General features: G+C 35.7%; 1 protein-coding gene and 1 long non-coding RNA gene across 6 annotated transcripts; one reads left to right on the plus strand and one right to left on the minus strand.

Moving 5' to 3' along the window:
• Nucleotides 1-20,688: 20,688 nt before the first annotated feature.
• Nucleotides 20,689-106,319, minus strand: GLRB (glycine receptor beta). Of its 5 annotated transcripts, XM_070257415.1 has the most exons (11): nucleotides 106,080-106,220; nucleotides 104,236-104,386; nucleotides 68,490-68,596; nucleotides 66,931-66,998; nucleotides 65,357-65,466; nucleotides 50,193-50,422; nucleotides 50,003-50,085; nucleotides 48,301-48,441; nucleotides 43,235-43,387; nucleotides 33,244-33,536; nucleotides 20,689-23,140 (listed from the first exon to the last, which is right to left on the minus strand). In XM_070257415.1, the coding sequence occupies exons 5-11, from the start codon at nucleotides 65,369-65,371 to the stop codon at nucleotides 22,844-22,846; spliced, it is 1,212 nt and encodes a 403-aa protein (XP_070113516.1). In that variant the 5' UTR covers nucleotides 65,372-65,466; nucleotides 66,931-66,998; nucleotides 68,490-68,596; nucleotides 104,236-104,386; nucleotides 106,080-106,220; the 3' UTR covers nucleotides 20,689-22,843. The 5 variants fall into 5 exon arrangements, with proteins under 5 accessions (XP_070113516.1, XP_023492155.1, XP_023492156.1 ...); XM_023636387.2 differs by lacking the exon at nucleotides 65,357-65,466 and having other exon boundaries at nucleotides 106,080-106,319; XM_023636388.2 differs by lacking the exons at nucleotides 65,357-65,466; nucleotides 106,080-106,220 and adding an exon at nucleotides 105,667-106,000.
• Nucleotides 106,320-119,128: 12,809 nt separating this feature from the next.
• LOC138921852 (uncharacterized) lies at nucleotides 119,129-120,728 on the plus strand. Its single transcript, XR_011434751.1, has 2 exons — nucleotides 119,129-119,241; nucleotides 120,606-120,728. It is a non-coding gene; the product is annotated as an uncharacterized lncRNA (long non-coding RNA).
• Nucleotides 120,729-144,179: the final 23,451 nt, after the last annotated feature.

A 144,179-nucleotide genomic window follows, 5' to 3' on the forward strand; every position in this document is an offset into this window, starting at 1 on the left:
AGAAACCTTTAAATTGATTTGGTTACTTAGTATTTGCTATGAATATAGCTTTCTACTCATTTCAAAGAATATTCCCTGAACATTGTGTAAATTCTGGTAACATTGTAAACTCACTTGGAATAACATCATGTGCTACTAGGTATACAACTTGAGAGCATTTCAAGGCCATGAAAGGAGTTTGAGGCCCAAATAAACCCTGAACTGCACTGAATGCCCCCTCTGTTTTCAGCAGTTTTATAACATCATAAATAGTTTTGTGTCTGATACTGCTAATGAGATCCATAAAAGAATTTTTAGCCCACAAAATTCCTTGTTCAGCACTCTCCTCTTGGAAACAGTAATTAGGTTTTTTATGTGACTGTGCTAAAAATACATAGTGGTTGGATAGCTATTTTTAAATATTAAAATAAACAAAAATTTTTATTATGCACAACAAAAAACGATAAGAGTTCTGTTTAAGATGGTCAGTTATTTTTTTGTTTGTATGCTTGCTTCCCCAAATGCCAGCATTAAAATAGCAATGTCTGACTGGTGTACTACCAATAACAGAGTTTTGCCACTCTATATCATGGATGGATGAATGCATTAAAGTTGAAACCAAAAAATGTTTTTCAGATGGTGACATTAAAGCAAAAATTCTAATTAGAGTCCATTGTATTTCACCTACAGATCAAAGCTACTTACTGAAATGAGGAAAAGAAACCTCAAAGAAATTACCCAACCACCTGAAGTTTTGAACGTTAATTATAAATTTGTACAATCTTACAACTCATTTTTAATTTTAGAAAAATGCTGTAAGATTATACACAAAAGCCTAATTCAGATGTTCCATTAACATTCCATTCCACTGGAATGCATTACAGAGCGTATCTTAATGACAAAAAGTCCTAGTACCATTAGTGGTGAGATAATTTATAGAGATAAATAATTTATGTTTTGTTCTCCCTCTTACAGAAGACTCTTAAAGAATGAGAACTATTTTCTTTCGAGCAAACTCCCTTTGAAATGTTTTGCTGGGCTTTGAGTCTAAGAAGCAGAAGGATGCAGTTGCTCTAAGGTCAGATATAATGGGCTTTGGATTAAGTTGTCATAAATTGAAGGGTGTGGTTCTGAAGTTAGTAGAAAATTAAGACTGAAAGGCCTAAACCTCTAGACAATTTCTCTGAGGTGAAAGATGGAGATGGGTGTTTTGTTTACTTCAGTTTTGATTATTTTTCATGAGAGTTGTGGGGAATGGGGATCTTCACGAGACATGGAAACATATGGGAAGACTTGAAAGCTGATAGAAGCCAACATAGAGTGACATGTGGAGACTTGGAGAGAGGGAGAACCCGAAGAACCATGGACTTGGTGTTTGGGCAAAGGCTTCTGTGCCCATGCTTGTACGGAAGGCTAGAGCTGCTGACACTGAAAGATCACCTGGCTCGGAAAATGACCTGATGGATTGGAGACTATAGTTTTTTCTCCCATTTTCCAGGCATTACTAAGTTATCCAATTTGTCATGTAACCCCAGGAAATAGAAGGGGCCTTCACGCTATGACAAAATTTAATTTCTCAGGGCCGGCCTCATGGCCGAGTGGTTCAGTTCACAGGCTCCACTTCAGTGGCTCAGGGTTTCGCTGGTTCGGATCCTGGGCACAGATCTAGCACTGCTCATCAAGCCATGCTGAGGCAGCATCCCACATAGCAGAACTAGAAGGACCTACAACTAGAAATGTACAATTATATGCTGGGGGGGTTTGGGGAGAAGAAGAAAAAAAAGAAGATTGGCAACAGATGTTAGCCCAGGGCCAATCTTTAAAAAAAAAAAATCAACTTCTTGCTATACCGGCAAAGTGAGGGCAAAGAGTCAGGTTCAATTTACTTTAGCAAAGTAGGGGTACTGCGGCCCTTTCTTATATCTTCCTTACCATCATGAGTGGAAATCATATCCTCTATTTGTTATTAGACCTTTGGTCACTGCTACAATCCGATTGATACCAATTGTCAAAATTCTCTTTCATTTGCCACATTTCTAAATACTGAAATAATTTCCTTTTTCAAATTCTAAATAAGGGGCAGAAAAAGAAAGAATTACTTAGCTAAAATGTTTCTTTAAACATTAAAACCCTTTTTAATGCTGAAACAAAATAAGAGGAAAACAGAATTTATAATATTAGGATGAGAACAATCAGAGACTCAGGTAAGGGCTACCTTTAGAACACTTGGCTTCCAAGCAGCTTTTAGAGTTAATGAGAGAGCAAATAGCTAGGGACAAGGAGCCATAGCACAGAAATGTCTGACCTTCTCCGGTAACATATTCTTCAAGTGCAGACGTACACAGAAACCAGTTAAACCACTTATTTTCCAATTATAATAAAAATAAGGTACTGAGAGAAAGCTAAGGTTAACTAGAACAAAATTTATCCATAGATTAGCAAGAGAATTTGGGTCGAAAGGAGCCACACATCCGTGGCATTCTTTAAATGAGGATTTTGTTTTTACTATTTGGTATATTTGATGTATAAATTTCAAAGCAACTTTTAAAATCCAGCAATGTTTCAAAATTATTTCATAAGTTGCCAAAGGAATATGAACAACAAATCTTGATTATTAAGCTTGAAATTGTCTAGTGGATTGTTGGGCAGGATGATCTTCAGGATGTTATATCTCATTTTAGAACTCAGATTTTATTATTCAGATAAACAATTCAATGTTCACATTAGTGTGCATAATTGTATTACATATAGAAGTAATACTAATTTTCTTTATCCTCATCGTATATAAAAAGGAACAATACTGTAGGCTGCAAGTTCTGAAATAGCTATCTTTCTTGAGTACTTCCTATGTGTCAGACACTACATGTTTAAATATGTTACCTCATTTTATCTTCATTGTAACACTGTTAGTCATAATGTTGTTTTAAAGAAGAATCAACTGGGCCCTGAAATTTAAGTAACTCTGAACTAGTCTCTTAATAGATGTACATGGATAGTTAAACCACAGATGTAAACAGAGATTGTGTCTAACTCTCAAAACTATATGCGATCCATTGTTCTATAATGTAAATGCATAGTAAAATCATAATAGTGAGGAATAAGATGTGATTGTCAATTTCTGAATTAGGTATGCAATCTGCCACACAGCCCAGCCCTCACACAGGGTTCTTCTTACTGTTTCATTCACCATTAACTTGTTCACCACGTATTTGTTGACGTCCTCCTCCATGCCAGGCAAATTGAAAATATAATGGTAAAGTTCCATGTGGCCCCTGTTCTTATGAAATTTTTTATTTAATATTTTCTTATAATTAGAGAGACTGACAATAACAAGTTAATATACAAACTAACAAAATAGTTACAGATGGCGAGGAGTAACAAGAAAAACTGAGCAGAGGCCCCATGACAAAGAGGAGAAGAGAACTGTCTTGTAAAGACTGATCATCACAGAAGCCAGTTCGAAGCTGTTGTCTGCGGAAGTGGAAGGAAGAACCACCTCTGTTGATACACTTACTTCCAAATTCAATTTAAGTGCTTGTGTAATTTGAAAGAGCAAGAGGCACACTGCAAGTAAAATGATGATTGTTCCAAGCTTCCCAATGATCAGCCATACAACAAAACAACATGGTGATCCTCTCTGATCACTCAGCTGCAGAATCCCTTTAAAAACACTGCTTAATGAAAATAAAGAAGAAAATATCAGTGTACAGTCACTTGTAAGTAGACTATGCAGCTTAGATTTAACCTGATTTACACATAAGATTCTTCAGATAGTGAAGGTGGGAGATTGAGTGGTTAAAAGACAAGATTACTATTATTTATTGTTTTATATTGAAGTTAGAAAGTTAAAAGGATTAGCTCCAGTTTTCTGAAGCATGTAGAGAATTTTCAGGCTGCATCTGAGTTCAGCAGGAAAGGTGCTTTGATATGTGCACTGGAAGTCATAAATGACATCAAGGGAAGTCAGAGGAGAGTCTGGCTTCTCTCCTCAAGGGGTGCCAAAAGTCAACCCATTTGCCATCCCTCCTCTAAGACACAAATGTTACCCAGAAGGATGACACGAATTGGATATTGTTAGTTAGACATCTTAAGTCAGATTTCCTAGAAGCAAAACCTTGGCCCAGGATTCACATGCAAGTGATTTATAAAGTACCACCAGGAGAAACGAGGAAGGGAGTGAGAGAAGCCAGAGAGAGAAAGGGAACAAGCCTGGGAGGGTGCAGTTTCCAGTGAAGCCCTAGATTCCATTTGATCCCATGGGGAACTAAAGAATTCCACCTCAGAGTGAAAGACTGGGACTTCAGTTCACCCAGACAGTCAGCCACTGGCCCCAGAATGCCCTGACATAGGAGGAGAGGTGAAGTCCGGCACTGTCAGCTCACCAGGACACTTCCGTGTTCCAGAACCATTCTCTGAAGTAGTCTCAGGCATGGTCTTTTCACACAAAATCACATCAAAGCTGAAGGATGGGCCCAAGGAACTGGTAAAAAGATCTGAGGGCATCTGGGAAATGTACAAGTAGGATCTGCAATACCACTTATCAAGTTCTTCAATAAATATGAGTGACCAGGAGATCAGTATAGGGCAATGAGGAAAAGAGATTAACAATGAACTAAAGCTTCTAGACTAAGACGTCAGAGCACATGCCTAAGCCTTCTTGCCTAGGGCTCAACGCACAGGCAGCCCCATGGGAGATAGGGACAGTGCCATGCGGGACAGGGATGCTGCTCTCAAAGACCCGAGGTTGCAACTGAGAGGGTATGAAAACGCTGAGTGAAGAAAAACCAAGGTAGAGATGGAGCTACAAACTGGAAATTGTAGCTGGGTAGGTTATTCTGTAGCCTCATTGTCTTTAACTCCATGCATAACTGCGATAGATGTCACATGTGAATGAGACGTAGGGATGATTTTCACAAGGGTATAAATTAAGTCTGCCTTTGGCACAACTTAAATTGGCCACCATAAAGAGGAACTTTGGAATTGCCTGAGCTCTCCTCAGTAATAAACATTAAGCAAGATAAAAATCTAGAAGGGCAATCAGTTATTACTGCTCTGATTAACGGGCTGGTTGAAGTGAGAGTGTTGATTCCCACTAACTCCCATTATAACAATTCTGCCTCGCCAGTGTGCTAGGAAGGACCTAAAAGTGGATAGTAGATTATTAAGGATTAAATATGGTAAATCCTCTGATTCATTCAATTTACTTGATACGTAAAGGCAAAATCATCTTCCTCATCTAGGAATCCTATTGGCTCCTAATCACAAAGTCAACAGAAAGAAATCTGAATTTGAATTGGGCTCTGAGCAGAAACAGGCATTTAAAAACTTACAGAGTGGTGTCATAGGGAATCCCACTGAGCCCTTAGGAGATAACAGCTCACATCACGTTAGAGGTCTCTGCAACCAGAATATACACAGACCAGATCTCTTGGCAAAATTGGAATGAGACCACCCAGCTGAAGCCTCATGGATTTTGGACTTGAGAGCTGCCTGAGACTGCTGCTGATTCTAGGCTACTTGAAAGGAAAGTGTTGGCTTGTTATTGGATATTAATCAAAACTTCACTCACCACAGAAAGAGTTGAATAAATCTAAGGCCAGAAATATCAATGATGACTTAGGTGATGTCATAGAAGCATTCTAATAGGGAGAGAGAAACACAGCAAAGTTCTCTCATAAAATAGAAGTGGTATATTTAAGAGCAGCGTAAGGGTAGGGGGAGTTTGGTGGGGTATACCACATACACGAGTGGATTGCCTCAGTGCTCAGCTCCTTATGACCTCTGAGGAACTCCTTGCCTCCTTTGCTGTGTGGTCAGAATCTTGTTCTCTCCTTGTTGAGGTCAAGTAGGCTTCCTGGTCACTGGTTGGATTTCCCAGTCTCAGGGAGTCCCCAGTCTTAGAGCTATTCTGCTGTTTGGAAATCAGCCACAACATGCCCGGCAGTTGGTAAAACTCTGATGGAAGAAAGCAAGGGCGAGTTGACACAATGGACAGAACTGAGAGATATTTAATTAAAAGTGGAAGAGGAATTAGGCTCAGGTCCTCTAAAGCGTGATTGAATATTTATAGACTTGGGCTGTAGCCAAAGACCTTTGCTCTATGGTCAGGCAAATGGACTCTAGACGACTGAACAATTAAAAAAGCACTGCACAGGGAGCATTCAGTTATAAAACTCTCTGTGGGAATTTAGAGAAAGAATTAAATTGGGGCATGTAGATACCCACCAATAAATACTGTTGCCAGCTAAGAAGGAGATTGGAAAATTAGAGTAAAAGCCTACCAAGCTCATGACTTCATGAATAAGTGGGCATGTGGGTATTCAGGTCATATACTCATGGATGGAGGGATGTCATGTCCTCTGGCACCTGATAAAATGGCTAATGTAATAAGAAACTGGCTAATGTCAATTGGAAAAGAATCAATACTTGTAAATCTGATTACATTGGCCTTCAACCAGTAGCCCCAGGAGTCTACAAACGGATTTTACCTGGGATTGACACAGATTCTACTCTAGGCTTTCTTTTCTTTTGAGCAAATATCTTTCTTTTTTCCAACTTTCTTTAATTGTGGTAAAATACACACAACACAAAATTTACCATCTTAATCATTTTAAGTGTTCAATTTGGTAGTATTAAATATATTCATAATGTTATACAACCGTCACTACCATATATCTCCACTCTTCATCTTGTAAAACTGAAACTATATCCATTGAATAATAACTCCACATTCACCTTTTCCCCCCAGCCTGGCAACCACCATTCTACTTTCTGTCTTCATGATTTTGACTACCCTAAGTAACTCATGTAAGTGGAATCATAAAGTATTTGTCTTTTAGTGACTGGCTTATTTCATTTAGCGTAATGTTTTCACGATCCATCCATGTTGTAGCAAACATCAGAATTTCCTTCCTTTTTAAGGCTGAATAAAATTCTATGGTATGAATATAATACATTTCTCTTATCCGTTTATGTATCAATGGACACTTGGGTTGTTTCTACATTGTAGCTATTGAGAATAATGCTGCTATAAACATGAGATTACGCACATATCTTTGAGACTCTGCTTTCAGTTCTTTTGAGTATATACCCAGAAGTAGAATTACTGGATCTATGTTAATTCTATTTTTAATTTTGGGGAGAACCATCATTCTGTTTTCCAAGTAGCTATGCCATTTTACATTGCCACCAATAGTGCACAAGGGTTCCAATTTCTCCACATCCTAGCTGGCACTTGTCATTTTCTGTTTGTTCTTGTTTTTTATATATAGCAGCCATACTAGTTGCTGTGAGGTGATATCTCATAGTGGGTTTCAATTTACATTTCCCTAAAAATTAGTGATGTTGAACATTTTTTTATGTGCTTATTGCCCTTTGTATATCTTTTATAGAGAAAAGTCTCTTCAAGTCTTTTGCCCATTTTGAAAGAGTCATTTGGGTTTTTTTGTTGTTGAGTTTTAGGAGTTCTTTATATATTCTGGATATTAGTCCTTTATCAAATATATGATTTGCAAATCTCTTCTCCTATCCTGTGAATTGTCTATCCTAGGTTTTTCTTTTCCTGTATCAGAAATAACCTTGGAGAAAATAATTAAAAGTTTGGAACAACAGATTTTCTACCATTTTGGCCCACCTGGGTATATTTCTTCTGGAAAAAGGAAGCACTTGACTACTACCAATGAGTGAAAATGGAAAAGGAAAAATAATAGTATATGGACTTACCGCGTTTTAAATTTCTAGTTGGAATACTTATTATTCCACACAGGTAATGGGAACACTTTGAAAGATTAGCTTATATTTTAAATGACTTGATCCTCAGCCCTGTTGGTAAATAGGGCATTTGAGCTAAAAAAGGCTGATCATGAGAGGTAATAAATGGAAACAAGGGAAATAGTAACAAATGGAACAAAAATTTATAAGCTATTCACAATCCCAGGAAGGAATGCACTCAGGATGTTTCCACAAGAGTGTCTATTTTACCAAATGCTTTCATGTCTAGCACTGAATAGTGGCTGATGTTGGAAAAAAATCCTGAACTTTTTTTCTCTGGAAATACCTGTGGATGCAAGAGCTCTACCAATGAACTCCATGTGGAAAATTTGGGGAAAAGAATTCACGTGGAACACACCAGTAACTCAAATTACATGTAGTTAACTCCAGCTATCATTCAGTTTATTGTTTTTAGACTATAAGAACATGAGTAATTGACTAAAAACTCTAATGGAATTCCATACCTGTCACAAATGATGTCAGAGGGCTGGCATCTCACCCAGGAAGGACTTTTGGATATTCTAATCACTATGGCACCGGATGTACTTAAAGTCTAGTTCCAGGAGTGCCAGAAGGCTGGGGGAGTGGCGTACATTTATGGGAACACTGTGGTAAGCCCAGGTTATGGTCAGATGTTACAGGACCCATGGCCCTATTGTTGTTCTCTGACAGCGCAGCACCACTGGTAAAAAAGGATATTGTGATTGCTGTGATGCAACTAATTAGAATTGAAAAGATAAAGGAGCAACATAATACTATCTATAGGGGGGAAGGATGGCACTGTTACACTATGACCCCTTGATGTCAGGCTCTGTGAAAACCTGTCCCATAAATGTGACATAGTCATGCCCATAGACCAATAGAATCTATACTTTACTGAACAAAGATCTCCAGTTACCACCCTAGTTTCTGGGACTGTGTGCACATTATAAAACATGGTTTCTGTTAGGAAGGAATGGGAATGGTATTGTAATTTTACTGATGTAAATACATCAAATATCTGCAAATGGTGTGTCAAATATTCCTTTTCTTTATCTGCCACAGTTTTATAGGTAATAAAAATTTTGTAGGTTAATAGGTAGAATTAAATGAAAACCAAACTTGTAGATGATGACCTCCAGAATGAGAAAATATTTTGAGAAGCAGATTTGAAAACCAAGTGACTATAATTACCTTCATAAAGATTTCTAGAAAAAATAAATACATTTTTCCTTAAAAATTAAAAATATCTTCATCAATAAATTTTTTAAAATCTAAAATAACTACAGATGCTGGAGTTAAAATTGGTGGTAAAAAATAAATCAAGGAACTATGAAATGATATAGTCACAGTGAAAATGCTTTATAGAGAGAATTCCTTCTACACACTAAATGGCTCAAACCTGGTGGCCAAGGGAGCTTAGGAGTATTATTATTAAATATAAAATAGTCCATAAAATAAACTAGAAAAGCTCCTGAGAAGTATGTATCAAGGAGATCTTGACCAATGACAGAAGGTAGACCAAGAAGGAAAAGGTGGGCAGCAATAGAACTTCTCCCTTTGTGGTGAATGTCCAGGAGAGAAAGAAGGCTGATCAAATGTTCTTGTAAACATGGTAGTGGCAAACCACCTGGCAGACACATTTGCAGCAAGAGTCCTTAGCTTTGGAATGTTTTTAGGAGGATGGACCTGGTTTATCTGGGATTGATCTTGGTTAAAAAACCTGAAATATATGGACTCCATTGCTCCCTGGAAAATGTAATATGAGCAATGCAACTATTATAAAAGGGAAATGTTTCATGACTGAGTAAGCTTTCTTCTGTGTATGTTGTGGGATGACGTACTTCACTTAGAGACCTCATATGTAAAAGCTGGTCCACCACACATCCTAATGCATTAAGAAAGGAATACTTGGGGCCGTCCCGGTTGCATAGCGGTTAAGTTCACACGCTCCGCTTAGGCACCCTGGGGTCGCGGGTTCAGATCCCAGGCACAGACATACACAAAGAGAAAGAAAGGAATACTGTGGCAATCCTGAACCTCTGCTTCTCCATGTTGTGTGATTACTTGTATTATTGAAAATATTAGTAAGGATTGATGCTTGGTAATTTAAAAAGTGAAAAAATTAAGAGGATTTTAGGAATTTCAGAAAGAAAGAGTAAAGAAAACAATGGTGAAGCTGTAAATCAAAAGACAGTAAAATTTTCCCCCAAACTACGACACAACATAAAAGACAAATCCCTCGATTTAGAAATTTACTAACTGTCGAGAAGGACTAACTAAGGGCAAAAAGCCAGCTAGTCAAAATTTAGATTATTAAGGGAAAACAATATCCTAAAATCTGCTAGTGAGAAAAGGCAGATTACCTACCAAAGCAAAAGCCAAGACCTAGACTGATATCAGACATTTCACCAGAAACGTTAGAGGAAAAATAACTTTAACCTTAAAATACTGTGCACAGCTAAATGGGCATTTAGGAATAAGAGAGCAATGTAGACATTTTCAGATGTACCTGAACTGATAAAGTTTACCACAATACATGGTAGTTTGCTGAAAAGAAATTTCTAAATAACATATGACAAATAAGAAGAAAGAAGTTCAGAATTGGACACGAGGAAAGGATAAACAAGTCAGTCAGTAAAACACATTGACAAATCTTACTAAGTATTGAATTCAATAATAAATGTTTATGTTTTTAATACTATTCTAGAATTAAAATTTCAGGCAATTACAATATAGGAGTTGAAAGAGTAATGTCGAAAGAAATACTTAATATTCTTATCTAGTTCAGAGGATGAAAGGAGATTTTCAATTCATTCAGATGTAGGAGGAAAAAACTTAGATATGCATGTTAAAAATTTTATACCTAAAGAATATAATATATGTATATTCCTATTTGATAGAGGAAATATGGAATCAACAAAACCTGATCAAAGCAACAGAGTGCAACAGAGAGAGAAAGAACACACTATATGAAATGGCAGAAGTATGTCCACATATATCACTAAAAACAATAAGTATAAATGAGTTAAACAGCCCTATTAATAGAAACGCTCAAGTTGTATTTGTAAACTTTTTATTTTGAAATAATTTTTTCATTTACAGAAGAGTTACAAAGAAAATACAGGGTTCCGTATGCACTTTCACTCAGTTTTCTCTATTGTCAACATCTTATGTAACCATGGCAGATGTAACAAAACTGCAATATTAACATTAGTACAATGTTATTAACTGAATTACAGACTTCATTCTGTTCCTCCATTTTCATTATGTCCTTTTTCCAGGATCTCATCCAGGATACCACGTTGCATTTGGTTACCATGTCTTCCTAATTTCCTTCAAACAGTGAGTTTCCTTGTTTTTCATGACTTTGTCCCTTTTGAAGGTTACAGAGCAAGTCTTTCGTAGAATGTCCCTCTATTTGACTTTGTTTAATGTTTTATCATGATCAAGCCAGAGTTCAAGTTAGATTTTAAAATAGCCCATATAATATATGCAGTTCAAAAGGGACATGCCTAATGCAAAGCAAAACCAAGAAGATGAAAAGGTCGACAAAGCGAAAGTTATGTGACATGATTAATGTTAGGTAAAGTAAAACATAGAATTAAAGAAGAAAGGCATGGAATGTGACTAAAGAGCAAAATTCATACAAAGAAATGCAATAATCCACCAGAAAACATGTTAGTCTTGAACTCATACACATGCAATTACACATATATAATATATATTTATATATTCATATATTTGAAAATATTCATAAATATTTATATACATGAAAATGTCAGTCTTGACTCATACACAAGCAATTACATATATATATAGAGAGAGAGAGAGTAATACACACCAAACCTCAAAATATAGACAGCTAAATCTAATAGGATTATGGGGAGAAAATGACAATTTTTAAGAATTTTTTTCACAGATTATGTTCACCAATCACATATAATAAAATAAGAAATCAATAACAAAATGAAAGCCAAAATAATAGATATCCCTAACAAAATGATTGTCAAACATTTCATGAATTTGTTTACTAGAAGCCACAGTCCTAAATAATTTCAGGTTGCAGAGTATATAAGAAACAACCTTAACAGCATTTATAACTAAACTTCAACAAAAATACATATAAAAATTTGTGGCATGTAGCAATACTTAAAGGGAATTTATAACTAAATATATTTATTGAAAATAAGAATGGTTGGAAAAACGTGGACTAAGCATTGGAGTCAAGAAGCTTAAAAAAAACAAAGTAAAACTAAGAAAATGGAAGAAAGAAAATACTAAAGATAAAAGTAGAAGATAATGAAGTAATACACACAACAAATCAGAGTTAATCAATTAAAAAATAAACTAATTCTTTAACTAGAGTAATAAGATTGAAAACATCTAAAAGTACAATTACAAAAAGAGAAAGCATGAGCAAATATCGAGATAAGAAGTGACACAGATTCTAATAGAGATTTTAGATGCCACAAGACATTGAATGAATAATGTTGTCAGAATCTTAAAAATCTAAATGCAATAGATAATTTCCTATAGAAAAATATACATTATTAAAATTCATCTAAGAAGGAGAAGCCTGAGTAGATCAATATTTTTTTTTAAATGAGCTCAGAATCATAAATGTCCCCCAATTGACTCTCAATAGCACAAGGCTGGACCTGTTTTATGGAAGTTCTAGAAAACTCACAGAACCATTAATTCTAGGCTTGTTTAATTTCTTCCAAAGTTTGGAAATAAATAGAAAGATACTCAAGTCATTTTATGGGGCTAGTGTATGTAACCTTGATGCATAAACAGTATATGGATGACAAAAGAAAATGATATTGGCCAATTTCATTTTTAAATAGCAATTTTACATAACTCTTAGAAGACTACATTAAACATAAAAGGAATATGTTAAAAATAATACATCACAGGGACCAGCCCTGTAGCTGAGTGGTTAAAGTTCTGTGCACTCTGCTCTGGCTGCCTGGGTTAGCAGGTTCAGACCATGGGGGCAGACCTGCTCCACTCGTCATCCATGCTGTGGGGGCATCTCACATACAAAGTAGAGGAATATTGGCACAGATGTTATATCAGGGCTAATCTTCCTCACCAAAAAGAAAAAATTAACAATAATAATAATACATCACAGACAAAAACAATTTATCCAAGGAATACAGGTGTTATATCAAGCTAGAAAATCTTTTAATACAGCAACTACACAATAATTTAGGACAAAAACAATATAATCGTTTCAATAGTTGAAAATTGAGAAAATGAATACATTCAACATTTTACCTTGGCAAAATTTCTGAATGTTGAATTCTGACTATATATATCATTTGTTGAATGAAGGATGAGAAATAAGTTCTCTCATACAATCTTGGGTAAGAATGTAAATTGACATAGTGACTCCATGGAAAAATTTTGTGTTATCGATTAATTTTTCTAATTGCAGAGGGGTTCTACTTGTAGTTATCTACACAGAATCCTTCCTCACATAAATACTAGGATATATACACAAAAACCTTTATTTCAGCATTGTCTGAAATAATGAAAACTTTGAAATAACAAATATTTTTAATTAATTAAGATGTGATACATGCATATGATGGAATAATCTGGATATCTGTGTGGATGGCTCTGAAAAAAGCTAATGTGAGTTATGCATATAGTTAGATATCATTTGCGCAAATTTAAAAACACTAATACTTGTCTATTTTCTCTTAAGAATACTGTAAACCTTTTTTGGAAAAATACAAACTGGTAATCGTGGTTGCCTCTAGGTATAACTGCAGAGGATAGAGATAAAGAATTGGAGATGATGGTTAAGTTTATCTTTAAGGTTCTAATTGAAAGAAAAAAGACAAAATATTCATATATTACTTATTGATTAAAAGAATAAAAACAAACAAAATTCAAGTCAGATATACCAGAAAGTTAAAGTGATTTAATTATCAGTGTCGGAATACAGGTGATTATTATATTTCCTTTACCATTTTTTTCCACTCCCACCCATCTCTCTCTTTCTCTCTCATAGATACACACACACACACACACACACACACACACGTTTAAAAGCATAATATAAGAGGACAGTTCAAACTTCTAAAGAAGGAGGTTTTAGGGCTGGTCCTGTGGACTAGTGGTTGGGTTCAGTGTGTTGCACTTTGGTGGCCTGAGTTCGTGGGTTTGGATCCCGAGTGTGGACCTACAGCACTTGTCAGCCATGCAGTGGCAGCAACCCATGTATAAAATGGAGGAAGATTGGCACAGATGTTAGCTCAGGGCTAATCTTCCTCAGGAAAAAAAGAAAGAAAGAAAGAAAGAAAGAAAGGTTTTGCACAGTGCAATGGTGTGAGTTTGTGCCCCACAAAATTCATATGTTGAGACTCTAATGCCAATGTGATGGTACTTCAAGGTGAGACCTTTGGGAGATAATTAGGTCATGAGGGTGGAGCCCTGATGAATGGGATTAGTGCCTGAGAGCTAGCTAGCTCTTTCTCCGCCAAGTGAGGACACTGCAAGAAGCCAGCCCCCTGTAAACCAGGAAGAGGGCTCTCACCAAGAACCTGACACCCTGATCTCAGACTACCAACCTCCAGAACTGCGAGAAACAAATGTTTGTTGAAGTCACCTGGTCTATGGTTAACAGTAGCTCAAACTGACTAAGACATATAGGTGGAGAGATAATCTGAGAGCATTACTAGGAAGCAAGAAAATGCTAATTCAATTCCCATACCCAATACATGGTGGGGGAAAATAAACAGGGGCCACTTGAAAGAGATACAGTTTGATACCTATTTCACAGTTTGAGATCTATCTTAAACAGTTCTCTGGAGAGTTCTGATTAAGTACGGGCAAGGGAGGGAAAGAAATGGAATACGGAAAACTTAACGAAGCAAAGGCTTCATTTATAATAGCATGGGCATTCCAGAAGTCATAGAGGAAACATGGAAAGGAGGGAACTTGTCGAGGGGGTGGTGCATCATGGGAGTGGAAGAAGGAAAAGACAGAAAGAGTTGGGATTTGGGCTGATGGCTCATGAGTAGATACCCAGGGAGGACCATAAGATGGGATATTCTAAATGTGCCAAAACCCCCCGGAGGACAGGAGTGATTTGGCCTCTGTGGAAGGAATTAGATTCAGCCTGAATTATGTATAAATCCTAAAGAACTACACTAAGTGAGTAGAGAGATAACTGAGTATGTTTCCTTCCAGAACAATTTGGCCTGCAGAAAACAGAAGTTCTTTCTGATGTATAGAATGATGAGGCGGTGGAGGCTGTGGTGCATTTTATGAGGTGGGGCAGAAGGAACCTGGGGTATATACAAGAATGAAAGTGTTTTTCAATGAATAAGCATACAAACAAATAAATGGAACAATCGTTGAGACTAAGTTTTTCTCTGTGGGCCATCTGGTTCATATTAATTAGCACACACTTATTTTATTTGATCCTTAAATGGGCATTCTCTCAAAGAGCTCCTAATGTAACCTTAATGTGAAATTGTTTCATAAAGACATAAAATAGGTACCTGCAGGACTTCCAAAAGTGCAAAAATATAGTATATCTTAGATGCAAATAGAACACCAATCAATGTTATTTTACTACGTGTATATATATGCATATACATATAGAAATATATATATATTCACCTATACCTACTCAGACGCACACACATATATACTTTATTTACATATATATGGATACACTTACTTTAGTATCTTCCCAGCATTATACTTGTCATGCATGATGTTTAACAACTGTTTCTATGACACATGAATAAATATTACATCTATAATATAAAATATATTGCCTGAAGGAGAGTTAAATAGGATTTTATTACTTAGAGGCTGGCCTCATACATTTTTAATATGAGTTTAGAATGTATCACATTATCGTTTATACAGAATTGGGTTAATTGGATAGTTTGATTAACTGAGAATAACCATTATGTTCCATCGTTGGATTACCAATCTTCAAAGAATTAGAATATAATAAAATATATTAACACAACAATTATATTGAACATAATTTAGTATTTCCTCTAGGTTTCATAGAAAACTTCAGAATCATGCAGTTTTCCAGGATAATCATTATGAGCGTTAAATATCTTTTATTAGTACCATGAATGCATGAGTTGTAAGAGATTGAGCTCAATTTGTACAGCATGTTTAACATATCTAGGAAATTATTCTTCTCCTTATTCTTTTTCAAAAAATTCTGAAATATTCTCAATTATTCATTTTTCTTTTTATAGGATAAATGTAAAATATGACCCTTAAATGTGTAAATTCTGAATTTTTGGCATTATTATATTGCATTACCCACAGTGTAATTTTTACATGATGGGCCTCTAAGTAAATATTCCAAAGACTCCTTTACTCACTTGAAGAATATTTCAATATGCAATTTATAGTTTCTGCTAATGCTCCTATCCTTAAATTATTTTGTATTCTAAATTGATCTCATTGATTATGGCTGCTAAGATACCTAAAGGGCAGAAGAAAATGCATCGGTTGTCAAAATGTCAGTGTATTTCTTAGCCAAACACCCATTACTTTAACAAAGAAATTTTAAAAAATGGAAATATCCTTATAAGTAGTTCTGGTGCTAGAAATATTGTGGTAATTGTAGCCGTAAGAAGTAAAATGAAATAATAATAAGCATAATTTATTGCACACTTACTATGTGCTAGGAACTCTGCTGAACATACAATATATTAAATCGTCACAATAATGTTATGAGGTTCTCATTATTACCCATGTTTTATAAATGGGAAAGTTGACCTTCACAGATGTTAAATTCTTTGCCAAGATTTACACTAGTAAGTGGGACGGGCGCTAGCCTGGACTATCTGATTCCAAGTCCTTGCCTGTAACCACCATAGAATCCAGACTTACGCATTGTGATTGGTAATTCTTATATTATTTGTATTCTCTCTTTAAAAATAGGGTAACTGAGAAAAAGATTCTTTGACAAAGTTTACAAGGTTGTAATGGCAAACCCAGGTTCTATTACTTCCAGTCCAAGGGTCTTTCTATTACCCTCTCCTGCATCCCTATATGTTTACATACAATACGGGCTTTTGGCTTAGGTGAGTCTCAGATTTTTTTGATATGATGCATGTCGCACATATATTCCTTAGGAAATTTCACATTTTTATTCGGACATCTAAATTAATTCATCCAGGAATTTGAAAGCTTCTAAGATGCCAGCGGACTGACTGGAAACTCTAGTGATTTTTGAATGAAAGGGCTTTTGAGAATACAAGTGAATGAACCAGAAAAGTGCAGCTGTGTTTAGAAAGAGGCTTTATAATAGTCCAAGGCAGAATTTATTGGGTATTCCCTCTTAATGAGCTCCATATAATATTCTCTCAGTTAATTAAAGATCATCTTTGCAGCTGACAAGCCTGCAGATTCAGACTGAGATTTGCTTAAAAAATGCTTAAGTTTGTTAGTAAAGCAAGCAGATATGATGCTGCCATTGTGTGCCAAATTCGTGTCCTAAGGAGGAGATTCCTGAAAGCTATGTGGCGTGAGGTCATAGTCCTCAAAGAGAAGTGGACAGGGTGTTTACTATTGTTACATGCCATTTGCCTCCTGCTACATTTCCAACTCTAATAAACACTTAAAAGAACATCCCACGGGAACATACAATAAACTGAGCTGAGCTTTTCAAAAGCTAAAATCATTTGCCTCTTCATCCTGTTTACCATTTCACAAAATGGGGTTTCTGCTGTGTGTCGTCAATGGCATAGGGCAAGGCCATGCTAATTGACTAATAAATCCCTATTTGATGAGGTAATTGGGAAAAGACCTGTAGTTTGACTGCATTCTTGCTAGAACCATGGAGGGCTCTGCCTCCTTTTGGCTGCCTCACTGTGAATGACATTAATTGAACCGCAATTGCCTCAGGCTGCAAATTGGGATTTACTGAAAATTGTTTCAAGTTATAGGATTAAGATCAGATGCGAGTTTTAGTTAAGAAACAAACATTAGGTAAAGTGCCTTACATCATCAGCTAAGGGAAATTTAGTTTATTGCTCATTATTTCCTCAGCAATGTTAACTAGGAAATAAAATTCAAACAGCACTTTAACATTTTCATTGCAATGTTTCTGCACTTTACAATTCATAATTATCCTTTCAGTTAATGTCTAGCTTCAAAATTCTATGATCTATGTAAAATGGCCTTTATTTAGCTATATTAAAGTATTTATTATTTATTTTTCTTTGACAGCTTTTTCTCTTTTAGATAAATGATTGATTTTTCTGTTCTTATGCTTTTTTATAATACGCATTATATTCTGATTTGTGTTATAGTGATTTGTATATTTAGCAAATCTTTCCTTCTCACACTATTGACTATCATGTAAGAGTGGAACCCATGTTTTGTTAATCTTTACAGTTTTTGGCTAACACAAGACCTTTAATGTATTAAGCACCCAAGAAGCATTTACTGATTTCCAATTTTTTCATTAGTATTCTACTCTCAGAGGGTTTAGAAAGAACTGTTTTGGGTGTCATATGTGAGATCTGAGAAATTTAAAAGTACTTATGGGAGTGAAAATGCACTTATTGTTTGAAATAGAGAAATTCCAACTGGAACAGAATTCATTAATTTTCTCATTGTTCTTGCTGGTTAAAGACAAAATAATATATATGTGTGTATATATATATGTAGAGAGAATGCAAAGTGTGTTAAAATATAAAATGTCAAATTTATGCATATATGTACTTACACACACCAAGAGTATAACCAACCTTAAATAAGACATCCTTATTATCCATGAATACTAACCACAAGAAAATTTATTAACCTGTAAAATATTTTTACTCCACTGATGTGGCTGAAGCTTTGAGAGAACTTGACCCTAACCTCTTAAAAGGTTAAGACTAACTTCATTAAAAAAAAAGGGGGCAGGGGGACTTAGTGAACGCTAAATTATTGATATATTGTGTAAACATATGCATTTAATTGGAAAATATAATTGGAATAAATCTGCTATTCTAAAGCAAGGTAATAATATTCTAACAAGAAACTCTGATTAAAGCTTCAAAAAAGATTTCAAGCTATTTTTCACCTTAGGCTCGGTACTTTAAATTTTTATATCCAGCTATTTATGTAAACTGAAATTTTCACTAATACAGATGATGTAATATTGTTTTTAGAGCAGCTTAATCGTAACACTGCATATGTAATGGGAAGCATTTTAACTTCATTATTCAGTAGAGATGAAACCATATGACTAAAAAAGTCTTCATGTTGAATAAAACACATTAGTTAAAATGAGTATTTGACATCCAAGACTGGCCCACTTAAAGAAACAGTGAAACGAATTAACCACTTACCGAAAATGAAAGGTACCTGGCTGAATACAATACCCCAATCACTGCTAAATATGATAGAGCAAGGGAAAAATCACTTTGGTCGGAGTTTAAGATGTCAGCAGAGGAGTAATGTGAGAAACGGTTAAACATTTAATAAGAATTTCATAGGTGAGAGAGAAGACTTTTTACGTAGTTCGTTGGGCAACACAAGGCACTAAAGATATTTGAGCAGAATGCCATGATCACAGCTTTATTTTAAAGAAATTAACATTGTGACAATTAAATGAAATATGTGATACTGGATTGGATCCTGAACATCAAAAAAAGAGAGACAATTGGCAAATTTGAATAAAGTCTCTAAATTACACTATTTTATCAATGTTAATTTCTTGATATGGACACCTAGCACTACTGTGGTTATGAAAGGATGTCTCTGTTTAGAAAACATAACTACAGTGTGTAGAGGTAAAGGGACATCAAATCTTCAACTCTATTTTAAATATTTCATAAAAAATGTCTCATGTGCATGCATGCACGCACACACACACAAAGCAGGGGGAGAAAAATAAAGCAATGTGATAAAATATTAACATGTGGGGAATCTGATGAATGGTACACAGGAATTCTTTGTAATATTTTTGCAAGTTTTTAAAAGTCTGAAACAACGTCAAAAATGTTTTTAAGAAAGAAAAGTAATGTATCAATGACAAAATAAATTAAGAGTTGACTGGTCTGTGACAGCTTGGACACATCATGTTGAAAATCTACATTAGTAACTTTTTGGAGGGAAATTGAGGAGAACCTACCAGAATTTAAAATGTATACATCTTTGAACTCGCCAGCTCTTCTTCTGGCATCCACCTCATGGAAATAAGCACATATATGCACAAAGATATTTACTGCAGGACTATTTTGTACTAGAAAATAAAAAGAATCCAAATTTCTGCTTAAAAAGAAGCTAAATTCAGGCACATCCACGCTATAGGACAACAGGAGGCAGAAGATAGATTTATGAACTTCCACTATGTGCTCACATAGAAAGACCTCCAAGACATATTAAATGAAAAATAAAGAAATTGTAAAACTATACATACGGCAAAATTCCATTTGCATTAAATACCATTATGTTAAATTATCTTTTATACTTAAAAATTGGTTAGAGGTTGTAGATGCCTAGAGTAAGTTCTGGATGGGTATGAGACAGAGATGACTTCCGGGGAAAGAGAGAAGGGTGTGAAGAGAGCAGGCTATCACAGCAATGTTAAGTGCTTACTTTAAATACATTGGTTTGTCTTCTGCTACATCTAATACTTCTAATAATCTAATAGTTCTAGTACAATACAAGATAGTCATGTATTACTTGTGTCATTAAAAAATAAATATCACAAAGTTAGTTCAAAAATAAGCTGAATTACAGTGGACTGAGATTGTAGACTGCTGTAATAGTCTGCTTAAGAATGGGAAAGGGAAGTGGATTTAGGGTGGTGTCGAGAGAACTGGAGAGGAGGCAGTAGGCGGAAGAGCGAGAGTCAATAGGACTCGGTACTGGAAAGGGGATGGAGTGTGAGAAAGGAAGGTTTCACTGGTGACTGGAATAGAGATGGCTTTAAGAGAAATAGAAAATAAGAGAACCTACTGATTGTGAGGAAAAGATAATTTTTATTTTGGAGTCACTGAATTTGAGATACTGATATCCAGGTAGATACACTGCAAGTCTCCTAGAAAGACATAATTTAAAGTACACAGATCAGAACTACTCTGGGGTTAAGTGACTAAATCCTTGAGATAACAATTATAAAGCAAGTGTTATGAACACTGATGGTATTTCTTTGTTACGATCACTGTCTAATGCTCCATTGGCAGTTATATATACACATTTAATCCTGGAATAGCTATTTATATATATTTAGGTATGAAAATTGATCATAAGAGGCTACAATATTGTATTACAGAAATAAATTTATTCACATTATTTTCAACAAATTCTTATATAGTGAGACCTGTCTTCCATTTGGTACATTTCCCACTTACAACTCTGTATCTAAATCAAACTCCCTAATATGAAAGAAATTTTCAAGAATAAAGGAAACAGATTATTGGCAAATGTAATTATTATAAATAAAAATTTTTAATGGTTTAAGTCCTATTCAGGACATCTTTTTCCCACCACATTTCCATTAAAATGTGATTGGCCTGGTCCTGGCAGGATATTGAAGTCCATCAATAGGGTTATTTGCGGCATTTAAACTATTCAGATGGCTAAGATTTTGCAACTAGAGGGTGCTGAAGGACTACAGAGGACTAGATTACAACTCATTTTTACAAAATTTGATAATCACTGAGAATCTTTCAAAATTAAAGTCTTCAATAAAATAGCATTGACTTACATATGGCAATTTGCATAAATATTTAAACATATTTTATTATTGTATTGACAATACAAACTCTTAGCTGCAACAAAACTCGCCAAATAATATAAATATACTTATTTGGTCTTATGTTCATGTTCCATTAATTACTGATAGTTCTCATTTCAGCTCTGGCAAAAATAAAAAGGTACATTGGCTGTGATATTGCTAGGTAATGAAAGCCTTATAGACCAGAAAGTGCATATTGTCAGGATGGAACAAGATCAAAGTAAGTAAATCTAAGTAGTCTAGACTTCTAGCAAGAAAGAAAACACAAGTAGAAGTGAGGCCTAGCATATACAAAGATATTTCCTTAGTCTTTAAATGTTCTTTAACAAATCCAAAAAATATTCAGATAAATAAGAAAAAAATAAATGAATTCTGAAAAACATTTTAATTTTACTTAAAAATATGTAAGCATTTTAATAAAGAAGTTAGAATCCTTTAATAATTACGATTTTTTTTTCCAACTCAAGTTACTTCTAGTGACAGGGTATTTTCCTCTTGGTTTCTTAAAAATGATGTGAAATCACATAACCATTACTATATTCCAATTTAAAATTTTTATGAGTCTTTTTAAGGCACAATGATTTTGTATACTCTTTATCAACAAAATGAAGTCCACGAAAATATATTTAAGTTTTAAGCTGGTTTAAGAAGAATTTCTTTTATCAGAAACATTTAATCAATGTATCTATCCTTTATTTTATCAGAAGCCAGAATTCAGTATGAATTTATGTAAATCCAGATTTCCCCATGTTTCACAAATGCTTACTGTGTTTAATCATCTGCCATTTTGACAACACAGGCACACTTTAAAATGAGCTGATTTTACAAATTAGTAATTTTTCAACTTTATTTCTCCACAGAGCCCACATAATTATAACTGATATATTTCTACTTACAAAGCTTAGACAATATGCAATATAATTTTGCTTAATCTGTGATATATCATCTAAAGTTATACAAGAATAAGATGGCTTTCTCTGAAAGTTACAATGAAGGACAATTCAAATACTACATCCATTAGAATGGTCATAACAGGATTCAGCGTGCACATCATTTTATTATCAGAATTATCTGAAGTATTTGTAATTTACACTAACTGAAGAGAATTGTTTGTATTTATATTTTGTAGTATGCTTATCCTTCATTTATTCCTAAAGCAATAAGTTCGCTATACATATATACATCATTATTAGAGCACAGACGTTACAGGATCATGCTGCCATTCAAAATTAAGGTGCCACATTTTTATTACAATCAAATGGCATCCAAATGCAGTATATTGCTAGGAAAATGCAAAGATTTTCACAGATTGGCATTTATGAATGACGTTGGTCATGATGAAATGGGGTTTTATTTCATACAACTGGAAAAGATGTATCATAAATATATAGACCAATATATAACGTTGAAGAACAAGAAGCAGAATGGAAACAAAGCTCTTGCATAAAGATCAATTCGTTTTGCTGCTGTTGGAATGACAGGTTTGGCGGGGGGTGGCTTCTTGTTGTTCTTTGCCTGAGATTTCCCAAGTCCATTGTTGACTTCAATAGGTTTTCCATAGCAGTCGTAATTGGATAATTCAAAATCTCTTGGTAAGCTTCCAACAATACTGAAGTCATTAGATCTCAGATCAGACTTAGAAGTACAAACCTTTTTGCATCTGGTTTCTCCAACCTGAGAACAGAAATTAAAGACAGAATATCTTCAGAATTTTTCTACTCAGAAAACACATTTCTTCAGGGCTGGCCTGGTGGCGCAGCGGTTAAGTTTGCACATTCCGCTTCTTGGTGGCCCAGGGTTCACCAGTTCGGATTCTGGGTGCAGACATGGCACCGCTTGGCAAAAGCCATGCTGTGGTAGGCATCCCACATATAAAGTAGAGGAAGGTGGGCACGGATGTTAGCTCAGGGCCAGTCTTCCTCAGCTAAAAGAGGAGGATTGGCAGTAGTTAGCTCAGGGCTAATCTTCCTAAAAAAATACATTTCTTCAAAAGAAGATTTAAAAAATCTGATGGTTTGGGGCCAGCCCTGTGGCATAATGGTTAAGCCTGGCACACTCCACCTTGGCAGACTGGACTCATGCGTTCAGATCCCAGGCATGGATGTACACCACCCATGAAGCCATGCTGTGGCAGTGACCCACATACAAAATAGAGGATGACTGGTAGAGATGTTAGCTCAGGGCTAATACTCCTTGAGCAAAAAAAGATGAAGACTGGCAACAGCTGTTATGGTAGAGTGAACCCTCCTCACCAAAAAAAAAAAAAATCTGATTATTTAATCAGTAGACTATTATCTTTGAGAGTCAATTGATTAGACCATCAGATACTTGAACATTTAGGGCTCTAAAGTTTTGCCTATATAACAAGACTTATGCCGTGGGATAAACTTTTGATAGGTTATTTTATGTTAAGTGATCAAAGCACAAATCAACATTTATCTTAAGTGCTCCCAGGCTTGTGAGAGTTCTCAGTTGAAAGACCAAGAAATAAAAATCGAACATTTAATCATGACACAGACCATATTACTATATATATGGATTACAGAAATCTTCCAGTACTTCTAACTTTTGACCTCCCATAGATCCTATTTCCAAATAGGGTGTTTTATAAGTGGCTGAGACATTTATCACTCCAACAAGACTGACTGTGTCTCTAAACCACTCTCACAAATAAGAACTAAAAGATGGTCACAATTATCATGAACCAAAGAGTTACTAATGAAAGGCTTTGCTAGCTTGTTGGCTAAAGTTGAATTAGCCAACCACGCTCAGAGAATCCGAAGAACTTGTATGTATGTCAGCCAGATCATATACTATAGAGATTATTCAGAGTTGATAATCTCTGAATTATTAAATTAGAACCAATTATTAAATTAAGTTATTAAATTTGAATCAATTTCCAGTAATATACAAAATAATTATTTCACACTGAATTCTCTCTAGCACTCAGAAATGTTCTTAGAAAGAATATAGGCTAACCTCAGTGGCTCAAGATAGCGCTGATAATACAAAAGCCCACAGAACAGTGAACGTTTGATTATCCTGCTTAATCCTCCACTGTTCTTACGGCTGATTTCTGTGATTTACTTTTGAAATCTTCACTATTGCTATTTACCGTTTTTACTGAGAAATGAAACCATATCATTGTATACTGTTAGTATACTATAGTTAGTCTAGTTTTTGCCTTATTAGTGTAATACATGAGTAGTTATGTGGATCTATTATATTTACCAGATTATGGCTGGGTACACATTATGCATAATGTAAGAAGTAAAACAAATTATTCCTCAGCAGGACTTCAGGTACCAGGACACTATCCTTTATCTGAACAATCACTGACACATATTTTCTGGGCAAGAGCCAGATGGCAGTGTTCAGAGGTAGATAGCAAAGATAACCAAGATATGCAGAGTGAAAAAACAAGTTAAAATGTATCTATATATCCTCCTGTCATTACACATTTAGGTTATTTCCATTTTTTAAAAAATATAAACAAGTACTGGTAATGTTATTTTTTTTAAGCTGGTATACAAATGTTGGCTTTATCATTATATACTTTATAACCCAGAGATATTTGTACAATCCTATTGGGTAAGAACTTTTAAAAAGATGTTTATGTAAATATAATTATACAAAAATACACGAGAAAATGCTGATAAGTAGGAATGCGGATTGAGGAGCTAGAAGTTGACTCTTCTGAATGTTTCATACTTAAAAAAAAAGATGTGACTCACCAATAGATTAACCTATTTAGAGAATGTTACAAAAGAGCCCAAATGGAAACGCAGTTCCACCCTGGTTTCATGGGACATTGTTTTAGCTTACAGAGGCCAACCTAAAGAAAGAAAAATCCCTCTCTCCGTTTTTTTAAATGCGCAGTTACAATTTACCAATTGTCAGAGCTTGACTGAGCTTAAAAGAGTAATTATGTCTTGATGAGGGAACTATTCTTGACGGAGTCACCATAGGTCCAGGGTTTAGTCCATATCAATTTATACACTGTGTTTAGGAAAATGTCTGGCAAAAAATGAGACTAATCAATGGAATGACAGAGAGAACAAAGGTAGCAACTAAAATCTAAATTATTTAAATGCAACTTTGGGAAATCATTCATACATACACATATATACGAATCATTCATGCATATATATATACACATTTATAATTTACTTCCAGACCTTCCATTTAAATTCTCCAAGTTGAAATTCTAAAAGGCTATTTGCAGCAAGCAGTCTGTCATCTAAGCTCCATTACCATGCACACACATGTGCACTCACACACTCTTCCTGTAAGTGTACCAGACAGAAAACCACATTTTAAAGCTCTAGTTTTGCAGTGTTGTTTAAGGAATATATAAGTCTCACTATGTATCAGTGAACTTTTGTAAAGAGTAAATCCCTACCTTGATCGGAACAGAAGTTGAGAACAGACTCTCCACATCAAATCTTTCATTATCCTCAGACTCTCAGAGCAATCTTCAAGACCTGGGACTCTGGGAATCCCAGTCCCTCCCTCTCCCTTGAGAATTTTCTTCTCCAAAAGTTTTAGATGCACTAACTGGGTTTTAGGATCCACTTATCAAAACAAAGGAGTACTCTAGCTTCTGCCAATACACTTAGGAAGCATGATTCTTATCAGTTGTTTTTACTTTTTCACAAAGAAGGCCATATATATTTACTATAGAAATGCATTTACTATAAATCACATTTTATATCTGACTTTAGGTATGGCTTTAGTATGGCTTAGCCATACTAAGCCACATGTTTAGTACGGCTAACTAAACAAGTTGCCAAATTTATGTGATGTTATAACCTAAGCCACACACACATACTTCAAATGTTCTAATCTGTTTTATTTACCTAACATATTCTTAGATTCTTCCAGCTATTTTAATAATTTTAGAATTTTATCTCATAGTTTATTCAAAATGTAGACATAGAATGTTACATTTATTAAGAGACATTATTTAAATATAGTAACCATGACAGTAAGAGAAAAACAATTTCTTCACTGTTAAAGTAATAACATAGAAAAGCACTCCAAAAAGCTTCAATTTGGTCCTACTAAATTTTTAATCATTTAATTTATTAAAACCTTTCCAGGAACGTATTTGAAGATTCTGATATTTAAAATAAGTAGAGTTGGTTGCGTGTGTGTGTGTGTATGTGTGTGTGTTTATTGGTGAAAACCCCTACTACAGAAGTAATTTTCAATAATGTGACATGATTAAATAAGGAATAAGATTATGTTCCCTACTGAGAAGTCCTCAGGTTCCTTAAATAGCTCATGATTCATTACCTAGTTGCCTGGTCTCCTCTTCCCCCATTCATCAGAGATTTTACACAAACATAACTTTCTTTTTTAATTAATACTCTCCACACATAATTATCATATCAAGTATGTACATAAAAATACAAAATTATATTGTAAAATATAAACACTATCTTAAACAATGATAATATCACAGGAAGAAGGATTAAATAAACTGCTTATAAATAAAAGAGTAACCCTACTTAACACGTTCTTAAAAGTAATCTTGGTTATATTAATCTTCAATTTATAATTTCTCAATTTTTCCTCATATGAATATGTGTCTCATTTACTCTCATCATATAAACTTGCCACTTCTGAAAATTACTGGTAGCAAAAATGAGGTAGTATGATAATGAAACTGTCAAGAATAAAAAATGATGCAGGTAAAAACTTCTGACTGTTTCAAATTGTAGCCTCTAAGATTTTCTTTCTTCTTCAGTTTGAGTCTGTACATATTTAAAAGAAAATCACCTTATGCAATATTTCTTGACTAGAAGACTTAGGCATGATTTCACAGTGATAGCAGTATCTTCTATAGATGATAAACATCTGTTCAGAGAGGAATAATCTCTCTATATTTTACCAAATTTAAATCAATCCTTATTTTAACACATCATTACCATAAGAAACAACTCTCTCATTCATGCATGAACAGCAGCTTTTATTTTGTAATTTATTCAAATCCGTAGGCATGGATACTATTTTGTCTTTTATTCACAACACCTTTGTTGTAAATAGCACACGGCACATACTAGGTGTTGGGAATAGGATGATATTAACAACAGTGGGCCTTCAACTGTTTCTATTGAATAAAAAAAAGAAATATATGAATAAACCATCAAATTAGTAACCAAGATATTAGAATGATTGAGGAAGTACCAAATTTAGGGGGAAAAAAACCATAGACAATTATATATGTATGATGCCAGATTTATGTATGCAGGCAAAATTATGAAAACCTCATACTAAAAGTTAGATTATATCATCATTGATCTTTCCTACACTTTTTAAAATCATCCCTTAGCAAGCACAATAATATTTTAAAAATCAGCATCAAAAACTTTCTACAATCCGAGTTTCATTGTGCTTCCATTAATTACTGTCGTTATTCTGTCTAAAAATAAATGACATATCATCTGATTGAAATTACTTGGCAAAAGTTTGTGTTTTATAAAGCAAAATACACTAAAACAAATGCACTTTGAAAGCAAACCTATAATTTTTTCACAGGAAAACTGCTAAATTAAAAAGGCAATAATTTAAAAATTTCCTTTATATCTTCTTTCATGTGTCAATGTGTAAGAATCTTATTAATGTATCAAGCTTACACATTTGCTGTAAGTTTGATGTGTAATTTAAGCTAAGTTATTTCTGGACTTATATTCTCATTTTTGAAGGCTATCTCAGAATATAAATATTACATAGGTACAATGTTTATTTTGGAAATTGCATTTTGGTCTATAACAAGAGTAATTTACATTTATATCTGGAGATTAAAGTTTCTGGTCAACTTTTAAACTCTCTGAGCATCAGTCTATGACCTTTGTAGCAAAATGTCACAGCAGTTTCAGAATCCAGACATGTGCTTCTATTAGCAACTAAAACACAGAGAATTAAAACACAGATGTTCTTAAATATGTTGAACTTTTATTCATAGAGTTATTATTTTAACAATTGAAAGCTAAATTTAAAATGACATAATTCAGTCTAATATTCTGGATCTTATTTATCCTTTATATCTATGTACATAAATAATCTTGATATGTTCTACAGCTCTCTGAAAATCTGGTTCTAATGAGTCTCCTTCCATTAATTCCCCACTTCAGGGATTGTATTAAGATTCCAAGATCATTTGCACATTGCTGTTCTCTATTACTAGAGAATTTCTGCAATTATCAATGCTCTATAACATACCAGAAAATGAAGCTGATTGTGGCACTATTGGAAATCAGGCATCTGTTCTATAGAATATCTTTGCTTTCTGTCTCCAGATGTCTCAACCAGAGTCCAAGTTAAAGGGTAGGGGGATTAGTGTCCTAGAAACAGGGGGAGGTGCTAAAAAATAGGGAGATGTAAATGGAGGGGTTGATAGCTAGAGCCAAAGATTCAAGGAGTGAACACTCCCACATAATACAAAGGTCTCAGGTATTCCTCCTTCCACTTCTGGCATGGAGAAATAAGTATAAGTTTCAGAAGGAAAACCAAAGTTTCTCACAAAGACCTAGCATGCTTCGAATACCAGTTCTTTGATGTGCTAAAGCATGCCCTTAAGCAGTCGCTAGCTCTTCTAGGTACTATTTGGCAGTTTTGATGGTAATAGAGAAGAAAGTAAGATACTAGGAAACAGAACCATAATTTCCATGAAAGGGTGTGTTCCTGGTGCAGGGAATGCAGTAAATCTGAAACAGCCCAGTAGGCAGAGTAGTTGCAACATTAATGGAAATCTTAAGAGTAGCTCATTGATCTGTCTATTTAATCACTAGGATGTGGTAGGCAGGGTACAGGTATAATGAGGATGCTGAGCAACTTGAAAAGAATAGAAGGGACTTCTGAATCCAGGAAAACAGAGTAGACATACTCTGGACATTATACAAAACAAACCTAAGAAGACTGAGAGGTGGAGAAAAGGAAGCAGATCAGCTGGGGATCTTTAGACCCAACAAGGAATGAGACATTGGTGAGTTCTTGCATTTCCTTTTTGCTTCATATATCCAAGATTTGGAGCTGAAGAAGCTGGAACTGAAAATGCCAATGGGTGCAGATAAAAACGGCCCCAACAAAGCCTGCTCTCTCCAGCCAAAGGACAAAGAAAGGGGCAACTTAGCAAGACAGAAAACTTTCAGGCAATAATCCATCTATTCCAGCCAAACACCACAGAAAAAATTGTGGCCCTATCCCCACCCATGGCAGCAAAGGCCGATCGGGGAGTGAGCATTCCGCCTTAAAGAGGCTGTAACGAGGTTCCTAACACTACCAGTGAAGTAGAATCAAAGAAGGCCAAGTAGGGAGGCCGGACTTCCATCTCCATAGACCAGTAACAAGGCTCCGTTCACCAACACTGTGTCAGTGGAGACTGTATAAACAGCATGGACTTCCACCCTGACCCAACAGCAACAAGCTGCTTCTCCTCTTCTACACTGGGGGTGATGTCATAGGAGGCCTAGTGGAGAGGCAGAGCTTTCACTATTGCCAGGCAGTAATGAAGGCACCCCATTGCAGTGTCAGTAGAGACCACATGGGAAACCCACAACTCCCAATTCCACCCAGCAGTAATGAGGAGCCCCCGACCTCACTGTGTGCGGAACCTAGACTTCTACTTCCACCTGGCAATAATGAGGCAGGATCCCTCCTTCTCCTGGCAGAACAGAGTCAGAGAAAGCCAGCTAAAACAGAAAGTTTAAACAAGATTTAGAGTCTCTTAACAGAAGATGAAAATATCCAGGTTTCAATAGAGAATCACTCATCACACAAAGAACTGGGGAACATCTCAAACTGAATTTTTCAAAAAATATAATTAATAGATATCAACACCCAGAGGAAAAATGTGTTAGAATTATTTGAGAAAGGTTTTAAAGCATGGATGATAAAAATGCTTCAATCAGCAATTATGAACATATTTGAAACAAATGAAAAATAGATAGCCTGAGCAAAAAAATACAAAATCTGAGTCAAAAAAAAGATAAAAAGAAAAAACAAATGGAAATTTTATAACTGAAAAATACATTAACCAAAATAGAAATTTTAGTGGATGAGCTCAACAGGAAAATAGAGGAGGCAGAGGAAAGAATCAGTGAACAAGAAGATATAACAGAAGAAATTAGTCAATCTGAACAACAGAGAGAAAATAGATAGGAAAAAATGGACAGAGCCTCAGGGATCTGTGGGACTATAACAAAGGATCTAACCTTTGTGCCATCAGAGTCCCAGAAAGTCAGGAGAAAGAAGTCAGGGCTAAAAAGGTACTCAAAGAAATAACAATTGAAAACTTTCTAAGTTTGGCAAGAAACATAAGCCTACATTTTTTTTTTTTTTTTTTTTTTGGTGAGGAAGGTGGCCCTAAGCTAACATCTGTTGCCAATCTTCCTCTTTTTGCTTGAGGAAGACTGTCACTGAGCTAACATCTGTGCCAATCTTCCTCCAATTAGTATGTGGGACACCACCAAAGCATGGCTTGATGAGTGTTGCGTAGGTCCGTGCCCAGGATCTGAACCCGCAAACCCTGGGCCACTGAAGCAGAGTGCACAAACCTAACCACTACACCACCAGGTTGGCCCCTAAGCCCACGTTTTTTAACAAGCTAAACAAGTCTGAAACAGGATCAACCAAAGAAATTCACACCAAAAATAGCATAATTAAACTTCTAAACAGTGAAGACAAAATCAAAAAACCTTGAAAGCAACCAGATAAAAATGACACTTTACCTAAAGGGGAAAAGCAGTGCGAATGAAGTGGAGTTCTCATCAGAAGCCATGGAGGCCAGAAGGAAGTAGAACAATATTTTTTAGGTGCAGAAAGAAAAGAACTGTCAACCCAGAATCCTATACCCAGTGAAAATATTCTTCAGGGATGAAGGGAAAATCAAGACATTGTCAGATGAAGGAAAACTAGAAGAATTTGTCACCAGTAGAGCTACTCAAAATAATGGATAAAGGAAATTCTCTAAAAGGAAAGAAAACAATGAAAGACAGAACTTTGGAATACCAGAATAAAATAAAGACCATGGTAAGCAAAAATATGCATAAATACAATAAGCTTTCCTTCTGCCTTTGAGTTTTCAAAATTGTGTTTGATAGTGTAGCAAAAATTATGACACTGTCTAATTGGGTTCTAAGAAATATTTGCTACAATTTAAACAGAGGAAAGTAAAGGGATGGTAGGGAAGGTAATGCATCTACACATTACACTAACTGGTAATGAGACCAGTAGATTGTGCTAAATTACGTATGTATAATGTCATACCTAGAACAACCATTAAACAAGACATACAGAAAAATACACTTAAAAGCAATATAGAAAACTGAAAACATCATCTAGAAAATATCCAAGTAACCCACAGGAAAGCAAATAGATAAAAAAAACAGAACAAACAGAAAATAAAACATAAAATAATAGAGTGAAGCCCTAATATATCAATAATTACATTAAATTTAAATGATCTAAACATACCAATTAACACAGGAGAGTGAGAGAGCAGACTAAAAATCATAAACCAACTGCATGTTGTCTACAAGAAACTCACTTCAAATATAATGACATAGACATGTTGGATGGAAAAGGATGGAAAAAGATGTTGAAGACATGGCTTCTTTAAGGCCATGATAGTTCTGCATTAATCAAAATTTTATACTTATTCTTCATGAAGAGGATTAAGGATACAAAAGATTTATAAGGCCTGAAGAATCCTCCCACAAGGTAACAACTAAGAATTTGCAGAGAGGCTTAGAAAATGAGTTTAATAACTTAGAAGAAAGAAAAAGAAGGAGCTGCAGGCAGCACCACATATTGCTTTTGTATCTAAAAGTACACATGTGGCATACTTGTCTAACGTTCTAGGTAACGGCAGTGGTGATGGTCAACAAATTGATATTGTATGGGGCCAAATAAAGGCAGAACAGGCAAGATTTGTAAGGTTGTAGAATGGTATGGACCTTTTAGTCTCTTGTGGAGTTTACCAAGCAAGCTAAGCTCAATGAAAATGGTCTCCCAGCTTACTGGTCTTCCCAACCAGAGGGCATCAATCTGCGTAAGCGGACAGCTATCCTTAATCCATGAAGCAGCCTGTTGCTCCAGGATTTATCAGTACCTGAATCTAGAGGCATTGCCCACGGTTCTTAGATGCAAGATCAAGGGACAAGGCAAGGTAAAGGGGTTAATCCCTGCCCAATTCTTCTCCAGCTACTCACCGCTGGGCTGGATGGATCTCAAACTATGGATATAGTTTCCCTGTGGGCCAGGCATCCAATAAATAAGTAGCCTGCCTGACGTGTTCTACGTGAAGCTCTCAAACTTGACGGTGAACAGATAGGGGATTTAATCCAGAGCATGGCTCCCCTCAGCCTTCAGCATTGGCAGAAGGTCAACACTTCCCCCATAGTCCTTTGGCCTTTTGCTAAAGGTTATCCGATGAAAAACAGTACGGAGGTATACACTTTTGGCAAGATCTCCACATTGGATTGTGACAATCAAAGCAATCCTTAAACCCAAAATTCCTCTAAAATCCTTAAACATAAAAATTCCTCTAAAAATTTAATAAGGCGTTGATCTTTTTTCTTAATTAGTATTTGACCTTAGTGTTTCCTATTTCTTTTCCAAAAAGTATATTATGCTTCATTCCTTTTAATCTGTGAGAGAAAAATGGGTGAAAACCAGTTCTATCAAACCTTGACACCCACAGAAAAGGACCTCTTTCCTCCCGCAGCAGAGAGCATGGGGGAAATCATTTCACTGGATAATATCATTCTTACCTGCAAAGTGCTGATGTGAACAGGGGTTCCTGTACCATTCACAGTATTCTTTTTAGCCACATTTCCACCTTTCCCATCTGCTTGCTCAGCCTTAGCAATTCTGGCTTTTTCTGCTTCAACTCGTTTGGGGTTATTCAACATCACCTGGACGACAGCATACTCCACCAGGGAAGCGAACCCAAAGAGAAGACAAGCAATGAGCCATACGTCAAGAGCCTTCACGTACGACACTTTGGGAAGTTCAGCAGCAAGGGTTGTGCACTCAGAGGCCAAGCTGAGAACTGAGAAGATACCTACAGAAACAGAAATAGGCGTGAAAGTTGTTTTTTACAAAACCCTGTGAAATGTTCTGTAATCATTCCTCTTTGACTAAATCCATCTCCAGTAACTTCCAATGGGCCATGAACAATTCATCAGGTCCCTTTGAAGCTCAAAGAGTAGAGGAAATAATATGCATGTATTTAATGTAATGATTATCGAACGTGGTTTTGGATGTTTGTAAATACTCAGTATTAAAAAAAATGAATAGAAATTTAAACCAAAGTATGAAAACAAAATTTGCATCTGGTTTAGATATTAAAGATGTCTAAAACTATTCTGTAGTATCTCCGAGGAAGCCACAAAGTTCTCTGATTAGAGAGGGTTATTTCATTTTTCAGCTTTATTTTATACAGTTATAGAGCTGAACTTTACCCCATGAACAACTAAATCAGAACAAGAACAGAACACATAAAGCAATTTTCTGATAAGGTTCCCAATTTTAAAAAAATCTAATAGAAAAGACAACGTAGAGAACATTTCTGATTATTTCAGGGAAAACAAATGATTCCAGCTTTTCAAGGAAAGGCTAAAATTCTGCTATATGTAATATTAACCGTATATGGAAAGCTAACTAGAAATGTATCAGTTTAACTCAAACAATTGTAAAATCCCAAAAGACAACTGAAATAATTTATCTCCCTCTTTCTGTTCCCACTTGCCACACTCTCTTCCTCCATTTTTTTCAGAAGAGAGGATGAGGAAACATGACCCAGTGGCACAAACAACCAGTGATACACTGGGTCAGAAAGAATCTCACATGATGTCAAGAGAGCTTCATTTCAAGTAAAGCAGGAAAACAGGTTTGCCTTGGCTCTATGAGTCCACTTACGGGGCCAAGTGCACCTTATTCTTCTTAGATTTGATGACCTCTAAGAATAATGAATACATTACCCTAATAATTAAAGATGTACTTGGTGCTCTTTCCCCTTGCCCTGAAATGGTAAGCACCATATGAGTATTAATAATCACCTGAAAGATTGAAAAAATTTATTCCATCAATTGCACCATTTCAGAGGCTTCTGAAAGGTGTCAACCTCTTTTTTTTGTATTTTTTTAAGTATTCAAGAGCTAAAACATTCTACTAGAAAGGCTTTTAGCAAAATATAATGACTTCTGCAGATGAAAACAATATTACTTAGATATATAAAGACTTGATAGGCATCTAATTTGCTATCACAGTAATTATTCTCGGTCGTAAAGAAAATTAAGGACGAATTAATAGGACTATATTTTTAAAGTTAATATAGGTCTTCAGGCTTTCTAACTTGGAAGTGGGAAGTAACATAAAATCCAAGATCTTATCAATCATTGCCCTAAACTAGAATTAATTATACTTATGGGCATTAATTTGTCAAGCCATCTTTCCAAGTCAATTTTTCTATTCTTAATCAAATGTTATGTGTCAACCTATCAATCAAAAACGAGCCTTACTTAATTCTTTGAGATAGAATATATTGACACAACTGTGTTTTCATAGCATTTATGCTCATCAATAACATAGAATCCACCAAATTGTAGTAAACTTAGTATATACCTGAAAATTTATCCTGATATACTACAAACTTTATGACAAAATGGAGAACAGTGTCAGATTATAGAAAGCCTTGAAAGTCCTATAATGAATTCACCATATTTACTAGAGAATATTAAGAAACTATAAATTGGGGAGAAAAAAATGACATTATCAAAAGAATGTTTAAATAACATTGGTCTGGTAGCGATATACAAAATAGACTGAAAAGGAAAAACTGTAGTTGCAGAAACAAAGCATAAGGAATTGAAAAGGAGAGGATCAAAGCGGAAGGATTTTGGAGAAAACATTTTAAAAGACTTGGTTACTGACAAAAGGATGGAGGAAAAGATTGAGACAAAGTTCTGAATAGAATAACTGAAAAAATGGAAGGAGGAGACCATGGACAAGATGATGACTTGGGTATGAAAACACTGAGTCAGTTTAGATAAAGACCAAGAAACACAACAGATGACCATGATACAGCACAGTGCACTTGAGAACTTTTTTAAAAAGAAGGATTAGTCAATAACATTCAGATGGAGGTCAAGTGGAAAAAGGAGACTTTGTGAGGCAAAGATGCTCGAGTGTCAGAAAAAGGGGATTAAAGGAACAGAGACGGGATTGCCTTTTTAACAGAAGGATACAACATTAATGGATGTGGGGGGAAAGGAGAGGTATTTATAATTCCAGACATTAAGTTAAAAAAGCATGGTAGTCTATTCTATTAAGATTTTTATCATTTCAAAGATGTAAGAATAGAAATGGAGATAAGTTAAGGAGGAGGAGGCATGAACATCTTCTGGAAATCATGAGCCTAATCTTCAGGAAATCATGTTAAAACAGAAAACATCCATTTGTTTTGTTCATCCTAAAATAAGAAATCTGAGCAAATAACATCAAGTTTAGATTTCAAATCAGAGAAAATGTCTTAAAATTCATATATCTCTTAGAACTAGATGTGAGGTCTACATCTATTAAAAGGTAAAGCTAACAAATAATATAAATTAGAGTATTAATATGTAAAAAGGTTGAACTGAACAAAAACCTGTATAAACAATTCAGGGTGAAAGAAAAAGTTATTTAGCTAATCAAAATGAAGAATTTTATAGTGATAAAATCATCTCAATTATTCAAAAGACCACTCTTTATAGTGAACTCTGATTGACTATGAGATGTCTTGTTAACCAATCTCAGAGGAGAAATCTGCCAAACAATGCATAGCATATACACTAGCAATGTATTGATGACAAGAGGAAGACCAAAAACTAGAAAATAAAAACCAAAAGAAAGAAAAAGAGGGTGAAAAAAGGAAAAGAAATGGAAGGTAGAGATAGTATGGCATTTTCTGTTAACAAATGCCATGAACCCATAGAGAAGGTCAAGGAGTAATTGCAAGTGTGCACATACCAACTACCGTCTAAACTCCAACTAATTCTTATCTCATACTGAGATAAACTATTCACCAAATTGTATATATGGAATCATGATGAATAAAATGAAAATTCATTTGGAAGTACCCCTAAGTTATATTAGCATATCATTTCATAATGCTTTAATCAAAGAATACTAAAAAGAAAACTATTGGGGCCCGTCTGGTGGCATTGTAGCTAAGTTCACACACTCCACTTGGCAGCCCAGAGTTTGCAGATTCGGATCCGATGCATGGACCTAGCACTGCTTGTCAAGCCATGTTGTGGCAGTATTCCACATAAAGTGGAGGAAAATTGGCACAGATGTTAGCTCGGTGACAATCTTCCTCAAGCAAAAAGAAGAGGATTCGCGACAGATGTTAGCTCAGGGCCAATATTCCTCACAAGAAAAAAAAAAAAGAACGAACGAAAATAAAACTATTACTATCATATGGCAATCGAAAAATATCTATTGACATTTTGGGAAAAAATATTGACATTTTTGAAAGAGGTCTTTTTAATCCTTGAACGACTGCTTTAGATGATAAGAAAAGAGCACAATAAGAAAGAAAAGTATGTATATGTGGTCTACTAGCGGTCTGAATTGTGACCTGAGTTATGAATCTTTTTACATTTATGACTGAGAGTTACTTGTTAAAAAAAAATCCCTTTAGCAGAAACTCAAGTATTTTTTATGTACCAGGAAAAGGGAGTGTTATAGAATAATTTACATAGAGTATTACAGAAAGGTACTGCCATAGTTACTGGCATAGTTAATTTCCTACTCAAAGAAATAACTAAAGACAAAAAGTCTTTACCTAAATTTCATGGAGGAAGCTTTGGTGTTTGTTAATAATGGAAAAAGTAAATCAAAAAGAGACTGAGAGAAAAATAAAACTAGAATACACAACTGATTTTTTAAAAAGCCAAAAAGAGTCTAGGCAAATTAATTACTTTATGTTATATATTTTCCTCCTAACTTTTAGAAAATAAAAATTATGGGCCATAAAAAGAAGAGATTGGTAAACTGATTTTTTTGTAATCCTTTGGGAAAATGTTGGGGGGGGAGTAGAAAAAAGAAAGATATGCTGAGTCAAATAGCTATATCAACTGAACATCCTGAAATTTAATCTAAGTCAGTAATATGATTTTTCTTTTTTGATAAAATTATAAATATGTATAAACCTAATAATAGAGTTTCAAAATACCTGGAGCATAATTCCATAAATATAGTTGGAGATTTTAACAACTCTCTCACCAACAGCTGTAATCACTAGACAAAAGACATAAAAGATTTCAACAGCACTATCAACCAATTTGACTCCACTAGTATTTACAAAACACTACTCTCAATAATGACAAATATACCTTGCAAGTGCACATGGTTTGGTTACTTGGAGGCACATGCTGGTCTAGGCCATTAAGAAAAGTCTCAACAAACAAAAGGACTGAAATTATACAGTTTATTCTCAGACAAAACTAGAAAGCAATCATATTCAGGTATTTATAAAATCCTAAGTATTTGGAAATCAAGCAAATCCATGGGCAAAAGAAGAAATTACAAGAGAAATTAGAAAATATTTTTAACTGAAAAAAGATGAAAATACAACATATCAAAATTTGTACATTATAGCTAACGTGGTATTTACAGGGAAATTTGTAACTTTAAATGCTCAGAAAAGAAGATCTAAAATCAATTATCCAAGTTCCCACTCTAAGCACCAAAAAGAGATCAAATTAAATTGAAAGTAAATAAAAAGGAAACAATAAAAAGCTAAAATCAATTAACAAAAAACAACTAGAAAAAAATAAATGAAATCAAAGCTGATATTTTGAAAAATCAAGAAAATTGATAAGCCTTTAGCTAGCATGATCAAGAAAAAGAGAATTTACAATTGAACAATATCAGGAATAAAAGCTGGGCTATCACTACAGCCAGACATTAAAAGGAAAAGTGAACATCATGAACATTTTTTGTGCTAATAATTTTTGCAACTCATATAACACTAGAAATCAATCAGCATAATTCACCAAAATAAAGAAGGGAATTCATTTAAATATTTAAATATATGGAGAAAAAGCATTTTGCAAATTAAATCAAATTTTGTCCTTCATGATAAAAAACTTGGGCCAACCAGAAAGAGAAAGGAACCTCTTCAACCTAAGATGGCTACAAAAAATCTACAGCTACTGTCACACTCAACAGTGAATGGTTCAATTATTTCTACCTAGAATCAGGAGTAAGGCAACTACCAAGAATTCTATTCAACATGGTATTAGAGGTGCTAGCCACTACAATAAGGCAAGAAAATTAAGTGTTGGGGAGTATGTGAAACAACTTGTAGGAATGCAAAATGATACCATCATTTTGATAAACACTATGGTAGTATTTTATAAAAGTAAAATACACTTTTACCTTAAAATCCAGAAATCTCATTCCTAGGTGTTTACTCAAGAGTATAGAAAACATATGTCCAACCAGAGACTTGTACACAATTGTTCATAGCAACATTCTTTATAATAAAACCAGGAAACAACCCTAATGTCCATCAATTGCTGAATGGAAAAAAAATCTGTGGCATATTCATACTATCAAACACTATTCAACAATAAAATAGAACAAAATATGAATACAAGTCACAATATAGATAAATCTCAAAAACAGAAATATGTCCCTATCCTCTAGATTTTGTTTAATTAGTGTGGCTAGAGATAAACATGCCAACATGCTGACTGATCTCACTTGAAATTTATAATCACTAAGCTCAAGAAGTCCATAATCCTACCATGTATAACGTGTTTCCCTTGTCTATTCACTGCTTTCTCTCTCTCTTCAAACCCACAATACTACTCTATCCCACTTGCAACTCATAATCTTGTGTCCTATTTCAATGAGAAAACAAAATCATTTGCAAGCCCTTACTACCATATCTACTCACCTATCTCTGTCTACACCCATACACTCTGCCTTCTCTCCTGATACTACAGACCAGGGGTCAGTAAACTGACACAGGGCAAATCTGGCCCACCACCTATTTTTATAAATAAAGTTTTATTGGAACACATCCACATTCATTCAGTTATGTATTGTCTAAGACTGCTTTAGCACTATAACAGCTGATTTAGGAGTTGCACCAGAAACCATACGGCCCACAAACCTGAAATTTTTACTATCTGGCCTTTTACAGAAGGAGTTTGCTGATCTTTGGGACAAATCCACTTTGTCCTAGCAAAGGCCAATCTCTCTATTTCTTAGATCTCATCCCTTCTCATGTCTCAAAGATGCTGCTCCTGCACTTCTTACATCTCTCAATTTTTCCATCACTATTGGTTGTTTTCTACCAAAAATAACATGGTATGATTTTTCCCACCTTATAAAACAGAAACAAGAAATGCTTTCAACTGCTGTTCTCAACCAGCTATTTCCCCATTCTCTTTTTCTTTTTACAGCTAACATAACAATCTCTAAGAGTTCTTTATACTGGATGTCTCTAGTTCCTCCCCTCCTGTTCTCTCTTGAAGTCACTTAAATCAGGCTTTCCGCCTCTCCTCACTCTATGGAAACTGTCCTTGTCATGGACACCAGTGATTCCTCAAGGCTGATAAATCCAATGGCAATCTTTAGCCCTAACCTTACTTGATTTGCAAGCAGTTTGGTTGATCACTCCCTTCACCTAGAAATACTTTCTCTACTTGGCTTCTAGGAAACCATATCATACTGGTTGCTCCTCATCTTCTCAGTCCCAAGTCTAACCCTTAGACTTCTCTACCTACACTCCAGTCTCATTGCTGCACAGATCAACTATATTATCACAAATCTTAAATTCTTACCTCCAGGCTTGATCTCTCCAAGAAACCCCAGACTTATATATCCCACTGCCTATCGGATATCTCTACCTATGAGACAGCTCAAACTTAACATGTCCAAAACCAAGCTCCTGGTTTGCTCACTTTCTCAAAGCTACTTTACAGGCAGTTTTTCCCATCTCAGTTAATGGAAATTTCATCTTTCTAGTTTCCCCACCAAAAAAAATTTGAAGTCAGCCTTGATTCTTTCTTAAATCCCATATACAACACAGCTACAGATCTCTTTATCTCTACCATATCCTTCATCTGCTTATGAGCACCTCTGCTACCACCCTCTGGCCCCACCCTGATTGTCTCACATGGATTATTAAAACAGCTCCCTAATTGCTCTCCTTGCTTCCATCCTTGCCCCCTTTCAGTCTGTTCTGAACAAAGTAGGCAAAGGGAACCTGTTAAAATTTAAATCAGATCATGCTTAAAAGCCCTCAGGGACTTCACATTTCACTCTGAATAAAAGCCAAAATAATCAGAACTCCTTAGGAGACCTTACATGGCCCACGCCTCACTATTGTTATCTTTCTGACCTCATCGATAATCTTCCTTTCACTCATTCTGCTCCAGTCACACTGGTCTTCTTTGTTCCCACAATACCCCAAGCATGCTCCTGCCTCAGGACTGCTGCCCTTGATGATCACTATCCCGGCCCACTCTTTCCTATACAACCACGATGATTCACTTTTTCACCCTATCCTGTCTTTATCCAATATCCCTTTCTCACTGAGGCAATTCCTGACAAGCAGGCCTGAATTCTTTATCCCTATACCATCATCTTATATATTATACAGTATACTTATTTGGTGTCTGTTTCTTCCCAGGAGAATATAAGCTTATTAAGGCTAAGAGTTTTTCTTTCTTTATTTATTTTATTAACTTTTACTAGCTATTTACTTTATTAACTATATCCCCAAATTCTTGACTATTACGTAGTACATAGTTGGCACACAATAAATATCTGTTGAATCAAAATGTGTAAAAGTACTTGGTAAAGTGTAAAAAAGCAACAAAAAAGTGAGGCATACAACTAACTCCCAAATGTGTAATATGGGCTTTACTCTCTTTTTTTCAATACTCCAAGTAACCCCTTGAATATCTTTTCATCCCTGTTGACATTTCAACAGAGTACACAGAATATGTTTCAAGAGGTTAGATCGGTTTGTTGTCCAAGTTGTCAACAGCTCGTAAGCACAGAGCTGGAATTCAAACCCAAGTTTGACTCTAGAGACTGACTTTCAACCATTAAACCTTTCTGCTCCATACAACAGGTCTGCCAGATGCTAAGTGACAGCTTAGGAACTTCATAGCAGAAGTCCTACAATGAATGAGGATTTATAGAGAAAAATCCTTTAAGGATATGTCAGGGATTGGGCTGTCTCTGAAGGACCCTTGGAAGCCTGCCATTTCAATTTATATCACTCCATGAGAGTAAGATATTTCTAACAAACAAAAAAATTGGCTATTTGCGGGAAGTATATAATATTTTTGACAAGTCTTAGAACTCAAGTGTATGTTTTCTGGGTGTTTTATTCCTAGTACAATACACCACATTGCTAATTCTCATCTCTTAAAGGAATTAATCTATAAGTTGTCATTGTCTTCATTACAGATACATAACCCTTAGGATGAAATTTCCCACATTTTTGGTTATTAAGATATAGATTTGGTCTTTGTAGTTTTTATTAGATGTAAACCACCAAATTTCTTATTCAGATAAAATTGTCATTTTTATTGCTTCTTTCCTGGTGTCCTACTCTTGAAAATCTGTATTTCATTTAACTTCTCCAATTAGTCAGGAGGGAGATTTGCACAAGGCCTTTGTGATGGAGTTAAAAATGAAATGCTGCAACCAATAGGTCACCAAGAGGTCAGACGTATCCCAGCCTTACCTACATAAGTTCCAGGTGAGATTCAGAAAACACACACACACGCACAAAGTAATGAAAAATATGAAAACCTGCCAAGCAAAACTTGTTGTTACAATGTCCTTATTTTGAAGTTTATTCACTTTACTCATAAGAAGTACTCTTGAATATTTCCCCAAGCAAATACTTTTTAACCCCTATGCAGACACAGCGTTCGAGTTTGGCTAATGATGTTTCTATGTCACATAGCATTAAAAATAACAAATTTTATTAAATGAATAACCAGCCCTTGCTCTCTCTAGCCACTCCTGATGATACAGCAGACAGTAATTGATGTTTAGGAAAATGATGTTGTCTTTTTTTTTTTTCCTGAGGAAGATTCACCCTGAGCTAACATCTGTGGCCATCTTCCTCCTTTTGCTTGAGGAAGATTTGGCCTAGCTAACATCTGTGCCAATCTTCCTCTATTTCATATGTGGGTTTCTGCCACAGCATGGCTGATGAGTGGGTAGGTCCGAGCCCAGGATCCAAATCTGTAAACTCGGGCAGCTGAAGTGGAATGCGTGAACTTAACCACCAGGCCATGGGGCCTAGCTAAGTCATTTTTAAGAAGATAAGTTATATTACATATTCCCTGGTTAAGAGTATGAGATAATATATAATACTATTTAGAAAGATTTCCATCAAAATAGTTATTTGTTTTTAAGTTTGCACTATTGGGGATTTTAGACTTTAGTTATCTGTGAAAATCACTTTAATAATTATTTCATGAGAGTCAAAGTAGGATAGGTTAACTTTAAAATATCCAGAGGACAGGAAAAAAGAAAAACCAGTTTAATTATAGAGTGCATAAACATTGAGAAAATCTAGTTCAAAGTCAAGTTTTGAAGAAAGTCTAAAAACAAACAAAAAAAGTTTGCCATCAATCCCAAAACTCATTGTTTCAAAGAGTTGATTATATTGTTAGTTATATAAAGACATAAGACATTCCTGACATGAGAGAGAAGCATGAAACACTTTACCCAGGGGCACTCTGGCAGCACTTGCGTCCGGGTTGATCCAGAAGGAAAGCCAGGAGAGAACCACAATCAGCAGGGTCGGGGCATAAACACCCATCATGTAAAACCCGACCTGTCTCCTTAGGGTGAAGATGACTTCCACACACGTGTAGTACCCTTTCAGAAACAAACATGAAAAGTCTGAGCTTCTCACCCACATACAACTGCAAAAAGCAATAAGCCACCTATAAATTATGTCACTTCTATTCAAGGCAATTTCACAAAGGAAACTCCATAAAAACAGTTTTCCTGTAAATATATATAATTTATATGATCTAAAAGGATGGCATTACGGGACCTGTTTCATTGACCTTTCACAGCTTCCTTATGACATTGAGAAATAGACACTACGTACTGCTCCACTATGTCAGTATCTTGGCTTTCCAGTCTATTTTTCAGAGAATTTGCAATGAACTTAAACTTTTCATTACCCAGGGGTACCCTAGAGCAAATGATCTAAAGGAGTCATATAGGGAGTAGTAAATCAAAGTAGAACAAGTCTAAAGAGAAACACTCCTGGACTTCACATCGTCAGTAAAATTTTTCAGCCATGTGTACCATTTATTATGTAGAATGGACGGCATTCTACAAAAACTCACATGCATATTTCAATCTTAAACAATTAAGAAACTATTGGAGGTAAACATTAGCAAGGATAAGAAATAAGTGTTTTCAATCTATATAGATAAAAGATTATAAAGTACAAACTTCTGACATTCTCTCAATCCTCTCCCCTCCTCCACTCCGGGCCCTCAAACATCCTCTCATTGAGAGAAAAGACTTCATTTTCACAAGCTGAGACAAAAGCAGAAATTGTTTCACAGCATAATTCTAGAGCTGCCATGACATCAGCTGGTTTCCCAAATTAATCACAAATTATGAGCAGCCTCATAATAGCCTTCGCTGACTTGAGAAAGAAGATAGGTGACACAAATATTCTTCTAGCACTGGAATAAAAGAGACATTTCCAGATGTTTGAGAAATTTTTTAAAACGTTTTGATCCTTTCAGTTAGCAAAGCAAATAAAATAATGCCTGAAGTGCTTAATTTAGATAAAAATGTCATTTACCATTCAGCAAAAGTAAGGTTATGCATACATACCAAAAAGTTAAAATATTTCCAAGTGTGTTCAGCTTACACTGTACATAATTATCTTAAAATGTTGAAACAAATAAATGAATGAAGAGTGAATAAACGAAATAATTACAGGGAAAAGGACAATATTACTCTTTACTATTTTAGACTTTAAAAGTTATTTTTATCTATTTTTCCTAGTTGGGAAGAATATATATACTTCTGATGCTACAATAATCTTCATATTTATTCATTAATGGTTGCAAACCATAGGGTCTTAATAAAAGAATGGCCATTCACATCCTTTTATCAAATAACTTAGATTAGAAACCCATCCTTTTTCCAATGTGGATTATAATCATTGATACCTCTGAGAGATTAGAAAGATATTAGGGCTAACATGTAACAAAAATAAATAGTTGATTTGAACTGAAGTAAATTCTAATTATGTCAAATATTTCCATACTAAATCATAAAACAAGAAATGTAGAGTGTCTTTCTTTTAATTTTAATTTCATTAAATTTTAAATTTAATTTCATTAAAACTAGGCAATTTCAATTGTGCACAGGTTTTAAAAATATAAGAAAGGCAAAACAATGACAAATTTCCCTCCCTTTTCAGTTCCCCACCACTCATCTTAACTTCCTGCCCGGACAAACGAGAACATATGTTTCTAACTAACAATCATGTGCAAAATTTCCAAAATATAATCTTTCATTACCACAATAAACTCAATTGCCACAATTAAGACAGCTCACAATGTTTCCTAAAAGTGGTTCTGAAGTACCTCATTTTGTAATAGCATCATTTACTCAATTTAATTTTATATTCACCAAGTGCACACAAAATGGAGGACATACATGTGCTTATTTTGTATTTTTAGGTAGCCTAAGTTGTCACAAATATTATAACGATTTACTATAAAGTTGCTCACTTTAAAATGAATTTTTGCATTCCATCCCGCGATGTTTAAATGACAGCCTCACTAACCCGAGTCCTGTAATCTGAAGCACGTTTCCACCAGTCCCTTAACGAAGGCACCCACAAGCGAGTGGAGCTTCCCAAGACGTGGATGCATTCAGCGTTAAATACATGGTTGGATATTACAGAGATTTGCTCGATAAACTTTTATGAGAAACATTTCTTGGTCTTTTCCTGGTATTGTTATATTTATGAGAGGCAGGTGGGCAGCTAATTGATATAAATGTTCATTGGCAAATTCAATTTACTTTCTATTTCCTGTGAGGTTTTATTTCATTATTATTCCTCAGGTTTCCAATTTAAGAATTTTTGTATACATTTCTCCACCCTTGCAATTTCTACAATTATTTAAAAAATGTAATTTTTAATGAAGTTAAAGCCGAATCATTATTTCTAATTATTTCTGTACAAATTAAAGAAAACATTGGTCATCATTTTATATATGTTGCTCTCTATATCTTTTCCACTATTCTACATTGTTAAGCATTCCATATATTTTGAATGTTCTGTTTTCCTAAATATCTTTCTAAATATTATCTAAATATTAAAATGTTTTACTTATATTCATATGATTCACGTCAATGCTGATAAAGCATGCTTACTGAAACATAGTAAGTGCCAATTATTACTATGTTAGCCATAAGTCTTTTTGTTATTTTCTGTAGCTAATGAGATATCCGTGACTTATTTACAATAACTCAAAAAAAAATCACACAAAAAATCTATGAAACATTTGTTTATCATAAATCTTGAGTAATTCCCCAAATACTGTCTACCACAGCACATCTTCTTATTTCCTTCTTAGAACTGAAATGACTTATATTTACTTCTCTACCATAATAGAATATGAATCTATGAAAGGGCAAAGATCTCTTTTATTCACTGCAGAGTCCCCCAAGTAGAGACTTTTACATGTAGGGCCTAAAGGTGAAAAAATGAACACCTCCAGATTATCAGTGCTATCACACATAAATTAGAAATAAAATTACTGTTTTATTTTCACCTCTAGATGAAGTTAAAAACATTAATAGAGGGTATTTCAAATTTCTCAAAACAATTTAGAGACTATTCATTTTCAAACATTCAGCATATAATCTGGATGTGGGTACCTATTTTCAAAGTATAATAGGACCGACTCCACAGGTGGTGTAACGACGCCAGACTCATCATCCCAACACATCACTTACTAACAGTATGTCTTGAGCAACTGTCTTTGCTTCCTCATTCTAATGGGTAAAATAGAGATAACAAAGTACTGAACTCATAGGATTGTTGTGAGGATTAAATCATAGCATTCTTGCAAAGCACTTAAAACAATGCCTAACATATAGCAAGAACTCAAAAACCATCTACTAAGTATGTTTGTATACAACAATCCTAAAAGGACTTTTCTTGGCTTTCACGGTGGTTTTTTTTTTTCCTACACTATGTGAGTTGGAAAAATCCCTAAAAATTATACTCAGTGTCCTTAATTTGAATGAGGAGTACAAAGAGGAATATTATGCCTAGCGCCATGGCTGACACTGATTTGCCTGGTCACATTCAATAAGTCATTCAGTCACCCTGCATCTCAGTTATTTTTGTGGTAAATAGAGGAGCTGGCTCAGATTTATCATTAAGATCACTTCCATATCTAATAATCTACATATCTATGACTTCTTCATTGAGAACTTTGATGGTCAAATTTTAAGAGCTCTCAGTTTTTCCATTTAAAAAACTTGATAATTCCTTTAGCAGTGTATTTGTTTATTATCTCTCTTGTCCTAATATACTATAAGCTTTATAAGAGAAGGGACTATTTACATATAAATGTTATATAATCTGTTAATTCATTTGAAGGTCAGGAACAACAGATGCTTGAGCTAACTTTATCTCCAAGTTGCCTAGTGTTGCATACATTATAACACTGTAAATATGCAAATATTCATGCTACCTCTCATTTTAATATCAACAGGAATATTTTAAATTCTATTTTGTCCCTGATGATGTCATGATGGCAGCATTTTAGTTCAAACATCTGATCTCTCTAAATTCTACACAATTACATTATACATTTTTATTTTTGTAAAGTCAACATAAATGTTGCAAAAAACTTAAACTTTAATTATATTTATTCCTGAATATCTTTGCTGTAATTTACTTACTGATAAAGAATTACAATGTTGTGGTAATTTACAAGTTGAACTAATCATTAGTATGACTGTAATGATCAAAATTCAATCATCTTTTTCTTTACACTGCTAAAGGAACTAACACTATATTTAATATCTACAACGCTCAATAATCTATAACTACCAGTAGAGACTCAAAGGTTGAATACTAATCATATTATGAAAGTATTGATCAGTAATACTGTATTTTCATTTCTGCAAAGCTTGATGTAACTTAATGAATGAGGTTAATTTCTTGAGCTTTTCATAATTGGCTGTTCCATAACCTAGGCCATGAATATAATACAAGGAATATTTACTAATGTTCAATTATTTCACATGCTTATTGCTTTCTGCACAGCATAAAGATCAATACTTTTTAAAATTAAGAATATGGGTCAACCAACATCCAATAACTGCCCCAAAGACAACAGATGAGTACATATATATAGACTACATTGTTTATATCCATAATGTTTGGCCTTAAACTGAATCTTGCCAGAAGTAGAATTTCTTGGCGATATCTAAGAAAACCACTGCTTGGGAGAGTTCATATTACTAAAAACAAAAAATTGACAACCTCTTTTTATCCAGAAGTACATAAAGAGAAGCAAAACTATCTACTAATAAAAAATTAAAAGAAAAACTTTACTGGATGTACTTTTATGAAAGATTTAAATATATGAATTTAAAGATAAACTACTTATAAACACTGAACTTATTTTTTAACTAGTTTTCTTCTATTCTGTCCTTAGTGTATATTAATATTAAAGTGAATCCTTCAAATAGCACTTAGCTTTGTTTAATTTAAAGAATTTACTTACCAGTGCCTTTGTAGTATTTTGTACAGTTACCATATTCAATATCCTCCTTTTTAATATCAAATTGAGGCAAGGCAATTTTTTCTAACTGAACAGGATCCCCTGACTGCCAGATAAATCGTAAATCATCAGTTGTGTAACCAACTATAAACAAAAGTAAATAAATAAAAATATTAGTTTGAAATATAATTGTTAATCCTTTCTTAATATTTTAATGATCCAAATATTAAACATAGAAATGATAAGATGAGGCCCTTTCTATAAAAATTTTTTGTAAAATGTAAAGAGGTAAAATCTATGGCCACTAATGAAAACATTAGCACAAAAGTTAACACACAATTGGCTTAAAGAAAGAACAAGCTGAAATAATTAGCATACTGCAAATAGTTAAAACCCTAGAGTGTCATGGAATAGTACATTTCTGTATGTCAGAATTCTAAACTGTCATCAATAAAAAAGAACTAAATAAGTGATACTAGTTCTCTGAATGCATGTATTTACAACCATGAATATGCTACCTGAAAATTCTTAAGGAAACTTGAGCACCAAAATACTTATTTTGTTTTTTTTGAAGAAAGAACTACCAACTTCCCTTAAGGAGCTGCATTGCCACAGGAGAGCCTTAAAACAGTCCATCAAGTGGACATCATTACAACATCCTGAGCCACACATTTTGGCCTTAGGTAATGTGGCTACAATTCAAGGATCCTACGGGGTTTTACAGCAGATAGTAGTTTACCATCTGACTCTAAAGTACATGCATTTTCTAAAGCAATATTTGAGTGCATCTAGTAATAGAACTGAATGTAAATACAAGATGGAATTTATTATACAAATACATATTGACATAGGCACGCACATACACAACACATACACAAACATACATACATACACTGACATCCGTAAAATCTGATTTTACAGTTAGAAAGCAATCAAAATTATTCAAATTTAGGATCCAGGTCAGTAAAGCAAAAAGAAAAAAACCAACAAATAACCACTAGGTAACTTTAAACCATATCATCTAGCAAGTATATGTAACACATTTTACAAGGTTATTATTCTTTACCCTCTGCAGAAATAGGTCATGGTATATAGGTATTCAGGCTAAAGATTTCTTCCCTTAGCGTTAATTTTTCAAATTTTATTTCCTACTTTTAATTTCAAAAGATAAGCATCATAGAAAATTAATTATTTTATAAATAATCATTTCAATTAATACACCTAGCGCATCTTTTATAAACTGAAAACAATGTTAATATAGAAAATCCAATTTTGTAAAAAAATGGTTTTTTTACATTTATTTAAAAATGAATACTTGGTAAGATTTAGAGAATATTTTTCAATATTTTCCAAATTTTCTGCTCTGAAAATGTGGTTTTAACCTCATAAAAATTATTAGAATATCATTTTCTTCTTTACTTTGCCTAATCACTAATTCAGATGAGGATGGCAATTGGAATAAATTAGAAGTGTACAACTACATCCACTTAACTGAAATCAAAGACTAGTACCAAAAGGATCTATCTTAGTACAAATTCATACAGAAAAAGAATAACTATAATTTCCCTACATAAATTATTCTAATAACTATTTATAATCAAAAGCATTAGTTTTACTATTGTTATCTAAGATATTAGTAGAATGTATTGCCTAAAAATTTTAAGCATTTTTATTTCTGTAGTCACTTAGGGTCTCCTTTACATACAGCTCTCAAGTTGCATCTTGCAACGTTGTGTATCCATGGGAAACAAGGTCAAGTCCAAAGGGCATGAAAGAGTAATAGATAACCTGAAAGTAGAAACAAAGGTCTTAGAAGTTGTTTAATATATTTCTCTGCGATATACTGATTTTAAAAGGAAAATATAAATCTACAAATATTAAAGATAAAAGAGTACCTCATGCTGACAAGGACATCTCCATCTCGAAAAATAAAGAGGAGGATATTTTCCTGGGTTACATCATGAAAATTAGCACTTTTTTCATTTGCAAAAAATAAATCAGGTTTCCATAGACACTTGTACATTGTGGGATCCACTGTCAGTGCATCTGAGCCCCGAAAATCACTGGGGAGCTTCAGCCTGGGATCGTTCCATTTTTGTCTCAGGAAGATGTTAACTCTATAGTCCTGGAAAAAAATATGTGTGCATGGGTGTGTTTATTGCTATTTTTAAGAATGTTTTCAGCACCAGAATAAAAATGCTTTCACTTATCAGCAGCACAAATACTTTTTGCTCTTCCAACATCACTAGGATCACAACAGCTCTGTCACTAAGAGCTCCATCAGCAATATAAAAAGAAGTGTGTCTCTCGAATCCCTTTCCACACACATTTCCTTAGCACTTGCTGGTTCAAATATCAGAATATAACTTTATCAATAATTGCTTTACATTTACACAAACACCAATTATACCAATTGGTTAGTTGGTGTTATCATAAAAGCATGAGAACTGCTAAATATTACCATTATTTTCCCCAAAAAAGTAGTGTAAAATTTAGTTAAAAATAGATAAGAAGCCAAGCGAAAATATTTTCACTTGTCTTTTGCTAAGTAACAAACTACAAAAATAATTTAGATATAAAACTATATATATCATATAACATTATATATAACATATATAATGTGTATATTCTTGAGAAGGAAAAAGAAAACCTATCCTTGACCACTCATACATGTAAATGATTACAGAGAGAATGAGCTGGTCAAATGAGATTTGAATTATGCAAAACAGATGAGAGTACATGCAAAATTTGTAAATGTTATGTTATATTCAACTATGGTAGAAAAATCTTTTGAAATCCACTAAATAGCTGATTGTTTCACTTTAGTTTTATCCCTAGCTACAACAGTTTTAATTTTAAACCTTTGTAAAAATTGAATTATATCAAGACATATAGATTTTAAGATTATGTGAACCTAGGGGCATGTTTAATACCTTAACACACTTTATATTTGCCACTGAAATGGGGTTCTGACACAAATGGGTTTGTTAGTATATACAGTCAAACTCAGCATTAAGAGATCTTGCTCAGGTCTTTCAATTTTAATTTTATGTATCAAACTCAAAATATGCACAAAAGTATTCAACATAAATTGTATTTGGCTTCAGTTTCCTTATGTTCAATCACTCAAAATTCACAAAATACTATCTATCCATAGTCTTTTGACATGATCAAGATGAATTAGATCATACACTTCAAATCAAAATCCAAATAATTAAACAGGAAAAAGGGATAGATCATCTTTTAGTAAATAATAAGACCTAATACATTTCTAGGAAACCTAAATGCACATGATTTATATATATTTAAATTATAAAATAAAGCATAAGCAAGGAGCAGTGACTCTAGAAAAGCTTGGGGAATTTACTTTCTCCTCTGATCTTCCGACTCAGTGGCGTAACTGGAGAAGGGTAAGCAGGTAGTAACAATATACATTTACTGAAGTACAGACAGGGAAGTCAGATTTAATCTACCTACATCTTGCAGCTACTCTAAACTTGATGTTTATAAAAACCTCAACATACAATATAAATTGATTCTTAAAAATCATATGCAGATGGTTTTGGAGAGCCAAAGTCAAATAAATTAAAGATTATATGAGCTGACACTAAACATAGCTGCATCACTGGGGAAAAAAAAAGATAACATTTTTCTAATCAAAGGAACATGGAATCAAGGAGAGAACAAAGGAGGCCTAAAACCCTAGAAAATGTAGACCTGCATTACACAGTTACATGAACTTTCTGTCAAAATATACACATATCTTAAAATTTGTAATGGGACTTCATTTAGTGATTACTTCACATCCAACTGTGATGGTGACAACTACACAAATGAACTCAACTGTCCAAGACAAAAGCCTATCTACCTCACACAGTGAGGCTTCCAGCAGACACAACGCTGCTTCCAGGCAAAGGTTTTATCCCATCCACGCAAACATGCTTGGCGCTTCACTTAAGAAGGAATACAACCAATTTCTAATAAAATAACAATGATGCTACCTTAGGTAAAGCACATGATTAATATCCACTTGACATTACTTTGAGCACTCAACAGTATTCAATTTCAAATTATTTGCAAAAAAGATTTCCTGTAATGATCTGCCAAAATTACGGGTCTTCTAAAATTATCTACACTAAAAACTACTATATTACCTTCTCTAAATACTGTCTTACCAAGGTAAATCATCAAAAAACTACATCTTTAAATTGTTGTATTTAAAGTACACATTCGCAATACTATGACAAAATACTATGTCCTTAATTTGTTATCAAAGGTCAGTATAAAAAAGTCAGCAGATGAAGTTGCCTAAGTATCTTTTATAAACTTGTTATTAAAGCCATGGCCCACAGCTTTAATATTTTGGTCAATGACCATTCTACAAAAATAAACAAGATGAGTTTCTTCATTCTTTAATTTTTCATTTGTTTACATATTATATATATTACTATAATATCATTATACAGGTATTTATTATTTGCTAGGCATATTTAGTCTAGGTGCTTCATGAAAATACATCTATTCCTCAGAGTTTATACTATAAATGCTCTCCTGATACCCTTATATGCTTCCTATTAGGAAAGTAGGACTTAAGTATCTCATCATGTTTTTCTTTTTGTCTGGCAGCCAGGGAACTGGAAGCTAAATCCTATAACCAACTGAATTAACAATTTCTCTCTCATATCCTGGTATGACTACCATTGTATGACTCTTGCACATTTAGTCCTATTTCAGTAACTTCATTGTATTTTTTGTTATTATTATTATTATTATACACCTCAAGACCCTTCCAGAAATAGGGATGGATGAAAAATAAATAAAATAACGGTTGAGAGATTGTCATATACCTGATAAGAGTTTTTCAGCATTATTTGAATAAGCTCCTGAGCAACTTTTCCAATGTGGCTTTCAGAATCAAGATGCTTTATTTTAGCCTAATATCAGTAATAGAATGTTACATACATGTATAGAGATATAAATATTAAGACCTCATTGGTATTCTTTATCTAGACCAAAACAATTACTTTTTGGAATGTATGCTGGTTTGCTTCTCGGTAATTAATTTCTAAAAACATTCTATCAATATCTTATGATAGTATTCACGATATCTGACAAGAATTAAAACAATGCAAACTTTTAACATTAGCATATTTTTGCATAATTAAAAAAGAAGCCATCTTATAACGTTTGGGGTGGAACTTCAGAAATTAAGCCTGCATGATATTGAATTCCCCTTAAAATCTCCATACATGCACACACTCTTTTGGGACCACTATTCTATGTTCTACCTATTTCCAAATGGTATAGTTAAGTCATCTAAAATTATATAGCGAAATTATTTTGCTTTTTAAATTTTTATAGTAATCTTAATAGTATTTCTTCATGTGAAGGTCATTTTTCATTGATGTCTAACCAATGTTTCCACACAATCCAAGAAGACACTTACATGATTTATCAGTTATTAAGTTCAACGAGTTTTAATCAGCAGAAAGCTGATTAAAGCCCAACATAGTATCAGAGGCTTTGACAAAATAAAATCTATCTGTGGGAAAAATTACAAATGATATAAGAACGTTTTAATTTATAGTCAACATCCTTTTTATTCCATATAACCAACATAAATAATTTTTCCAAAAATTATGTTAATCAAATTAAAAAGCCTGGTAAAATGGACTTGGAAATATAAAGTTCTGATTCAAATCTCAGCTCTGAATCTCAGAAGCTTTGATCCTGAGCAAGTTTCTTAACCTCACTGAGCTCAGTTTCTTAAGATACATATAAAAAAACAGGACTATTAATATCCTAATGTGATAATTAAATAAAATACTCAGTATAAAAAATTAACTTAGTACCTCCTATATAAATAAGTTAGTTTCCTTTCCATTTTCTATCCTTGGAAATCCAGCCACAGATACATCATATACTTTCAGAAAACATTTATTTAAATTCCTCCTAAATCCATAGGTAATTGACAGATTGGCTCATTCATTCAGTTCCGACATTATTTATTGCCCATATATTCCTTTGCATTGTCTGGGTACTAAGGATGCAGCTGTGAATACTCCCAGACTTCATGGAAATAACTGTAGGGGATATTGACAATCAATAAACTATAAAAACATTTGACAAAGGCTGTGGAAAGTGGAACAGTTTGCAACAGGGCATCTAATCTAGACTCTGAGGATTAGTTAAAAGTAACGGAGTGAATTGACATCTATACTGAGACCTGAAGTGTCTCATAGAAGTTAAACAAGTCCAAGTCCAATTATGTCCTGCTGTGTGGCCTAAGGCAAGTTATTTAACCTCTCTGAGCCTCAAATTCCTTGTCAATAAAAAGAGCCCCCAGTTATGCCCAAGAATTAAATGAGATGCTGTACCTAAAGCATGAAATCTGGCACAAAGGGAGGACACAAAAAAGTCAACTAATTTCATTATCTGTATTACTAACATTATTATCATTATCTCTATTCTTACCACTTGGAAAAGGCCAACAGTTACCATTGACAGTATTCCTTTTCTATTGTTGTAAAGGTACTACCTTGAAGTTTTAACTGGTTACTAAACATTAAAACTGACATTAATTTTACTAAGTTTTCAAAAGCTTTTACAAAGCATTTTGTGTGTGCTAGAGGTCAAGCACTGTATCAGTTGCTAGCCTTCTAGAGATCAATAAAATACAGTCCTAGAAAATAAAGGTGAGATTTTTGGACTATTTATTCAGATTTCACCAACTTAAGACACACTGATTAATAATGACAAACTTGTTTTATGGACTAACCAAAATAAAACATCTACCAGTAATTATGTTCCAGACTAAATTTAACATTTACAAAAGAGACTCAGTTAACAATCAGTTTTACTGTGCTCTGTTAAACATTTCTTCATTCATTTGTTCATTCATTCAATAGTTAAGCATTAAGGGCTTCCTATGCTCAAAGGTCTGAGCTACTGCCTGAGAGGGATAAAAACTTGAGGTCCACACCTTCAGGAAGTGCTGATTAAACAAGTAAGGAAATAATTGGTAAGGACTCTAAAGGTGCTGATTCTTGTTGAGAGAAGAAATGATCACTTCAGACACCGGGAATCCAGAAAGGCTGTAGAATGCAAGTCTGAGGAGGCTCTCAGAGAGTTGGCAGAATTTTGCCAGGTGGTGATGTCAGGGAAGGGCAGGATTAACTACAGAGGCAAAAAATCACTACTTCTTAAGTGTTTCATCAACAACATAAAAGAATCACTAAATATCAAAATACAGAAAATGGCAGAAATAATCAGGTTCATCACTGAAAAGAAGCCAGAGCAAGAGATGGAGATTTTGGAGCAATGGGTGAAAAGGTCAAAGTTAAAAGCAAGACCAAGAAATATACAAAAGAACTCTTAAAACACAACAAGAAAACAAACAACCCCACTAAAAAATGGACCAAATATCTTAACAGACACCTCACCAAAGAAGATACACAGATGGCAAATAAGCATATGGAAAAATGCTCCACCTCATGTGTCATCAGGGAATTGCAAATTAAAACAATAATGAGATACCACTTCACACCTGTTAGAATGGTCACACTCCAGAACACTGACACCACCAAATGCAAACGATGCAAATGAGGATATGGAGCAACAGGAACTCTCATCATTGCTGGTGGGAATGCAAAATGGCACAGCCACTTTGAAAGACAGTTTGGCAGTTTCCTACAAAACTAAACATACTTTTGCCATATTGTACTCCTTGGCATTTCCCCAAAAGATTTGAAAACTTACGTCCACAGAAAATCCTGCACATGGATGTTTACAGCAGCTTTATTCATAATTACCAAAATTTAAAGTAACCAAGATGTCCTTCAGTAGGTGAGTGGATAAACTGTGGTATATTCTGACCACAGAGCATTATTCAGCACTAAAAAGAAATGAGCTATCAAGCCAGGAAAAGACACGGAGAAAATGGAAATGCTTATTTCTAAGTGAAAGAAGTCAATCTGAAAAGGCTACATACTGCATGATGCCACCAATATGACCTTCTGGAAAAGGCAAACTATGGAGACAGTAAAAAGACCAATGGTTGCCAGGGGTTAGGAAGGAGTGATGGATGAACAGGCAGAACACAGGATTTTTAAGGCAGTAAAATTCTTCTGTATGAAAGTATAATGGTGGATACATGTCATCATACTTTTGGCAAAACCCATAAAACGTACAACACCAAGAGCAAACCCTAACATAAACTACAGACTTTAGGGGATGATGTGTCAATGTAGGTCCATGGATTGTAAAAACTGCACCTCTTTGGTGTAGATGTTGATAGTGGGGAGGCTGGAGGGCATGGGCAGGGAGTACATGAGAACTCTGTACTTCCTGCTCAGTTTTACTGTGAAATCTAAAAAATAAAGTATACTTGTAAAAAGTGTATACAAAACATAGTAAACACGAAAGGAAATAAATACAAAGCTAAGAAAAATCTTTCCAAAATTTGGAGATAAGACAAAAAGATTATTGTCTGCCCTTTCAATATTATACTAAAACAGTGTCTAACAAGCCTACCTAAGGGTTGCATGATTCTCTAGGAAAATATAACTTTGTACAACTTGCCATTTTCTATTGATTAGGGCCCAGACTCTGCAAAATTAGATAACTTATAGAAAATTGATGAATTACAAACGATTTTTGTCTGGTAGAGATGCAAATGATTTCTGTCAGGTAGAAAAAATATTCTCAAAAATTATGCCTTTATTGTCCTGTGGAACATTAACAAGTCTGTATCTAATTTAGCAATCTAATTATTTCAGCATTCTTTTTAAAAAATATACTGGCACCTGAGCTAACATCTGTTGCCAATCTTCTTTTTTTCTTCTTCTTCTTCTCCTCTCCAAAGCCCCCCAGTACACAGTTGTATATTCTAGTTGTAGGTCCTTCTGGTTCTGCTATGTGGGATGCTGCCTCAGCGTGGCTTAGTGAGCCATGCTAGGTCCACACTCAGGATCCGAACCAGCGAACCCTGGGCCGCCAAAGCAAAGCACACGAACTTAACCACTCGCCCATGAGGCAGCCGAATAATTTCAGCATTCTTTCTTTCGCTTCAGTCTCTTAAATTCTCCATTGAATCAGCTTTTGTATCCTGCTGGATCCCACATTAATGAGTCAAATAAATCACTGACATGTCCTCATTATATGTATGTTTTTAACTTTTTAAAAATTATTTTTTGTTCTCAAAAAGTTAAACATAAAAATACCATATGATCCAGAAATTCCACTTCCAGGTATATACCTGAAAGAATTGAAAGCAGAGACTCCAACAGATAATTTTACACCCATATTCATTGCAGTATTATTCACAATAGCCAAAAGGTAGAAACAACCCGAATGTCCATCAACAGATAACTGGATAACCAAAATGTGATATATACATATGCACACTATGGAATATTATTCAGCCATAAAAAGGAATGAAATTCTGTTACATGTTATGACATGAATGAACCCTGAAAACATAACCCAAAAAAATCAAGACTAATGGAGAGTTTGTCCAAAAGTACTAATTAGAGTAGGAATTCAGGGTAACAAGCAAGCATTTCAAGGGTAGGGTAGAAGACTGGGAGGAAGAAATGTGATTTCACCAAACTAAAGGGGCAAAAGCTTTGAGATGGTCAAGAGCAGCAAGTGCCATAGAGGGTCAAGTACAATCAAACTGAATACTTTCAGCAAATGAGAAAGCCAGTGAAGATTTTAGCAAAAACATTTTTGGTAGAGTGGTATATCCAAAGCAAGATTACAGAGGACTAAGACTCGAACAGAGGACAAAGTTGCCTATCTATAAGACGGAAATAATAATAATACACCAAACAACATAGGGTTTCATAAGGATTAACTGTGATAATATATATATATATAAAGTCCGTGAATGGCACTTGGCCATATTAAGGACTAACAAACATTTTATCTTATTAGGATATATACTTTATGTTATTGTTACTATTTTATAATGTTGGTAATAGTGATTAGTATGTTTTGCTTCAAAATAAAATTCTACATATAGTGTAACTCATTGTTTGCTCTGTACTGTGCTGATTGGCCAATAATTCTTCTCAACAGTAGCGCACTTCTAGGTCACAAATTTTGAAACAAAGCCAAAATGGTTTTTGAGCATCTCCTGAGCTCTTCTTGCTTTCAGCTGCACTAGTGTAAGCTCAACACCCCACACGAGCTTCAAGTCTCTACTGTAATCCTTTTTAAATTTTATTTTTAGAACTCCAGAGTTATATTACAATGAGCATCACCAAAACACTGGAAATTGCTTATTTAGTTGTATCATTCTTAGTCATTATGTCTTACCATTTCATTATGAAAGGGCTTCAAAGACGTTTGCCTATTAGTTAGGTAACTATGTACTAGTATAGTTCAAGTTGCAGCAAGCTCATATATCTTTGAAGAATGTTTTAAAATTTTACAAGTTAAATTAATAGTTTGAGTTCAACATTCATTAAAAGATAAAAGCTCATTCATTAGTATGCTTTGGTTAACGTTTTATCAGCATTTCTATATAATTGCTAGTTATTGGCGTTCAAATGCTCTATATTAAGATAAGTATCTTTGAAACCTATTTATTTCCATTTTCAATTACTCAATCACAATAATTATAGCTCTATCATTTATTTTGCAATGAACAAATTCCCATCAGAAACAGACTTCTTTTATCAGTGGGAAATGACTTAATTGTTTTTAAAGAATTTGGTGACAAATACTATTCATTGTTCATTCCAAATAGCACACTATTAGTCATTCTCTGGAAAATGGATGTTCTCCAAAATTTTCAGTACCAATTAATACCCAAATTAAACAATTTCTTCAATGCAATAAAACATTTCACAACAAGACATTAAAACTGGTTAGGTTTCTGTGCTGGTCCCATGGCAGAGTGGTTAAGTTTGTGAGCTCCGCTTTGGCAGCCCAAGGTTCGTCAGTTTGGATCAAGCCATGCTGTGGCGGCATCCCACATAGAAGAACTAGAATAACCTGCAACGAGGATATACAACTATGTACTGGGCCTTTGGGGAGGAAAAAAGAAAAGGAGGAAGATTGGCAACAGATGTTAGCTCAGGGCCAATCTTCCTCAGAAAAAAACAAAACAAAACAAAAACTGGTTAGGTTTCATTAGTGATATTTTAATATTAAAAATTGTTTATGTATGTTTTGTATTGTTGTTAGGATGGCTCTTCCTAATTGTAGTTTTTACCTAACTCTCACATATGCAATCTTTAATCATTTCTTTTCTTTACATTATGATAAAAGAAATTAGCATTCAAGCAAATAAAGATCAGCTCTCATGGCATCTGGCAGCATGATAACCAAAGTTTTGTCAACAGAGCTGTTACAAGTCTGGTTTGAAAAGGATTTTAATTTAGTCATTTACTGAGGTTAGAAGTTTCATGTAAGAATTTCAAGTTAACAAAATGCCAGTAAAAATTCTTACGTTATATTTTAACTATATTTCTCAATATGTTGTTTTTCTTAAATTTTTAGTTAAATATTGTTTAATGACACCTTATGAATATTTATATTTTTCTAGACCTACACCAATATTCCAGTTTTATTAGGAGTGCCTGCTAGGTGGTGCCCTGGTGCCACGCTAAACTATAAACCCCATAAGAGCAGCAGTGGCTGACTGGATATACAGAAAGTGCCCGACATATTTCTGTTAAATGCAGGAATGAAGAAATACTTTCTATAGCATTTTGACACGTTAGGATATTTGTCTACCATTATTCACATCAATAATTTAACTTTCCTATATCAATGGATAACAATGAAAAATTACTGGAAGGTGAAAATAAAACTTGGATATTTCTCATCCTTCCTTATTGCCTAACACAATATTCTTACTTATGATGTTTAATCACCAATGCTTCTTTACTCTTAATGTTTAATCACCAATGCTTCTGAATAATCAGCTAGGAGAAAAAAGGTAAAGAGGAAAGTATCCATGATACATTATTCTTCATTTTAGGCAGACACACTAAAAAAGTACCTTTGACAAAGAAAAGAGACATAAATACAGTATATTTTTAACTACTAAAACTATACTTCTCTTTCAAATGTCCTTATGATTAAATTTAATGAGTGAGAATTTTTAGTAGTCACTGAATAAAATTCCACTGGTTATTTTGGCATTTCCATACATGGAAAAAGTTATATACACAATCAGATAGCCCTCCAGCAGCATTTGGGAGAAAAAAGCTTATTAACAAGGGTCTGTCATCAAGTGTATCAGTTTCCTACTGCTGCTGTAACAAAATTATCAAAAACTGAGGAGCTTAAACCACCACAAATTGTCATCTTATAGTTCTAGAGTTCAGAATATTGAAATCAGTTTCACTGGGCTGAAGTCAAGGTGTCCCCAGGGCTGGTTCTGTCCAGAGGCTCTGAGGAGAGAATCCCATTCCCTCCCTTTTTTTCAGCTTCTAGAGGTCACCTGCAGTCCTGGACCCCTGCCTCTTCCTCCCATCAGTCCAAGTTCGTACTCCTTTCACCACATCTACTGCTACTGACTCTATCTTGTCTTCCTCTTATCAGGACCCTTGTGATGATACTGGGCCCACCTGGATAACCACGATAATCTCCCCCCTCTCAAGATCCTTAATTTACTCACATATCCTAAGTCTCTTTTATCACGTAAAATAACAATCACAGGCTCCGAAGATTAGGACATAGACATGTTTTAGGAACGACTATTTAGCCTACCATAAAGTACAAACCCTGACAATGGATAATGTGAGAAAATATAAACGCAAAACCATTTTAAGGTCTGTGTATCTAAGAGGCAAAATAGAAAAAATAATTGGGACAAATATGTCCAATATTCCATAATAAGTGAAACAATGCTGGAAAGCTAATAACAAAAGCAACAAAATATAAAGAATAGTAAACTAAGACAAATTTTAAGGAAAGAAATTTAAGCCTCTATATAGAAGGAAATACGTAAAATAAAATTGTTTTTAAAATAACAAAGATGAGTAATTGTCAAGAACTAGAATTAAGCTCTTTTAGTTGATCCCAAATATGGCTTTTTCTCCTTGACAGGCACAGCCGTGTGGCTCAGAAAGAGCTGAAGTCTACTATTAAAACAAACAAAAAGTCTGCAGCAGAAAGGCATAGAGAGTCTGACAGGATCATGAATTGTAGTGCAATAATAAGTCAATATAATTACAAAGCATGCCCAAACCAAAGGAGGAAAATGGATTGTATAAACAAGCTTTCATTTCCATGAAAGAGCTCTTATGTAGTTCTGATGAGGTAAAGTGCTTGTGTATAGATTATTACAATAAACCATAATACTCAATTTTTCCCCCACGAGTGCAGTAGTTCACATTTTCAATTATGAAAATCCCACTGATTTAAGCCAAAGGTAAGAACTGAATGGAAAAATCAACCAATATTATAAGCACACCCATAGAGCAGATGCCACCTAGCCTCTAACAAACCATTCTTCTCACTGTTTTGAATGTTCATATTTCAGTTGCTATAAGCAGTAGCATATAAACCGATAAAATTAGAAATGACTGTTTTAGAAACTTCGAATTAGGAGGATAACATTTATTTGACAATTTTGGTGATGCTACCGTTAATGTCAGTATATATCACTTACAGTATTAGGAACAATACCTTAGAAAAATGTAAGGTCATGGAATGCAAATGAACACACAGATATGAGAAATAGGAACTAGAAAGCTATAAAATGAGATCATAAAACAAGCTGAGGGAGCATATAACCATGGGGGTGTAGAAGAGCTTAAGGAATATTAATACGACTGTCATTTTTCCTCCACTACACAATTACAGTTTGTGAATAAATGTGAGATTACTTTTATTTTAGTTTAGCTAGCAATAGTTAGCATCTGAATTAAAAAACAAATAAGCAGGAAGGAATGTTTTCCAAATCGATTAGTTAAAATTTCCTGACAGCAATGTTACTGCCCATAACCTTGATTGCTTCTTTGTTTGTTAATCAACTTTACACACTGGAGGAATGGGTTGCCCTCTCCCTTCAGAAGTTGCCCTACATCTGTCTGCCACCTGACTTGCAGCTATTCATGTTACATCCACCCCCAAGCCCTGCGTTCTACATTTTGCTTTCTGGAATAAGCAACCGTCAGTTGAGGCAGAAAGGTGTGAACTGGAGAGGAAAGTGTTGGGCAATATTCAAGCTTCCCAAATTTTAGAACTTCCTTTATTTCAGCAGATCTTTGGAAGGGACATTTCTAGGGCATTATTAATAAACAGAACCACAACTGTACAGTTGGGCTGCTAATAAACTTATAAATGGTTTGTTTTCTTTAGCATTTTTCTTTAGGATGAGATTCTATTGTGGAAATACTACATTAATTTGCAATTGCATGACAACCTAAGAGTCACCATCACAGTGAGTTACTATGCCAGACAAAATACTGTTGCTTTGCTTCTGTAATTTTTTCTCTCTTCTTAGGGTATAAACACATCAAGTACACAAGAGATTCAAGCACCAGCCTGTCTGATATCACAACTCACACACTGTCCACCATATTGTTTCCATGAACACATATCCTGTATTTAGACAAATATAATGCTTTCTGCTTTCCCAGCCTCTTGTTTTGGAGGGCTTTTTTGTTTGTTTTTAAGAAATATTCTCTCTGGCTATTATCAAAAGGACAAGAGATAACAAATGCCAGTGAGAATATGGAGAAAAGGAAAGCATTGTACACCATTAGTGGAAATGCAAACTGGTAGAGCCACTATGGAAAACAGTATGGAGGTTCCTTAAGGAATTAAAAATAGCACTACCATATGATCCAGCAATCCTGCTCTGGGTATATACCCAAAGGAAACAAAATCATTATCCAGAAGAGGTATTCCATGTTGCCTGCAGCATTATTCACAATAGCCAAAGTATGGAAACAATCTAAGTGTCTATCAGTGAATGAATGGGTCAAGAAAATGTGGTATATCTAATGGAAGAGTATTCAGCCTTAAAAAAGAAGGAAATTCTATTTGCAACAACATGGATGAAACTGGAGGGCATTATGCTAAGTAAAATGAGCCAAACAGAGAAAGACAAATACTTGATGGTATCACTTATATGTGGAATCTTAAAAAAACAAAAGTTGAATTCACAGAAACAGAGAGTGGGAAAGTGATTGTTAGGGACATGGGGAGAGCGTAGTAAAAGGTACACACGTTCAGTTATAAGACGAATAAGGTCTGAGGATCTAATGGATAACATGGCGACTATAGTTAATAATACTGTATTGTATGAGTGAAATTTGCAAAGAGAGAACAACTTAAATGTTCTCACCAAAAAAAAGATAAACATGTGAAGTGATGGATGTGTTAATTAACTTGATCGGGAAAATCCTTTCACAATGTAGATATATATCAGATCATTACGTACACTCTAAATATCTTACAAATTCATTTGTCAATTATACCTAAATAAAGCTGAAAAAAATAAAGTAGGCCCATTCCAGGTGATTGGAAGGAAAAAAACCAATATCCTCTCATAATATAACTCCTATCCATACATGCACACCCTTTTAATCACCCTCCTGAGTCATCACTATTATTTCTGACCAGTATTTGTAACAGATAATGAAGAACAAGTTTTTTCTTAGATCCATTTTTTTCCTTAGAAGACATCTTAATGCTATCTTTATATCTACAGCAGTTTGTGCCTTTCCTAACTATTAAGCAATGAGGTATTAGGGCATTTGCTAAGGAAAAGACTGAGCAAATCTATAAAATATGACAGCCTCAGAAGACATGTCTATAAAACTCTTTATAGGGATGTACAAAATAAATATTGCTGAAAGCAAAAATTAATAATTATGATAAAGTAGAATATTTAAGTCTATTTGATGATTATAGTTCTAATTCTGAACTTTTTGGCTGTGTCTGCACAACACAAAGTGGAAGGCAGATTGGTTTCCATCCATGTTATTTCAGCAAAAGAAACAGAAAATATAAATAATGGGCTCCTCTGGATAAAGGTCTTCAAAATTTCCAAAATTAACACTCTACAATAATAACATTATTCAATCTGTTATTTAACCAAATAAATGTTCAACACATGGATCTCTTGTTTAAATTTGTTCTGCCAATTGTTTTAGGCTACTTTGACTCACTTTGTGCCAGGCAAATAGCAGAATTTATTTGTTCATTTATTCAATCAATATTAGCTAATATAAGAAATTATTGGGGGCCAGCCCCATGGCTGAGTGGTTAAAGTTCAGCATGCTCTGCTTCAGCCACCCAGGTTTGCAGGTTCGGATCCCAGGTGCTGACCTACTCCACTCATCAGCCATGCTATGGAGGCATCCCACATACAAAATAGATGAAGACTAGCATAGGTGTTAGCTCAGGGCTAATCTTCCTCAAGCAAAACAAGAGGAAGATTGGTAACAGAGGTTAGATCAGGGCAAATCTTCCTCACGCTCCCCCCCCAAAAAGAAATTATTTATTTATGTATTCACTATTTATCGAGTGTCTTTTGTCTTCTGTATTTTACGAAAAATGAAGACATAGGACACATTATTCCTGATTTTAAGAGGTTTAGAGTCCATTCAAGAATAAGAAAAATACAAACAATAATTGTTTAATTACAGGAAAGAAGCTACCAGATTTAAGTAACAAACAAATGATAGAGATGAAAGATCTAGATTGAAAAGAGGGCACCAAGTGAGTCAGACTAGCCATAAAAGGTGCTGATTAGAAGATAAGAGATCAAGCTCAGGGATCAATAGTAGAGGCAAAGACTCCATGATGAGAATTAGTTGAATCTGGTCCCTGCAATAAGTACTCTGTGCTAGCTTCTGCAATGAGTCTGTGCAGGAGAGCAGCAGCAGATTATGTTAGAATTTATTAAATATTTGATCATAATCCTCAAATAATCTGTAAGAAAGTTCTTCCTTTTCTAACATCCTTCCCCTCAGGTGTTTTCAACTTGATACAATCACGTAACTACTGATGGGACCTAGAGAAGTTTAGGGTCTGATATTTGGAAGGCATTCAGTGTTTATTAAATAGATACATTAAGGATACTTACTGAGCTAAGCCACATGTGTAGCCTTTATGCAAATGAGAAAATAACATCCTTGCATTAGTTGTCCTAAAATGCAAGATAGAGTTGGGGCTGTTTCCAACGGGCTGTCACATCTTGATAGCGGTGTTTGAGGATTAGTGTAGCGGGGCCATGAAAGATAAAACAGGGTACAGAGAAGAGCGTAGAGAGCAAACAGAGTCCCTTAAAGTTTCACCTTGAGAAAAATGGCATCCCTTACTCTTGCAAAGTGAAGTGCTGAGAAAGACTAATTAAATTTTTAATTAATGAGTGCTACACTTGTCTCTTGAGTGATATATGGTAGTCTATATTTTACTTCTGAGCTGTCTTCTAATGATCTATCCTGTATGTCTCTGTTCCTTAGGTGAACTGAAAGTCACTGGAAGTGAATTTTGGACTTTATTCCAAAATCATCTTTTAAATAATTCTCTAAAAATATCTACGCATTGTCTAAGAAAATCAATTAATCGGGCTAAATACATGGTTTTATAAAAAAATAAATAACATTCTCACCACAATTAGATACAAAAATAGGTGTCACAACTTAAATGCAATATAAAATTGCTTTTATAACACACTGCTGTTACTAGGAATAAAAGAATAAATATTTTAAATCATTTTTTCTCTAGTCTGAGGTATTCCCTGAAAAATTATACTGTGCTTCAAGCATTCATTAGTAGGCTTTCAATTCAAACGTTGTACAATTACTTAAGAAAAACATAAGTATCTCAAAAAAAAGAAAAAGAAAAAAACTTGGACCTTCCTTCTCCTACCTGAAGTACCATTTCAGTATGTGGTTTTTCAAAAAGGGCACAAATCTAATATTGTGAAACATCAAAAAGCAACTAGACTTTATCGAAAGTCTTTCGAGAAGCTGAGGCACAATTATGTCACACATCACTCAGGAAATCTACCGATCACACTTCACAGCCATCTTAAACTCCAGCTCATCCTGGAGAGCAGCCACTCTCCAAATCTTTCTTTTCCACTTTTTTCAAGACAGGAGGCTGTCTGTACCCCTTCTCACTCTTCCTTCCCCTTTCTCCTTGTTACATACCTTTTCAGGGAGCTCTGCTGCCCTATTTTATGAAAATCAATTTTGCTTTTTACATTTCTCTTCTCCACACATCACAAAATTAGCCCAACCAAGAAAACAAAAATTCTCCTCAGGAAACTGGAAGAAAAAAACCTGTGAACATTTAAATATTTTTGAATGCTCATACATATAAGCATATTAGGGAAAAAAATGTTGCTCTAGAGTAGTCATCATATAAAACCTTTTTCCAGGTGGTATCCAAGTTGTTGTTCAGGGTGAGTATATTAATTCTTCCAAGTCCGTAAGTATTAACGCAGTATTAAAGTTAAATTTGAATTGCAAAATTACATAGGCACTGAAATCACTGATTTAACAAAACCTTGGAATGTGGATATTTTATACTAGGAGAGAGCATGCATTTTTTCCTTAGAGTTATTCCTTATTTTTCAGTTTTAATGTTACTTTCACTACCCTCTAGTTAAAATTTTGATAATTAAAAATATTAAGTTAATTGTAATCTTACCATTGTTGTCTCTTGAATGGATCCAAAGCTGTTGATAAAAATGTTGACTACCACATCAACAGGAATGCCTATGAATAAAAATTAAGGATTTATTTAGTAGCTTTAAAAATTTGGTCAGAATCTTCATATTTTTATGGTTTATGCATTTCATTTTTATATTATTTTCCAATCCACAAGATATAAAATTATAAATCTATGCTCTCAGTATACCACGTTCACAACTGCTAGTAACTTATTTTTCTAAGTAGGGATCACAACGCAAATCAAAAATGAGTTGTATTTCATGTTATTTATTCAGAAATATTTATCTCAAATTGTAGAGATTCTGGGAAAATACATTTACCTTTTAAAAAATTTTAAATTGGGCTGATGCATTTACTTTAAGAAAACGTACACTACTCTTTTAAAAACATCATTTAAAAATATGGTCTAATTTTTTGCATTTTTATAATCATTTCAAATTCTTACTTTAATTGGTAAAGCAGTATTCAATACATTTTACTTCCAATTACTTTACTTAGATTTTTAATTCACGAAAATGCGAAGTTAATCAGACATATAACAGAGTCATTATAAAGATTTTTGCCTGACCTGTTGGAAAATAATTTGAAAGTTCATGGAGTGAGAACTAAGGTATAATGTTGCAAATTTCTTTCTTGCTTTTCTTTTTTTTTCTTTACTCATTGTGGGCTGCTGGTTGGGCTAACAAAGGAAAAATGTGAATTTAGCCTTTTAGCCACATAACCACTGACTGATGAAAACCAGGTGGTGAATCAATATACGGTAGACATGTGACAACTCAGACCAGGGCTGTTGTTGAAAGTAACTGAATCGGTTCTGGTAATGAACAAAATCCCTGTTTTTACAACATAGTTGTATAACTTCAGTTGACTAGAAGCAGCTGCAGACTTTTTTTCTTCTTTAAAGGATAAAAAAAAAAATCCAGCCTTACAATGTTAAGCTGATCTACCTTAATACTTGTCCTTAACCAGCAACAAGGATTACAGTTTTTTAGAGGAGATTTTTTTCATAAAACTTTTCCTAACTCATCAAGAGGATGAAAAAAAAGAAAGAAAAACAAAAAGTTTGTACAGCTATACAATCTTCTCATGACTTTTATTGTCAAGTGTGGTCTTGGTTCTCAAAAGATGTGTTAAACGGTATCTATCCTTAAATGAGTACATCGACATTCTCCTACAAACTATGACTGTGGTGTCTGTGAATGAAAGCCAGATCTGTATCCAGAGCCTGAATTTTAAATTACTAAGGTTAAGAATACTAAGTACTTAGAACACTCATTACAGAGTTTAGCCTATTAATTCACAACATGCCTTTAAAAAAGAAAAAACTGGAAACCATATAAAACTATTAGAACTAATATTTTGCTTATCTTTGAACATTTTTTGGCCTTACATTGCTCTGATCTAAGCACATTACAGGACAGTAGATGTCAATTTGAAATACTACTATTTTAAACATCACAAATAAATAATTTTATACAGATAAAGTTAATTTTTAAATGCAAAGAATGAAGATATTTGGAGGAGGGAGAAACAAACCTTTGAAATTTGGTCTGATCCTGGGATCATAACTGACCAGTAGCCTATTCAAGATATTGCTAGTGGAGTTGGCGGGTACTCGTGCAAGGTCCTCTGCAGACTGCTGGCTGTAAGAGAAAAAGCAATACAAAACCTTGATAAGCATTTAAAAATAGCAAGCCACAGGAATGGGTGATTTTCATCAGAGAAAAGACTTTGCTTTTTGATACAAATCCACCAGTATACATGGTTTTTCCAAATAGAAGCATATGAAAAATAGTAGACATTGTCAGAAGCCAAAAGATATTTGTCATAAAAAATAAAAACAAACAAAAAAGTCTTTTAGCACTTAATTTTACCAAATGCATGAAACATTGTCCTAAATACTCCACGTTACTTTCTTTTAAATAAAATTAAGCAGACATCTTACTTGTCCTGAAGCAAGTTGCAGTCAAAATCTAGACAAGCACAAAGGAAGCACAGACAATGTGATAGCAGCAAAAGGAAAAGCAGCAAAAAATAAGTTGCAAATAATGTATAATATTAGACTTCTGCCCAAGCAAAGGAGTATGTGAATCTTATAAGATGATATGGCCAGAGAGATGGTCTAAGAATTCATAAAACAATCATGCCAATGTCTATAAAATGATATTGCCCAAGAAATACACAATAAATGTTCTCCTTATTGAGTGAAATGTTAGTCCAGGAGGGGAACTGGTAAAAGAAGTTTCTCTATTATCAGATCAATCAAACAAGGAAAATACTCTACAAAGCTATAAGACACAGATACCTCTTTCTTCAACAGTGTATATATAAATTCACGTCAACTATCAAAAGGGAAAAACTGCCAGATTTTTCTATTTTTAATTAACTTTGAACAATGAATCTTGACTAAATTGGTAGTTGCTTGAGTGCACATAAAAAAAAAAACACTTCCTTGGAAGCCAATGGAAAATGTTTTGTTGTTTACTGTTTGTTTGGATTTGTTTTGCCACTCATAAAGTGTAATTATATAATCAATTTCCAATACAAAAAAAATCCATGATAATCACAAGGAAGATTAAAACTATCCTTGGAGCATCTAGCACTGTTTATTCTGTATTGATGTGGTAAAAGTATTAATTTCATAAATAATATTAATTTATATGACATTGATTTATTAAAACATATTAAATTAATGATATTAATTAAATGATAAGCATTAAATTAAATGATATTAATTTATATGAAGCAAACTTAGATGTAATGGGCATGGCTTTGCTTTGAAATCCCAGCTTTTACCTGCCAGGCAATTCTATTCTGAGTTAATTATCATACAATCTGCACATAGGATACAACCATTACAGGTGAAATCTGACAGATATTAAGAAGTTTATGAAAACAATAAAAATACTACGAATTGATACAGACAAGCTTTTCAAGTAGATATCATGCAGAGTCCAAAACATTAAAGAAAAAAATGAAAATCAATTAGTAAAACCTCCCAAAGTTGCCGAAGATTATAAAGATTTTTTGAATTGCTTCTCATGGCCTTATCAGCTCTGATGTCACAGCTGCAGGGGCTTGGGGACTGGTAACGAGATTTTCCATTTCACTGCAGGTAAAATCATAACCTCCTTAGAGTCAACTGTCATCCCTTATCAAAAGACAGAAATCTCTAAAGAGAATGAGGGTATGTGGGAAAATTGGATATTAGGATGCAAATTAGTATTCAAGCACATCTACAAGTTTTTGCATTCAAGGGAGGAAAACAGAATTGATTGGTTATAAAATACACTTGTACTGAATCAATTAAGGACTGTTATTACTGTGTTTCTTGACATAAAATCCCTCACAAGTACATTCCCTCTAAGCAATGAAATGACTAGACAACATAAAGACAATTAACACTAATTTCTGTAGTAGAGAACTTTCCAGACTAATTTTTTTCTTCCAGCTGTGAAGTGTGGTGGAATATGTCATCCTATAATACGCCTCTTTGGCATAAAGATTATTTCAAGCTAAAGGCTCTTGAAAAACAGCAAATGCAGAGAGTGGCTTTCTCTGAACTATTCTTATCTGCCTACAGACAGATCCTCCAAAACAAGCTCGATTGTCATAAATCTGCTCCCTGGGAGTTTCATTGACTAGGGAAGATTGACTTATATCACAGGACAGGACACTGGAAGTGAACACCACACCCAGACATTTAGTCACAAACTATTATACCTCCCATCTATTCCTCTAAGGGCCCAATTGTCTTTCCTAAAAATCATTTACTCTCCCTTTAAAGACATACATCCCTCCTACTTTTCACCTGTTAAGATGGTACATAAACTCTTAAATCTCACCACTCTTTTGGGTATTTACTTACAGCTATAAATTCAGTCAATCAAAACTCATATTCTAGCCTTTCTAACTCACCACCAAATTTTGTCCTTCCTCCATTCACTGGTTCCGAATCAGTCCCCCTGCCTGGAATGCTGTAACTTCCACTCCTCATTGTGCTAATCTAAACCCAACCTGTCCTTTCAGATTACCTTTCTAAAATATGGCCTCAATCACCCCAGTTTACCCTAATGAACAGAAACTGATAAATATGCTGTTTGGCAATTATTCTGTAGCTTTTTTTCATATCCATGTGCATATTACCAACTAGACTGAATGCAGACAGTATGAGTCTTGACGAAATCCTGGCTTCTCTATTTTTGTAATTCCCTATCCTGCTTGTATAGTATTAAATACACATTGCTTCAAGCACTTGGCCATGTGCTGGCTTGTCTAAGTTGACTTCAGCTCAGGGTGACTGTGTGTGCTATCAAGGTAGCAGTTCCACATGTCATTTCCAGATGAAGAAGAGCATTTATTCCTGACATGTCCTCTTATAAGAAAGGACTTGTTTTCCACCAGAATTTTCCCAGCGTTGGTCTTTGGTGAACCAATCACTAGCAACGAGGAAGAAACAATCATGATTGGCCCACATCTGGTACGGAATAGATATTGGGGAATCAACCATCATGTCCATTACATTCTTTCATTTGATTATCAGTCTCAGTTGGTTAAACAGGAGAGATATTAACCACACAGAGAACTGTTTTTCAGTGGAGAGATGGAGAAAAACCAGACTGGTAGAAGAGTGAGCAGTGGGTGAGTAAATGGAACAATAGCGTACATGGTATATGCAGAAACCAAGACAGAGCAGGGTTAAAAGATCTTTCTAAGGCAGGAAAGAATGAAACGTAGTAATCCTGGTCCTGGTTATCATTTCACAATAAGCCTGCCATAATGGAAATGGAGTAGTATCTATCTTCTTATCCATTCATATATTGCTTTAGGATATATATCTTTCTCTCCTATTTTTATATATAAAACATTACACCTTAGGTTGTATTAGTCTTTGAAAATCATTAGTCCTGGAAAATCTGAATTTGCCCTTTCTTCAACTTATCAGAGTCACTCTTTCCTCTAGCCATCTCCAAATGTTAGTGTTTCTCTCCATAGTTTAGAAAGAAAATTCTTATGTGTGAACAACAAAAGTTCAATGTTAGTTGACAAAAATCTCTTGAAATAAAAAGAAGAGTATATCAAGTATGTTATAGCCCCTTTTCTTTTATTCTCATTTGTGTCAATATATATTTTCATGTCCCTGCTGCAAGCAACCTGAGAGAATATTTAATCAACACTTCACTTCCTTTATATTAGAAATCCAAAGACATTTTAAAATTTAACTGAAATCTCTTGTGGTTTATATCCACATGCACGAATTCCAGGATTTTTTTCAACCTCAAAAAAATATAGAAATCCTTTTTTTAGCTTAGTCAATACAAAAATAACATTGAAGTCATCTCTACACATTAAAATATATTTTGAGAGCCTGATAGCTATGCCACTTTCTTTGAAAGAGCTGAAACAATTTGCATGTGCTTATTTTCCTATGTCTGCACTTTACTACATATAACCTTATAATTTGGAAAGTGACCAGTATTATTTACAGAAAATAAGCAGAAATAAGATGAGTTAAATGATTTTAATTAAGTTACACACTTAACGCCTATTTCATTATTAGAGTTTTCATAGTCTGAATCTCAGTCCAATGCTTTATCCATTTGACTATGCCATTTTGTTTTATTTCAAGAAATCTATCAACAATTCTGATATTATTGCAAAACAAGATTTATTTCATGGAAATATGATATTAATTTAAGAAAATAACTTATTCTACTCAGGCAAAGTGATCAAATGACTAGAGAAAATAATGTTTTATATCAAAAGCCTTTTTACAACTAGTCCTCTTTTGTTCCTTTGCCTAAACTTGAACTGATGTCATTACTAATATGTAAAGTTATGCAAGGAATGTATCAGGCTGTATAGCGATATGATGTAATGTTTTCCAACACTAGAGAAAAAATTCAGTAATTTCTTTCCAAAGAGGGATGCTCAGTTTTCCATTAACTGTAGAACGTTCTTATTCTTACATGACCCTTTAGTGACCACACTGCACAGTTCCATTTCAAAACTGGTGTATACGAGCATATTGTCTTAATCCTCTCCTTCAAACCAGGAATCTGACTCCAAAAGGATTGTTTCATATTTCTATAGAGTTATAAACACAATGACAATGGTCAAAGGTCTTCTCAGACTTGAATGGCATATGCTCGCCTGAGTAATCTCAGCGTGGGAGCTGCAAAGTCTTCAGCTGGACATCAACTGAAGTAAGAACAAAGCAGCAAGGAAAGAACAAGGGATGTAAAATGCGTAGGATGTATTATTTCTCCTCTTTACTCTAGGGCAGTGATTCTTTACCTCTTCTTTAGGTCACAGACACTGCTGAGAATCTGATAAAGGCTCTGTTCTTCCCTGAAAAAATGCACATAAAGTTTGCAGTGCTGAGGGTTCCTAGGCTTGTGGTCCACAGGTTAAGAAACCTTCCTTCATGGAAACAAATGCTGTCATTCTCATCTAGAGTGACATAAGAAAAGATCAAAAAAAAATACGTATCTTGTGAGTGACAGAAAGTAAGCTCAAAAAACAATAAATAATGGGGGACCCAGCCCAGTGGCGCAGCAGTTAAGTTCACACGTTCCACTTCGGCAGCCCAGGCTTCGATGGTTCAGATCCCAGGTGTGGACCTATGTACCGCTTATCAAGCCATACTGTGGCAGGTGTCCCAAATATAAAGTAGAGGAAGATGGGCACGGATGTTAGCTCAGAGTCAGTCTTCCTCAGCAAAAAGAGGACGATTGGTGGCAGATGTTAGCTCAGGGCTAATCTTCCTCAAAAATAAATAAATAATGGGACTATGTCAAAGGGACACAGGAGCCAACTGAAAGAGCTCCCCATAGCCAAATCTAGAATGATTTGAGCAATAAAATAAAGTAGTATTGGGTTATAATTCAGAGTACAAAATAAAAATCCATGATTCCGTACAAATATAAATAAATGATTGATTGAATAAGCAAATAAGTGGTACAGAACAGAAAAATCTCCCATGTGGAATTCTAAATAACTGGTGTAGATCTGCTCTCAAATGATGGAGCTTAACTCCCCAATCCTTAGTGTGGAGCTGTGCTTAGTGACTTCCTTCCAAAAAGTATAGTATGGAAAAGGAGAAAAAGGAGAAGTTTTTACCTGCCAAGTACTACCTCAGCCAGGTGATTAAGGTTAATCTCTATAGTGATAAGTCATATTGATTCCATGTACCTTCAATAAGGTGATGAGAATGGCATTTTTAAACCCGTATTATTCCTCCCCAAAACACATAATCTCAAGACTAATCATGAAAAAAAATCAGACAAATCCCTATGGAGTGATATTCCACAAAATACCTAATACTCCTCAAAACTCTTATGATCATGAAAAACAAAGTAAGTCTGAGAACTGTCACAGCCAAGAGGAGCCTAAGGAGACACGACACTAGATGTAATGTACTATCCTGAATGGGATCCTGGAGCAGAAAAAGGACATTAGGTAAAAATGAAGGACATCTGAACAAGGTATAGACTTTAGTTAGTAACAATGTGTCAATCTTGGCTGTTTCATTATAAAATATGTACCATACTAATATAAGATGTTAATAATAAGGAAAGTAGGTACAGGGTATTGGGAACTCTGTAGTGTTTTGGAAATTTTTCTATGAATTTAAAACTGTTCTAAAATTAAAAGTTTGAGGAAAAAAAGAGGACAGGGCCAAAGACTGGACCAATACATCATCAAAGAAAATATATGGATGGCAAATAAGCATCTGAAAGGAGCTCCACATCATAAGTCATCAGGGAAAAGCAAATTAAAACAAAAATAAGATACTACCGCACGTCCATTAGAATGGTCAAAATCCAGGACACCGGCAACATCAAATGCTGGCGAGAATGTGGAACAATAGGAACTCTCATTCATTGCTGGTGAGAACTTGAAATGGTACAGCCACTTTGGAAGACAGCGGTGGTTTCTTACAAAATGAAATATACTCTTACTATATGATCCACTAATAGTGCTCCATGGTCTTTACCCAAAGGAGATGAAAACTTATGTCCACACAAAACCTGCACAGGATGTTTATAGCAGCTTTACCCATAATTGCCAAAACTTGGAAGCAATCCAGATGTCCTTCAGAAGGTGAATGGATAAACTGTGGTATATCCAGACAGTGGAATATTCTTCAGCATTAAAAAGAAATGATCTGTCAAGCAATGAAAAGCTATGGAGAAAACTGATATGCATATTTGTAAGTGAAAGAAGCCAATCTGAAAATGCTACATACTGTATAGTTCCAACTATATGACATTGTGGAAAATGCAAAACTATGGAGACAGTTAAAAAACCAGTGGTTGCCAGGGTTTGAAGGTGGAGTATAGAGGATTTCAGGGCAGTGAAAATACTCTGTATGATACAATAATGATGGATACATGTCATTATACATTTGTCCAAATCCATAGAATGTTCAACATCAAGAGTGAATCCTAGGGGCTGGCCCCGTGGCCAAGTGGTTAAGTCCAAGCGCTCTGCTGCGGTGGCCCAGGGTTTCACCGGTTCGGATCCTGGGCGAGGACATGGCACTGCTCGTCAGGCCACGTTGAGGTGGTGTCCCACATGACACAACTAGAAGGATGTGCAACTAAGATTTACAACTATGTACCGGGGGGATTTGGGGAGATAAAACAGAAAAAAAAAAAAAGAATGAATCCTAAGTAAATTATAGATTTTGGGTGATTACAATGTGTCAATGTAAGTTCATCAATTGTAACAAATGTACCATTCTGGGGGGCATGTTGATAATGGGAGAGGCTATGCCATTGTAGGGGCAGGGGGTACATGGGAAATCCCTGCACTTTCCTCTCAATTTTGCTGTGAATCTAAAACTTCTCCGAAAAAATAAAGTAAAAACAAGAGCAGGAGAGAAGCTAAAAGATTCATGAGAGGCAATCTCACTCTCTTATTCCAAAATCCACAGCCTTAACTGGAGGCAAACTGTGTATACGATCATATAGAACTGACATTTTGATCAGACAGTAAGGCTGGGGATTATGAAAAAACACGGCTACAAGTTTGTACATGTCAACTTACTAAAAGGGCAGTATCCCATTTTCATCTACATAGAAGAATCTTTAGTTAGATAATCAGCCAGATACACACACAAAGACAAACACTTCGTATATTCAGGTAATAAATTAAGTCAGTAGTTAATTTAGGAATCCAGATGATTATGGAATTATTACAGAATATTTTCATTTGTTTTGTATTTGCCTAACTATAGTATAATTTATAACCTCTCTTGACAGCTTCTGTATTTTTTTTCCAGTCTGTTTTTCTAGATCAAAGTGTGAACAGAAGGCTTATAAATACATACAAGATTAGGTGAGTTTAATTAGTTTATATTTATTTGAAAAGAGTGTGTTTATGGGTATATGTGTATGTGTGTGGCAAAGTCTGTCAGATTATAATAGGCCAAGAATCGTAATTAAGAATAGTGTTCCACAAAATTCATTTTATTAATCCCCCCAATTGGGCTTAAGGAACTGGATCCCATGGAAACATCTTCAAATGTTGTCTATCTTTACTATGCAATTACATCATCCATAGCCCAAATAAAAATATTTTTCACAAAGTAGAAACATCTATTTGGAGAGATGCTGGATTTTGGAAATTAGCAATTTCCAAATGTCATCAAAGGCTATGGTCTTTTTTAACTTCATATCACATGTGAGATTACCCATCCTAGGAATACTCAAGTATCTCCTATTTATATGGTATGTTTCTCAAACAGTGTAAGACACTCTACATTCTCATTACTTCTCATTTGTTTACTAATTTGTTACAAACCTCAAGACATAAGGAATTAAACTTAAACCTCAATCCAAACCAAACATTTACTGTGCAATTACTTTCCACACTATACAGAAACAGTATTACATCCTGGCCCAACAAATAAGAATCCATAGTTACACCTCTAACTCTGCTACTGACTATAACTGGAACAGTGCTTATCTTTCCTCACTTTTCTACACATAGCATAAATATAAAATGTTTCCTTTCTAGCCTAATAGAAATGGTAATACGATAAACCCCACACTCACACACACATCATAAAGTTGAGTTAAGTGTGGGTATAATTAAGACACACTTGTCTATGAGTCAAGAGACTGGTGTTCTAGCCCCAGAGAGACTGTAAGATTCCCACACGATACTGGGCAAATCACTCACCCTCTCTGAGCCTCTGTATACTCACCTGTCAATCAAAGGTTTACATGAGATGGTCTCTACGATCCCATTGCAGGGATAATCCGGTTCTACCTGTAGTGGATGCTGTGGTGCTGCATCCCTCAGAGGCCCCTTCAGAACTGAGGCTGCTGCCAGGGATGTTGGCTGCCTAAGGTTCTAAGCAGGATCTCTTCTGGAATAATCTTCAGCTGAAGGAGGATGTCTTGCCCCGGAGGCAACCCACATCCAGAGACTTTGATATGGGGATACAGAGGTCTCCAAATCCCTTTCTACTAATTGAGACAACTCTGAAAGGCCATCCCAGCTTCAGAGCTCCCTGTGGCATCAATTAAGGCCTCAGTTGCAACTGCATTGTTCCTGTGTTTGAATCTGCTTTTCTCACCCCTACGAGGTCTTGTTTCAAAAGCAATCCCTTTCTGCAAGTAAATCTTCATCTTGGAGGCTGTCTCTAAGAGAACTCAACTTGCAACATCAACTAAATAACAAGATTCCTTAAAGAGCAAAAGCTTAACCAATCATGCAACTACCAATATGCTAAATTTCTCTTTTACTTTACTCATTCCTGAATTCATTTAAGAAAGTTCTTGAGCATTTACTACGTGCCATGCACAGTGCACTGTGCAGGTTGCGCATTTAAGAAGCAAACACAAACGTTGGTTATTCTGATATAAAAGTAGTATTTAAGGCCATGGGTTCAGATGAATTTGTCTAGTGATTCTCAGCCTTGGCTGTGCATTGGAATCACCTGAGGAGCTCTGCAAACTATTGATGCCCAGCCCTACTACCCTCCTCCAGGTTTAATCAGTTTGGGATGAGGCCCAGGCATCAGGATTTTAAAAGCTCCTCAGATGTGTTGAATGGTCAGACCAATCACTTGTTAGAAAAGAGAGTTTACAGTGAGAAAAGGACATGGAATCAAAACATGAGGAACTCCAATATTCAGTGAGCAGATGGAGGAAGACAAGCCAACAATTAAGACAGAGAATACACAGCTCAAGGGGAAGGAGGAAATCCAGAAGTGTGTGGTGTCAACAGAACTCAGGGATAGAGTATTTTATGGAAGGGTTGGTTAACAGGATCGAAAGCCACTGAGAGGTTAAGGTGAGGACTGAAAACTCTCCATGGGATTTAGCAAAAGGGAAGGCTATTTTTCAGCTGAGAAAGAGACAGAAGCCAGACTGGATTGGAGAGGCTAGTGAGCGGTAGGCGAGGAAATGGAATGAGGAGTACCTCTACTGAAAAGTGTGACTAGGACTGACTTCAGCAAGATGGAATAGGGAGCTCTGGCCTCTCCTTCCCCTCATGGACACACAGACTCAATGGCAATGCATGGATCAATTCCCTTTGTCAAAAATCCAGAAACTAACGAGAGGCTTCTACACTCGACCAGCCACGATGAAACAGCAGGAAAAGTGGAGAACACTCTCGCCATAATCGCCAGCCCTAGGGGCAGCACAGCACAGACCATCCAGAAGGAACCCTCAGCTCCCAGCCTCTCTCTGAGGAGGGAAAGAGTCAGACTGCACATCTAACAGCTCACTGCTACCCTAAGGACTGGCTTCTACCTCGCCTGTCTCGGAGAAACAAGGGGGCATACATTAGTCCCCTGGGGACTACAGAGAACAAAGCAGCAGCTGGAACAACCAGCATTCACCACAGCCACCTCCCCTGGCCATCAACTCAGGACAGGGTGATTGGGCTATAAACCCCAGCTCCTTCCTATATCTGCACTCCCACGTCACTGCAGGACTATTCACAATAGCCACGGTGTGGAAAAAACCTAAATATCCATTGACAGATGCATGGAGACAAAAAACGTAGTATATGCATACAAGGGAATAGTATTCAGCCATGAAAAAGAAAGGAATTCTGCAATATGCAACAACATGAATGAACCTGGAGGACATTATGCTAAGTGAAATAAGCCAGTGACAGAAGCACAAATATGGCCTGATTCCACTTATATGAGGTATCTAAAATAGTCAAACTCATAGAAGCAAAGGAAAAAATAGTGGTTGGCTGGAGTGAGGGGGCAATGGAAAGTTACTAATCAACAGGTAAAAAATTTTAGTTATGCAAGATAAATATGTTCTAGAGATCTGCTGTAAAACATTGTGCCTACAGATAACATTACTGTATTGTACATTTAAAAATCTGTTAAGAGGGTAGATCTCATGTTAAGTGTTCTTATCACAGTAAATAAAAACAAAAAATTTAAATACAATTTCAACAACAACCACCTCAAAAAGAAATTCCATACTGTATGTATATGAAGTTTTAACTAAGTGATTGGTCAATTTAATATAGAAAAACATCAGTCAAATTACAAATTAGTTTCCTTCTTTTTTTTTTTTTACTGAACCAAATGGCTGATGATTTAAACTATTTGCATAGCTATCACTTGGAAATAAAATTCGATTTCTTGGTTTTCTTCTAAGGAGAATCTGGCACATGAAAAGATAGACATCAACAAGAGTAAACGTCATTGGATATAACTCCTAAAAACTTCAACCTCGAAAATTCATCAAATGAATCAATTTTTTTTACTCCTCAAAAAACAAAAGTTTGACCATATGCACTCTAGAAAAGGATAGTGACAACTAGAGATAGATGTGGGTTTTAGAGACATGTTGGCATTTTTCTTTATATTAGGCTGTACTGGAAAACCTGAATATATTATAAAAGACACAGTTGAGTACAAAAACTTGAAAAAGTTAATCCCAACTTCAGATTTCCCCCCAAAATAGGAGTCAATGAGATCTAAATCAGGGGTTAAAGAATGAGCTGTAGATGGGAGAAGGAGAGCTCCTTCCTTGTAATGAGGGAAAGGAATAGAGCGAGATGGCAGTGTAGGCAGGATTGTATGGCTGGTAGGGAAAAGTCAAGTCAGATAGATTTAGTTTCCTCCTTAAAAGTTTCAAGCTAATAATTCGGAACAACCTTCTTGTGTACTTGACAAAAAGTAAGAGTTCTTACATGAGCACCTAGAAGATAAAAAATGAAATATACTGCGCTGAATTTAAAATAACTCAGAACTTTGAAGATAACCCAAAATTCATCAGTGTGACTGATTTTGAAATATATGTTTTAAAGGTATTATGATACAGTATCCAGTACTGTTAGCAAATGATTTATGACATGATTAATATCATCTATCACATGTAATTTTCTGTATTTTGTTAACACTGATTTTTTGGGGGAGGGGAATATTCCTTGAATGTAAATTTTCAAAAGTAGAAATTATTTCTCCCTTACAAAACTCATACTTAATAGAAGTACACATTCAGAATATACTACACATGTAGTATTCAACAAATATTTAGTGAGTCATTCACAAAATACTTAGTAAGTGTCTACTACAACCAGACATTTTCCTAAACCCGGTAAAAATATCAGCAAACAAAACATACAAAAACACCTGCTCTCATGAAGCTCAACCCATAATTCACGGAGCAACTGGCCACAGGATAGGAATTAAAAGTCCCCAGGTCCCATTCCTTCAAGAGTACTATTCAGTGCTATGGTTTGTATTAGACATGTTTTCAAATAACCATTATCCCAGGTCTAGCCACACTGATGAAAAGGTTGTTATTCCAACATCGTGGTAAATAGCTTCACTCCTAATTAGTTTGTTTGCTTTGCCTTTTTTCCTATGTGTGATTATTTTTCTTGTTTACTTTTTCACTTAACATTTGAATACAAATTAGAAACGAAGTTGAGTCCATACTATGTCAGTGAAATCCCAGAATTTTGTATCTATAAGTGTGAAAATGGATAAGCTGATTCTAAAATTTGTATGGAAGTGCAAAGGACCTAGGATGGCCAAGGTAACACTGAAGGACAAAGCTAGAGGACCTGCAGGCATTCCACTACAGTAATAATAAAGTGTGTTACTGGCACAAGGTAAGAAGTAACAGACCAGTGGGACAGAAAAGAGAAGCAAGCAACTGATTTACAATAAAGGTACAACTGCAATTTAGTAGAGTATGGAAGTTCTTTTCAATAAATGTGCTGCATTAATTGGATATGCCTATTTTAAAAATGAGTCTTGACCATACCCCACATCATACACAAAGAATAAACTGAAGTCGATCATGGAATGAAATGTGAAACATAAAACAATAAAGCTTCTAGAAAAAAAACAAAATAGACTTCATGACCTTGGAGTACAGAAAGATTTCTTAAAGAAAACACCACAGCATTAACAATAAAAGATTAATAAATCAGATTTCACTAAAAATTACTTCAGTTCATCAAAAGACATCATTGAGAAAGTGAAAATGCATAACAAAGATTGGAGAAGAAATTTGTAGTACATATATCTGACAAAGAATCCTATCTAGAATGTGTAAAGAACTTCTACATATCAATAAGAAACAGAAAACAATTTTTTACCAAAGTGAGCAAACTCTTGGAAAAGTACTTTGCAAAAAAGGATAGCTAAAAGTTCTATGTATGTATAAAAAGGTGCTCAACAACATTAATCATCAGCGTAATGAAAATGAAAATCACAATGCAATATCAGTATACCCACACCAGAGTGCTAAAGTTAAAATGACTGCTGACAATATCAAGTTTGTTTGTTTGTTTTAGGAAGGTTGGCCCTGAGCTAATATCTGTTGCCAATCTTCCTTTATTTCTTTTCTCTCCAAAGCCCCAGTACATGGTTGTATATCCTAGTTGTAAGTCCTTCTAGTTCTTCTATGTGGGACACCGCCACAGCATGGCTTGATGAGTGGTGTGTAGGTCCACGCCCAGGATCCGAACTGGTAAACACTGGGCTGATGAAGTGGAGTGTGAAAACTTAACTCCTATGCCACCTGGCCAGCCTCAATATCAAGTTTTGATGAGGATGTGGAGCAACTGGAACTCTCATACATTGATGATGGGAACGTAATTGGAAAACTGTCCGTATCTTCTAAAGTCAATATTCATACACCCTAAAATACAGAAATTTCATTCTTGAATATATGCCCAAAAGATATAAATCCTTATGTTGACCAAAATACATGTATAAAAATGTTCACAACACTTTTAATAAACCCAAGTAGTGATATCAAACTGGAAACATTATGAATGTTCATTAACAGTAATAATAGTATTACAGTCACATGCCATATAACGACGTTTCAGTCAGCAATGGGCTGTATATACCACAGTAGTCCCATAAGACTAGTACCATATAGACTAGGCGTGCAGTAGGCTATACCATCTAGGTCTGTGTAAGTACACTCTATGATGTTCACACAATGATGAAATCACTTGACATATTTCTCAGAACATATCCCTGTCATTAAAAGATGCATAACTGTAGCCCTCTATCACCACTCTTATTTAACATAGTACTGGAGGTCCTGGCCAGAGCAATTAGGCAAGAAAAAAGAATAAAAGGAATCCAGATAGGGAGGGAAGAAGTGAAACTCTCGCTGTTTGCAGATGACATGATCTTATATATAGAAAACCCCAAAGAATCCATTGGAAAACTTTTAGAAGTAATCAACAACTACAGCAAAGTTGCAGGGTATAAAATCAATTTGCATAAATCAGTAGCATTTCTATACTCTAATAACAAACTAACAGAAAAAGAACTCAAGAACACAATACCATTCACAATCGCTACAAAAAGAATAAAATACCTCGGGGTGAATTTAACTAAGGAAGTGAAAGACCTATACAATGAAAATTACAAGGCTTTTCTGAAAGAAATGGATGATGACATAAAGAGATGGAAAGACATCCCATGTACATGGATTGGAAGAATAAACATAGTTAAGATGTCCATTCTACCTAAAGCAATCTACAGATTCAATGCTATCCCAATCAGAATCCCAAGGACATTCTTTACAGAATTAGAACAAAGAATCCTAAAATTCATATGGGGCAACAAAAGACCCCGAATTGCTAAAGCAATCCTGAGAAAAAAGAACAAAACTGGAGGCATCACAATCCCTGACTTCAAAACATACTACAAAGCTACAGTAATCAAAACAGCATGGTACTGGTAGAAAAACAGTTGCACAGATCAACGGAACAGAATTGAAAGCCCAGAAATAAAACCACACATCTACGGACAGCCTATCTTTGACAAAGGAGCTGATGGCATACAATGGAGAAAAGAAAGTCTTTTCAACAAATGGTGCTGAGAAAACTGCAAAGCCACGTGTAAAAGAATCAAAATTGACCATTCTTTCTCACCATTCACCAAAATAAACTCAAAATGGATCAAAGACCTAAAGGTGAGACCTGAAACCATAAGGCTTCTAGAAGAAAACATAGGCAGTACACTCTTTGACATCAGTATTAAAAGGATCTTTTCGGACACCATGTCTTCCCAGAGAAGGGAAACAATAGAAAGAATAAACAAATGGGATTTCATCAGATTAAAGAGCTTCTTCAAGGCAAATGAAAACAGGATTGAAACAAAAAAACAAACCGCTACCTGGGAAAAAATATTCGCAAGTCATACACCTGACAAAGGCTTAATATCCATAATATATAAAGAACTCACACAACTCAACAACAAAAAAATCAAACAATCCGATCAAAAAATGGGCAGGAAACATGAAAAGACATTTCTCCAAAGAAGATATACGGATGGCCAATAGGCACATGAAAAGATGTTCATCATCGCTGATCATCAGGGAAATGCAAATCAAAACTACACTAAGATATCACCTTACACCCATTAGAATGACAAAAATATCTAAAACTAATAGTAACAAATGTTGGAGAGGTTGTGGCGATAAAAGAACCCTCATACACCACTGGTGGGAATGCAAACTGGTGCAGCCACTATGGAAAACAGTATGGAGATTTCTCAAAAAATTAAAAATAGAACTACCATATGACCCAGCTATCCCACTACTGGGTATCTATCCAAAGAACCTGAAGTCAGCAATTCCAAAAGTCCCATGCATCCCCAATGTTCATTGCAGCATTATTTACAATAGCCAAGATGTGGAAGCAACCTAAGTGCCCATCAACAGATGACTGGATAAAGAAGATGTGGTATATACACACAATGGAATACTACTCAGCCATAAAAAAGGACAAAATCGTCCCATTTGCAACAACATGGATGCACCTTGAGGGAATTATGTTAAGTGAAATAAGCCAGATAGAGAAGGAAATCTCTGTATGACTCCACTCATTAAAAATGTAGACAAAGAGAACAGATTTGTGGCTACCAGGGGAAAGGTGGGGTGGGGGGTGGGCACAAAGGGTGAAGGGGTGCACCTACAATACAACTAACAAACAATAATGTACAACTGAAATTTCACAACATTGTAATATTGTAATATTATTAATAACTCAATAAAAATTAAAAAAAAAAAAAAGACGCACAACCTTAGTTGAACTTTATCTGAGCTCCTAGAACACTGGGATGGTTAAGAAATACCCTGACCCTTTTGTGTTTCGGGAAGCAACTTACTTCAAAGAACCTTTCCCCAAGTGACCCGGGTAAGACTCACAGATAACCTCTTGTTTACCCATGACGAGATCAGACATAGACCCTCTCAACAACCCTTTTCCGTCTTATAAATGAGTAGCTGAACTGTTTGTCCCCACTGACCATCTGAACTAGACGTCTGCTAAATTAACTTGAACAAACGTGAGTTAGGCTTCTCTCTTCCTCACAGGCCCTTCAATTTTCTCTTGCTCCTGAGGTTAAGCCATCATTGGAAAGCATAACTTCCTTAACAGACTCCTCCAAGAACTGGCTTACAGCAAAGAAAAACTGTTCAACTACGCCACCTGCTCATTGCACTTCCCGACATTTGGTTGCTTCTAGCCTCATTTATTCCTATAAAAGAATTCCTTCCTGCCTGATCTTTGAGATGCTTATAGGTCTTAAAGTCGGAGCATTCTCCCTATTGCAACAATCTTTTCAAATAAAGCCTCCTTACCTAGGTTTGGATTTGTTTCCACATTTAACAGTAAAGTGGACAAATACATTGCATATTCAAAACAATTAAATGCCACGCAGCAACGAAAAGGAAGGAACTACTGCTACACCAACAACATGGAGGAAATCTCACAGGTACTGTGTTGAACAAAAGAAGCCAGATACAAAAGAGTACATATTGCTAGGATTCCATTTATATGAAGGCCAAGAGCAGGTAAAACCAATCTAAGGTACTAAAAATCCGAACAGTGATTACTATTTGAGAGGAGGTGTTGACTGGGATATGACGTGGAAAATCTCTAAAGTACTAGAAATCTTCTGTATCTTGGTCTGAGAGGTGGATTCATGGGTATACACACATGTAAAAAGTCATTGAACTTTACCTTTAAGATCTGTGTACCTCCCTGAATCTAAGTTATACTTCAACGTTTAAAAAAATGCAGAAAAATCAAGTGCATAAATTTATGTGCCATAGTGCATAATAGCTCATCAAAATCTTGTGTAGAAAAAAGAGGTAGGTACTAATTGTGTAATTTACAAGCAAACATTTGATAAAGATACACGCATTTGTGCCTCGTGCAGTTAAAATGACGAGACAAGAAATGTTCCAATTCTTAGGCTGGTAATGGGTATGTTGATCTTTATTTTATTATCATTCTTTCAACTGTACATCATTGCTGTATATACTTTTTCTATATGGTTTTTAAATAATTTTTAAATTGTCAGCATATCATTTTGAGCCTTCCTAAACACATATACCAAAGGCAAGATCTCCTTCTTATTGAGCAGAAAAAAGTATATAGCCTGTCCTGGCTTGAGAGGCACCATTGGTGATTAAGCACACTGATTCTGGAGCTGGGCCACCTGAGTTTGAATCCCGGCTTACCCCTGACTAGCAGTGTGGCTTTGCACACTTCATCTCTGTGCCTCAGTTAGCTCATTTGTAAACGGGGCTAACAATCCTGGAAAACCACTCCTTCATAAAAGGCCTGTTTTCCGAATTACCTCAGATAACTTAAGAACTTCGCATACTCCCTAATACGTGTGGGGTACATCACTTCACAGTAACCTATCTTGTATCATAGGCAGAGGGAGGGAAATCTATGTTACAAAAGTAAGACAACTAGTTAGAAAGAAACTGAGTCAAACCAGTTGAAAGTTAGCAATTTGTGGTTTGGTTAAGCAAATATGCAGAACACCCTGATTTCTTACATATATACATACTGTAAACTCATGTATCTTAGTTTGTAAATCAGTACTCTAATTCTGCGTTGCTCTAGAAATGTATGGTACCAAACCAATAAAAGGGAGCATTTTCCTTGCCACTACAAACCAAAACTTTAAAATGAGATACTAAGTAAAGAGAGGCCAGAGGAGAAATTGAGAACTTCATAGTCACTTAGAGTAAATCTCTCCAAGGGACCCTACAGCGCCTTTGGATAGAGGCGCCTTTGCTACTGCCGGGGAACCCAAGGAACTGAGTGGAAACTGCTACGAGGCCACCAGCATGACTGAATCTCTGTCTGCTTTAACTACTCTTTGCAGCTTCTCTTCACAGCATTTATGTGTAAAATTTTTTGTAAAATAGAGACAAGAAAAGTATCTCTTTTGAATGATATATTCATTAAAATATCCACAGGCACACATGTCTGAACAATGATACGTGTCCTGGACAGAAATCCCACGACAAGATAGAGAGGCAACAAGTCTGAAGGTCACTCTCAGAGGTGAGCTGCTTCCTTGCAAGATGAATGTGGTGGCATCGGGATAATGCAAGATAAGCCTTTTTTGTTCCTGTCAACCATTGTTTGGAAACCAGTCACTTTTTATTGACTGAGTTACAGTCTAGAGGACTGAATTATAAAGAAATTCTGGTTTTCCCCCAACACCCAGCCAGACCCGCTCTGTGAGCCAGTACTTCCACTGTGCTTGGATGAAATCTCCAGTGGATCTCTTATTTTCAGTCACTCTCAGATAATAAAAAGCCCCCCACCCCCTAGCCCTTTGAGTCCCACTAAAATTGTCACTTCCGTAGTTAAGATCCCCAGTCCTAGGAAATAATCAAAACTCTGAGCTTCATTCAGAAATGAAAGCCCTTCTCTCTCCAGGCAGGCCTTCCTTACACAGGCAGGCCAGCGGTGGGGCTCGGGGTATGACTCGCTTTTGCTCTGTTTTCCTGCCTTGTTAATTTAATACAATCTCCTTCCTTGTTGTAAAGACATCTCTGTGGGTTTCTCAAAATCCCCTCTGTGAGAACCTCTTATTTCAATCACTGTGAAACGGCCGTGGCTTTTCTCCAGTGGCAACTCCTGACTCCAGCCTCCAGCCCGGGCATTCTGCAGTCCCCACCTCACAGGCTCACACTATCAGGGTTCCATCACCCTCCCAGGCCCTTTTGGGCAAAGTTGTTCTGAACTTCCAGCCTGCGCTTTCTTGCTCACTGTTGCTCTCTAGATGTCTCTCATGGGACCTACATCTGAGTCACAGTAAATACTTGAGCATCCTTTTGCCTGACAAATAGAAAACGTATTTCCATCTGACGGCAGCCCTCTTCTCTCTGTCCCACTTCTTCTCGCCAACAGTCTCAGTTACAGACTCTCCAATGTGCGTCAGAGGCCAGTCCACCATGGGCCCCCCAACACATGGGGGACAGACGTGATTCTGCCTCTTGCTAGGTTTGAGAACAAGGAGAATCATTTTCCTCCTGTGTCTGTGGCGGGGAGTATGGAAAATGCCACAGCACTCCCACATCTTCCTCCAGGGAAGTGCTCCCACTTGTTCTCTTCAGTCAACCCTTTTAGGCCACTGAGGTTAATGTTGAGCTAAAGGTCACAAAGCCAGTTTCAGCCATCTTTTTTGCGTGACTTGCATTAAGAGGTCTGTTTCCTAACTTTGACATATGGGGGTTCTTCACATCTATTTTGTTCTTGGCCTCTGGGTCCTCAGCCATAACGGAGACAGAAAGAATTCTACTTCAACCTCCTGACGTACAAAGCTAACTTTCAACTGCCCTTAGTGGTCATTTCTAACAGAAAATATAAGTAACTATAGGTTACTTATATAAGTAATATAAGTAAATGTTAATATTTACTTAAAAATTAAATATAAGTAATTAAAATGTTCCTTGATATCACATAATCAATCATAATTTCTATTTTGGATTCTGACAGGACATAACGTAAGGACAAAAGACTCAAATACAGAAGGTGATTTTGAATTAATATAGCTAGGCAGACTTTTTAATGTAGAAAATTTTAAAGTAGAAATCTAAAAATTTCCACATGAACAAAGACTTGATTATGAACACTATCAATAAGAGTTTTAATAACTTGATTTTTAAATTAAATCAAAGTTCTTTGTCCTAATTAATAGTTGAATCAGCAACTGGTCATTTCTACACAAAGAGCTCAAAAGAACCTCTATTTTAAAAACTATTTTCACTTCTGATATGAAGAGTTTAGAATAAAATGTAAAAGATAGCAGCAGGTCATGTCTTCTAAATTCTATTCCTCCCCCTGCAAGGTCACTGTAAGAATCATACCTGCTATCCATAAGGAAATCTTACTTAATATTCCTGTTCAGGTGGGGTTTTCCCTAAAATTTCACACACTATTCAAAGGTAAGTTGTGCAATACTGCTTAAAAATAGTCCTCCAAAGCCAAACAGACAAGCACATGGAAAGAAACCAATCTGAAGCTCTGTAAACTAACCCTCTGGAACCCGCAGAGACAGAAGGATGAACCATAACCAGTTACCTCGTGTCATAGGGGTATCAGTGTCAATTAAAACCTGCACAGGTTTTACAGATCCTCTATGCTAATATAATGAAGACTTCAGAGGAATATACTTGATGTTCCATTATCTCTCAAGAGATTTTGACTCTTACACGCCTTGAAGTAAGGTATTTTGCTTTGAATCTGTGTCCTAGTGCATAACAAAGGGCAAGATTAGCAGGTGCGATATGCTGACAACAGATGACATCCCTCTTTGTATTTCCCACCTTGATATGACTTTTAAGCAAAACAACTGCTTATCTAATTTTCCTCTATCATTGTGAACCTCATAGAGAAGCTAGAAAAAGAGATGCAAATGCTACTCAAGGTTACATTTTCCACTTGTCTGTGAATTTCTGCCATTGTCGAATCACTCCAGCAATTGTTCCCTCTGTTTTGCATCATAAGCTTTCTCTCTCTGCTAGAATCTTTTCATCAGCTTACCAATACACTTTATTATCTCCCATCTGCAATAACCTTTCTGTTAACCCTACATCAGCTCCAACTATAGCCATTTCTCAAGTTCCCGTTACATCAAAATTCCTCAGAAGAATTTTAATACTTTCAGTTTCCATTTCTTCTCTTTATAATGTCTTTTAAATCCAATCTAGCAAGACTTTTGTAACCCCCATCTATAGAAACAAGTCTTGTCAAGGTCAACAACGTTGTCAAATTCAGCAGCCAATTCTCAACCCTCATCTCTGTTGATCTAACAGCAATACTTGACATTGGTGATCCCGACCATCCTCTTAAAAGATTTTCTTAGCTTTCTTTGAATTCCAAGTAAAAGACATGACCCTTAATTCCAATCTTGCTTCACTAGCTGCTCCTTCTCATTCTCCTTTGCCTGTTCTTCTTCATTTCTTCAGTTTCATCCCTGAATAATCATTTCTCAGATATCTTTACTTTTCTATGTAAGTCACTTTCTAAGGGACCTCATCTAGTTCATTAATTTATAACTCTCAAATTTGTACCTCCTGCCCAGACCATTCCCCAGAATGATTCTGTATTCAATAGCTTATTGTACATTTCTTCTTTAACATCTAATGGATATCCCAAACTGAGCATGACCACAACCAAACTCCTGGTTTCCCTTCATCTCCTATTTACTCTTAATGCAGTCTTTGACAGACAACTCAGTAAACCAAAACTTCATTCTTTCTGTTGCTCAGGCCCAAAACATGGGAATCATTCTTACAATGGCCTAGAAAGCCAGGCATGATTTAGCATTACAAGCTTTCGGAACTTATCTCCTTTTACTCTTCCCATCATCCACTCTCCTCCTCATCTCCATACTGCTGTTTGATCACATAAAACCTGCCTCAGGACTTTGGTATTTGGTGCCCCTTTCCCTGAAACACTGCCCCTCTAGAAATCTCCATGGCTTTCATCTTCACTTCTTTCAGCTCCCTATTCAAAACTTGCCTTATCAGCAAGATATTTCTTGATCAATATGCATAAAATAGCAACTTCCTCCATCGTCAATTCCCCTTAACCTGCTTTATTCTCCCCCATAGCACAGACCACTACCCAACATATTAAAAATTCATGCTTACATGTTTATGTTCTATCTCCTACTGGTATTAAACTTCTTGAGGGCAGGGACTTTATTTTGTTCACTGCTACATCCCCTGCACCTAGGATAGGGTGGGGTACATAGGAGATGCTCAAGAAATAGCAATTAAATGAACTAAATGAGTCATTTTAAAACATGAAATGAGAAGGAGTCAGTAAGTCAGTTAAGGGTCACGAAGAGATCATTTTCTCTTTGGTCTAAGTGGGAAATTTGCCTAAGGGTTTTGAAATCCCAGAATACAATATTATAGATGCACTCAAAATACTAATGATAGTACCTTTCATTTAGAGTTCCCTAAAGGATACTCTCTTCCACTTCATTGATAATTAGGAACTGACTATACCTTCCTAACTTTGACAAGCAAGAAGTTACACAATATTTCCAGAAATAACTTACAGGAGTTAATAGTTGTCACGGTTATTTTAATTACAGCTTCAAACCTCAATTTTATGTTTTTCACATGATGATTATTCTAGCCAAGTCAATCTCTATTAATAAACTTCTAGTTCTCCAACCCACATCATGCTAAATATTATTTTAGCCCCCCAAAATTTGAATCTTCTGAATCAAAAAAGCATATCCAAGCTTACAAAAATGAACTGTTTTTTGGTAATTACAAACAGTGCTTCTAGGAACACTCCTGTACGTGTCTTTTGGTAAACATATGTACGCATTCCTATTGAGTCCATCCCTCGGAATAGAATGGCTGGGTCACAGAGCAGATGAATTTTCAGTCTTAGTGGGTACTGCCAAATGGTTTACCAAGCACTTATGCCAATGTGGACTTCCACCAGCAGTCTATGGGAGTTGCAGCTGTTCCTATTCTCATTAGCACTTGGTATTTTCCTTCTTTCTTCACTTTAGCCATTCTGGTGGATGTGTAATAGTATCCCCTTGTGATTTTAATTTGCATTTTCTTGATAACTAGTGAAGTTGGAACTGCCTTCATGTATGCTTATTGGCCTTTTGGCTATTGTCTTTTGGTCATTTTCAATCAGGTTGTATGACTATTTTTCACAATTATTTCTAAAAGTTCTTTTTATATTCTTGATAAGTCTTTATTAATATGTGTGCATATTTGGAAACAACGAAAATGTCTACAAACAGAGACAGTGTAGAATAGAAAACTAAAGTGTAGCAATTTATATAATGGAATACTATGCAGCAATGACAATGAATAAACTATTGCTACTACTGAACACTGTGGATGAGTCTTACACACATATGAGCAAAATAAGCCAAATAAAAGGTATTTACTGGATTATTCCATTTATATTCAGTTCAAAAATAGGCAAATTTAATCTACTGTATCGTAATCTTTCAGAAGCTAGTTAGTCATTGGAAGAGGACATGAAATGGCTTCTAAGGTTTCGATAATGTTCTATTTCTAGATCTGGGTGCTGGTTACATGGTTACAGGTGAACACTCATTCAGTTGTAGACTTATGATTAGTGCACTTTTCTGGATGCATATTTCATTTCAAAAATGTTTAAAACAACACACCCCAAAACAACTTTTGTGTTTAATTATATATGTATGGTATGTGTACATCCATATAGACAGATACAAACACTTGCATACATACATACATACATACATGAAGAGAGGGGGAGAGAGATTGCACAAAGCAACTCAAAGATGATATTGGAATTATTCATTAGTTAAAACTAAAAGTCTCTATTTAATATTCTATATGACAGAGTAAATGTATGTGTCCAAATGTGTTATGATCTTTAAAAGATAATGCGCTTTTCTATCTGTAAAGAATTAGTCTATTGCTTTTTATCTTTTGAAAGCACTGCCAAAGAGAATCAAGTGTTTTACGCTTCATTTCCTTTGTAAGTATGCCTTGCAGATCTTATTGTATAAGTATATGCAGTATGCAGAGCGAATAAATCATATACTGTCTCCAGACAGTACTAGTTCAGAATGAGTTATTTGCAAAGCTCTGTTGGTAACTAAGATCCAAATTGAATACCATTAATCCAACTAATGATGAGTTTTTATGTGGTAAATGTATGTCTATGAACAGGAAGACTGTAAGACCGTGTGCTCAGAAAGTGACATTCTGTTATTTAGAAAGAACTTCAATGAGTTTTAAATCTCAGTAAAAGCCTACAAGTAAACCTAATATGTTGCTTTAAAATTTAAAAAATATACAAAGGATAAGCAAAATCAAGATAAAGAAAAATGTATTCTTATTGGTGAGCATAACAACTAAAGAAACATAAATATAGCAGCAAGAAAGCTGATAAAAAGATTTGGACTAGGAATCAGAAGACCTAAATTTCACTCCCAGCTCCTACTCAGCAGGGTGCCCGTAGGAAAGCCATTTTACTTCGTGTAACCTCATTTTTTTATCTTCCAGATAAACAGTATGGAAGATGAACTGTGCTGTATGACCAAAAAGTGACCCTAAAATGCCCACCTGGATTAGATAACTAGAATACCACTGACTCTATGACCTTAAGAAAGCTACATAAACACTCTCCACAAGACAAATTCTTCATATATAAAGGGTGAATGATGCTGCCTGCTGTACAGATTCACTGGGAGAATGAAATGAGGTCATGTGTCAAGCACACAGCACCTACTCTTGCACAGAGAGGGTGAGCCACTAATGTCGCGTCCATCCCTGCCCTACCATTCTGAGTCTATGAAGAAGCTATGTGTAATAAGCTCACTCCGATGTCTTTCCCATAATTAGGTTTTCTATTTTTAAAAATTAGCTTAAGTAATGATAGAAGAATGAGAACTAGAATAATATAAAATATGGAAAACCCTCTGAGCCCTTTAAAGAAACTCTAATATCACAAACATAGGTAATCCCCTTTGTAGATCGTTTATAGTTTAGGAAATACTTTCACATACAACTTCAAATTATACTATCAGAGAAGCTCTGTAAACTAGGCTGTTCTGAGTAGCAAGATGAAATCCGGAGCCGCCCTGTTCCATCCCGAGCAGGACATGACTCATCCCTTTGTCCAGCATTTCCACACTAGATACGCTACTCACCCCTTAGTCGCTTAGTAGCCATTTTGGTTATCAGACTGCCTGGATATTGCAGTGACTGTGTTCAAGTAACCCTTAGTTTACTTCGTAATGGCCCCAAAGCACAAGAGTGGTGATGCTGGCAATTCAGATATGCCAAAGAGAAGTTGTTGCTGTTAATCTCTCACTGTATCTAATTTATACATTAAACTTTACCATAGGTATGTATGTTTAACAAAAAACCTGGAATATATAGGGTTCAGTACTATGCGCAGTTTTAGGCATCCACAGGAGGTCTTGGAACATAGCCCCTGCAGATAAGGGGGGACTATTGTACTGATAGGAGAAGAATTAAGTGGTACATATTGTTTCATTTGTTATAATAATGTACGGTTTTTCTAATTTAAAGAAATTCAAGGAAAGGAAAGGAAGAAAAAGTGAATTAGAGCTAACAAAGAATAGACCATTGTAGGCTATTAGTTTAAGAAGTATGAAAATGAACACAGGGAAAAAACAAAGTTAATGAAATAGGAATATAAAAATTATATATATTTTTTCAGGTAGGAGACCTGCCAGTATATTTGTAAGCCCTTAGAAAAAAGAGACAAAGAAGAGAATTGAAACCATGGGCAAGCAGAGGTGAGGTGATAAAGATACGTCTCAGAAGAGGGTGGAGGGGATGGGATCTAGGGACTGAACAAAAGGAAGTCCCTTTTCCTGTAAGTCAGGAGCAAAGGAGAAAAGAAAGGAAGATGTTGTAGGTAGCTTTAGAGTGAAGACAGAAAGACAATGGGGGAGTTCCTGCCCAATGACTTCTATTTTTCTTTTCTTTTTGTTTTTTAAGATTGGCACCTGAGCTAACATCTGTTGCCAATCTTCCTTTTTTTTTCTTCTTCTCCCCAAAGCCCCCTGGCATATAGTTGTATATTCTAGTTGTGAGTGCCTCTGGTTGTGCTATGTGGGACACCACCTCAGCATAGCCTGATGAGCAGTGCCATGTCCACACCCAGGATCCAAATCAGCCAGCGAAACCCTGGACCACTGAAGCGGAATGCACGAACTTAAGCACTTGGCCAGGGGGCCAGCCCTGTATTTTTCTTTTCCTTAAAGTAAAAGTTAAGATTGTATGCCAAGACTGAAAGGGCAGTATAAAGGACCAAAATAGTTATCAGGGAGAGAGGAAAACAGAGCTGCTAAAGGGCAAGTAAAAGGATTGTGGAACCACCATGAAGACCCAGCCAAGACTAGATCAACACAGAACATAAATCAATAAAGATTCTGAATAATGGAAAACATCTATGTTTGTAGAATTAAACCAAAAATATTATAGATGTTCTAGTCAAATGAATATAAAACTTTGAGGTGATATTAAACAGTGTTGCAAATAAGACCGCTGGATTATCTTGTCAGCCATTTCCATTCGAGAGCTAAACACTGATGCAAAGAACACTACGCATCCACTCATTTATAGGGTGGCCTTTTCTATCAGGTTATTCTCAGAATCAGAGTAATAAACTTCCCTACATATGCATGAATTCCTACTATGGTTCTGTTACATGAGGACTAATAAAGGTCAGATGTTTCAAGTTATCCAATACATTCTATTAGAGATTTAATCAGTGTTTTGCTGTTATTCCGATCAGAGCTCTAGACATATTATTTCATATTTACATCATTTCTCAGAGGAACTATTTGTATGTACATAAATTTGAATAATTTGCTTCATAGATTCTAAGAGTAAATTTCCATAAAATGTCTACAGTAAAGCAACTCATTTGTAAGAGGTTCTCGTTCTCTGGAGTGCAGCAGTGCTGTGCCTCTTTTAGGTAGCAGCCCAAGGAGAACGTAGGAGACTTCTGCAAATATACTCGCTTCTTTACTGTATTACAGAAATTACTCACCTCCAAAAGAACAAAAACAAGACACACTTTTGTAAATCAAATTCCTTAATTTGTGAAATATTGATGGGCTAAGAATACAGACAATTCACCTTCCACATTCTTCTACTTTGGAGTAGTTAAATACCCACGTTTTGATAAGTCAACTCTGAAATTAGACCCCTCTGTCATTAACTTGGTCAAGAAACAGAATTTTGTGTATTCGTTTTCTGTTGGTTAGGCTTGACTGGCTCTAAATCGGAAAACAAAAGAAGAGACAAAAAACAAAAATAGTTAACCCTGAAGAGAAAGGTACCAAAACAATCATAAATAAAACTCCACAGCATCATAAAAGATACAGTTGTCATAAATGAATGCAGGAATGAAATTCGCAGACTACTGAGAGCAACTTTTCACTGTACAAATGAAAAAACTGAGACCCACATAGATTAGTGACTTCTTGAAAATCATAAGGCCAATCAGCAACGTTCTAATTGAGATACAACACAGTTCTGTCTTCTCTATTACAATGCCTTGTCCATCATGACTTAGCAGACAAACAAAGGAACTTTAAACAATCTTTAAACAACACATGTTTAGAGGTGTTACCACTAACCAGGGTCCCAGTGAGTCACTGACCCATCAAAAGATTGATTCGTGGGGTTTTTTTTAATATAATAAGTCACCCATTTGATTCCATTTGATTTAGCAAACACAATGAAGATCTTATGTGAAGAATTTTGAAGTAGGCAGAATACGAAAGTGTGTGTGTGTATATATATATATATATAGTGTATATATATAAGTACATGTACATATATATATACTTTCGTATTCTGCCTACTTCAAAAATCTTTACATAAGAGCCTCATTTATGCTTACCAAATGCAAGTGTGCATGCATGTATGTATATATATATATATATATATATATACACATGATTTTATATATATATCTATAGTTAGAAAGTTAACCACATACAGAGTTAACTCTCTAAATTGTAAATACTTGAGATGTGATAGATAGATATATACACACATATATTAAATAAGATGTGTATATATATTAGTTAGAGAGTTAACATTACATGTGGTTCAACTAGGAAATAAAAGACACTATACAGAGTATTAGTATTAAATCTAATCAAGTGTCAAAAGATACAGTATGGACAAAAAAGTTTCTAAGAGATCAAGAAGAGGGAGTTTAACATGAGTTCTAATCATAGGCTCATAAAATCTTGGCGACAAAAGGAACTTTTAACCTCTAACTTCCTGGTGAATCTTGATTCGGGTAGTGTCCCTACCCAAGCTATGCTTAATCACTTTGGCAACAAAGAACCTCCCAAAGAAATCTATTTTCTCTTTGGAAAGTTCTATGGTATCCTTTAAAAGTGAACTTGTCTTCCTCTATGTTTCTCTCTTTGGTCTTGGTTCTATAACTCGGGGTCACCCAAAAGAAATCTAGTTCATCTTATACGGCAACTCCTCAAATAGCTAGTGATTACTCTTCTGTTTGTCCAAGAAAACAACCCACAGTACAATCAATCAAACAGACTGTCATGTTCCTGCAAATCGTGATCATAATTCTCTGATTGAACCCCATGTCATTCTAATCCTCACAAACAATGGCAAACAGAATTTAACACGATGCTCCAGGTATGACATACCCACCATGAAATTAATACTTTTTTCTTTCGAAACACTGTATTTCTATCAATGTCCAGGACCTCAAAGTATTAATCAGCCATAGTATGCTGTTAATTTATATCAATCTTATTCTCAACTGAAACTTCTGATTATCTAAAAAGCTTCATAAGGCGAGGTAATCCCTGAGATGAGCCCTGAAGGACCAGTAAGACCTGGATAGGTGAAGCGGGAAGCTGTCATTCTACATACAAACATGTCTCAGCATAAAGAATAGCAAGAGAAGGTTGGGAACAAGGACAGATCAGCCTTTCTAAAATGACAGAGGAGTTTCATAGAAAGTTTGGGATGTAAATTAGGCCACTGAAAAAGTAAAGAGTTTGCACTGGATCCATCAAGCAATGAGAATACATTGTGGGTCTTGAATGTAAGAGCAACAAAATGAAAATGGAAACAATATGTAAGATGGATAATAACAAGCAGAGAAAAAATAGGGCAAATAATCACAAAAATATTGATGAACTGTTCAAAATGATGGTAAGTGGAGATGCAATGAAAGTAACACATATAGGAAATCATTTTAAGAGAAAGAAAGACATGATACATTTAAGTTTCATGCCTGAATAACTCGAGTAACAAGGATGCCAATTTCAAAACTTGAGAAAGTATTTGGAAAGAGGAAATCATTAATTCAGTTGATTGCAAAATAACAGCATGCCAGTAAGCTGGAATTGTTCAATAGGTAGTAAGAAAATACATAACTAAACATCAGTGAAATATTCAATCTAAACATGTTATAGTAGTAATAATACAGGCAATTTTCAACTGTATCCGTTGTATAGATCATCCATATCCTTTTCCAATCAGCCTTTCACCTTTTGGCCAATGAGTTTATCTTGAACATTTCCACTAAGAAATAAGAAACTAGAACTAAACTCAACTCAATGCACTCTACTAGTGAACAGTAGGTAAGAAAACCAGAATAGGAAGAAGATGGCTAATATTAAACTTAGGCAACAAATGACGGCATTGATTATTCACAGTATCCCTACCCTTCTTACCACATAGAACTGATGTGTACAAATATTATCATTAAATAGTACAGTATCTCTTTGAAGGAAACAAAAATATTTCTCATGATAGATATCAAATATCTTTACACACACAAGTTTTTTTTAGTTTGTGAACAAATTAATATAAAGAAGTCACACTGTTTCCCATTATGCACACAGAACCAGAGTAAAAAGCTCTTTGTCATGATTTTGAAGCTAGAGTGCCAACAGTTTGGAGGAAAGACAATTAAGAAGATAGGATAAATACACTAATATAAATAACGGCAGCCCTCATCAAGTATCAATTAAAGGCTTGTTATTAAGCTTCCCCATACCTAGGATACAAGTCTGGACCAAAAAATGGAAGAAAGGAGATTTTAAATATAGATTGTAAACATATTAGTAGCCCTTATTTTAAACTACCTGATGCTTGAAATTCAAATAGTCCTCAAGAAATGGTAGAAGGCTCCCTAGCTCAGTGATGGCAAAAATGGCATTTAATACTGCCTGGCCAAATGCAGTATTAAAAATGTTATTATGTCTGTTATGAGCACAAATAGAAATGACAAGTAATGTTTTGTTTTTTCGATAAGACAGTTCTGTTTTGTTTATTTAATCAAAAATTCTGAAAGTATATTTTAGTATGTCCTGGTTTCATATGTAATACACATATAAAGACAAATCCATAAACCTATGCCTTCTTATAAATTACGGCAGGCATTGATTACATCATTTATATTTGTCATCGCTCAATCATTATTTCTTGAGAAGAACTGTAGCTTTCTTCCTACTGGTTCAGGTCAGAAAAGAGGAAAGATTTTCTGGGTTTGAAAGAGATATTTTAAAAACTTGATTATTCATGACATTTCGAGAAGAAATTCTACCATTGAAGGTTTTTAAATCCCTATTATTAACACAAGACCAAGACATATTTATTTAAGTGATAGAGCTCTCCAAGACAATGCACCAAAAATAAAGATACATCTATTTAAATCTGTATCGAGATAGAATTTTTAAAAGATGATACACTCTATATCATTCTCCTATTGGATAATCAGAAGGCTGTAAACAAATACATTAGAATCAAAGAATCTTAAAAATCTCATATATTGAAGTGACCTGAAATATCACTGTCTGGTCTAACTACCTAACTAGTGTTCAAACTTTCTGTAAAATATGCCTGCCAAATAATTATCCCTTATGCCTGAGTGCCTCCAGTTACACTGAACTCTACCACCCCACTTCCCAGTCAATTATATGGAGGCAGAACTCTACTGGGAAGTTCTTCCTAATTTGGAGCCAAAATATGCCTCCTCATCGCTTCTACTCATTAGTCCTGGTTTTAATATTGGCACCAAGTAGCAGTCTACTCTCTCAACTACATTACAGTTTTTCAATCATTTGAAAACAACTTCCAAAAATCTCAGTTCCTTCAGCAATTCCTAATATGATGTGATTTTAATTCCTCAACTATTCTTATTTCTCTCCCCTGAAAATACTGACTAGCACAATGGAGAAGTCTCTGTAAATCTTGCTTTAAATAATATCATTCTATTAAGTGAAGTAATATACTTAACATGGAAACATGAGTAAAATGGAAACATTAATTTTCTTTCTTAAGTAACTATACATATTTATTTGTATCATGATTATTGTATTATCTAATATTTTTTCAAAATGTGCTCTATCAAACTATGTTTTCCCCAAACCTATACTCGCAAAAATGATTTCTGGACCAAAATGCAACTCATACTTTGATCTTTTTGGTTTCAGTCCTTCACTTTAACCCTTCAACATCATTTTGGATCCTAATTCTGTCTCACATATTCACTACATGTCCCAATATCACATTATCCTGTTTGGACAAGTGTTTCCTCTGTATAGTCTTATTTTAGTCATTGGTAAGAATGGTGAACATGATAAGCCCAAAATTTCACCAGGAAACATCATCCTGGTTGAAGGTGTTCCACTGAGTGCCCAGTTCTTATCTAGTTTTCCCTATATCAAGACCATATTGCTAAATATTGTCCATAGGGATCATATAAGTTATTTTGAAGTACATTAACAAAATCCAGATATAATGACTTATAGGAGCCAAAGATCTTTAGGTTTTTATTCACTCTTTAAACGAATTTTTATTGCATGTGTATTTGGTGTCAGGCACTGTATTAATCCTGGTGATGGAGTCAATAAGACACTGCTCTCAAGGAGCTTACAATCTAGTGGGGATATCAGACAATTACAATTGATGATGCTATACAGTATTATAAACTTCATAACCATTTAGGGAACTATGGAGGCTCCAAGTGTGACTATCTAAATCAGTCAGGATTAGGAAAAGTTTCCCAAAGGAAATAGCAGGGTTTGAGTTGAGTTTGAGGTCATTATGGAACAGCCCGATTAAAACGTTAGATACAGGGGCATGGTGCTCTTCAGAGAGGTCTGGGCCAGACATACAGACTTAGGAGTCAATAATGAATAAATGGTATTTATAGGCATGCATTTGGACAAAATCACTGAGGCAAGAGTTAACTAAAGAAAGAAGGAAAGCATTGACATCTTAGGTAAAGGGAAGAACACTTCCAGAGGTGTGAAAGAGCAAGTGTGAATGAAACTCAATCCATGTGTGGGTTGCGTAGTGGTGGGGGCTGGGATGGAAAGATACTGCTGGAGGTGTCAGAGGTCAGTTCAGCAAGAGCTTTGTGTGCGAAGCCAAGAAATCAGAACCTTATTCAGAAAGCTATGGAGTCCTTTAATGGGTTCTAAGCATTGGAACAACTTGACTAGATTGAAGATTTAGAAAACACACTCTAGGGTCAGTGTGGAATAGGAATTGATGGAGGAAGATGAGAAGCAGGGAGACTAATAAACAGTTCACCAAAAAGGGTGGGGAGGAGAAATTAAAGCAGTGTCTACAGAGGAATGAATAATGAAGCTCATATTCCAGAGGTGGTAAAGACTCTGAAATGAGACGTCTTGGAGACTGCTAAATTTGGGGAGCTAAGGTTGAAAGAGAAGGTTTAAGGTGATCCCCAGATTTTAGTTCGGATGGCAAAGGAGGTAGTGGTATCATTTGCTGAAAAAGAGAACGCTTTATTAGGAGTGGTGGGAGAGGATTTCTGAACTCAGGTTTTATCATTCTAAGTTGGGTTTGAGGTCAAAATGGGATAGCCAGGTAGAAATGCTGGATGTGTGAGTAGAGCGTTCTTCAGAGAGTTCTGGGATAGACACAGACACTTAGGAGTTAATGTGAACAGATGGTAGTTACAGCCATAGATTTGGACAAAATCACTCAGACAGAATGTATAGAAAATCAGAGGAAGGACCAATAGATTAAGGTTAATGTCAAATTCAAGCTGCAAAATAAAAAACTAACTGTGTCCAAGGACTTAATTTAAAACAGTATTTTCTCATTTAAAGTATATTTCTTTTATTTTAATATATATTAAATTTTTAAAAGGAAATTTATCAGGTAGTCTGTCAAAGTGGTACTACTGTTTTCACTTACACACTCAAAAACAACAACAGCCTAAAGTTAGGATGTTACAGAATCTTAAAATAATGTGAGTTAAGAAAAACAGTAAAGAGCCAGGAAAAGTTTATGATATGATTCAAGCTCAACATCAAAATTATACCCTGGAATGTTAAGGACCCCAAGTCCTTTATTTATTCTACATTTTAAAACATTTTTCCTCTTATTGACCATCTTTGGGGGGGGGGGAATGTTAAAACATTAAAACAAGAAGTTTTCACTCATGTTTGCTACACTTATACAACACGTTAACGGTATATGTCTACACAACCTCGTTGCTTCATCAACTCTACTCAAAAGAAAAAAGTTTAAATAAATCAAAATATCAGTGGGCAAGATATTAACCATACTGAGGAGTACTATGCTAGTCTGTATCTAACTTCTGAGTTTTGTAATCTCAAATATTCCTCTTAGTCAAGATGTTCAATATTTAATCAATTTACACAAGATGGACTAACTGGATCATCCTCTAAGAGACAAAGAATTTGCTTATTCTCTTGCAGTACATTATTATAGCTGAGATTCTTAATCTGCATGTTCAAAGAAATTTAATACAATGGATACAGTCATAGCCAGAGAAAACTCTAGTCTTCTGAACTTCATAATGCAGTGATAATAAAATCAAAATTCTTAACAAAATGCTCGAACAAAATAATAGACAAATCTAATTCTCCAGGGTACATCTACTTTTTAATAAGTAAGATTTATGGCAGCATCACCGTGGCAACTGTTAATAAAGCTTTAATCTCATAATTATAAAAAGATAATAAAATAATAGAATTAAAATAACAGAATAATAAAATAAAAAGTAAAATAAAAAAATTTAAAACTGTAGTAGGAAATTTCAAAGGTAAAATTTCAATTAATTACTCAACATATTTAAAATACTGTGATATGGGCTTACCAGTTATATGTTGGGCCTTCCACTTAAAGATTTCCACATTCACCAAAAGAGAACCTTATTGTTTCATTCTTAATCTATTAGATTTAACTTTAAAAAACTGTCTTAAATAACCATAGATACCATAAGTATATACAGTCAATTTATATATAAGGCAATTTAATGGTGTAATTCTGAAAAGAGATAGAATGTCCTCTAAAAGGCTCTCCTAAGATACATGTAGTTACAGGGCTTGCTGGTGCCCTCTTCAGAACTCTTTGATTCGTGGCATTTGATTGGGGGCAAGGAAAGAGGACAAGAGCCCCAGCAGCTCCCGCATATAGAGAAACCTAACTGATAGAAGCTGGCTTGACTCCACACATAGAATCACCATGACTACAAAACATATACAATGGATTGTGCAAATATGTCAACATTCATCAAATAAAAGGTTAAGGTAAAGAACATCTGAACATGTGAATGTGTCCTTTCCCCTGGGAATGGCAAGGCCTGACAATGTCCAGTTCCCTAAAATGCTAATCTCCTGGTTGTGGCACAAAAACTCTAACAATGAAGAGTAGTGATAGTTGCAGACGGTGGTTATTCCTGAACCTCCCCCATCAGATACTTCATACCCAGCTGGGCAAATGGCCAAGGGGGGACACATGAATATAACTCAGGGCCCTCCTATCACATACCCAGAAATCTCGCCCTGACATCAGACTGTGTAGCACTGGATTAAGCAGGGTTATTAAAGCTGAAAACCAGGAGATATTTCTTAATAGGGAGATTTATTTCATGCTAGACTTTATGTAGATCATGATATTGTCTCCAGACTTTCAGTCTCACATATTCATGCAAATACCCACTCCAAAATACCAATTCTAACATGCTTTCTTTAAAACTATATTCCCCAAACGTACCTTAATATCTCTTACAGAACATCTATAAAACTATAATAATCTACCTTTAAATAATGATGATGCTGGAATAATGTTACCTATGATCAACATGGAATTTAAGAAATCTTAATTAAAAAATGACCTACAAAAGCAAATTAAATTTTATTCCAGATGACTTCATATGTTACATTATTACCTAAAAGTACATTATATTTTGTGAAAGTTATTTATATACTGTTCAGTTGTTCTAACTATTGGACATTATTTGCTGCTTTTCACCAGTAATATTAACATTTCCAATTAAAAAAAGCAGAGTCCAGACCACAAAACTTTCGTTTCATTTTTTTCTTTTTTGGAGGGCAGGGTGACTTGGATTTAGATTTTGTTTTCATAACTTCAAATTTAATGAAATTTTTGAGAACTATCCTAATTTCCTAATGTAAGTCCTTTATGATAAAAAATATTGAAACAGAAAATTGAGCTACCATGTGAATTTTCTTCTTTTGTGCATCAATGTAAACTAAATACACCTTTAAGTCATAGTTTAGCTGTTTTTTTAAATGAATATTCATTTTTAGGAGTATTTTTTAAAAATCAACTTTTTGAACTGGTATTTGCTCAAAACATGGAATCTCAGTATTAAAGTTGCACACTTAAGGTGACAAAGAAATAGTAACTTTTTTCCTACTTTTATAAAAAATGTATGAAAACTTATATAAGCCCAGGGCACAAACAAAACTTTATAAAACTTTACCTTTAGCACTGGGAATTGGCTATCATTTTCTAAATGTCTCTTCACCCTGTCATTGTCTATCTATGAAACAAATGGACACATATTCCATAGGAAAATTTTTGCTGATATGTTTCAATACACCACGTTACTTTCATAAAAAATGCAATGACATTTCTCCATATAAAAATATAAGACAGGAAGAACATACGATGGACATAGATACTGCTTCTTTTTCCCCTTCCCTTTCTTTGAAGACTTCTCTTTAGAACAGGCTTCTTCAACCCACAAGGAAATTAAAATAAAAAAAGCAATCGCCAATAAAAACTTCATCTTGAAAAGTTAAATTTCAGAAGATTGATCTGCAAGAAAGAACAAGAAAATGTTCACATTTATGAAGCAACGGATAACTCTATGACTCTTTAAACAGTATCACCATCACCACCCAAAGGACAAGTGCTTTTGTACATCAAATTCTCACTGCTCAAACCTATATGGCAATATTTCACTGTTTTGTGATGGTTTAGTAAAAGTTAGTTTAAATAGTGGTTCATAGAAAATAAGACTCCAACGATGTATAAAAGGTAAGCATGCAAAATTTCTGATTCCATAGTTACATAAAATTATAAATTGACATAGAATTGCACAGTATATCAATATATATTTATAAAGATACCTGGAAGAATGTTTATCATAGTGTCAAAACGCTTATCCTGTGCTAATATACTGGCATTAATGTTTTTGTTTTCTCTTTTAATTTCTATATTGTTTGAATTTTGCCTGTATATTTCTTCAAAAACCATAAACGTATTCTGAAGGAAAACACTATTCTAAATATTAGAGAACTGACAGATATAAAAGAAAAATTTAGTATCAAAGAGTTTCACACTCTAAATTCATTGTTTTTATTTATACACGCTAAATTGGAAGTCATCTTTTATCCAAAAAAGGTGTATGTTGATGTACGTTAGCTTTTTGGCTTTTCTATTTACCTGATGCTAACACTTATCATCAAAAAGACATCTGACTCCAGGAAGTCTAGGCAACATTATATGAAATAAAATAGTAAGTATGGTCAGACTCCTCCAAATAATCTTCTTAGCCATATTTTAATAACATTCTCCATGCTCAAATGAGAATTATATTCTTACCAGTCTGATGAATTAAAAAAAAAAACCACAAAAACTTTAAGCTCTACTAACACTGGAATATTTAAATCTCTTCTGCATCCTACATTTCCAAACCATAAATTGCTTCTCCTTCATTGTTTTCTGCAGAGTAACAGACCTGTCATATTCCTCATCATTAACTTAATTCGCATCTCACCCTTATAATTTTGCTTCTCCTATGTCATATTTTTCATCTCTCTTTCTCCCAGGAATTCTTATTTTCTCACATTTCTCCCTTACAGCCCCTAAGATAAGCCAGAAGGGCTTCTTCCTCCGTCCTCTATAGTGAAGACAACAGTGGGGGCTTATCAGGCCAACAGAAACAGAAGGCTCTCCTGTGTCAACTTACAGCACTGGATGCTCCCTTCCCCCATCCTACAGCGGCATCTGCTTCCAGACACCTTTGCCCACAGCATCAGGTACTTCTCCCACCTTCTCATTCTTCCCCAAGAAAACAGGAGGGCCGGCCTAACCGTGTGAAAGGTCGAGAGAGAAATTCAACCCTATGCTCTCTGTCTTCATCTCCAACCTTTCAAAAGGGACAGCGGCAACACCCAAGGATCTTCACAAACAAAACAACGCAAGGAGACCTCCTCGCCAACCTTGCGTTCCCTCATCCCCCCCCCCCCCCCCGGCTCTCTGCGTCCCTCCATCCCGAGCGTATCCGCGGATGCCACCGCATCGGTGACCCGGCGGCCCGCGCAGGGCAGCGCTCGCCTCCTCCCCCGGCACGCCGCAGTGCTCCTCGCGCCTCCACCACCCCAGGTGTGACCCGGTCTTTCCGCAAAGGCTTTTATTCCGGTCCCCAGACCGCCCCCCCCCCACCGTCGCCTACCCCTCTGTCCTCTCCTGCTCCTCCCTCCTAAGCGGAGCCCCCAACACTTACCCCGAGGCGCCCCCGCCCGCAGCCGCCGGGCGAGAAGGCAGCGGCTTGGGGCCCAGACGGCGGTGGCAGCTGGGGGTGCAGCGGGCGCAGAGCGGGGGCAGCTGCGTCCCCGCCGCCCGCGCCACCCCGAGCTCGGCTCACGCGCCTGCTCCGGCCGCGGAGCCTGCGCCGTGACGCGCCGCTGCCCGGCGTCCGCAGCCCGGGTCGGGGCCGCTGCGGGGACCGGGACCGCTGCCGGGAGCCGGGGCCGGGGCACGGCGAGACCGGGGAGGGAAGCGGTGTTCCGACCCAGGGTGGAAGGACGTCACAACATCTTCCCCTCCAGGCATTGGCGGGGTTGCTGAGCATCAGAAATGTAGTCCCTCGTAGGGAACTAAAGACGGTAAAGACGGTGGAGGCGGGGACAAGGGTGTTTAGGACAGTGTTGATTCAGAAGTAAAAACCTTTAAAGGAGCTGGAATCCTTTAGGGTCAACTTTTGACCACTAGCAACAAAAAATAGAACAACGAATAACCTTCTGGGACCAAAGCAGAAAATATACAGTTTCTGAGATTTCATCATTTGCCTAGACTCTGGCATGTAACTTAATCTCTGAGTCTTATTTTCCATTTCTAAAAGCCTAACGTTTCTAAGCAAATAAATTGGTCAAAATTACTAAAACCGTATAACCATGCAGGTAATGCCATTTTAACATTTGTTACCTAATTACATGTGTACAGAGCTTGACAGTTTCAAAACCCTTGCCTGCATTATTTCATTTGGCCCTCACAACATTCATTCCTGGGCAAGTTTTGTGGCTTCGTTCCCATTTTGCAGATGAAGAAAGTGAAGCTCAGCTGCATTAAGGGATTTACTTAGTATTACATATCTTGAATGGAATTTGCCAGAGACTCAGTCTTGACTTTTACACTTCTAAGTCAGATATGATCTCTTGGCTTTCTTGTAGCAAAGTGTTCATCTTCTCTGTTGTTTAACCAGTAGCCCTTCGTTCAGCTGTGTGGCTCTTGGATAATAGACGTAGCTTTCCTGTTACCGCCTGACTGTGTGCCTAGTTGATTTTTTATTAAGAAAACATTGTCTCAGGTGAGCGTCACTTAGCGTTGTATTGTAGACCTACAGATGTATCCACTAATAAATTTTTCTGCTCATGTCAAATGGGGGTAAGGGAGAATTCCCTACATATAGCTATGTTCTCTGAGCTTCACCAGATACTCTGCTGCCTGAGATTAGCATTTGATCTTTACTTTATTTAAAGGTCTGTCCTCTTTGGAGCCCCCAAATTGGATCAGGATGACTTTGGATATTACAGGTATGTAAAGGAGAACTGTATTCATCGTGTAAGTTTTATAAGTTTTAGAGAATAAGTCATATATGGAAGTGAAGGGAAGCAGGATTTGCCACCCCAAAATATGTCTCTTTGGCGTACAGATTATTCTAAGCTGATTATTTTTTAAGAAACAGCAGACATTAGGATTCTGATTGGGATTGCACTGAATCCGTAGATTGTTCCAGGTAATATGGACATTTTAACTATGTTTATTCTTCTAATCTATGAGCATGGGATATCTTTCCATTTCTTTATATCTTCTTCAATTTCTTTCAATAATGTCTTATAGTTTTTAATGTATGAGTCTTTCACTTCTTTGGTTAAATTTACTTCTAGGTATTTTATTCTTTTTGTTACAATTGTAAATGGGATTGTATTCTTGATTTCTCTTTCTGCTAGTTCATTGTTAATATATAGAAATGCAGCTAATTTTTGCATGTTGATTTTGTACCCTGCAACTTTACTGTATCTGTTGATTATTTGTAATAGTTTTTTTGTGGATTCTTTTAGGGTTTTCTATATATAGAATCATGTAATCCACAAATAGTGACAGTTTTACTTCTTCCTTTCCTATCTTCCCTTTTATTTCTTTTTCTTGCCTAATTGCTCTGGCTAAAACTTCCAGTATTGTGTTGAATAAGAGAAGCAAGAGTAGGCATCCTTGTCTTGTTCCTGTTCTCAGAGGAATAGTTTTAAGTTTTTCACCATTGAGTATGATGTTGGCTGTGGGTTTGTCGTATATGGCCTTTATTATGTTGAGGTGCTTTCCTTTTATACCCAATTTATTGAGAGTTTTTTATCATAAATGGATGTTGGATCATGTCAAATGCTTTCCCATATAAAATTTATTTGGAAGAACAAAAGACCACAAGTAGCCAAAGCAATCCTGAGAAAAAAGAATAAAGGTGGAGGCATCATACTCCCTGATTTCAAAATATACTACAAAGCTATAGTAATCAAAACAGTATGGTACTGGCACAAAAACAGACACACAGATCAATGGAACAGAATTGAAAGCCGAGAAGTAAAATCACACATCTATGGACAGCTAATCTTTTAAAAAGGAGCCAAGAACATAGAAGGGAAAAAGGAAATCTCTTCAATAAATGATGTTGGGAGAACTGGACAGCCACATGCAAAAGAACGAAAGTAGACCATTATCTTACACCATACACAAAAATTAACTCAAAATGGATTAAAGACTTAAATGTAAGACCTGAAACCATAAAACTCCTAGAAGAAAATATAGGCACTACACTCTTTGACATCGGTCTTAGCAGTATCTTTTTGAATACCATGTCTACTCAGGCAAGGGAAACAAAAGGAAAAATAAACAAATGGGACTACATCACATTAAAAACGTTCTGCACAGCAAAGGAAATCATCAACGAAATGAAAAGACAACCAACCAACTGGGAGAAAACATTCCAAAATCATATATCTGACAAAGGGTTAATCTCCAAAATATATAAAGAACTCATACAACTCAACAACAAAAAAGTGAACAACCCGATCAAAAAATGGGCAGAGGATATGAACAGAGATTTTTCCAAGGAAGATATACAGATGGCCAATAGGCACATGAAAAGATGTTCAATCTTACTAATTATTAGGGAAATGCAAATCAAAACTATAATGAAATATCACCTCACACCCATCAGAATGGCTATAATTAACAAGACAAGAAATCACAAGTGTTGGAGAGGATGTGAAGAAAAGGGAACCCTCATACACTGCTGGTGGGAATGCAAACTGCTGCAGCCACTATGGAAAACAGTATGGAGATTTCTGAAAAAATTAAAAATAGAACTACCATATGACCCAGCTATTCCACTATTGGGTATTTATCCAAAGAACATAAAATCAATAATTTAAAAAGATATATGCACTTCTATGTTCATTGCAGCATTATTCACAATAGCCAAGATGAGGAAGCAACCGAAGTGCCCATCAATGGATGAATGGATAAAGAAGATGTGGCGTATATGTATATAATGGAATACTACTCAGCGATAAAAACGACAAAATTGTGCCATTTGCAACAACATGGATAGACCTTGAGAGTATTATACTAAGCGAAATAAGTCAGACAGAGAAAGACAAATACTATATGAAGTCACTCATATGTGGAAGATAAACAAAGAAACACATGGATAAAGAGAACAGATTAGTGGTTACCAGAGGAGAAGGAGATGGGGGGAGAGTGAAAGGGGTAAAGGAGCACTTATGTATGGTGATGGATAAAAACTGGACTGTTGGTGGTGAACATGATGCAGTCTACACAGAAACTGAAATATAATAATGTACACCTGAAATTTACACAATCTTGTAAGCCAGTATGACCTCAATAAAATAACTTAAAAATAAAATAAAGAAACAGCAGACACAGGAGAAGATCTGAAAACCAAGTAGAAGTTATTCTTTTGTGAAAGATATTGATAAGGGAAATCTGCATTTGTAATGATGTCTCCCTCTCTGTACCAGGAAGATGAGGATGACTAAATATCTAGAAACTCCTATCAATGGAGAAGGCACCTACTTAAATATGCATAACACCATTGTTCACTGTGCTGTTCCTGGTAACATCCCATAACTCGCCTTCCATCCCCCTCAACCTGTTCTTTTGCTTTCATCCGGAGATGGTATTTAGGGTGATGGTTTGGGCCCTTTCAGGGAGTTGCCCAGTTTTCCTGGGTATCTCTCAGGTATACGAGAGGTATACATGTTATTAAACTTCTGTTTCTTTTTCTCCTGTTAATCTGCCTTTTTGTTCCAGGGGGTCTCAGCCAAGAACCTAGAAGGTTAGAGGGAAAATTATTTTTCCTGCCCTACAGAGGGATAGGAGAATAAGTTTCGTGCAACCAAGGGAGTTTAGAAGTTGAAGAAAACCTTAAATTTCGTTTTCCCATAATGGAAGAATTACTGAGTTTGGAATAATAGGAGGTTCACTTTCATGTAATGAAATAGACTTACCTTTCTTTGCAAAATCTTAGGGAAACATTTAGAACTTCTATGCTAAAAATACCTAAAATTGACTTGGTCACCTTCCCTAGTATTGTCTCTATGCCACCTATGGATGTTGTGTTGGAGAATTAGGTTATTCAGAAGAAAAGCATATCGAACTGTTTGGATGGTTTTGGATTTTTGTTTTTGACTTTTTCCCAAAGGTTAGGAAATACAGTTGATGACCTAAAATGACCTCTTCCAGGCCTATGAAGTTGTGAAATTCAGAATTTTGAATATTTTCTCTGAAGATGATTGGCTCACCTGTATTTATATCACTGTTTCATATTATGTTGTCAAAGGGGAAGCTGCCAAATAACATCATGAAATAATCCATTTTCCCCAATCCTATCAAATGTTGGTCCACTTTCTCTATGTTTTCTCTGTCTCCATTCACTGCCTTCATAATTTCATCCAGTCACATGGCTTTAAATACCATGTTGATAACTCCCAAAGTTATTTCTCCAAACTTGACCTCTCTCCAAACCTTTAGAGTCATATAGCCAGCTATCTTCTCAACATGTCAACTTGCATATTGGTAAACATTTCATAACTCAGCATGTCCAAAATGGAGCTAACGTTCTCCCCCAAACTGGCTCCATACTGAGCCTTCTTCTCAGCTGATGGCAACCTCTTCCTTCTGGTTGCTCAGGCAAAACTTCTTGAGGTTGTTCTTGATTCCTATCTTTTCCTCACTCTTCACATCCAACCTGTCAGGAAACCCTGTTTACTCTCAAGTTATATCCAGAATCCAGCTACTTCTCACTATTTTTACTGTGACCAACCAGGCTGAGCCACCATCATCTCTAAGTTGGATTACTGCAACAGCTTCCTGGCTGCTTTCCCTGCCTCTACCATCACCTTCCCCCAACCCCTAATATTCTTGACACAGCAGCCAGATAGCTTCAAAACATGTCATACGGCAGATTATGTCACTCCTCAGCCCAGAACCCAGCAATGACTCTCACTTCATTCAGACTCTAAACCAAGGTGTTCATAATAGACTACAAGGCCCCAGTTGTTATGCAGCCCCTCCAAATAACCCTGCCTTCTTCTCCCACTCTACACCTTGACCCCTCTGCTCCAACCACACTGACCTTGCTGCTTCTCAAACATACCAGTGCCAGGCAGAGGCCCACCCTAGGTTATTGTTTCCAGCTGTTCCTTCTGCTTAAAATGCTCTTCCCCCAGATAGCCACTTGTCCACCTCCCTAATGTCTTCAAGTTATTTCTCAGATGTCACCCTCTCAAGGAGATTTATCAAATATTTTTTCTTTAATTAATGGGATCCTGTTGTACGCTTCTTTATGCTTTTTTCTTCCTTTGTTTACATCTACCTGAAAACATTTGGTGAGGTCTATCTCTACATACTTAATAGCAATGCTATTTTTTATGCACCTAGCTTCAAGTGGCCTATATTAATTTTATTTTACTTGATCGTGAAACTTAAATGCTGCTCTAAATATCTGGTGTTAGATTAAGAAACCAAACATTAAAAGAAGAGAGATTATTCTCACCAAATCATTTGTTCATATGGCATAAGAACTTACCACTCTTGCCGCTGCCTAAATCGTCTTAAAACATTAGTCTTGAACATATACATTTATTTTTTCCTATTTTCTCTTTATATGAATTCTATTTATCCTTTAATGATAGCCTGAATTGTAATAGTCACTCATGAAATTTTTCATCAAAACTTCAGTCCATTTGCCATTATATAATTTATAAATGAAGAGCCAGAGACATCATATAACTTTTCCAAAGTTTGCTAATAAATGATTCAGAAAGCTATGTACCTAAGTATGTCTGATTCTGGAAACTGAGCCCTTAAAATATTTTTTGTGTGACTGTAAATTGTATATTCAACAATATCTCATGGCACCCAAAATAACATTGGCATACAACCAGAACGCCACAGTAATTATGGTGTAATTTTGAGAAGATAAAAGAAGAAATATGAGTAAGATCTTCCTATTTATGAATCTGAGCATTGTACTCTGTTTCATCTCATTGAGGAACAGAACAATCAAAGGCCCACCGTGACATCTACCAACCCACCATCACTCCTAACTCCACGGAGAGGAACTATTTGCGTTTGGAGGCATATGAACTTAAAATAGATATCAAGATCGTAATGTTTTCTCAAAGTATTTACTGCAAAAGCATCTACATGATATGATACAGCTTTTTGGTATATTAGATATGTGTCCTAGTCCTTAGCAAAAACAGAAAAAAATTCTCACCTCTGTGCAAATAACATGATACTATTATTGTACTTCAAGAATGTGCCTTAGGAAAAAAAACAAGTAAACCTATTGATTATTTGGTTTTATCAAGGCTAGTCCAATAACAATTATATCAAAATCACTGATTTTAGCCCAAAGTCCTCGTGTCCAGGTAGATATTGCAATGCAACTGTCATCCACAGATCAGGTTGTATGAGTTGTTTATTCTTTTATTTTGTAGTTAGCATGTGATAGGTCAGCTCACTCAGGATTGCTCAAAGCCAAATATTCCTCTGAAGCCATAATAGCAGTTATTGTGGCAGAAGCGGATGACTGGTAACTTAGGCCCACAAATCTTCCAGTCAAATGAAATCTCTTCCAAAAGCGTTTGCAGTTTTTACCAAGTCTGAGCAAAGTTATAGTTGCCTCTTTTGACAAACTTTGAATCTGCCCATTGGCATTGCTGCAGATCTGGAAGGAGGTCATGCTATCCTCCAAAAGCCAGGATTTCAAGTCATAAATGATCATGACAACATGTTCTCTTCCTCTGGTATCCAAAGCAGATACGTCATGTCAATTTAAAAAGCACTCCAAAAGTCTGTCTTTTAGAAACTTACAAACACTGTCAATGTTGATTTCTTTTTCCTATTTCTTTCTTTTAAGACCTAGGTAAACAACTAATATTGGAAAAGTATTATCTATGGATGATATTAAGAATTTATTCCTCTAGGTTTTCTAATATCAAGCTAGATCAACTGTAAGCTCCAAACATGCAGATTATGGAAGCTAAATCTATGTCTTTGTGGGAAATGTTTCATATTTACCACATCTATAAACTCCATTTATAATTTATATATGTGGCATGAGAGATGATGAATAAGAATAGGCATTCTGTTTTAGCAAGGTTTTTTTAGAATACACAAGTGAATGGATAACAGTCCTACACACATTAAAAGTAAATTGTATGAAGAAAATCATGGTACCTATCAAATTATTATGGTTTTAAAATAAAACTTTAAAATCAGGCTCACCAAGCAAATTAAGCCCATCGTGTCATCATTAAGTCGCTACTTAAGTTTACTGTGGATTTTAAAGATTATGTCTCTCTAACCTAACATTAAAAACTTACTTTACCAATAGAAGCCATATGTAGTACTTGGGCAGGAGACTGACAGATAAAGATCCAATTCTGAAACCGGCTTGACTGAGGAAGAGAAGCCAAGAGGAAAGTCAATAAAGCATTGGGTTGGGGTAGAAAAAATGGGACCAGAATAAAATATTTGGAGAAAATTCTCTAGGTTAGCATTTCCTAAAGCATATTTTATGCAATATTATCCTTTGGTATGCTTTATAGAAAAAAAGAAAAAGTCAATGATTAAACAAATTTGGAAATTTTTGCCTATAGTATCTTCTAACATTTATAAAGTATTTTAGCATATTTTTTATGTCATAATTGAATATTTCAACATTATTTAACACAGTATTTCCAAAATATATTTGACCAGTATATTTTTTATGCTGCATCTATAAATATTCCACAGACCTAGGATTCCAAGAGATCTAATTCACAAAATCTTCTCTATGTAAAAACAGTATAAGAAAAGGCTCCTGATAGATTAAAAAGATAGAGAGAACCATGCTCTTTTTGTTTTATATAAGAACAGAATATTAGCTAAAATAAGAGACAAATGGCACAGAGTCTGACTAGAAGGATCTTACAGCAATCACGGCATAAGGTGAAGGACTAGATTAAATGGAGGTCATGGAAGTAAACAGAAATGATAAAATTGTGTAGATATTCTGGAGAGGTGGTTAACAACTTTCCATCAGAAATAGTTCACACAGATAGTACTAGAAAGAATAAAACGTGATGACTTTCTTTCGTAAGCTTGAAGTTCTAATGGACAGATAGCAAACAATAGGTATGAAAAACTACAAGCAACATGAGAGGGGGCAATGTTTAGCATTAAATCTTGAGAGTATTAGTGGTAAACTGAGTGGTTAATCAACAAGAATTAGAAGAAAAGCTTTGGTCAGGTGGTATGTCTTGTGCCTTAAATAATTCACCAAGAAAAAGGATAGAGGGACCTGCCCCTGGCGCAGCGGTTAAATTCGCACATTCTGCTTCTCGGTGGCCCGGGGTTCGCTGGTTCTGCCACTTTGGATCCCGGGTACAGACATGGCACCACTTGTCAAGCCATGCTGTAGTAGGCGTCCCACATAGAAAGTAGAGGAAGATGGGCACGGATGTTAGCTCAGGGCCAGGCTTCCTCAGCAAAAAGAGGAGGACTGGCAGTAATTAGCTCATGGCTAATCTTCCTCAAAAAACAAAAGAAGAAAAAGGATAGAGGGCAGCATATCTAGCAAAGAGAAGAATGAGGACTTGGTGAGAGATAGAGGGGAAGAAAAATTCCACAACGATGGTAAGACTTGAGTCTTAAACAAGGAAAATTAGGAGCTGGCCCAGTGGCGTAGTGGTTGTGTATACACGCTCTGCTTTGGTAGCCTGGGGTTAGCTGGTTTGGATCCTGGGTGCAGACTGAGCACCGCTCATCAGGCAATGTTGTGGCAGCTCCCCATATAGAAGAACTAGAAGGACTTACAACTAGGATATACAACTATGTTCTGGGGCTTTGGGGAGGAACAAAAAAAAGAAAACAAAATTAGTGTTTTCAATAACAATGAGCAAGAAGGGATGATGATCTGTATGGGCCACAACTATGAATGTCATAACCAACTATTAATCCTAAGATGAGTCAAACAGAGTACTATCCCCTCTTTTAAGTACATCGCTCCCTAGCAGGGTAACACTAGAGTATTATCATTACAACAAAAGACTCACGAACAAGGTATTCATGGCTTCCTTAGGAGTGAGTTATTATCTGGCTTGAGGCAGTGAGGGAAGGATTGCCTTTTCTCATTGAGATGATGCCTGAGTCGGGTTTTGTAAAATCAATATGCCAGATTGACCAAAGGGGAAAAGGAATTTCTAACAAGTGGAAAAACATGTGTGAAGACGTAAATATAGAATACATGGCATGCTCACATTTCTGTAGTTTTATCTTGCTGCAACATAAAGTGTTAGTGATACGAGGAAGAAAGTGACAGAAAGTGAAGCTGGAGGAGTTGACTTGGACCAAATCATGAAGGGTCTCATTTACAGTGAGGTTTATTTTATAAACTATAATAAAGCAGTGAAGGGTCTTAAGGAAAGGGAATTATATGATCATATTTGTTTTGCAGAATGATCACTTGAACTGCCTTTTGGAGACAATGATGGGAGAGACAAAATAAGGAACGAGAAGAACATTGAGGAAGTTGTAAATGTCTACGCAAAATACTATGGGCCTGAACATGGGTTGAGTGTTGGGAAATAGAGATAGGCCAGAGGATATAAGAGCTGTCAGTGAAGAAAATCTCCCAGGATTGGTGAGGAATGCATAATGGAATGTGAAAGGATGAGGATGACAGAACCAAGGATGTGGATGGCCAAAAACATAGGAACAATGGGGTAGTTATTTTTGGCTTGTTTCATTTTGTTTTGTTTCAGTTCAGTGACTGAAGGGGATATAAATTGTGGCAGTTTCAAGGAATAGCTTTCTTACTGATTGGCTGAACTACACTGCCTCATTGTCCTTCTGCTGCATTCCCTTAACAAAATTCCAATCCTGGGTGAAGGCAGTTATCTACTTTCTTCAAAACTGCATCAACAGATTAATTACTTAACAGAATAGCTTAAGTGACATTTATAGTAGATAAGCCCTCTCTATGCTCAGCAATCTTACTATGTCTGCTCTTGTTTTCCATGATTATTTCATACATTCTCTGCTCTCCTGAAACCTCTGAACATCCCTCTTCCTGCTTACCCTCGACAGATGAGAAAATGGAAAGCATAAGAATGGAAATTTCCTCAAGGTTCATTCCACAAATGTACTTATGAGAACTTTTCTTTTCTCCCTCCATTCAGTTAAAATAAAACATTTTTTCCTTTTATGTTTCTTCTCCTGAGCCTTATCATCTCTCATGTATTTTGGAACTATAATACATCAATTCTCCTCTCCTTTTCCTTTACTTTCATCTTCACGTTTTCTAACTCCATCATTAAATATCCCAAGGCTTTCCAACACTTAAAAATAAAAACCTTCTTCTGAAAAGCTAAGTAATCTGCAATAAACTTTAATATCAAAGAAAAAGTAGTGGGTAAAAAACATTTTGACTCTGCAGCTCTTCTGCATTTCTGCTTCCTCCTTTTGCCAGTACTTTCTTTCTCTGTCCTCGCATGATCAACTTTATTGTTTATCAGAGGAACATTAGGATGCCTATGGACTGGAAAGTACTTGACCCGAGTTCAACGCCATATTGGTTTGCTAGGGCTGCCATAACAAAATACCGTGGACTGGGTGCTTAAACAATAGAAATTTATTTTCTCACAGTTCTTGAGACTGGAAGTCCAAGAGGAGGATGTCAGCAGGGTTGGTTTCCTCTGAGGCTTCTCTTCTTGGCTTGCAGATGACTGCTCTCTTGCTGCCCCTTCACTCGGTCGTCCCTGTGTGTACACATCCCTGGCGTCCCTTCTTCTTCTTATAAGAACACCGAAGTCATATTGGATTAGGGCTCCTCCCTAACAACCTTATCTTCTTTAAAATCCTATCTCCAAATATGATTACATCATGAGGTACTGGGGGTTGAGATTTCAACATATGCCTTTTAGTAGGACATAATTCAGCCCGTGACAAGTACTATAAGCAGATATAAAAGAGAATCATAGTGAGGACTCTTAACAACTTTATTCACTACTTAGACATTAGTTTACTAATTTTTTCACTTCTTTTGAAGGTAGAGGGAACATTTCAGACCTATTGTAGTACCTGGACTTTGGACATAGCATCTGAAATGGATAGGAGAGAGGGATGTGAAAGACGACTTTGAAAAAGCAGCTGAAATAAAGAAGAGAATGTACGTGAGAGAGATTTCAGCAGAAGGATTCATGCCACTTATAAGCTGGTTGAACGTGGTGGGTAGTGAAAAACACTCAGAAACAATTCACAGTTTTTGAACCTGGATAAGTAGGTTGCTAGTGGGATATTTATAGAAATATGGAACAGAAGAAGTGCAATTGTGGGAAGAAAGATGAAGTATTCTATTTTGGGTGCATTGACATTGAGGTACCAAATAGTGATATCTAGCAAAAATGAAATGAAAAACCTATACTTAGGAGAAAGTCAGGGATGGAAATGTAATATAAGGCACAATACCAACTGCTACACCAAGGAAAATACATAAAAAGAAGTCCAGCTGTATCTTTGGGGATGCTTACACTTAGAGGAAGAAAGATGGAAGAATTGTTAAAACGGATACGGAAATAAAGTTCATGGAAGAGAAGAAAGGAGAAAAAGAATAATTAAAGCTTCAGTCTGTCATCTTCATTAAATAAGATGGGGTTCACAGGAAATGGAGTGAGGATGAGATAAAGGCTAAAAGCAAGCATAAATGAGTTACCTGATACCAGAAGCTTTATGTACAGTATCTCTAACATTGGAGGTAGGTATCATATCTTATTTTTTTTCTATGCATTAGAGCCAGGATTGAAACATAGGGCTTTTCATTTTCGTATCCTGCTTTATGTAAACGATTTTTAGTAAATTACCTATATAGAACTTTAAAGGAAATATATGGAAACTCAAAATGCAATACTAAAAGAAAAATAGAATTGGTGAAGATAGATAGATGATAGACAGGTAGATAGATAGATAGATAGATAGCCTCTAAAAACATTAATATAAAGCAAAGTCTGACATTTTTCAACATCATATGTAGGTCAAGTGCCAATAGGAGGAGACTTCCATATGCATTTATGGATTTAGCATTAGTCCAAACTGGTAGTCCCAGGTGAAAACTTTTTATCTCAAGACAAAATAGTTAATCGTACTTTTGATAAAGATTTATCTCTTATTCTTTTGTCCAATTTCTTTTATTTATTAATTTCAAAAATTCAACTCAGTTTCCAATACTTTCTGTGTAAATGAATGAAACCTAGGATCTGGTTATTGAAAGCGCAGGAAGGTGGAAAGTCTAGAGGTCTAGAGCAATAACATTAGACAGTATTTTCTTTTTTAAGTAAGAAAATTACTCATTAAGACTGAAGTAACACCACACAGCTCATTTTTATTTTATTTTTCTTTGAATACAAGCGTATTTTGGATATCTCCTATGGGTCAAACATTGTGGACGCAACTGAAATATAAAAACTAGTAAGAAATGGTACCTACACTAAAGTGATCCAAAGTAGGAGAAACAGACAGAAGTTTACAGAAAAGTGTGGTTAAGAGTTGTCACAGTACAGAGCACTCTGGGAGCACATAACCCAGAATGGGGGAATCAGGAAGGTTTCCCAAAGAAGACGACTGGGCTGAATCTTGTAAAATAATTAGGAATTAGAATAATTAGGAGTTAGCTAGATGAAAGTACTTCTGGTGTATAAATTTTTTCTAAACAGACAGACCATGATGTTTATGGGCATTTGAATTGAGTGTGAGCCAAATAGGTGTTCAGAACTACAGTATGGCTGGAACATCACAGGAAAATGGAAGAAGATAAAGCCAGAGAGGTAAGTAAAATCAGGTAATGAAGAACATTGAATGCCATGCTAAACAGTTTATTTTTACCTTATTCTGAAGACTATGAGAGTCATTGAAGAATTTTAAGTAAGAAATAAAGCATGACCAGATTTACATTTAAGAAGTAAGATTTGCAAAAGAACATGTTAATTTTGAATTGTTTCCAAATATTAAAAAATTTCGTTAAAATAGATTAAGTAAACAATGTAATGAATTTGCACTGAAAGTAACTCTCTTTCAAAGTAACATATTATGATTGCAAAATAACACATGATTATTTCAATTTGGTGCTACATCAATTCCTTTTTGGTATTTTTATGAAATAGCTTTAAAACTGATTTAAAGGGTTATTTACACAATTTTTTAAAAATTTAAATCTCTCCATTAATGAAATCTGTACAAAATTTGAGTGTTGATCAATCTATATCCTCAGTCAATAACTGGCTGTATCCCAATGGTTTTTGATAAATAATTTTGTACCTAAAAAATAAAAATAAAAGTGGTTATGGCAAGAACGGCTGCTCTAACACAAAGCAGTGTTATTCAAGGAGCTTCCACCTCTACAGCTGTGACGGTAATCTGGCATCACTGAGCCACTACAAGCTTGATGCCAGAAGAGAAGGCAGGCGAATGAAAGGAGGGAGTTCACATATTTGCATGTGGTAGACGGGCTTGTACTAGGAATATTTGAAGAGGAAGAAGAGTCATTTATATCTCAGGCTTGGGGTTTGGAGCATTCCTAGGGAATCTTTCCCACAAGATTTATGAATTCAAGATTTCTACCCAATTTTTGAAGGAATCAATAACAAAATAAGATCAGAATTCCTAGCTATTTAATATAAATCTCTGTGCACAGATTTTGGAAAACTTCCAGATGAATCAAATACAGTATTTGAATTTCATAAGAATAAAATATTTATTAACAATTTTTCTAATATAATGGTATATATTTAGGAAAACAAATATACAAAGTAAATATGATACTTGATATTTGAGTCTTTGCCTCTTAGAAAATTAGTTTTTTGTTTGGGCTTGTGTTTTAGTTTGTCAAAAGAAATATAGAAATTTCCAGAAATAATTCTTCATTTATTTCCATTCCATTTTGGTTAGTATAATTTCTAAGGAAACTATTTGCAATTGATTAAGTTAAGTGTTTCCATTTGCAAACCAAGACAAAAGATGTCTCATTCAGATGCCAAATCAGGTGCAGTGTTACTGATGGAACAGCTAAAAGCAATAGAGGTTTTATCAGGCTAGTGAAAGAACATACTTAAAATTTACATTAGTTGGCGTTTAGTGCAGTTTCACTGGTTTCATTAGGAACACTTAACTGCTGCTTTTAACAAATTTGTAGCTCTGGAAGAAGCTGATCTGGAAAAAGATGAGAAAAGCCAAGAAGCAGGAAGTATGCCAAACTTTAAGAAGGTCAAAAGAAACTGAAACATTAACACGTGAATAAAGCTCAGTAAATTTAATTTATTTCCATTGTGTTTGAAGCAACGTATTTTATTATCTCCACATGGACAAGTAGACAAAAATACATTTTAAGAAACAGGTCTCAGTGCCAGCCCCACGGCCGAGTGGTTAAAGTTCCACAGACTTTGCTTCAGCAGCCCGGATTTGTGGGATCGGATCCCTGATGAAGTCCTGCTCCACTCATCTGCCATGCTGTGGGGATGACCCACATACAAAGTAGAGGAAGACTGGCAGAGATCTTAGCTCAGGGCTAGTCTTGCTCAAGCAAAAAGAGAGGAGGATTGGCATCAAATGTTAGCTCAGGGCAAATCTTCCTCACACACACACAAAAAAGAGGTCCCTTCATTTTCACAATTTATCAGGACAATGTTATTTTGTGAATAAAGAAGGCATTATTGATTCGAGGGCTTTAGCTTGGCCAGATAAAAAATAATAATTGAAAGTTTTTCTAACATAGACATAGATATGTTTTTTTAACTTAGTTAATTCAAATGTGAGGATCTCTTTTACTTATAAAGGACAAAATATAAAAATTCTTTAGTCTTCTTCAGGCATACATTGCTATATTTAAACAGACTTCAATACAAAAGAGTTACTTTGTCTAATTTTTGTTATCCAAGAAGACAGAAAAAAGTTATTAATAACTAACAGGAGATTCTGTAAAGATGGCTATCTATGTTACTAATGAATCCTCTGTTTAAAAAATTACCTCTTTGGGGGGCCAGCCCCTTGGCATAGTGGTTAAGTTCAGTGTGCTCTGCTTTGGCAGCCCAGGTTCACAGGTTTGGATTCCAGGCAGGGATCCACACCATTTGTCAGCCATGCTGTGGCAGCGACCCCCATGTAAAGTAGAGGAAGACTGGCACAGATGTTAGCTCAGGGCTAATTTTCCCCAAGAAAAAATGTGAAAGATTGGCAACAGATCTTAGCTGAGGGCAAATCTTCCTCTGGAAAAAAAAGATTACCTCTTTGGTAATTAGTGATGTGTGTATTTTGAAAACTGGGGTTGGGGGCTTGGGGCCAAGTGATATAGCTTAGGGAGAAGCAGGGGATTGAGCAATTTTGTAAAAAGTTCTCTTTACAAGGAGGCTGTGCTAGGAACAGTTTCTCTCATGCAAGACCGGACAGTCTGAAGGGAAAACCTGCATGAGGAAATTGAGGTGGTGCCATCCCATGCCATGGCTTTCATGGAGGAACTGTCCCTATCTGCTTTGTGATCATAGCACAGGGAAAAGCATAATGCATTTATCTGTCATGTCTCCCTAAAGAAAGGAACGTGATGGGGAATGGGAAGTGAAGAGAATACATCTTGCTGCTCACTCCATAAGAGCTTACCGACCTGGAGGCTTCCAAATAGAGCCACTCTCTCTGTGGGTCACAGCTTGCCAGTCCGTTGGCTCCTAATCAACTGGTGACACAATTCATTTTTAACCTCTCACTGCCTGGGTAAGGCATTCCCTGGATATGAGTAAGGAAATAAAAATGAATTAAGATGACGCAAGAAGACATTTCAAACAAATTAGCTGAGAACAAAAAAGAGGTTTTAAAATTTTTTAAATTACATGATTTTTTTTTCTGCAAGATCAGCCGTGAGCTAACATCCAGCATCAATCTTACTCTTTTTGCTGAGGAAGATTGGCCCTCAGCTAACATCTGTGCCCATCTTCCTCTATTTTACATGTGGGAGGCCTTCTATAGCATGGCTTGATAAGCTATGCATAGGTCTGCACCCAGGATCCAAACTGGTGAACCCCAGTCCGTCGAAGTGGAGCTTGTGAACTTAACTGCTATGCCACGGGCCGGCCCCAGTGATGATCCGATTTTTGTGTATAAAAATATGAATAAAAGAAACTGAAAAATAGATTGTTAAAACCAAATCAGCAATTTGGAAAATCAGGTGTCAGAATCCTCACAACACAAAGCATTGACAGTATGGCAGTAATGGGGTGAATTACCCAGTTAAAAGATAAATAATGAGTTGGATTAAGAAACAAAACCCAGCCATGTGCTTGTTACAAGGAACAAAACAAAAAATTATGTAGAAAAGCTAACAAGAATGAAATGACTAAGGATGTTTTAAACGAATGATAATTTTAAAAATCAGCTAAGGTGAGTGTAATACTAAAAGCATTCATTGATGCCAAGAAAAAGTGTATTTATAATAATAAATACTAGATTAGGGACTTCCAGTTTCAGACGTAAAGGGCTTAGAAGTTGTCACCCCTATTCTTACAACAAGAGAAAGCCAGACAAATGAAAAATCAACGATTTTCCTTAGACCTGTCAGAGAGCTAGGTCGGAAGTGCAAACCCCCACCCCCAAATCTGGAGAGACAGGTGAATCCAGTCTCACAGTGGAGATCTGCTTACCTGGAGCACAAGCCGCTGGAACCATAAACTGGTAGGAACTTTTAAATGGTAATTTTGACAAGTTACTGGAGGCTGAGTGTGGACCAACCTGAGAGTGAGATACTCCTGGGGGCTGAAGTCCTAGGAGCTCCATGCTTCATGGACTTTACCTCCAGGAACCCCCTACCGGTTGTCCCGGTGAAGCCTGGAGAAAGATCCCCTAGCGGCTTTGGCAGGGGGCAGGGAAGCGTAATCCTTGTGATATATGCCCAGAGCCTTCTCTATGAAAAGACCTACTATCCGGAGGGGAAAGTCTTCACCAGAGCCTCGTCCTAGAGCTGGGGGGGAAGGATATTCCTCTCCCTCCAGCCCCCTCCAGCCTTCCCCTCAACCCCGCAAGAAGAAACACTTGTGAAAGTCACAGGCCAGAGACACAGTCCCCAGTAAAAGACTGAGATTTAATTGGAAGATTATAGAATGGCCTCCCTCATCCATACCTTACCACCACACCCAAAGGGCCACTGTATGATAACAGTGGATTACAGCTGAGAGAAACACACTCTGTCTGAGAAGTACTTACAAAAGCCCAAAGTCGAAAAAAGGAGACGAAAACCAGAACACAAGAAGGATTTTGAAGACTTTTGTGCCTAAAGCTACAGCCATCAGTAAGTAAAGTCCAATTCCTAACCAGATTAACATAAAACTTCACACCAAAGGCCCATTTACCTCAGTTCCTATTAACCAATAAAACATCTCCAGCTTTCATCAAACTACAAGGCACACTAAAAAGCAAGAACAAAATGGTCTAAAGAGACAAAGTAAGCATCAGAACCAGGCTCAGATATGACACAAGTGTCTGAATTATCATACTGGGAACTTAAAAGAACTTTGATTAATATGGTAAGGGCTCTAATGGGAAAAGTATCAACATGTGAGAGTAGATGGGTAATGTAAGCAGGTAGATGAAAATTCTAAGAAAGATTCAAAAGGAAATGCTAGGAATTGAAAAGACAGCAACAGAAATGAAGAATGTCTTTGATGACTTCATTAGGAGACTGGACACAACAAAGGAAGAAATAGCTGACCAAAAGAACTCAGAACCATCACAAACTTCATGTTTCACTTTCTATAGCCAAGACATGGATAGCAAAAATTTCTATTAATGAAAAGAGAAGTACACAATCCTATAATCGTGCTGGGAGGTTTTTAACATCTTTCTTTAAAAAATTGTCAGATCAAGTGCACAAAAAAGTGAAGATATAGAATTTGTTTTTTGCATCTTCTATTTCTTTTACTAGCAGGACATATGATCCTCTTTGCACCTGAGCAGATCTGTGGTGACTGAAATATACAACTGAAACAACCCTTAATTTTGTCTCCCTTCTGTTTCTCCTCCTTTCTCCTTTCTCATCTGTGTCTGGTTTGGGACCACATGATGCTGAGGATGTAATTTGAATGACACAGTTAGCACAATTGATCTAATATAGAAAGAATTTTACAACCAATAAAAGAAAAAAATTACAAGAAAACTTTTTTTAATTCACATATAATCTTATCTAAAACCCAAATTTTTTGCTCCTGCAGCAGTAGGCAATGGCTATTTATAAGGCCCCAATGAATAACTGAACTAATTCCATGAAAAAGAATCTATACAGGCTTCATTTTCAAGTTACAATGAAATAAACCAGAAATTCGCTATAAATGACTAGAAACATATACACACATAAAGCCCTCCATTTCCAAAATTAAAAACACATTTCTAATTAAAACTTGAGTTAAAGAGGAAATCAAAACTAAAAATATAAACTTTAGAAATTAATCATGACTCTCTATATTTCAAAAGTAATAGATTTAGACCAAAGCAATGCTGAGAAGAAAATTTGTAACTATAAGTGCATTTATTAAAACACAAGAATATTTTAAATAAATGAATTAAACATTCAATCCAAGAAGGTACATAAAAAAGAACAAGTTTATTTCCTTTTAAATATAGAAGGAAACAAAATCAAAAACTAAATTGATTAAAATAAATGACAAATTATACCAATTAAGTAAAACAACTCTGGCAAAGTCTTATTTTGTATCAAAACAAAAGGTATTAGAAACATATTACATAGTATTATTAATGAGAAAAGAGATATAAAAGAAAAAAGGAAAGGAATAAATTTAGATGCAATAGATGACATTCAAGGAGATATGTAAATGACCAAAACTGAATCAAGAAGACATAGAAAACACAAAAAGACCAAAACCCATAGAATAGATTGAAAAGCATACTGGATTTTCTTTGCAAAGCTTGGCAAACTTTTTCCTTTAAAGGGCCAGATAATGACTATTTGAGACTTTGCCAGCAATACTGTCTCTCTTGCAAACACTTCACTTGGCCATTGCAGCGTGAAGCCAAAGCAGTCATAGACAATTCCTGGGTGTGGCTGTGTTTGAAAAAAGCAAGTGATAAGATGGAATTGGCCCCAGGTCTTTTGTCTAATGTCAACCCAGATCATTGTCACTCTTTTCTAGGATTTCCTCAATACTCCAGAGGAGAAGCCTAGAATTACATTTTCCAGAATCCACTTATCAGTATGATTCTTGATTCAATTCTACCAATGAGAAAAACTCATGTGAGATGTAAAGAGTGGAAGCCTAGGAGAAAGCCATCGTTGTTCAGAGTAAATTGCCAGCAGTCCATCAGGGCTTGTAACCGGATAGGTTAAATTTGCCAAATTCTGGGATTTAGTTAGCAGGCTCGTTTCACTCTCTCATCAAGCTACATCCTCTATTTTAGATATTTCCATTTTGGCCTCCATTTTCTATTCCTTTATTTTCTTTCTTTCTTTGTTTAGAATTCAGAGAAAGAAGAATGGATTTTGGGGGGAGACCCTTAAGCTACCAACAAGTATTTTTTCCAAACCTTCAGTAACAGATAATATGGTAAATAGATAAGTGGTAAATTCAACATACAAGAATATTTTAAAAGACAGAAAGTTTCCAGTGCGTATAAAATGAGAAAATGTAATTTAGAAAAAGATTCAATTTATAAGAGCAATAAGAAAAATAGAAAGCTTAGGAACAAAACCTAAAATAAAAAGCTAGATATACATCAAGAAAACTTTAAAACTCTAATGAAGAATGTAAAGAAAGACCAAAATAAATGAGGAATCAGACCATCCTCCTAAATGGGAATTATTCAATACTATAAAGCTTTTGAAACTTTCCAAATTAATCTATAAAGTCAATGAAATCTTCAAGAAAACCTAAATAAGATGTCTTTATGGAACTCAAGTTTATTCTTAAAGACACATTGAAGAGAACAACATAAAAATAATGCCTAAAATAGTAATTTTGGAAGCATTATAGCAGGATTTCTCAACCTCAGCACAAGTGACATTTTGGACCAGATCATTCTTTACTGTAGAAGGCTGTCCTGTGCATGGTAAGATGGTCAGCAGCATTCCTTACTTCTACCTTCTAGACTCCAGTAGGACACCATGGCCCAGTTGTGACAGCCAAAAATGTCTTCAGACATTGCAAATTCTCTGGGGTGTGAGTGGGAGGAATCACTCCAGGTTGAAGCCACTGAATTATAGATAAAAAAGATCGATGAAACAGGAAAGAGGGTCCAGAAATAGTTTCACAGATTCAAATTAGCATGGAAAAGATGGACAAATCAATAAATGAGCTTGAAATAATCAACTATGTATTTGGCGGGGGCAGGAAAGGTTAGACCGTTTTTCACACCAGCATCAAAATAAACTCGATGTGGATTAGGACTCCACTGTTAAGTTAGCCCGCAAACAGAAACAGAAAGAGTGCTGTAAAGGGGACGCTGCCCCCAAGATAGGGAAACTCCTCAGCTGTCGAGTTCAGAAGCAGTCACTGAGAATAATAGACAAGGAGTAACTTTCCAGAAGGGCCGGCCGGGAGCCAAAAAGTGCAATGGACAAGAAAGTCTGTCCCAGGGAGCAGAATTGGTGATAAATCAAGACAATCCTTCTGCATCCAGGAAAGAGAGATCTGGCAATTGCAGCCCGCTAAGACTTCAGCATCGCCAGAAACTGGCATTTGCTGTGTGTTTCCTAAGTTTCCTTTTTCCCAAATGGGAGTGTGTATTGTGACATTCTCCTACTGTGTATTGTGGATATGTGCATGAGATAGGGAGAGGGGCGATCAGATCATTTGTTTTTCAAGTTGCTGGGTAACTAGATTCCAAGGAGCCACATCTGGTCTTCATGGAGAGACAGCACATTATCTAGACATCCCTGGACTTTGGACTTAATGGAATTTTGCTGCCTTCCTTGGGGAGCAAATGTGGTAAATTTGTACTGGAGCAGTTTAGCAAACCACAAAATTCTGAGAATTCCCTTCCCTGCAAAGTTTCAGGTTAGCTTGTGCCACAAGAGACATTCTGTATGAAATTTGGAAGGCAACGTGCAGCAACAGTCATATTCTTTCCATGCTCAGAAGGTCCGTTCAGGGCCATCTGGCGAGGTTGCTGATCGCACAAGTTGCTGACCTGCTGACTCACCTTGTTAGTGCAAGGAAGCAGCTGGCCAGCGGCTCCTCCAACTCCTGCCTGAACTCCAACTTCAGCTTCTTTGATTCCTGGGCCAGGTGTGTGTGCAGCTCTGTGACATAGGGCTCCGCTTCTCCTACGGGTCACCCACAATATCAAAGTTGGTGACTTAGAGGTGGTGACAGAGGGATGCAGGGTGCAGCTTGTCCTCGTAGGTTCCACGTTAGCCTTACTCACCCCCACTTTATGTACTTTATGTCCATCTTTATCTCCCTACTATTTGCCCTGCTGACTTCAGGCCCAATGTCACATGCCAAAGTAGTAGCTGTATATAAGCTGTTTAACATATAAGTTTAATTGCCTATAATAAATCCATATTTATAACATTCCTTGTAATTCTCTTCCTCTGATTGGACCCTCACCAGTACAGGTTAGTGTGTCCTATGTAGAGAGGAAGAGTAGGGAATCTTTGGAGACCAGAAGGGCAGCTGCTCATATGGATCTCCCATTTGGCCATAAATGTGAGCTGAGAGAGAGGCACTTGTGCGACGGTTGTGGATGACGTGGGAGCTGAGTTAGATCCTCACATAACTGCTCGTGCTTGATCCCCAAGATCTACCACTTCCATCTTCCAATGACTTGTTGCTAGGCTTGTCTGACTTCATTCCATGGTGGATCTAGCAAAACTCTGCTTAGGATGAGCAGTTCTGGCCACATGATCACTTGCTATGATCAGGTGCTTCATTTCTGCCAGCACACAGTAACACATCAGAGGCTGCATTACAAAAGGTATGTAATTATCCACTGAAGATGACATGGTCTTGCTACAGAACCCTAAGGGTCTATGTTGTAATTCTCTCATTGAGACTTTCCTTAAACTCCCCGTGGCATCTTTCACCACTGATAAATTAAATACCATAGGGTCTGTCAGGTTTAATACACTAGAGTTTGCCTACAGACCAGACTCTAGAGCCTCCTTCTGCTCTGTGCCCTGCTCAAAGGTGATTGACTCTTGTGTTACTTGGTACAAAAGTCAGAGCAGTATTCCCAGATGTGCCAGATGTTGCCTCCATAACACAAATGGGCCTACTTAGCATTGTCCTTCCTTCTTAGGGGTACAAAAATGCAATAATCTATCCTTTCCTTTGGAGAGCAAAGGATCACTGGACTCCTAAAAATTTAACTGCTGTGATGGGTGCCTGAATCTTTGTGGGTTTTATTTCCCACTCTTTGGAACACTTGGGTCTTACCAAGGCTTCCAATCCACTAGCCTTTTCTAGCTCATCCAGTCCAATTAGCACAATGGCATCAATATGGTGAACCGGTGTGATGTTCTCTGGGATGTCTAGAAGGTACAGACTGCCTTGGACTATATCATGGCACAGTACAAGAGACTTAACACAGCCCTGGTAGGAAACTCTGAATGTCTATAAATATCTATTCCAAGTAAATTTGAACTGTTTATGATTCTCTTTTCTGAGAAGAATGGAAAAGAATACGTTCCTTAAATCAATGGCCATATACCATATACCTGCTATTCTATTCTAGCAAAGATAATCACATCTGGCCCAGCAGCTACAACTTGGTTGACTTTGCAGTAGTCCACTGTCATCCTCCAGTCAGGCATCAGATGACCCAGCTCTGATCCAGATCTGCTAATATGTGATATATTAGCATCTGCTTTTTTGAACATTCCTGGCAATATCTGTTGCAATTTGGCATCTCTACGAAGCAGACTCTGAGGTAAAGATTAGCTTCCCAGACATTTGTTAAGGAGTGCTCTTGGGAATCTACAACCATAAAAGAGATAGAAAGAAAACAGAATTGGACAGAGAGAGAAGCTAAGCTGTAATGCCATCCCAACAAAAGCCTCTGTGGATTCCTTGGAGAGGTCTGGCACTGGGATGGCCTTTCAGAGTTGTCCTGAGTTAGGGGGACGGGGCTGGGCCTTAATGCCCCTGTGCTGATCAGCCACTGAATGCAGGTTAACCCCGGAAGTAGCTCTAACCTTGGGTGAGCCAGTTTTCTTCAGCAAGGCAATCCCCATAAAAAGCTGATAGTTGAGAACCACCTTCCAGCAGCATTCCCAGCATCTGAGAGCACAAGTCCTTCGTTTGTGAAGGGAATTATGAGTGGCACATAACAGCATCCATGACAATCAGAGGACTGTATGTAGGGGCCATTTCTGGGCTTTCTATTCTGTTCCATTATTCAACTTCTCTATCTTTGTACAAATAACAAATTGCTAGGGTTTTTTTTAAAGATTTTATTTTTTCCTTTTTCTCCCCAAAGCCCCCCGGTACATAGCTGTATATTCTTCATTGTGGGTCCTTCTAGTTGTGGCATGTGGGACGCCGCCTCAGCATGGTTTGATGAGCAGTGCCATATCCGCACCCAGGACTCGAACCAACGAAACACTGGGCCGTCTGCAGCGGAGCACGCAAACTTAACCACTCGGCCACGGGGCCAGCCCCAACAAATTGTTTTAATTACTATAACTTTATGATAGGTCTTGATACTTGGTAGGGTCTGCCTAGCATTGTTTTTTTTCTTCAGTATTGCTGGTGTTGGTCCCTACCATATATGTTTTAGAATAGCTTAACAATTTTGATTAGAAAAAAAAAACTACATGGTCTTTGGTTGTAATTGTATTGAATCCATACATACTTTAGGGAAAATTGATATTTTTACAATATTTGACTTCCAATACTGTACCTTCCAATGAACATACATTATCCTTCCATTTATTTAGTCTGCTTTAATCTTAACAAGAATTTTAGTTTCTGACATGGAGGCTTTGAACATCTTTTGATCAATTTATTCCTCGACATTTGAGGTTTGTTGATGCTATTGTAATGGTGTGATTTTTTCTGTTTTGTTTTTTGTTGTTGTTTTGTTGCTGGAATGCAAGCAATTTTTATAGATTGGACACATCCAATAACCTTGTTAAATTCATTTATTAATTCTAATTGTTTTTAAGCTTTTTGTATTTTCTAGGAACACAATTATTATGTGTATGACTAATGATCGTTTTATTTCTTCTTTTCCAATTATTATGTCCTTGTTTCCTTGGCCTATTTACTGGCTAAATTTTCAGTATTATGTGGAATGAAATATTGCTAGTGAATATCTTTGTCTTGTTCCTAATTTCAGGAGAAATCTTTTTAATATTTCACCATTGTGGAAGATGGTTCTCTAGCCTTTTTTCAGATATTCTTATAGATTACTTAGATTAGATTAGATCTATCTTAAAGATTAAGATATGTCCCTTCTATTCCTAGTATTCTTGGAGTTTTTATCATGAGTAAGCGTTGAATTTTGTCAATCTATTTTTTTAAATCTACCAAAATAATCATATGATTTTTTCCTCCCTCCCCCCATTTTTTTTAGTGTGATAAATTACACTGATTGATTATTTTAATGTTAAGCTCACTTTATATATGGAAAACCCACCTGGTATTAGTGTGTGTGTGTGTATATATATATATATATATAAATACACATGCATATATATGAATTCTAATTTGGAATATTTTATTAAGGATTTTTGCATCTACATTTGAATAAAGAGTTGAATGCTATTTTTATAAAAAGAACTAGAAACTATTCCCTTTTTTTTCATTTCCTGGAAGAAGTTACATCTAACTGGTGTTATTTTTTATTCACATTTCTTCTTTAAATGTTTGGAAAGTAAAACTTTCTAGGCCTGAGAATTTTATTGTAAGAAGGGTTTTTTAAATAGTGTATTCAACTTTCACTTTTAGACTATTAAAGAATGATATTTAATTCCTAATTATTGAGTATATGTTATCTAGCAAGTTACATAATGAATGTATGTTATGTACCATTGTGATGGAGGTTGACATACAACAGTGATCCTGCGAGCCTAAAGTGAACCTATGTTGAAGATACACAGGTGAGCTGCGTGGACCCGCTCTTACGGAATGTATATTCTAGAGGGGGGACAGATTTTGTCAATAATATAGCAATAAATATAAAATTTCAATTTTGATGACTTCTAAGTAGAGATTCATGGTGCCATGACAGTTGATAATGGGAAGATTTGATCTCACCTAGGCATATTAGGAATGACTTTTAGGAGGAAATAATATTTGTCGATAATTAAATGTTTTCAACATATCTTTATTTAGACCTTCTAATTATTCCTTTCATCTTTAAAAAATATTCTCTTAATATAGGTGCTCCTCTACATAGCTACTTCTCCAAGGTGGGCTGTAAATGCAGTTATACCTCTATCACAGTCTGAAATATCCACATTAGAAGGAAAGCCCAATTCTGCTTCGTAGGGTTCCACCTCTTACTTCTTCAGCGGTAAAGCTGGGTTTCTCCTTATTCTCTTACTGCCATTGCTTCTCCCTGCCACATGGTGTCTCTGTTGACAACTGGTCTTCCACAATTAGTTAGGTGTTGGTGTCCATGAATCTCCAAAGAATTCTACTCTCTGAGAATGATATGGAACAAGGATCTCCACCGCCTGGATTTGCATAATCCAGCTACTTGTGCTCATCTTTCTTAGCCATATTCAGCCATCACTCAGACTCTGAGAGTATTGTTTCAAAATTTTTTCAGAAACTGTCTTTGCAGTTCTGAACATGCCCAGAGCCTTCCCTTTATAACTCTCAGAACTCAAAAGGCCCCATAAACTCTTCCTTTCCAGTTCACCCATCCACCATCACAAGGATTGTTAGAATTAATGTCCTGGGCCTAACACCATCCAAGACACAACAGATGCCTAGGTGGCCCCTTTTCTAGACCAAGGAAGCTACTCTATTCAGAAAGAGAGAGGGATCTATTTTCAGATCTCATGAGAGATTTATCCTCCTAAGGATTACTGAGGAAACTTTCTAGCACTTCTCCCACTAGATGGAAGAAATGGGAAAACACGCAAACACAAGTTTAATTTGGAAGGAATATATACAATAAAGTGTTCTTTAATTAAACACCTTTCTTGTGTTCTAGCTCACACTGGTGTGGAGAAAAAGTGATGAGTTACAATCTTGTGTAAACACTTCACGCATCCAATTATAACAATCAGACTGCCCCATGGGCGTTTCTTCTCTTTGATAAACAGCACAATTTTTTAAACTTTTCCTCAGGTTACTATTTTCTATCCTTTTGTTCATGTTCCTCATTCTTCTCTGATCTTTTCAGTTTGTCCACATCCTTAAAAAAGTATAGTGACCAAAAGTAGCCACAATATCTTAATGAAGAGCTGGTGAATGGATAATATAACAGAAAGATTACTTCCAAATGCCCTATGAATTATTCCTTTTAATAAATTCCAGAGTCATAATGGCTTGGGTTCAGAAAGACTAGGTTTTTCTTTTATATTTTTGTCTAGTCACTCTTTTCCATTTTTTTATTTCTGCTGAATTTATCCTCCTTTAGAAACCAATATTTTTGCTAATGTCACTTTGATTCTTATTTTAACGTTTCAAAAAAAGTTGCAAGATTTCCAAATGCTAAGTTATTCCACATCTCAACCCCTTTATATATACTCGATTGATTATTCAGTAGTTTCTAATTATTGACTTTTAAAATAACTACTTTGCATTCCTCCAAATATCATAACATTTGTGAAGAAAAGCACAATTTAGATAATAACTAATAATGTCCTTCTGATTCTGGGCAAATTTGATTGCATTTTCTCCAACTTTAGCAACGATGCAGCAATTTTGTACAAAACAAAGAACCATTTCTGTTACACTTCCTTCAACAAAGTGTTATTACTAAAGAGAACTTTTTAGTTTTGCATGCCAAGGCAGCTAAAGTATTTGAAAGCAAACAGGTAAATCAAATAATTTGTTCATATTCTTTATAGCACCATTATTTTATGTAAGGTCACATGTGTGAATTCCATAGCATATCATCACACTGTTCAGAAAACAAAATTTATTGTATTGTTCTTCTATAATTCATTGAACCAAATACTCTCCAATCCATGAATGTTGAAATGACGCTGGAAGTCATCAAATAAAGCCCCACAATGAGGAATATGAGGTTCAGGCAACTTAAGAGAGTTGTCTAAAATTAATTAGTTAGTGATTGAAACCAGATTAAAAACCAGTTTTGCTGATGCACAACCTAAGGTTCTTTCTTCTACATAAAATCATCTTCTGAATTTGCTGTTTCAAGAACTTTTAATGAAATGTAGAATTAAATATGAGTAATATATAGAAATTTTAAGTCTATGAACTCAATTTGAACTTAAGTACCAAGGATTTGTAGGTTTATAACAGAAAAAATATTTTATTAGTATTAGTTTATTAGAAATATATTTGTAATTAATAAAAAAGGAGGAACTAGAGGGAGATTAGGAGATGGGAGAAAGAGAGGAGGGTCTTCTTATTGCTGTTTGTTTGCTGTGCCTGTCACCATCACCCCTGCAGTGGCAGTGGATTCAACATTCAGCCTTTTCCGCTTCACTGTTCCTGCTCAGAGATATCAGCGGAAGTCAGGCAGTGCCCTGGACTCAGAGGTCTGCCCCTGGTTCTGGTTACTCTAACCTCTTCACTTTACTCCCCAGCTCTAGGGTGGCAGCTCCTTCTTGCTTATAGTCCGCGAAGTCTGCTTTAGGGTTCCCTTTGCTGTAAACCCTCAAACACCTGGCTAGCAAATTTCCTGTATTAGATCCAGCCTATTTAAAAGCCTCTGACCCCTAACAGATAAGGTTACCCATATCAAGAGGAAGACTTGACATTTGTTTCTCTTTATTAGTCAGAATTTTGTTCTATTAAATTCAGAATTCTCTACTATTCGAGGGAGTGAGAAAGAGAGAGAGAAAGTTGGAAGACAATGTCTGAATGTCTATCTTCCTTGGAATAAACCTCACTGAAAAATAACTAAACATGAGAAATAATATATCTTAAGCCAGAATTAAGTTCTAAAGGCAGTTTGCTAAACAGAAATCAGGCCTCATCAATTATCCTTGAAAATCTCTTGATAGTTCATTAGTATATCATGTGTAGTTTCATGTAGGGTACTGTATTTAAAAGATTTATACAAAATGTGTATAACACTCACAGCATATTTTTAATAGTACCCATGAAAAATACAATTTAAATAATTTTTGTTTTGTTTTCGAACATTTTAGGCTGAAATTTCATAGTTTAAATTTAAAAATAGTACAACTAAGTCAAGTATTTGTAGAATTATGAGAGGACGTACAAATTAGAATGTTACTATGTTCCCTGGAATATAGCTTTGGAATCCAAGAAGCATAATGTTAGCTGGCCAAGTTTTAGTTGTATGTAAACATGACACTGTAAAACTGCTTATATAGACATATAAGTACTTGTGCTAATTAGAAATGATTTAATGTACTTCCTGCAGCACATGGATTTTGCAAGAATTCCTAGGAGGATTTAACAATTAGATTGAACAAAATAAAGGCTTCTAATTTTCTACTGAATTTTCTATTACTCTGGAAATACTTCTAAAAACTCTTCTATTTCCAAAGCTGTTGTTACTAACTTTTTGCAGAAGGAAGTTCTCATCATATTGACGCATCATATCATAAAGATACATAAGAAGAGTTGGATTTCTTAAATACAAGGTTTTACAGACAAGAATCTTTCGATAGCATCTCAAGCTTGATATTTAGTCTTTTTTTATGTAGTTAATTTTTATCCAAGTAAATTTTTGTGATGCCTGTAAATGTAATTTTATTAATAATCTTTATAAACTATTTTATCTTCTCTTAAAACTTATATCACTATCAATTCTGCTTTGCATGTTTATTTGATTATGTTATTCTCTATGCATTTATTTATGCATATTATACTCTAAGATTTTAGCAAAACTATTTTCTCAAACTAACAGTATAAACAATTATGGCAAATGGTTAACTTGTTTAATTACACAAAACAACTTGGAAAATTATAAACATATCATAACAGCATAAATTTATAATTTTCAATTACTAAAATATATTCTCCTCCTTGATTTATTTTTCTTATTAAAATGTTTTACTGTGATAATTTCACTGGTGAGACAGCAGTGACTATTCCATTATGTTCCAGAAGTATGTAAATTATAATCTAACTACTGTCCTGGGCCATGAGCTGTGTGACAGTGAGTGAAATGGTTATTTGAGAGAATTACCAGCAGATAATTCAGACAAAAAATTATTTTCTCACAAATATCGAAAATAGAAAAAAAGTGGAATGGTTATTTGAACTATCTTTATTGCTCTATGGAAAGTCTTTGTTGCTTTGTGTACTTCCCTTAGTCCAGCCTTTGAATTGAAACTCCATCTGCTTAATTAATAAGTCTAGTTCTTAAAGTTCACTAAGCTTCAGACTTTAAATATAGGATTCCTGATTGAATCAGAAAGCCCTAGTTCAACTAATTGTCTCCCAATCTTCCAGTCCTAGGCAAAATGAGACATAGATAAAATTTGAGCCTGTTCCGTCACTTTCCCTCTCTGTTAACCTGCTTTCCATCCAGGGCATCCCAGAGCACCACGCAGCTCACACTCTCCTCTCAGACCCCTGGCCAAGCCTGTCATCCAGAGGTAGTGCTCTAGGCTCTGGTATTATCCTTTTGCCCCATTTATTCCCAGTCACATTCCTTAAAACTCAGGCAACCTGTCATAGCTGGAGGTAAGTAATCTGAAAAAAGAATTCATACACTAGAATATAAGTGAAAACTACCCCAGGACTTTGCAACATAAAAACTGATGTTTGGAGATGACATGATTTGGGATAAAGTAATAAATTCTTACCAGTGAAATTTTAATTAGTGCAGCATGCCAGTTGGAAACCAACTGGGGTGAGGGGAGGACGTTGAGTTCTTATCATATATACATATGCTTTTTAATATCCTGCCTTTCAGCTTTGAAAAGAAGTATTAAATATAGCAAGAGGCAAAAGAGCTCTGTGAGAGTGAGTGACAGGAAAGAGCTCCATGAGAGCCTATGAGCTTAGAAGTTTGAAATTTTTTATTTCACTTTGAACAATTTCTTCAATAACTCAGGTGTACAAATTGTAATCTTTGAACTGAGGAAGCTTAGCCAGAAGAAAAATAAATTTAATCTCACTTCAAAGAAAAACATGGACCATAGTCTTCATCATAAAATAATGTGATTATTATTTTTTTTTTGGCCACCTAAGTATATTGTATTTTTAACCAGTTAAAGATGGAATTTTGGCATGATTTTATAAAACTTGAGCCAGATTAGCTTATTTTATTTGGATCCCTGGTTTATCTCAAGAGTTGGAATTCAGGGCCAGCCCATTTGTGAAACTTTCTAATTGTCTTCAGAGCCTGAACTAAGCCCTATACATCTTTATGAGAACTGCTTATCTTAGAATCTTGGCTTTTTGTAGAGAAATGAATATTTGTCTTCAAGAACACATATGTAGAATATAATTATATTCAAATGATCTGCCCAAGAAGACTCACAGTAATAATTCTGATATTTGGCATGTTGATAATTTTCATTGTCATAAAACAATTTCCTATTAACGTACAAAGCGGAGGGATAACCTACAGAATATGTAAAGCAAGATTTTCTCAGTTTCAAAGGAGGCCACAGTGAGAGGCTCTGCAATTTTGAGAACGGAATTGTTTTTTAGGATTTTTTGGTAACATTAAATGCCTTTGGGGTGGTATAGGTAATAGTGGATACAGATTAACTATTATCTTTATTTTTAAAATTGGGTTAACCCATTACGTTTGTCAGTTCCAAGTGTGGTACCTAGTTCCACTCCCGGGGAGCTGCCTTTGTTAGGTGTTGGCCTCCTCGTGTTGATCAAAGTATTTTCATGATTCAAAAAAGTGGCACATCCTGATGAGTAGCACTTTACCTCTGATTTTCTTTGGCTGCACTCCTTTTTTTCTGAAAGTCCCAATAAAATAAGCATGGTTTCAGAGTTTAAAAGATGTGTGTTCAAACAGTTATAGCCAATGACTCACCTGTTTAATTAAATAAGACAACTTGGAAAATGATAAATATATCATAATTATCCTTATCACAAAAATAAGTTTATAATTTACTTAATTGTTGCTCTGGCATGGAATGAAAAGAAAAGCTCAGAAAGATTACTGGCCTCTACATCTCAAAAATTAGGCATACTTTAATGTGATATATCTGCAAGGAAGTTAATATTTAAAAACAGATTCAAAAATGACCTTGTTGTGGCACTGATGTGTCCTCATATGAAACCCCAGGTATCTTTTGAGAAGTGCCAATTATGATTCATGGTAAACTGTACCTGAATTTGAATCAATTAATTTATTTGACAGTTCCCCAGATGACTCACCAAATGATATAATTGCACTCGCTGTTAGAAAGTTTCATAAATGCAATTTTTGGAGGGCCTACTTTCTCTAAGCGGGACTTGATTTCTTTAATAAAATTTGCAGAGAGTTTCTCACTTTGCCTTTGAAGAAACAAAAAGATAAGGGGGACAGGAAGGACATTCAATTAGTGTGGATTTATGAAAAATATCACAAGATACATTAGCAATAAAATTAAAAGTCAGTTGTAATTGTTTTTTTTAATCTGAGGAAGATTAGTCCTGAGCTAACATTTGTTGCCAAGCCTCCTTTTTTTTTTTCGCTTAAGGAAAATTGTCCCTGAGCCAACATCTGTGCCAATCTTCCTCCACTTTATGCGTGGGTTGCTGCCACAGCGTGGCTGACAAGTGGTGTAGGTCCATGCCCAGGATCTGAACCCATGAACCCAGGCTGTGTGGAAGCAGAGTGCACAAACTTAACCACCACGCCACGGGGCCAGCCCCCAGTTGTAATTTTTTGACACTTAAATGTACCTGAGAAACATTAAAATTAGCACTAAACTGTCAAGACGCATGCCTCCTCGCTTGAAACTTGGACTGGGTGCAATTGTGTCAGGAAGCCCACATGCTCTGCCTGTGTGAGCTCATGTGACCAAAACCTACACTTGAAGTATCAGTGAACTAGAACTTGAGTTAGTACAGTGCTACGGCAAGGAGTAAATGTTCTCATGTGTCGTGAATAGGGGATGTTGATATCTCCATTCCCATACTGTAATTGGCTACCGTGTTGAATGATTATATTTTCCTAACTGTGGCCTAAAGGAATATTTTCTGGGGTGGTCGAGGATGTGATTTATTACACACAGATCACTGTCATCACGTTCTATGTACATCTGATAAAAAAGGTGACCTACAGTTAGTGATGTGATAGTAAATGTTTAACAGTCAGCTCTCTAAGGGGGAAAATCCTTGATTTATAGCATTTGCCAATTTCCGTAAAATATTCCCACTGTATGTCCGACATGGCATCCTTGACTATGGAATTGGAAAGAGAAGTATGATATCACCAGATTCTTTAGGATTTCTACCATACAGATACAATAGACATAAATCACCACAGAAGAATAGATAACAGTGCAATGTAGTAAAATAACTAGAAAACAATGAGTTTTAATTATTTATTGCTTTTGAATTTAATATAATTTATTTAATTGTAAGTTTATATAAATTAATTTTTGCTAAAGGCTCTGTTTAACTGGCTCACAGAATATCTAACAATATTTAACAGTTGGCTGTGGTGAGCAGGTGAGCAGTGGGCTCCAGCACTCCACCGCTGATGACAACAAGAGGCAATGAGTTGAGGACAGGTTTACACTGTGATATCTGTAGGATCTATGTGTCTCTAGCACTTTGTCTTTCTCATGGAAAGGCCATATATGAGATTCATAGATTAGTGGCCTTACTATCAATAAACTTGTTAGGTTGGCTTCATAAACATGACCCAGTTCCCTTAATATTTTATTTATTCCAGTAGAAGAAAAGCATGTGCTATGTTCTACTTGTTTATCATATACCTTAGCTTAGTTATGTTCTATATTTTTTTCTTTTGTCCTCAAATTTTTTTTATAGAAAATTGGCTCCAATTGTTCTCTGTATCATCAAATCAATTACTTGTAATAGTTGTATCCAAAGTAGAAGATTCAGTTTGCATAGCACACAGAAAGAAGGCATAAAATCATAAAACATGAGCTTTCATATCACATTTTATAATTTATAAAGTGTATAACTCACCATATCTATACCATAGATATTTCACTCAGATAAATTTTAATTTAGACGCAAATTTTATCCAGTCTTAGTATCTTTGTCTCCTAGTGTGGAATTCATTTCAGTGCATATTTATCCAACATTTACCATGTGTAAGGAAATTTGTCATATTAAATTAAAAAGGAAGAACACTAATTATTTTGTCATTTCAGGCAGATAGGAAAACAAGGAACATATTTCAATTTGGTCTATTTTTTAAGAGCCGTGAGAGCTAGAAATTTTAGGCCAGGAAGTTCTTGCTTATATATTGAAAGGATATAAAAAAAGAAAATATAGTTCTGTCTTTCTGCTCCCCTCACACAGCCACCACTATTATTAGCTAATAATGAGGGTTTTTATTTGCACTTTCTGATTGCCAGGAGCAATGGTGGTGATCCAAAGGAAAAAGTCTGGGAAAGATTATCTTGATTCACATAATAAAGAGATTACTAAGGAGTAAAGAGAATAAAACAGTGTAGAGTGGCAAGAGAAAGGTTTAGAAGATTGGAAGGAATGTTGGAGCCAGTCATCGCTCTTGGATGACTGGAATCTTGGATCCTCCAGAAAGGTAAAGAAGATTTGAATAAACTTAGGAAATTGCCCTAGGTCTTAGGTATTTTTTGGTAAAACTCCTTATTACTCTGCTTTGTTTTTCTTCTTTTTTTTTACAATTAGATATAGTTTTCTTTGCGTCTGTTACCTCCCACTCATGCTTTGGTGGAAACACGAGGAAAGGCAGATAGTTACGGTATGAGTATGTTACTTCTATCCTCCCTATTCTCTATCAAGCATATCCATCAAACTCCAGAATTGACTCTCTATTTGGATATTTGCAATCTGTGAAAATTTTGATTTGAATAATTATCATGAAAAAGGATAAGAACTTTATTACATTGAGTTATAAAATAAAATACCTTAAGATGGTTCTATTCTTATGTAACTTACATTCTTAATATTTTTTAAATCTTCAAATAGCCCCATCTTCTGACCTCCCTCCTTTTAGTCTCCACATAGCAATGGATTCAAAGTCAGCTGGGAAAATAGTGGCTGAGCCGCTGACTCAATCACACTGCACATTAAAGCACACCTCAGCAGTGTTCCTTTGTCCTCTCTTTACAACTTTTCTGTTCTGATCATCTATCCCAAATTTCCTGCTTACCTGCGAGACATTTCTGCAACATATTTTGCAGGCTTTTCCATTCACTTGTTGAGCTCACAAAATCCCTGCTTAATATATGACATTGGTGAAAGCTATGAAGAAAACAGCTATTGTTCAGACTGGAAATGTCTGTGGCCAAGAATAGCAATGATTTCTCTGGTGCCATTTCTATCATCAGTATTCTTATTCCTGCCGATTCAACATCAGCATTTGGGGATTTTATTGAACAAAGGAAAACTGAATTAATGAGCCAACAAAAATGATCAACATTAAAGACTGGATGTAGCTGGGGAAAAAAAGCAAAAGAATGAAGGTGTTCAATGATGTTAGTGCATGGCATGACTATTCTCAAGGATGTCACCTATCAACCTTTTGAATAAACAAAACATGGCTTAAGAGTTGGTACTACAATTGCCTCTTTTGAGGATAGATTTGGACGTGATCCCAGTGAATCTATCACCAAGACAGGATGGAGGATTTTCCCTAACCTCTAAACTTTAAACCCTAAGCCATTCCATTGAATCTTCAGAGCCTTCTAATACCTAGTTAACTAATTCATTTATACCAGTTGTTGTGATTCTGCAAGCAAAATACGCAATAGTTCTAACCAGCACTAGCCAAAAGAGAAATGTTGAAAATGTATATTATAAGTATACATTGGTCTACCTGCTTGGACTACATTACTAATTATGCTCTGTTGTGAGGTAAGGAGCTGAAGACACAGGTATTTCTCAAGATTCTAGCAATAAGATAAAGATTCAATGCCGGGAAACTGGGATCCCCAGCCAGGATAAACAGGCCTGTTAGAAAGTTCTGACTGACATAGATATGCATGGTCTACCAAAAACAGGCATAATACAGCACACTTTTGAGTGTTTAGTCCAGACTACAATTGAGTTGAGATACTTCAAAATGTGGTTCTGGGTGACTATTCATATCCTTTTGAAATTTTATAGCTGGGTTAGTTGTCATAGTCAAATTAAACAGAGCGCTGAGACACTTTGGGGTTATGGCCTAAATTGATCTGATAAATACTTGCCCCAATTCTGTGCCTCACTGTGGAAGCTTGACATAATGGTGCTGCAGGAAAAAGAAGCTTAAGGAATCTAAATAGCATGGAATTAAATGGTGTACACAACTAGAATTTTAGGAGCATTGTATTCTAATGCTAATCTTAGGCCTCTTCCTATTTGGAAGTCCTTGAAGCAATTTACATTCGCTGTGATTTTCTTCTCTGTTGGATGAGGAGAATGCTGTCATCTTAAGCTTAGCATATGAAACAATGCATTAAAAAAGGTAACAGTTACAACCTGAAATTATGAAAGTGTTAAATATGATGCAAAGCATTTGAAGGTATTATTAATTCTTCTATTTTCATTTTAAGAGTTATGGGTGTTTTTAGAAGAAACTTATAATTTACCCTTAAAATTTCACTAGTGTGCCTTAGAATCATCCAGAGAGTGAATATTAAAAATGAAAATCCCTGGGGGCCAGCCCTGTGGTGCAGTGGTAAAATTTGGTGCACTCTGCTATGGTGGCCCAGGTTCAGTTCCCGGGCAAGGACCTACACCACTTGACAGTGGCCATGCTGTGGCAGCAACCCAAAAACAAAATAGAGGAAGATTAGCATAGATGTTAGCTCGAGGTGAATCTTCCTTAGCAGAGAAAAAGAAAGAAAGAAAGAACGAAAATTGCAGGGCTTCACCATCTGAAGATTTGGACTTAGTAGGTCTGAGATGTACACCTTGGGTGGTGCTGTTGTAAATGGTGCACAGACTGCTCTGCAAACATTGCACGTCGACCTACCCTGTTGCAGAACGTTTATAACTCATTTTCATCACAGCTGCTGTTCTCCCTAAAGTCAGGAACTACTCTGTAATGAGTGTATGTGTTCAAGGAATCACACTGGGTATTAAATTAATCTGGTTTACTATTTTATAAGTATATGAAACATTATGGGAAAAAATTTTGCATATTGGCTCCACTGTTGAAAGAATTCTTTTTATCCCCCTTATCAAGTTCCAATGCCTAGCACGTGAAAAAAAAAAAAATGAGGTAAGTTTGATGAATGGTGAAATATTTCTCATTTATAATATTTTTCTACTCAAGACATTTTTTCATATGTCTTTTGGAAAATGCTAGAAAAAATATATAAAGATTATGTACTTTAATAAATAAACATCTGATAATAAGGTATTTTCCCCTCATTGTCAGATGTGTGTGTGTGTGTGTTGGAGAGACTAAGAGAGAGAGGAAAGATGAGAGAGAGAAAATGAAAGAGTATTCTTTGTTGCAACAACCAAATACACAGAGAATCACGCCTGAAGGACATGCAGATAGGGATGGTTCTCACATTCTACCATGAGACCACATCCCAAAACAAAGGAAGGCCATCAGCAAATGCTGGGTGCCACGAAGTGTGTTACTACACAACAAATCTCTACACATCAGTAACAGTAGTTAGTCCACCACTTAAATTCCTCTGGTGAGTAAGTTTTTTCAGAATGATACTGATATTATAGTACAATATTACAAGATTCAGAGCCTAACGACCATGTGATGGATATGGAAGAGGAGGTGTTAACAAGGTAATGGAAAGGGAGAAGAACATGGTAATCATTAAAAATTTCTGGCCTTCATATGTAGTAAACCTTTTGGCTAGGTGGAATTGTTCCATTCCGTTTATTATTCAACTTCAGCTAACTGTATCAAAACTCCAGATTTTTTCTGGAAATAAAAAAGATAGAAACTGATAATTAGACAATATCTTCATCAGTGGCCAATTCCTAGATCTAGCTCTTAAGAGCTAATTGCACAATAATAATTTTATAAGACTTCTAAGAAGATATACGTGAAGAATATACAACATTTTATCTATTTAATATTTTGGATATTACGTAATTGTCTAAATTAGTTGGTGTTAAATTTATGCTGCTTTCCTTTTAGAATTTTAGAAGCCAAGGGACACTATGGTAGTCTTTCCTAAATCATTGCATTTACCACTCTACAAAGTTTACATCAGATATACACAAGAATGTCATCTGCAATAAACACTTAAAAAAATACAAATGTGTTAGACACCAGAAGACTAGCTGTAGGCTTTCTGGAAAATACCAGAAAATTACTCATGTATACTGTACTTCCCTCCCACCATTGATATTCTTCCCCTTGCATATATGCCCATACACCAAGGGCACATAAAATGTCTCCTACAATCTTACATAATCCCCCTTCCTTGTGCCTTCTTTTCATTGCCTTTTCTAGGTATAGTGATAAAAATCAGTCTTATTATTTTCGTTATATGTTTATTAGTTGAGAAATGTGATTTACTCTTTATAAAATTAAAGACATTTGAGGACAGTTA

Source organism: Equus caballus, chromosome 2 (genome assembly GCF_041296265.1).
Source record: "Equus caballus isolate H_3958 breed thoroughbred chromosome 2, TB-T2T, whole genome shotgun sequence".
NCBI lineage: Eukaryota > Metazoa > Chordata > Mammalia > Perissodactyla > Equidae > Equus > Equus caballus.

Coding starts and splice junctions, on each gene's coding strand:
- GLRB (XM_023636387.2), bottom strand. CDS start 104,357: ATGAAGTTTTTATTGGCGATTGCTTTTTTTATTTTAATTTCCTTGTGG. Junction 50,423..66,930: donor CCATTCAAGAGACAACAATG/GTAAGATTACAA, acceptor ATTTTTTTCCAG/GACTATAGAGTTAACATCTT. Junction 50,086..50,192: donor GATGTCCTTGTCAGCATGAG/GTACTCTTTTAT, acceptor TTCTACTTTCAG/GTTATCTATTACTCTTTCAT.